A 141,227-nucleotide genomic window follows, 5' to 3' on the forward strand; every position below is an offset into this window, starting at 1 on the left:
GGGAAAGTCATGAGGGAAAAACCACAAGTGCAGAAGGAAAGGTACAGGGTTCTGGAAGATTACATCACCACTCAGTGGAGTGTGGCCCCCCTCACCTCGCAGCCTTACATCGTGTCTGTGACTCAGCACCCTCACTGCGGTGGTTGGCCCATTGATGATTAAAAAGGTAGTTGACAGGGAGTGTCAACAGGCCTTTAGAAAGTCTAAAAGGGAGCAGAAGGGGCAAGGGAACTCCCCATTAGTGAACAAAAGCCCCCAAGAATGGGCAACCCTTATCTTGCCTCCCACTTGATGTCTGTTCCATCTAAGGATGTCCCTTTGGAGACCACCTCCCTCCTTGGTACTGTATCTTTAAAGTGCTCCATATCTCAGCCCTTAGGCTGGTGACACCCTAGGGCCCTTCTCTGTCTCTACATTTTTTACTGCATAGCCTAAGCCATCTTGCACTGAGGGAGCAGTGACAGCAGAAGCAATTAGCACTTTGACTTGAAAGGACAGGGACACTGTTCTTTTTATTTTTTAAAGGTCTCCCCTCCCCAGTCTCAGAAACCTTGTCTACCTTCCACTTCCCAGGCTGACTCAATAGGAATCACCTGCAGTTGTCTCTCTGGGAACCACAGGTTATGGGGATGCAAGCCTCAACCCTAGGAGAGGATAGAGTGGTTAGGTAAGACATAATTAGAAGAGAAGTATGTGGGAACAGGAGGTATGATTTTTGCCTCTCAGTTCTTTATATTACTCCTATTACTACGTAAAGTTTGAAATCTGATATTTTTTATTCTTACTGATAAGCTTGACCAAGAGCCCCTTCAGATACAACCCAGTTTGATATAAAAAAAAAGTCAATACAGGCCCTGGCCGGTTGGTTCAGTGGTAGAGCGTCGGCCTGGCGTGCAGAAGTCCCGGGTTCGATTCCCGGCTAGGGCACACAGGAGAAGCGCCCATTTGCTTCTCCACCCCTCCCCCTCTCCTTCCTCTCTGTCTCTCTCTTCCCCTCCTGCAGCCAAGGCTCCACTGGAGCAAAGATGGCCCGGGCGCTGGGGATGGCTCCTCGGCCTCTGCCCCAGGCGCTGGAGTGGCTCTGGTCACAACAGAGCAACGCCCCAGAGGGGCAGAGCATCGCCCCCTGATAGGCAGAGCGTCGCCCCCTGGTGGGCGTGCCAGGTGGATCCTGGTCGGGCGCATGCGGGAGTCTGTCTGACTGTCTCTCCCCGTTTACGGCTTCAGAAAAATACAGAAAAAAAAAAAAGTCAATACAGCAATACAAGTATTATATTTAAATACTATAATTAAAATTAAGTCATCAGCCTGACCAGGCGGTGGCGCAGTGGATAGAGTGTTGGACTGGGACTCAGAGGACCGAGGTTCGAAACCCTGAGGTCGCTGGCTTGAGTGTGGGGTCGCTGGCTTGAGCCCAAGGTCGCTGGCTTGAGCAAGGGGTCACTCACTCTGCTGTAGCTCCCCGAGTCAAAGCACATTATGAGAAAGCAATCAATGAACAACTAAGGTGCCCCAACAAAGACTTGATGCTTCTCATCTCTCTCCCTTCCTGTCTGTCTGTCCCTAACTGTCCCTCTCTCTGTCTCTGTCACACACACACACACACACACACACACACACACACACACACACGAATTAAATAATCAAAATAGGCCAATTAGAGGAATGGTTATTTTAAATATTCTCCCTTTATCTCACTTATTTTAAATATTGAGTAACTGCAAAGCCAAAATAAACAAGATTCTATTTAGAAAAATTCTATGAACAGGGACACATTTATTTACCCAAATTAAGGTGGTTAACACCCCCCCCCCTACACACACACACACACACACACACACACACACACACACACACAATTTTATATAGATTAAGACCAAATCTTTTTTTTTTTTTTTTTTTTTGTCTTTTTCTGAAGCCGGAAACAGGGAGGCAGTCAGACAGACTCCCGCATGCGCCCGACCGGGATCCATCCGGTACGCCCACCAGGAGGCGATGCTCTGCCCCTCTGGGGCGTCGCTCTGTTGCGACCAGAGCCACTCTAGCGCCTGGGGCAGAGGCCAAGGAGCCATCCCCAGCGCCCAGGCCATCTTTTGCTCCAATGGAGCTTCGGCTGCAGGAGGGGAAGAGAGAGACAGAGAGGAAGGAGAGGGGAAGGGGTAGAGAAGCAGATGGGCGCCTCTGCTGTGTGCCCTGGCCGGGAATCGAACCCGGGACTTCCGCACGCCAGGCCGACGCTCTACCACTGAGCAAACCGGCCAGGGTCGACTAAGACCAAATCTTAGTATGAATTTTCAAATGCCCAATCTTTCTAGTTCAAGACATCCAACACATACCAGAGAAGAGACACCACAGAGTGAATTCATTTCTTTCTTCCCTTTCTGTCAATGTTCTACATAACCTAAAAATGAGATATAGTCATAGCCAGGTGAGCTAAATCTAGGTCATAGAGCAGGGGTCCCCAAACTACGGCCACGGGCCACATCCGGCCCCCTGAGGCCATTTATCCGGCCCCCACTGCACTTCCGGAAGGGGCACCTTTTTCATTCGTGGTCAGTGAGAGGAGCACAGGATGCATCCGCTGCATCCTGTATGTGACGGCGTCGCTCACATACAGTACTACTTCCAGTGACGCTGGACGCACACGTCACAGCTCCGGAAGCGCGTCATACCACTTGTTACGGCTAGCAGTGACAAATATGGAACTGGACATTGACCATCTCATTAGCCAAAAGCAGGCCCATAGTTCCCATTGAAATACTGGTCAGTTTGTTGATTTAAAATTACTTGTTCTTTATTTTAAATATTGTATTTGTTTCCGTTTTGTTTTTTTACTTTAAAATAAGATATATACAGTGTACATAGGGATTTATTTGTTCATAGTTTTTTTTATAGTCCGGCCCTCCCAACAGTCTGAGGGACAGTGAACTGGCCCCCTGTGTAAAAAGTTTAGGGACCCCTATCATAGAGACTCTATCATAGCACACCTTTTGTGGATTAAGTGGAAAAAGAACTAGACTAGAAGTAAAAAAAAAAAAATTCCCAAAAAACCTAGGTTCCACTGCATCCTCACAGTGAGGGGCCTTTGTCTAACTCTTCCAGACCCTCAACTTCCTCACAGGGTCTGTTTCCAAGACCAGTACTTAATACCACTATTGCCTTAAACCTAGGAAAGGGCCCCACTCTGACATCCTCTGGTTGTGTACCTCCCCTTGGCTGAGGAGTCCAAGAGCATCTAGGAAGTACCCACCCGGAACTGGTGCTCAGCCTTTACTCCCCAATTCTAGACCAGGCTCTAGGAACTCAGACGAGATCGGGCGCGTTCAGGGTGGTATGGCCGTAGACTGGCTCTAGGAACTCAGAATCCCGGACCTCCTAGCCCAAATGCCCCACTTCCAGGGCCTACATGGGCCTCAACCCCAGATGTATATTCATTAGAGTGCTCTGTGGGACTGATGAAACCTTAGGCCCTGACTGTGTATGAAGAGCAGGTAGACTAAGCGTGGACATGAAAGCTAGTGTGTGAGATACCTTGAAATATGTGCCAACAGCAGTTGTGGGAAGAAAAAGGGGAATCTCTATTTCTAGCCATGCCTAGGCGCTTACATAAATAACATGGGAGTCTACTTTATTCCAATAGTCCTTAACCTCTTAGGAAGTCACCATGCCTTTGAAAATGTAAGCCATAGAATCAACTCTTTACATCAGAAAATTGTAGACTCGTCTGACTGGGCAGTGTGGCGCAGTGGATAGAGCGTTGAACTGGGATGCGGAGAACCCAGGTTTGAGACCCTGAGATCGCCAGTTTGAGCACGGGCTCATCTGGTTTGAGAAAAGCTCACCAGCTTGGACCCAAGGTCGCTGGCTTGAGCAAGGGGTTACTCGGTCTGCTGTGGCCCCACGGGCAAGGCACATATGAGAAAGCAATCAATGAACAACTAAGGTGTCGCGACAAAAAACTGATGATTGATGCTTCTCATCTCTCTTTGTTCCTGCCTGTCTGTCCCTATCTGTCCCTCTGACTCTGTAAAAAAAATTGTAGACTCATACCATTTTGCACATGAATTATAAGCAATTTTGTGTGTGTGTGTGTGTGTGGGAGAGAGAGACAGAGTCAGAGAGAGGGACAGTCAGGAAGGGAGAGAGATGAGAAACATCAATTCTTTGTTGCGGCTCCTTAGTTGTTCATTGATTGCTTCCTCATATGTGCCTTGACCGTGGGGCTACAGCAAAGTGAGTGACCCCTTGCTCGAGCCAGCGACCTTGTGCTCAAGCTGGTGAGCCTTGCTCAAAGCCAGGGGTAGTCAACCTTTTTATACCTACCGCCCACTTTTGTATCTCTCTGTTAGTAGTAAAAATTTCTAACCGCCCACTGGTTCCACAGTAATGGTGATTTATAAAGTAGGGAAGTAACTTTACTTTATAAACTTTATAAAGCAGAGTTACAGCAAGTTAAAGCATATAATAATAATTACTTACCAAGTACTTTATGTCGGATTTTCGCTAAGTTTGGCAGAATAAATCTTTATAAAACAACTTACTATAGTTAAATCTATCTTTTTATTTATACTTTGGTTGCTCTGCTACCGCCCACCATGAAAGCTGGAACGCCCACTAGTGGGCGGTAGGGACCAAGTTGACTACCACTGCTCAAAGCAGATGAGCCCGCACTGAAGCTGGTGACCTCGGGATCTCAAACCTGGGTCCTCCACATCCCAGTCCGATGCTCTGTCCACTGCGCCACCACCTGGTCAGGCTGAATTATAAGCAATTTGCAGAATTATCTGAAGCCCATTCTTGGACAAGTCAAATACTCCTTGCTTATCCCTGTGACTGCTTTTGTCTCCTCTCCTCCCAAATCCAACAGGCATACAGTTTTTCTTATGATTTCCCAAAATTCACAGACCCTTGAAATCCACTCATAGACCACTACTCCCTTGCATCCCTCACCCTTGGTTTAAGAACTCCAGGTGTACATGAAAGCACTCTGAAAACTTGAAATACCATGTAACACTGGAAAAGCGTAGTGAAATTAGATATCAATAACCTGCCCCTTCAGTATAAAAAATCCTCAGCGAAGACAACCTGGGTAATTTCCTAAAGAGCAGGATATTTTACACACCTCTTCCTGTGCACCAATACAATATCTATCTTTCCCGTGTACCTGCCCCATACTTATAGCCTGATACCTTCTCGAAGTAACCAGAAAAGGTTTGGAGGAGAGGTGGGGACAGGGACTGAAATGCCCCAGACTGAAATGACCCAACCTGGGTTTTGTCTAGAGCCCCCACAAAGCGATGATACTTCATGGAGTGTAGACCACTTGGCTGGGGTTTGGAGACTGCTCCCTCCCCAGAACCTCCAGAAGACCACGGGCCTAACCTCTTACCCACATTGTCCACCTGGACCCAATACTGGAAAATCTGCCAAGAACATCTCAACCCAGAATCCAGAGATCCTCAAAAGCCTGCAGCCACATGTTCCAGCCCAGCCTTGATGCAGTGTCCCTTAACTTCCCATTGGGCTTTGACCTCACCAGTGCTCACACTCAGCCCAGGCTGGATCCAAAGACCCCAGAAACCTCTCAAGCACACACTAGTTTCATCTCTTGGCTAGTGACTCCCAATAACCTATGGAAAGTCACAGGCCTCTCTTTCCAGTCACCAGATCCAGACTCAGTCCAGAGACCCCAAACTCTCACAGTTCAGAGGCCATACCTCATGGTCAGTGATGCCACACAGGGTTCCAGGGACCTCCAACTACTCCACAGCACACCTCCAAATCAGGCGGGCACTGGGAACCAGGGCATGTTGGCCTGGCCTCAGGTACCCAGGAGGCCTCATTTCCAGCCTCTCCAAGGCAGAGGGAGTTCCCAGCGCCTAAAGCCCTCAGCCCTCATTTACTGACCCTCGTGGCGACCACTCAATCCTCCATACCTCAGCTTTGCCTGGGCCAGGCCTAAGCCGGAAGAAAAGTAAGAAAAACCATGGCACTCATCATTTCAGACCTTGTTCTTCTCCCCACTCAGCTTTACGTACACTCAGGACAGCGCAAGCCCGAGTGACCGTTAGGAACTGGGGGTCGTCGCTATTGCCAGGAACCGGAGTCTGGGCGCGTGCTCTCAGCGCCTGGATCCCGAGGCGGATGCTGATTGGCTGCAGCTCTGGCTGCGCCTTCTTTTCAGGCTCCGCCTAGTGAGCATGCTCAGCAGCCCGGGAGGCACCTAGGGCAGCTCTATTATCTCAAGCCTGTCTCTCGCCCTGGAGCAGGCTCTCTCCTGTGGAGCAGTAGGGCCTTAAGTCTGATTGGTCTGCGGACTGAAGTTTGAGGTCTCTAAGGCTGAGATCTCAACTTCCAGCCTGCCCTTAATGCTGATTGGCTGCAGAATTTGTCCAGCCTGGCACCTGAACCTCCGTCACCTGAAAAGCCTTGGAAGCTTCCTTTGCAAGAGTTCAGAGATACCACCGCTTTCTTGCTTCTTCTGTCTTGCCACTCTCTGTAGCTCTCATTGCAAACCTTTTCATCTTTCTCTCAACTCTTGTTTTTGATGTTTATTTATTGGTGAGAGAGAGAGAGAGAGAGAGACACGGGGGTGGGGGGCGGTATGTAAGACCGGGAAGCTTCTCTGTATGCCTTGACCGGGCAAACCCGGGATTTTGAACTGGCACCCTCAGCATTCCAGGTCAACGTTTTACCCACTGCGCCACCCACCACCCAATGCGTCAGGCTCTTTCTCTCAACTCTTTAGTCTGTGGAGAAGTGTGTGATTGGCTGAGAGGCTCTCAAGAACCAGCCATATTTCAGGTGCCTGTGTAGCTCCTCTCTCCAAGCTGCTGCCCTCCTCCACCACTGACTGGTTACAGAACGTATCTGCTTCACCCGGAAGTATACAGGGACAGGGAAGACACAAGATGGGGCAGTGCCTTGACCCGTAAGTGACCCAGGTCTAGATACTCGCATTTCAAATACTCACTGACACCTCGACTGTTGGTTGAGCCAGGATTACCTGTGTACTTCATATCAGTGATGGGATTCAAATAATTTAACAACTGGTTCTCTGCCCTAATGACTGTTTTAAGTATAAAAAAAGATATACTGAAAGGTAGTTTATTATTTCATGCACTTACTACTTAAATAAGAATAACTAAAGAAGTACACAAAACTAGGTTATAGGAGTTTTAAAATATTAATGAAAAAATATTAAATACCTGACAAAAAATAATAATAAAATGTTATTTAAGATATTTCCATGAAGTAAGGAATGTAAATTTGTGATTTCCACATTGCCGAGGGGCCCATCTTAGAGAGAACCCTGATTACAAGTGCCATTTTAACAGCCGATTGGCAGAACTCAACAAAAAAAAATTAGGTGCTAACCGGCTGAATCCCACCATCGCTTTGTATACCAGCCCCACCACCACCACACCTAGAGAAAATGGCCCATTGCGCTGTCCTGCCATTAACTGACCCCGGCATAGAACTCAACCAGTGGGCTTTCATCAGGGCTTTGGTGCCGACAGACTGCAAGCTGCACCACGCGGGTCTGGGAAGGATACTACCTTCCTTCTCCTACCAGCCCCTCTGCTGTTGCACCTCTGATTGGCTGGCCCCACTCTCAGCAACTTAGCCTTGAATTCGCGCTGGGACACATTCAATGAGGTGCAAGGGCGCTTTGGAGGCAGGCATTGCTCAACCGCTTCCGCGTCTGATTGGTCCTGAGACTTACTTCTTGGCTTTTAATTGATTAGCGGGTAGGGAGGCGGGAGCCCCAGCCCAATAGTTTCAGGCAGTTGGGATTCTGTCCCCGGGCTCCGGCTTAGATTCTGATCTCCATGGAATGGTGCCTGGAGCCTCCTTCCCTGCCGCTAGCCGGGAAGCTGAGGCTGGTAGGAGGGGGTGTTGGCGCATGAGAAGCATGGAAGAGCACGAGGAAGCGCCTAGCACAGTAGATCGAGCTGAAACAGGAGGGAGACCGATTAAGTAGAGTGTTCGATCCGCGGGAGCAAACCCCTCAATAAGTAGGGGAAAGACAGCGTTGTAGCAGTCGTAACAGCAGCTTCCTCTTGCTGAACCCTTTCCGTGTACCTGCTTTCTACGTCATCTCTGACTTCTAAAGAACCCTGTGAGGGAGCCGAGTGCTATACCGGGTTAACTTCTGGATCAGAGGCAAAGTGACCTGTCTCACAGCGAGTATGGGCATTGCTGGGACTCTGACCTTGTTCTGGTTGAGAGTCCTGCATTCAAAGTACACTGTGATTAAGTAAAGTTGATCTTGTAGATGTGAGATGGGGACTGATGTGGTCACATTGTCCCGGGTTTACTTCATCTTTATACTTGATCTTAGCCAAAAGACTGAGAAGAAATACTTCATCCATAAATGGGGGGGGGGGGTTGTTTTGTTTTTGTTTTTGATTTTTGTTTGGAATTGAATCTGATCCAGAAGTCTCCAGCACTCAGTGCATATTAGGCAAATGTATTTGTATTCTACAGTTGGGCAAATGTATTTGTATTCTATAAAAAGATATTTTTAAAAATCAGTCTCATAATATCTTTGCCACTTATTCTCCATTTACACCAAACCAGGCCAGTTTTAAATACTTCACATGCTTCGTTTTATTGAATCCTCATAATAAGCTCTATCACATACTTACTGTTATTTTTCTCACTTCACAAATAAGCAAATTGAGTCGGAGAGAAGAAATTGATTTCATCAGAAGTGATTGCCTGATCTGGAATTTGAACTAGGCCCATTGCAGTTGTAATCTGACTTCAGAGCCTAAGCTAACTATTGGTAACACTGCCTTCGATCCTAACAGCTACAGTGTCTACAGTGTGGGCACACATCATCCCGAAGAATCCTCAGCCACCCCAAGAAGAGGAATGATGACAAAACCCATTGGAAAAGACAACCCAGGTACAGGGAGGTGCAGACACTCAGCTCACACAACTGGTCCTTGGCAAAACAAGGAGTAAAATGATAGATACAGAGCTGGAATTCAGATCTAGGTATATCAGACTCAAGAGATCATTTCCTGAACCATACTGTATTCAGGAAGTACTTGTTTGGTAGATCCAGGATTGAATCAGGTGAAAAGTCCTCTCATCCAGCCAGCCTTGTCTGCAAATGATGAGTTCAATTAGTCCCAACTTTGGCCTTAAAGGTGGTTGGGAATGTTATTTTACAGTCTTAGGACCATTGAGAAACCCAACTCATAACTGCTACTATATATTGAACACTTCTTATGGACCAGGCAAGATAGAAAGCATTTACATCATCTATGCAGCATCTCATTGAATCCTATACTCTAGGACACAAGTATCATTATTGTCCCATTTTACAGGTGAGGAAACTGAGACCCAGGGAGGGATGTAACATTTCTTTGTTTGCAGAGCTAATGAATGGTACAAACTGGGTGGGAACCCAAAGAGCCTTACTCTAGAGCCCTGAAATCCGGCTACCCAGTATGTGCATACATGAGAAGATGAAGTGAGGGACCAGGGCTCTGGCAAGGTGGGATAGGAAGGGTTGTTGGCTTAATTCTGGGGGTTGGATTGTGAGATTAGAAGAGTCAAATGTCTGAGGGGGGTAGAGAAATAATTAGCTTATTCAGCAACCAACCCATGCCAGACCCTATGTTAAATAAGTTTTAAAACATCGAAGAGACTTGTGATTAAGAAGCTGGACACTAGATCCAAACTGCCTAGATTCATTTCCTGGCCCTGCTACTTACTAGTTGTGAGACCTTTGGCAAGTTACCTCTTTTGGCATCAATTTTCTCATCTGTAAAGTGGGAATAATGATAGTAAACACCAGTCAGGACTGTTAAGAGGATTAAATAAATTAATAAAATTAAGTTAACTAAATAAATTAATGGAACAGTAGCATCTCTATTCCCCAGAGCCTGAAAACTGAGTTGCTTCCTCACAGTCACCATTACTTGCTTTGACTCTGGTATAGACTGAAAATTAAGGCCAGATACTTGTCATGGGAAAGTTTAGGGGAAGTATGCTCCCAGAAGAGGTAGTAAGTGCAAAGGCCCTGAGATGAGTGAACTTAATAAGTGTGAGGTACAACAAGAAGTCAAACTGGAGCTGGGCAGATGACTAAGGCTCAGGAGTTGAGCTCAACTACACAAGTGTTCATAACAAACACAAAAATAACCCTGTATTTTTTAGAACATAGAGGGCTTTCCCCAAGCTGGGCAAGTCCAGGGTTGATCCAGGGTTGATCTCTGGATAAACCCAAGGCCATAATTATAAAACTTAGACTGCAGGTCTTCTTGCTCCCCATCCAGGACTCATGTGTAAGGGTCAGCAGACTTGCATTCACTCGTATGCCATCTGTATGAGCCCTGAAGACTAGCCTCTTTGAAATCATTAAGTTCAAAGATTTAACCTTTTAGAAATGAATTATACTTCCAGAATGAAATGGAAAATATAGCCTCTGAAACCCAGAAGGGGCACTTAAACCAGGGGAAGAAGAGAGAGAACTGTGAGAGAAGACTTCTCAAAAAAGGTGGTGATACCTGAGTATACATTTTTGGAGTACTTACTATGCGGTAGACATCGTGCTTAGTACAAAGTTTATAATGGCAAGCAAGAAGAGACTACATTTAGTCTACTAAGGCTGCTATAACAAAATATCATGCTGGAACTCCAAGATCTAAGTGCTGGCAGGGTTGGTTTCTCTTGAGGCGTCTCTCTTTAGCGTGCAGATGGCTGCCTTCTCACTGTGTCCTCACATGGTCTTTCCTCTGTGCATGCACACTCCTGGTGTCTCTTCTTTTTCTGGTAAGGTGCCATAGACTGAATGTCTACCCCCCAGCCCCAAATTCATATGTTAAAATCCTAAGGCTCAGTGTGACAGTATTAGGAAGTGGGACATTTAGGAGGTGATTGGGTCACAAGGGTGGAGCCCTCATGAATAAGATTAGTGACCTTATAAAAGAAGTCCCAGCCCTGGCCGGTTGGCTCAGCGGTAGAGCATCGGCCTAGCGTGCGGAGGACCTGGGTTCGATTCCCGGCCAGGGCACACAGGAGAAGTGCCCATTTGCTTCTCCACCCCTCCGCTGCGCCTTCCTCTCTGTCTCTCTCTTCCCCTCCCGCAGCCAAGGCTCCATTGGAGCAAGGATGGCTCGGGCGCTGGGGATGGCTCTGTGGCCTCTGCCTCAGGCACTACAGTGGCTCTGGTCGCAACATGGCGACGCCCAGGATGGGCAGAGCATCGCCCGCTGGTGGGCAGAGCGTCGCCCCATGGTGGGCGTGCCGAGTGGATCCCAGTCGGGCGCATGTGGGAGTCTGTCTGACTGTCTCTCCCTGTTTCCAGCTTCAGAAAAATGAAAAAAAAAAAAAAGTCCCAGAGTCCTGGCTGGGTAGCTCAGTTGGTTGGAGTGTTGTCCTGATGTGCCAAGGTTGCGGGTTTGATCCTTGGTTGGAGCGCATGTGGGAGTCAGCGAGTGAATACATGGATGGATGAGGCAACAAATCAATGTTTCTCACTTTCTAAAAAAATCAATTTTAAAAAGTTAAAAAAGAAAGAAATAAAGGAAGCTCTAAAAAACTCCCTTGCCCCTTATACCATGTGATGTTACAATGAAAAGATAGCCATCTATGAACCAGAAAGTGGGTCCTTACCAGATCCTAAATCTGCTAGAACCTTGATCTTGGACTTCTCAGTCTCCACAACTGTATGCACTAAATTTCTGTTGTTTATAAGCTATGCAGTCTGTGGTCTTCTATTCCAGTACTCCAAATGGACCAAGACATAAGGACAGCAGTCAAATTGGATTAGGGCCCTACCCTTATGATTTCGTTTAACTTTGATTTTCTTCTTAAAGGTCCTATCTCCAGCCTGACCAGGCGGTGGCGCAGTAGATAGAGCGTTGGACTGGGATGCGGAAGGATCCAGGTTCAAGACCCCAAGGTTGGCAGCTTGAGTGCGGGCTCATCTGGTTTGAGCAAAAAGCTCACAGGCTTGGACCCAAGGTCGCTGGCTCTAGCAAGGGGTTACTCGGTCTGCTGAAGGCCCACGGTCAAGGCACATATGAGAAAGCAATCAATGAACAACTAAGAAGTCGCAACACGCAACGAGAAACTAATGATTGATGCTTCTCATCTCTCTCTGTTCCTGTCTGTCTGTCCCTGTCTATCTCTGCCTCTGTAATAAAAAAAAAAGGCCCTATCTCCGAATGCAGTCACCTTGAGGGTTAAATCTCAACATATGAATGGTGGGGGTGTGCCACACAATTCAGTCTATACCAGTGAGTATCTGCCACCGAGGGGCTCACAGTCTGGTAGGGGAAATGCATATTATTACTTCAAAGGGGAGAAGCAGACCAGAATGGTTAAGATGTCAGTTCTGACAGGATTTGGGTCCTACCCTGGACCACTTACCAACTGTGTGACCTTGAGCAACTTTCACTTTTTGTACCTTGAAAGAATTAAATGAACAGATAGATACCAATGAAGTTCTTAGAACAGCCCCAGCATAGAATAAGTGCTCATTAAATATTGGCTGTTGTTATTAATTGAAAGTAAAACTGCACTAAGTGCTATGTAGAAAAAAAAAACACATGATAGATACTTTTTTTTTTTCTCAGAAGTTGGAAACGGGAAGGCAGTCAGACAGACTCCTGCATGCGCCCGACCGGGATCCACCCGGCATGCCCACCAGGGGGCAATGCTCTGCCCATCTGGGGCGTCGCTCTGTTGCGACCAGAGCCATTCTAGCGCGAGGCCATAGAGCCATCCTCAGCGCCCGGGCCAACTTTTGCTCCAGTGGAGCCTCGGCTGCGGGAGGGGAAGAGAGAGACAGAGAGGAAGGAGAGGGGGAGGGGTGGAGAAGCAGATGGGCGCTTCTCCTGTGTGCCCTGGCCGGAAATCGAACCCGGGACTCCTGCACGCCAGGCTGATGCTCTACCACTGAGCCAACCGGCCAGGGCCACATGATAGATACTTTAAGGAAGTAAAATAAGCCCTGGCCGGTTGGCTCAGTGGTAGAGCGTTGGCCCAGCCTGTGGATTTCCCTGGTTCCATTCCCAGTCAGGGCACACAGAGAAGTGCCGATATGCTTCTCCACCCTTCCCCCGCCCCAGCTTCTCTCTCTCTCTCTCTCTCTCTTTCACCTCCCCTCCTACAGTCATGGCTCAATTAGAGCAAGTTGACCCCAGGCACTGAGGACAGCTCCATGGCATCCGCCTCAGGCACTAAAAAATGGCTCTGGTTGCAACCAAGCAAGAGCCTCAAATGGGCAGAGCATCACCCCCTAGTGGGCTTGCCAGGTGGATCCCAGTCGGGGCGCACGCTGGAGTCTGTCTCTGCCTCCCCTCCTTTCACTAAAAAATAAAAAATAATATTAAAAATTTTAAAAAAGAAAGTAAAACAAAACTCTGATCTGGCCAGGGCTTTTAAGGATGGCTGCTGGAGAAAGTAATGCTTACACTGAGATCTGAAGGATGAATACTCACTAATTAGACTGGGATTCCGAGAGTCTTCCAGGCAGTAGAAAAATAGGTTAGAGCCTGACCTGTGGTGGCGCAGTGGCTCAAGCATCGACCTGGAATGCTGAGGTTGCCAGTTCAAAACCCTGGGCTTGCCCAGTCAAGGCACGTGTTAGAGTTGATGCTTCCTGTTCCTTCCCCCTTCTTTTTCTCTCTTTCTCTCTCTCTCTTCTCTAAAATGAATAAATAAATAATTTAAAGAAAAATAGGTTCCAGACCCTAGCCGGTTGGCTCAATGGTGGATCATCGGCCTGGCGTGCAGGGGTCCCGGGTTCGATTCCCGGCCAGGGCACACAGGAGAAGTGCCCATCTGCTTCTCCACCGCTCCCCCTCTCCTTCCTCTCTGTCTCTCTCTTCCCCTCCCACAGCCAAGGCTCCACTGGAGCAAAGATGGCCCGGGCGCTAGGGATGGCTCCTCGGCCTCTGCCCCAGGCGCTGGAGTGGCTCTGGTCACAACAGAGCGATGCCCTGGAGGGGCAGAGCGTCGCCCCCTGGTGGGCGTGCCGGGTGGATCCCCGTGGGGCGCATGCGGGAGTCTGTCTGACTGTCTCTCCCCGTTTCCGGCTTCAGAAAAATACAGGAAAAAAAAATAGGTTCCAGAGCTCTGGGGCAGGAAGAAGCTATGTTGTTGGAGCAGAGAGAGCAAAACAAGGGGAAGCAGGAGAGAGTGAGGCTGTGGGTGGTTGGCAGGATGTGGCCTAGTAGGCGTACTCAGGATTGTTGGCATTCTCCTAAGAGCCAGGCAAAGTCACAGAAGGAAGTGTTTATTTTTTACAGAGATGGTTTAATGAACCCCTATGTACCTATCACCCAGTTGCTACAGTTACCAACATTCTACCCTTCTTATTTCATTAATATTTCCTTAATTTACAGAAATTATTTATCTCCTTGAACATTCTAATAATGAAAGCTATTAGGACAAAAATTTCTTTTCCTTTTTTTAAAGCAAGACAGAGAGACAGAGACAGGAAGGGAGAGAGATGAAAAGCATCAACTCATAGTTGTGTCACTTTAGTTGTTCATTGATTGCTTCTCATACGTGCCTTGACCCAGGGGCTTCAGCCAGTGACCTTGGGTTCAAGCCAGTGATCTTGGGTTTCAAGCCAGCAACCATGGGGTCATGTCAATGATCCCACAGTCAAGCCAGTGGCCCTGCACTCAAGCTGGTGAGCCTACATTCAAGCCTGGTGAGCCCATGCTCAAACCGGCAACCTCGGGTTTCAAAACTGAGTCCTCGGTGTCCCAGGTGATGCTCTATCCACTGCACCACCACTGGTCAGGCAGGACAAAAATTTCTTGAGAAGGGGAAACATAATATATAGACTTGACTTCATTATTTGGCAGTGGTATGATCAATAGATAAAATGCTTGGACTTGCGGCCCTGGCCTGTTGGCTCAGCAGTAGAGCATCAGCCTGGCGTGTAGATGTCATGGGTTCAGTTCCCGGCCAGGGCACACAGGAGAAGCGCCTATCTGCATCTCCACCCTTCCCTCTCTCCTTTCTCTCTGTCTCTCTCTTCCCCTCCTGCAGCCAAGGCTTCATTGGAACAGGGTTGGCCCAGGTACTGAGGATGGCTCCATGGCCTTTGCCTCAGGCGCTAGAATGGCTCCGGCCACAACGGAGCAACACCCCAGATGGGCAGAGAATCACTCCCGGTGGGCATGTTGGGTGGATCCCGGTCAGGTGCATGCGGGAGTCTGTCTCTCTGCCTCCCTGCTTTTAACTTTGGGAAAAAAAAAAAAAAACACAAAACAAAACAAAATAAAACACTTGGACTTACAATTTGAACTTCTATCCAACCTTGCTATAATTGCTTATTAGTTCCAGACTTTTTTTTTCTTTTTATTGATTCTTTTGGATTATTCACATAATCATGTCACCTATGAGCAAAGAGAGTTTTATTTCTTCCTTCTCTATCTGTATATCTCTTACTTCCTTTTTTCCTCTTATTGCATTAGCTAAAACTTCCAATATGGTGTTGAAAAAGAGTGATGAGATGGGACATCCTTGGAAATTTGATCTTAAGTGACTTTTTTGTATAATAAGAAGAACTTGAACACTCATTCATAATTAAAAGGGAACTCTCTTTAATTAGGTGTCCAACAGTATGAAGTAGAACTCCAAAGAGACCATTTTCGTAATCTTTTACTTTTCTATTTTATTTCTTTCCATTCTGGTGCCCTTGGTATCTGAGAAGGCAGCTAAGAGGCATCTAAATGATTCTTCATATCTTTAATGTCTCCCACTTGGGTTTTAATTTTTTTTTAACAAAGAGTCAGAGAGAGGGATCGACAGGGACAGATAGACAGAAACAGAGAGATGAGAAGCATCGGTCATTAGTTTTTCGTTGCGCGTGAGACACCTTAGTTGTTCATTGATTGCTTTCTCATATATGCCTTGACTGCGGGCCTTCAGCAGACCGAGTAACCCCTTGCTTAAGCCAGTGACCTTGGGTCCAAGCTGGTGAGCCTTGCTCAAACCAGATGAGCCCGCGCTCAAGCTGGCGACCTCGGGGTCTCGAACCTGGGTCCTTCCACATCCCAGTCCGATGCTCTATCCACTGCGCCACCACCTGGTCAGGCCCACTTGAGTTTTAAAACATCAATTTAGTTAAAGCATTGTCTCCTTAATCTTATGTAATATATGAAGTTTGGGAAAAGAAACTCATTCACAGGATAGCTTTTTGGTTACTGAAGGAATGGCCAAAGGTCAAGGCTGCTATTAGTATCAAATGTTTCCCATCTGGCTTTGTCCTGATAGCAGAGGCCACTTGAGGCGATCACAACTGTGGGACCTTCTCAAATAGAGGCATTAGACTACTTTGTTGGGGACTGCTGGCATTTTTTTTAATCATCCTGGGTTCCATGGTTTTGGTGGGTTTTTTTTGTATTTTTCTGAAGTGAGAAGCGGGGAGGCAGAGACAGACTCCCGCATGCACCTGACCAAGATCCACCTGGCAAGCCCACTAGGGGGTTGATGCTCTGCCCATCTGGGCATTGCTCCATTGCAACTGGAGCCATTCTAGTGCCTGAGGAGGAGGCCAGAGAGTCATCCTCAGCGCCGGGACCAACTTTGCTCCAATGGAGCCTTGGTTGCAGGAGGGAAAGAGAGAGGTAGAGAGAAAGGAGAGGAGGCCTGACCAGGTGGTGGCGCAGTGGATAGAGTATCAGACTGCAATGTGGAGGACTCAGGTTCGAAACCCCGAGGTCGCCAGCTTGAGCACGGGCTCATCTGATTTGAGCAAGGCTCACCAGCTTGAGCCCAAGGTTGCTGGCTGAGCAAAGGGTCACTCGAACTGCTGTAGTCCCCCCCCACACCCGTTAAGGCACATATGAGAAAGCAGTCAATGAACAACTAAAGTGCCGCAACGAAGAGTTGATGCTTCTCATCTCTCTCCCTTCCTGTCTGTCTGTCTCTATCTATCCCTCTCTCTGTCTCTGTCAAAAAAAAAAAAAAAAAGGAGAGGAGGAAGAATGGAGAAGCAGGTGGGCGCTTCTCCTGTGTGCCCTGACCGGGAATTGAACCGCAATATCTACACGCCGGGCCGACGCTCTATCACTAAGCCAACTGGCCAGGGCCTCAGGGTTCCATGTTTGGTAGATTGCTTGTTAAAATGGCCTCCATAATTCTCACTTTTTCACACCTCACACACTAATCCTGGCCCTAACCATTAACTTGTTTTGACCAATTGGACAATAGCAAATGTGATAAAAGCAGAGACTTAAAAATTGCTTGTACACTTTGGGACTTGTCCTCTCTTGCGGCTGTTGGGAACCAGGTGAATAAGCTTAGGCTGCCTGCTGTAGATATATGGTCCAGTCAGAGCCATCAGCCCAGCCACCTACACCAATTGCCAGCCAGCCATGCATGTGAGGGAGACCACCCTAGACCAACCAGCTCCCAGTCACCTTTCTAGCTGACTGTAGCTACATGAGTGAGCCCAAGTATTGAATAAAACTAACAGAAGACCCCCCTGGCTCAGCTCAGCCCAGATGGTCCCTCAAAATCACTATTTTAAGTCACTGTGTTTGGATAGTGGTTAACAAAAGCAATTAAGATACCCTAGACCAGAATAGTTCCTAGACAACAAATATCACTCTGGGTATTCATCTTGAAAGTTGAAAAATTCTTCCGGTTTCCAGACTTGTTTCCTTAATTTTCTGAATGAATTTTTATGAGATGAACTTTAATACCAGGCATCTTTTTCTTTTTAAATCATTTTCTTAGCAAGACTGGAAATGGCTCTTCGAAAAGAGCATTGTCTTTGTTTTACATCTTTCTATTTCCATTTGCAAAACATCTGAAAAAGGTAGTCTCTAGCTGAACTCAAGAAGGTGCTGAAGGTGGAGGGCTACAATGTGGAGAGAGTAACAGCCACCTACTGGTCACAGCCCAGGAGGAAGAACAAAGCGTGGCATCTGGAGAGAAACCCCTAACTCCCACAACGTCCTAGCGCCCTCTACTGACAAGGCTTAATCTTGGGTCAGCTGAAAAATGTTGGAATTAGAGACAATAAATTGATAACTGGCACAGGTGAGTGATGGGGACCCCTGATGTTAATAAAAATGGCAGTAGTGGCATGACTAACATTAAATTCTCAGTGCTTTCTGTGTCATTTATTGTCAGGGGAAAGGTTGATGAGGAGAGAGGATAGTGGTCCTTTCTGCCCCCAGGGTCTGTTTACCTAAATACTACTATGACTGATTTAATTTGATGTACACAGTAGGGTGTATTCTAAGGTTAAAAATATTTGATGGCAATTGTTGCTGTGTTTTGAATATTTTATTTATGAAACACTCAACCAATTTATGAAGTGCTGAGTGACGGTGATTCAACTTGTTTGCTAAATGAATATTTGTTTAAAGCTGTATAGTTTCAGTGTTTATGTATACAAAGAGTGTAAATACTTTCAAATCATTGATTAAAAATGCTTTATGTTATTTGGCTAGAAATTGCTGTATTTAATAAATGTGAATTTTTAAAAAATAAGGAGTTTTGCTCCCCTCCCCCCAAATAATAAAACCAACCTTCTCTGAGTAACTAATTCCTCCCTGCTTCCAGGTTGGACCATTGGATAAGGTTGACTCCATCCCAAGACAGGCACATGTCCCAGGAGTGTTCAATCAGGGCTCCTTCCAACACACACACACACACACACACACACACACACACACACACACACACACAAACACTCTGTGAGCACCGCATCCAACTAAGACAATGGAAAACAATCCAGAGGGGCTGTACGCCATTGCTAGAAGCTCACATCCAGTCAGGATGAAGGTGTAGAGATGGAAATCCCTGCCTCCCTTCCCCACCAGTTTGTTTTAATTATTTTTTTTTTTTCTTAGCACTTACTATTCTCTAACATATCTATTTCCCTTATTTCTTTATCTCCCTCTCCAGAAAGTTAAGTTTTATGAAGAAAGAGAATGAGATCTTTTTTTTTTTAATATAAGGAAGGCATTTCTTTTTTAATATTTTATTTATTGATTTTATGGGCTTGAGAAGTATCGACTCATAGTTGCTTCACTTTAGTTATTGATTGCTTGTCTTATGTGCCTTGACTGGGCAAGCCCAGGGTTTCAAACCAGTGACCTCAGCTTTCCAGGTCACGATGCTTTGCACAGTGTGCCACCACAGGCCAAGAGAGAGATTCTGATTTGTTCCCTGCTGGATCCGCAGAACCCAGAACAATGCCCAATGCACATGGTAGGCAAGCAATAAATATTAGAATGCACACATGAGTTGATGGTATTCACAATTTTACTGGGAAGATATTTCCAAGTTCACCACCTAGGAGAGGGGCAGAAGCAACCTGTCACAAGAAAGCTTCCTGTGCCCTCTGGAATGTGGTTATCAGTGACGTTGTCAGCATACGATAGGTTCTTATTGGATCTGGAAAGTTGGTTCTTACATTACAGCCCTTTAACCCCTAAGACTTATATCACTATTTTGGAAAAACCTTACATTACAATGTAATCTTTTCCTTATAAGGAAGGCTAACCCACTCTGGACTCCTGGTTCTCACCCATAACTCAGAATCAGCAAGGCTGGTTCCCTGCTGTCTGCTCTGTCTCTGACCCAGGACACTCAGAGTTCAGTGGTTCTGAGGGGACCCGAGTCAAAAAAACCATTTTCCTACAATCTGTTACATCATTTTTTAAACAGTAAAATTCAACTTATTCATTAAAATACATATATACTGTACATAAGCTATCTATCTTCACTTCTGCCACCCAGCTAAAACTTTTCAGGAAAAGCCTCCGTTTCTTCCTTATCCTGTTTTCTACAAGTAATGTAAAATTACTGTCTGTATTTTGTAGGGTTTAAACAAATTATTGATTTAAGAGAGAGAGAGAGAGAGGGCTTTCTGTGACATTTATTGTCAGGGTGAGGTTTTGTCTGCTTCGTTCATTGCTGTGTCTTCCACACTCAGCAGTGCCTCACACAGAGAAAGCTGTTGTGAGTGAGGATCATAGCAGAGTTGTTAAGAGTTAACTCTTTTTTTTTAACTTTGTATTTATTCATTTTAGAGAGGAGAGGGAGAGACAGAGACAGAGAGAGAGAAGGGAGGGAGGAGCTGGAAGCATCAACTCCCATATGTGCCTTGAGCAGGCAAGCCCAGGGTTTCGAACCAGCGACCTCAGCATTTCCAGGTCGACGCTTCATCCACTGCGCCACCACAGGTCAGGCAAGAGTTAACTCTTTAGACCTTAGAGCCAGACTTGATGGGTTTGGACCCCAGCTTTCACAGGCAATCCCTGTGTGATCCTCGGAAAGTTACTCAACCTCTCTGAGCTTCCAGGATCCCCTTCCACTAAGTGAGGATGACAGTTGTGCCTATCTCATGGGAGGTGAGGATTGTAGGAATTAATCATTTCAAAGTACTAAGAACTGGTACAAAGTAAACACCATATACGTGTTATTTGTAATATTATCAAATGAAGGAAAACAGAAGCAACTCAATAGAGAGGCATCAACTCGTTGTTCCACTTAGTTGTACTCATTGATTGAGTCTTGTAAGTGCCTTGACTGGAGATCGAACCATGGCCTCAGTGTGTCTGGACAATGCTTTTTCCACTGAGCCACCACCCCTCTAGGGTTGTGTTTTGTAGTGGTTATAGCTGATAAACACCTGCTTCTGGTCTTCTTGGCTAAGCGCTGTGCAAGGTCTATGCAGATCCTATGGGAAGTGTCTCCAAGGAGGGAGGTGGATATAGGGATAAAGTGGTATTGGCTGCACATGGCCACGTAGAGGTTGTGCAGGTGCGGCGTGGCCGTCCGCCACATTACGTGGAAGTGGACCAGCTAGCTGCTCCCACAGTCTTGCGCTGAAGTTGTGCAGGAAGAAGTCCTAGCCCGCAGTAGCCCGCGGCCCCTCCATGCAGCCCTGACGGTCCCCGGTTCACCTGCACGGTGACCATCCCAGCCGCTGTCACCACACGGGTCCAAGTAGGTGAGCACTGAGTGACCCTAAACCATTTTGGTTAACACTGTTAAAAATACTTTTGATAAAATCAATGAGTGACCATTTGGTGACCTGAACATTCTGTGAGTTGGTTTCTAGTGAATTGCTATTTCCTAACTTTCACTCCATTCCCCAGTCTTATGTAATTTCTAATTGCAATACAAAGTGAAGGCATTTCAATTGGAAATATCATCAGATAAAAAATGTCAAATAATGACATGGGGTACTCTGAAAAAAATTATGATGCAAGTGTGGGTGTAAATTATGTTTAAAATATTTATCAATTGTCAAACTAGATAATCATGCCTGAATTAAAAAGAATTAATCATCATAATAAGACAATTTATAAGAAAGGATGTATCCTGTGCATATACAAACTCTTTTCCTCCTCTTTAGAGATCTACAACTATAGAAACATGCAGTCAGTTTGGTTTTCTTTTCTTCTTTTATTAAGTGAGAGGTGGGGAGGCAGAGAGACAGGCTCCCGCATGCGTCCCTACCAGGTCTACCCGCAAGCCCCTATGGGGGCAGTGCTCTGCCCAGCTGGGGCATTGCTCCACTGCTTGCCACCGAGTTACTTTGGCACCTGAGACAGGCCATCGTGCCTTCCTGAGCTCCCAGGGCCACCTTACTTGAATGAGCCATGGATGTGGGACGAGGAGGGGGAAAGGGAGAAAGAGAAAGAGGGGTGGAGGGGTGGAGAAGCAGATGGTTGTTTCTCCTGTGTGCCCTGACTGGGAATGGAACCCAGGACTTCCGCACACCAGGCTGACGCTCTACCGCTGAGCCAACCGGCCAGGGCCCAGTTTGTTTTCCTTTCTTTCTTTTTTTTTTTAATTTTATTTATTGATTTTACAGAAAGGGGAGGGGAGAGAACAAGAAGTATCAAGTCATAGTTGCTTCACTTTAGTTGTTCATTGATTGCTTGTTGTATGTGCCTTAACCGAGCAAGCCCAGGGTTTCGAACCAGCAACCTCAGCATTCCAAGTCAATGCTCTATCCACTGCATCACTACAGGTCAGGCCCAGTTTGTTTTTCAAATAAACTTTTTATCTTGGAACGATGCAAAGACAGCACAAAATATTCTTGTATACCCTTCTCCCAGTTTTCCTTAATGTTGGCATACTACATAAACCAAGAAACTAACATTGTCACAATACCATTAATTAAATTAAACTCCAGATTTTATTCAGATTGTACTAGTTTGTTACTAAAGTTTTTTTTCTTTTACAGGATCCAATATAAGATTGCATTTAGCATACATTTTGTTTTTTCCTTTGCATTTTTCACAGTGAAAATGGTTTCATATCAGAAAATATAAGTGTGGTACTTTTAAACTTAGCTGCATAGCACTCCATGGTGTGAAAAATGAATTATATAACTAGTTCTTTCTGATGTGGTTTAGGATGTTTCTTAGTTATTGCTTTTTAGTTACTCCTGTACACAGGTCTTTGTACAAACTTGTGTGTATGCGGGATAGATCCTTAGAGGTGAAATCAGTTGAGTCAAAGGGATGTAAATTTCACATTTTAGTGGATAAGTCAATTAGCCCTTATGGAAGGTACAGTGGATGTAGTCAGAGGTATGTTCCTGCTTAATTGCTATAAAACATTGTAGTTTATTCTTTCCATCCTATGATCTCAGATGGAGAAAGAAAGATTGTTTCAGTGAGGCAGGAGAGAGAGATAAGCCTGAGGAGATGGCAAAGAGACGGCCATAAGCACCCTTCAGGACCTGGCTGAGGAGCTGAACTTTGTGGTGAGGAGATTGGGGAGCCATGGACGGTTAGAGGATGGATTGAGCCATTGAATAGATATGGTCAGTAGGAACAGCCATTGAATGCCTTTCTTGGGGATCCTGACCCTCATGTCTTTGTTCCCCTCTCACCCACAAGCGTGAACCTTTGACTGGAGGGACCAGGGCAGACAAACCTGTCCTGCTGGCTGAGGCGTGTCTTGTACAGGTCACACTGCTGCCAGTCTGGCTGAGCCACAGTCTGCAGGTATATGGCCAGGTAGAGCCAGAGAGAGCAGCAGCAGACATGGGACTGATTCCTGAGCTCTTAGAACGCTTGGGCTATATACTATGAGGTAGGGCCTGTTGGAAGCCCCATTTCTCAGAGGGGCACATTGTAGCTCAGAATGTGTGAGGCTGGTGAGAACGCCTCTTTGCTTCTCTCAGAGAATCCTGGTCACAGACAAGGTCATTGTGAACTTGTTCATGAGGACATACCCGAATTTATTTATTTTTTAAAATAAAAGAAATATTTTATTCATTGCAATAATAATACATTATAATATGATAAATGCATAATAAAACATTGTAATATTTTATATTGTAATTATGCTTATATGCCTATTAATTTTTTTAAATTTTAATTTATTGTGTTTACATAGATTCTAGTGTTCCCCCGAATGGATCCCCCCTCCCCCATGTTCCCTACATCATCCCCCTTTCCCCCCTCCCCACAACACCCCCCCCCTTTCCCTCCAGGATTTGCTTTTCTGCTCTCCAAAACGCTGTGTTAGTACACACCTGAATTTAAAACTAAGTAGACTAGGCAGAAATTCTCCCCTTCCTTTGACACATTTACAAGACAGCTTAATATGTGCCCAGGGATAGGGAAGAAGTTTCACTCCAGGGCCTGCTGAATAGCCAGTTAGGCCAGTTAACCTGGAGGGACTCGTGTGTTAAAATATGGTGCCGATCACACCTTAGTGTTGTTTCGTTCAGGCCTCAAAAGTAAAGCTGTATATTGTTTGTTTGTTTGTTTGTTTTGTATTTTTCCGAAGCTAGAAACGGGGAGAGACAATCAGACAGACTCCCGCATGCGCTCGACGGGGATCCACCCGGCACGCCCACCAGGGGGCGACGCTCTGCCCACCAGGGGGCGATGCTCTGCCCCTCCGGGGTGTCGCTCTGCCGCGACCAGAGCCACTCTAGCACCTGGGGCAGAGGCCAAGGAGCCATCCCCAGTGCCCGGGCCATCTTTGCTCCAATGGATCCTGGGCTGCGGGAGGGGAAGAGAGAGACAGAGAGGAAGGAGAGGGGGAGGGTGGAGAAGCAGATGGGCGCCTCTCCTGTGTGCCCTGGCCGGGAATCGAACCCGGGACTTCTGCACGCCAGGCCGACGCTCTACCACTGAGCCAACCGGCCAGGGCCCTATTGTTTGGTATTTTAGAAGCCCCCTTGTCTTTGTTTTAAAAAGTAATAGTTGATTTTTACAAACATATTTTCAACTGTTATAAAGATATATATGATGTGACCCTGGTCGGTTGGCTCAGTGGTAGAGTGTCAGCCTGGCGTGCAGGAGTCCCGGGTTCGATTCCCAGCCAGGGCACACAAGAGAGGCGCCTATCTGCTTCTCCACCCCTCCCCCTCTCCTTCCTCTCTGTCTCTCTCTTCCCCTCCCGCAGCCAGGGCTCCATTGGAGCAAAGTTGGTCCGGGCGCTGGGGATGGCTCCATGGCCTCTGCCTCAGGTGCTAGAATGGCTCTGGTTGCAACAGAGCAACGCCCCAGATGGGCAGAGCATCACCCCCTGGTGGGCATGCTGGGTGGATCCCGGTCGGGCGCATGCGGGAGTCTGTCTTACTGCCTCCCCATTTCCAACTTCAGAAAAATACAAAAAAACAAAAAAGATATATGTAATGTGAAAATTTCTTCTCCTTTAAGCCCTCCATTCTACTTCTTGAAGGAGCCCTGCATGAAAAATATGTATACATAATTTTTATAAAAATGAAAGCATTTATGCATCTTGTTCTGCTACTTGCCTTGTTTACTTATAACAGATCATGATGACTTATGATACATCTGTACTCTGAAATACATTGCAATAGTAAAAAAAAAAAAGAGGTATGGCCTGACCTGTGGTGGCGCAGTGGATAAAGCGTCGACCTGGAAATGCTGAGGTCGCCGGTTCAAAACCCTGGGCTTGCCTGGTCAAGGCACATATGGGAGTTGATGCTTCCAGCTCCTCCCCCCTTCTCTTTCTCTGTTTCTCTCTCTCCCTCTCTCTCTCAAAAAAAAAAAAAAAAAAAAAAAAAGAGGTAAATTCATATACACTGATTAGGAAAGATGCTATAAGTGACAAAAGCAAGTTGCAAAGCAATACTAAAAGCATGATTCTATTAAATGTGTGTGTGTTTCTATCAGTACTTATAGATTTGTCAATATCAAGTCTTGAAAAGTCAAAAAGGAAATGTATTATGTGAATAGAGTTATCTAGGTGGGGGCTGGGTCAGATTTGAAGTGGAGGGAGTTCACTATAGAGCAGCGGTTCTCAACCTGTGGGTCACGACCCCCGCGAGGGTCGAACGACCAAAACGCAGGTCGCCTAAAGCCCCCGCCGGGGTCGCAACCCACAGGTTGAGAACCGCTGCTATAGAGTACAACATGGGATGCTTGCATTTCTAAATTTTTATAAACTTTTAAGTGAAATGGTAACAAGTAATTTTTTGCATTAAAAAAAATATTTTCCCTGTTCTTTGTGTGTGTGTATGTGTGTGTGTGTGTGTGTGTGAGACACAGAGAGAGACAGAGGCAGAGAGAGGGACAGATAGAGACAGACACACAGAAAGGGAGAGAGATGAGAAGCATCAATTCTTTGTTGCGGCTCCTTAACTGTTCATTGACTGCTTTTCATATGTGCCTTGACTGGGGGGCTGCAGCAGTCAAGGTTGCTCAAGTCAGCGACCTTGGGCTCATGCCAGTAACCAGGAGGTCATGTCCATGATCCCACACTCAAGCCAGCGACCCCACACTCAAGCTGGTGAAACTGCACTCAAGCTAGATAAGCCTGTGTTCAAGCTGGTGACCTCAGGGTTTCGAACCTGGGTCCTCTACATCCCAGTCTGATGTTCTATCCACTGCCCCACTGCTTGGTCAAGGTCTCTACTCTTTTAGACATTATTTATACCTTGACTCCAACCCTGCATATGTATCTACAGGAATAAAAGTACTTATGTGATTTACAAGTTTTTCTACTTCGTATTTTTTGGAAACTTTCTGTGTTGAAGCATTATTTTTTGCTACTATGTGGTTTTCTAAAGTAAAGATATAGCATAGCTAATTTAGCCAATCCCCTACTGATGTTCATTTAAGTTACTATAATGAACATCCTTATGTATGCTTTCTGATTATTTATACCATTATGACATCTTTTTATGTCAACTCACATAGACTTATCTTTTTTTAACAATCACAGAGAATTCCGGTCCAAGGATATAATGTGTTCTACAACCCATTCCCTGCTGATGGTTATTAGGTTGTTTCCAGCAGTTTTTCAACCCTAGCAGACTTCTTTGACCATTACAGACTTTTTTTTTAAATTTTTTTATTTTTACAGAGACAGAGAGTCAGAGGGATAGACAGGGACAGACAGACAGGAATGGAGACAGATGAGAAGCATCAATCATTAGTTTTTCGTTGCACGTTGCGACTTCTTAGTTGTTCATTGATTGCTTTCCCATATGCGCCTTGACTGCAGGCCTTCAGCAGACCGAGCAACCCCTTGCTGGAGCCAGCGACCCTGGGTCCAAGCTGGTGAGTTTTTGCTCAAGCCAGATGAGCCCGCGCTCAAGCTGGCGACCTCAGGGTCTCTAACCTGGGTCCTTCCACATCCCAGTCCAATGCTCTATCCACTGCGCCACCGCCTGGTCAGGCCATTACAGATTTTTTTAAAGCTGCTGTCTAAACTTAGCATTTGCAGACCATCAGCAGACCTGAGGAGTAAAGAGGGCCCCGAGAAACTTCATCTGATGGGAAGGAAGCCACGCTCTCCAGGCAGGGCCTAATTGCTGTAAAATGGCTTTGATAGGCTTGCTTCAGAGAGGACAAAAGAGCAATGATAAGTTCTTAAAGTTTTTGTCTGTCTTGCACCCCTTAGAGAACTTGCTGGAAGGTTTAGTCCCTTATAGAAGTATGCCTATCACCTGTACTGGCCTATCAACCCTGTACTCTGGTACTCTTGATAAACAAGCCCCTTCCCACCACCACCTCTGGACGCATCCTTAGTCCAGGTGCCCTCCCTCCCCTAACCGAGTGGGGCCTAAACCCTAAACCAAGACAGATTTAATCCTTGGCCTTGGCTAAGACTGTCGGGACAGAGGCCCTTTCTTGCCACTGTGTTGCTTAGCTTTAAAGATGTATGTCTGGTGTTGCAGAGAAATTCTGCCTTAGAATGCAGCAGGTTTCCTGGAAACCTAGCCTGAACTCCTGGATCCATCTCTATTGATGCAGTTACATGGGCCAATAAGTTCCATTTTATATTTCAGTTGGTGCCTGTTGGATTTCTGCTACTGCCATTGGAAGAGTTCTTGTTCATTCGCATTTGTTCCGGAAGAAAACAAATTAACTCATTCAAACAACATTTATTGAATATCTATGCTCAGCTCAGTGCTGGATGATGCTGGGGACAATAAACGACCATGACAGAAATTGTCTGTCCCCTCATAGCAATCAAACAATCACAAACCACTCAGTAATAATGGCAACATCCACCATGAAGGAGAGGCATCTGTGAATGGGGTGGTGAGATCTAAGGACAGGACTTTAAGTTGACACAGATAGATGAGCCAGGAATCAACGCAATGAAATGAGGTCCATGCATACATGCCCAGGGGTTTCAGGGCATTCCCAATTTCCAGAGGGCTCAAAAGCCTTGGAAAAGATTTTGGGATTAGAAGGAGGGAAGGGTGAAAGAGATGGAAAGGGGAGAGGTGAGGCAGTTGGCCGCGTCAGCTGGAGGAAGCAGGAGCAGGTGCAGGAGGAGGCCAGGGTGTGAATAAGGCCATCCCTCCTTGTTCCTCACAATGTGGTGTAGAAATACATGGCTATGAGCATCACAGGGAGCTGGAGGAGGAGGCAGTTGGGTTAGGGACACTCCCAGCCCCACACCCACATTCCACCCAACTGGTAGGCTCCCCGCCTCTCACCGTCCACATCAGAATGGCAAACCCAAACCACGAGATGCCCCACGTGTAGCTGTCGATGGCATGGCCAATGTGTTCGAAGCAGCCCTGGGCGGGGAGAGAATGATGGGTTGAGAAAATTCCCAGGGAAGCTGGCTGCTGAAAGCAAGAGTCATTGTACTCCCATGGCAAAGTCCCTTCCTTGCGCCATCTGGCCAGGGCTGTGAAGTGGTGATCTTGACCGCACTGCCTTCCGAAAGCAGTTGTGAAGATTCCATGAAGACGCATGTAAGCATTTTGCAGACACAGGGCTGGAGACAGGGCTGGAGACACGGCTGTCCTATTCTGAGGGTGGTGATGGTTTGCACGTGTGATCTAAGACGCCGCTGAATGGTCCCAACAGCCTCAGCAGCCAGAGGTCCACTGGGACACGCTCGTCTAGTCTCACCTCCTTTGATTCTTTCGCTGCCTCTGCACTCCCCTTGCAGTAATTAAAACACCTGGTTGGGCCTGAGTGCCTGAAATCAAACCCCAGCTCCATCCCTCACTAGAGAGTGACCTCTTGGTTTTATCATCTGTGAAATGGGATAATTATCATCTGTACCTCATTAGGCTGTGGTGAGAAATAAAATAAAAACTTAAAGCACTTAGGAGGATGCCTGATACAAAGTAAAAGCTCAATGAATGTGGGTTGTTACTGGTGTTGTGTTATTGCTATTATTGTTGTTGCTCAGCTGCCCAGACAAACGGAGAAAAGTTGCAGGTGTCAGGTCTAAATCAGACCCCGTGTGTATCCGCTGACTTTCAGAAGCAGGGAGAGACAGATGGGGGGAGAGTTGAGAGAAGGGAGAGATAGAGAAAGCCAGAGAGGGGAGAAGGAAATAATCGACAGTGGGAGGGAGGAAGAGATAGAAGAATCAGAGGGCCAGACAGATCACAGACAGGTGCAGAGGGAAAGAGGGGATATACCTTGGTGAACAGGTAGTCCACGTGGCCCAGGCGGCAGCCTTCTTCGTTGAGGGGAATGAAGTTGCCAGTCCGCTGACAGCACAGTGGGGGCCAGGGAAACACCACCTCCGGGGTGGCCGTTCGGAAGGCTGATGTGAAGTTCACCCAGTCCATGGGACCAGATGTGCCACAGCACTCTTGCTGGAGAGAAAGGCAGAGGGAGTTAGGCTCCAGCTCAGAGCAGACAGCCACTTGTCCAAGGTTAGACAGTAAGAAAGGGCAAGGTTGTCTGGTGCCACTGCTGGGCCCAACTCCCTCATGTCCTGGGCCTCAAACAGAAGGGCAATATGTGTGTGTGTGTGAGAAAGGACCAGAAGACACCTGTTCCAGGACCAAGATGTTGATGGGAGTTTGGATCAAAACCCACACTTATGATTTATTTTAAAATTCTTTTGAATTTGGCCTGACCTGTGGTGGCGCAGTGGATAAAGCATCGACCTGGAAATGCTGAGGTCGCCGGTTAGAAACCCTGGGCTTGCCTGGTCAAGGCACATATGGGAGTTGATGCTTCCTGCTCCTCCCCCCTTTCTCTCTCTATGTCTCTCTCTCCTCTCTCTCCCTCTCTGTCTCTCTCTCCTCTCTAAAAATAAATAAATAAATAAAAATAAATTAAAAAAAAAATTCTTTTGAATTTGCTGTCAACAAAACCTGAGCTAAATGACACTAAAAGGCAGATTTCTGGCTTTCCTTAGTCCTTTTGGGTGTTTAAATTGTTGCCCCTGAAAGATGAAAACATAAGCTCTTTCAAACATGGGTTCCCGTCCTGGCTAGCTATATGACTTGAGCCATATTGGGACCCTGATTTCCCTTGAATCCTCACTACTCTCCTCTGCGCTGCCATGTCGTGTGGGGTTTAGATAAACATGTGGTTTCTGGATCCTGGCATCCTGGATTTGAATCCTTCTTGTTCTGTGACCTACCAGTTGTGTGGCTTCATGCAAACCTCTAAATCTCTTGCCTTTGTTTCCTCAGTGCCAAAAAGGTGATCTCCCTTATAGAGCAGTCATGAGGATTAAATAGGCTTTCAAGGTGCTTTGGACAGTGCTAAAAAGAAGCTAGTGCTCATTAATGTTTACCATTGTTGTTAATACAATATATATCATGATTAAGTGTAGGGGTTCTAGATTTAGGCTGCCAGGTTTGGATCTCAGCTCAACCACTCACTCTGGGCAAGTGACTTTCCCTTTTTTGGGTCTGTTTACTCATCTGGAAAATGACAATGACCAGAGCCTCTCTCATAAGAACCACATAAGTGGACATTATATACCAGTGGGCATAGTGGGAGCCCTATCTACCTCTGTGGTCAGAGCCCCAGGTCCTCCAGACCTACCTGCACAAAGATGGACAAGGGTCCATCTTTGCTCACCTCAATCATGATGCGATCCCAGAGGCGAGTCAGTTCTTGGCCCTGGTCTGTGTCCGCACTGTAGAACGTCAGCATCTGCTTGGTGATCAGGGATGGGTTGGACACCATCTGTGGAGGGCCAGGAAAAATAGAGTCCAGTGAGAATGGGTAGGGAGAGAAGTCAACCTCCACCCTCAGCCCAACACCCTCAGCACACTCCCCCCGGAAGTCATGCCCCTCCCCTGGCCTCTGCCTAGCTTACATAGTCTCGGTGGGTGTAGGACGTGATGCAGGAGGCACACTCAAAAATGTAGACGATGAGCATGAGCACCAGGTACTGGGGAGAGACAGAGGGAGAGATGAATGAGCAGTCTAGTCATGGTAAAGCCTGTGAAATCATACCCCCTCAAGGGATGGATTCGTGGATAGAAATGCAATATTTATTTATATTTTTTATTAATTATTATTATTATTATTATTATTATTATTATTTTAAAGAGAGAGCGAGAAAGTCAGAGAGAGGGATAGACAGACAGGAAGGGAGAGAGATGAGAAGCATCAGTTTTTCGTTGTGACACCTTAGTTGTTTATTGATTGCTTTCTCATATGTGCCTTGACCGCGGGCCTTCAGCAGACCAAGTAACCCCTTGCTCAATCAAGCCAGCGACCTTGGGTCCAAGCTGGTGAGCTTTGCTCAAACCAGGTGAACCTGCGCTCAAGCTGGCGACCTTGGGGTCTCGAACTTGGGTCCTCCACATCCCAGTTCGACACTCTATCCACTGCACCACTGCCTGGTCAGGCTACTTTTTATTAATTTTTAGAGAGAGAGAAAAAGAGAGAGAAAGAGAGAGAAGCATCAATTTGTTATTCCACTTATTTATGCATCAATTAGTTGATTCTTTATGTGTCCTGACTTGGGATAGACCCTGCAACCTTGGTGTATGGAGATGATGTTCTAACCAACTGAGTTAACCAGATAGGGTGTTGACAATTTAAAAAAAATGTATAGGCCAATGTAAATGGTACATCTACCGGATTGGTATTTGCTGTTCCAAGTGTTTCACCTTTTCTGTATGTTTGAAATTTTATATAATAAAATGTTAGGAGAAAATGAAATGAAAATATGTGCAAAGTATTTCTTTAAGTTAATGATATGCTTGGATACAGTAAAATAAATACTCTAGAAAGGAAAAAAAAAAGACATGTTTGAGACAACTAGGGACATTGAACACAGACTGAGAAGATAGATATGAAGGAACTTGGGTGAATTTTGCAGGTGTACCAGCAGCATGATTGTGCAAGAAGAGAAAGATCTCTTACTGGTGTTTACTAAAAATTATTTTTCTCTTCTCACCCTTTCCCCTTACCCTTAAAGCACCAGGGTATGGGGTGTGGATTTGCCAGCTCCATAGCTGAGAGATGAGATGATGTGGTATAACATGCCCGACTGCTTTAAAACAATGTCCTTATCACTCAGAGAAACATGCACTCAGCTAGTTATTGGTAAATAACTTGAAAAATGTGGGCAGGCAGAGAACGGAGTAGAGACAAAGTTGGCCAGTCCAGGATTGATCGTGTTGAAACTAGGTGATAGGTACTTGGGGTTCATCAGGCCATTCTCTCTACTCTAGTCTAGGTTTGAAATTTCCCATAAAACTTTTTAAATAAACTTCTATGTCTTAGTTAATGACAAACTAATGGACACAAACTTGTTCTTACTATTTGGGTAAACTTTTACTGCTTTGTTTAAATTGCTATGCCAGAGAATTAAATGCGGGAAAGAGATTTTTAAAAAAGAAGGAGAACAGGAAAGGAAAGAAAAACAGCCCTTCCATGGCTCCATCTATGGTAAAGCCAGGAAGGCACACCTGATAGGCTCACCTTCCCTTCTTCCCCTGTCCTCCATGCTCACCACCACTGTGCTCTACCCCACCCCCATCTGCCCTCACTCCATCTATGGTAAAGCCAGGAAGGCACACCTGATAGGCTCACCTTCCTGTCTTCCCCTGTCCTCCATGCTCGCCACCACTGTGCTCTACCCCACCCCCATCTGCCCTCACCCGGTTCCTCTCTCGCCCTCACCCCCACTGACTCCAGCCACGTGGGCCTCCTCTGGCCTCAGAGCTTTTGCTATTGCTGTTTCCTCCGCCTGGAGTGTTCTTCCTGCAGATACACACACAGGCTCACTCCTCATCTCCCCCAGGCCTTCGCTTTCTCTGCCTGTGAGGCCCCCCTTCCTCCTTCCCCAGTTCCAGCTCACACTTCCCTAGTCACTGTCCTCTCCCTCCGAGCATCCTCCCCTAGGGCAAGGGCTGTATGTTTTGCTCACTAGATAGCCCCAGGCCCTAGTATAATATGGGTTAGCATATAGTTCTTGCTCAATAAGCATTTGTTGATTGACTAAGTAGGTGCTCCTGGAATTTAAAGGGCCCTCCACTGTAGAGGAAGCCCAGTGTTGGCTCTGTGTCATTGGGGCCAGGATTGGAACCCCTGTTTTCCCTATCATCTGGGCTTTGGCCTCTTTGAACCTCAGTTTCTTCATCTAGTAAACGGGTAAAGAAGCAGTAACTTCATAGGGCTTCTGGAAGGATTGAAGGAACTCATTTCCTAAACTTAGCCTAGCATCGGGCACATGAGAGGTAGCCTAGCATCGGGCACATGAGAGGTAGCCTAGCATCAGGCACATGAGAGGTAGCCCAGCATCGGGCACATGAGAGGTCCCTGGGAGGTGTGCATAGAGCAATTGCTGTTACTGGCAGAGAGCGAGAGCACAGGCTCAAGTGCTGAGCTCAGGTTTAAGTCCTGGGCTGTCACTCATTTGCTGGATAACCCTGAATAAGTGACTTCACTTCTCCAAGCCTCAATTTCAACTGTCAAGTGGGCTTAAGATGATGATGATGATGATGATGATGATGGTATCTCATTGTGGGTTGTGAGGAATAAATGAATTAATCCACATAAAGCATTTAAAAAGTAGTAAGTACTCATTAAATGGTAACAACAGTGCTCATGAGCACAGACTTTAGAGACCAGCTAGCTGGGTTCAAATCCCAGTCCTGCTACCCAAGAGCTGTCCTTCTGCACGGAGAGCCTTCTTTTCTCCATCCCCTGTGCCCCAGTTTCCTTCTGAAATGAAGGTGGCAGCCAAGCCCAGGTTATTGGATTAAGGGAAGGTGAAATGAAACAGTTGCCATGAGGCCTGGGTGGCTGTCATGCTGAACACACTAGTGGCTGCAGCGGCGATTGTTATTACGACTGTGTGAGGATGATCTCTGTGCCTGCCTGCCCCCGTGCCCTCCTCCTGGGGCCTCACCGTGAGGATCATGGACCGCCGGTGGCAGAGCGCTGCGCCCACACCAAAGCTGGCCACCACGAAGAAGGAGAAGCCACAGAAGATGGCAATCCAGGCACCGGCGAAGACATCATCCTTGCCCGAGATGCCCATCAGTGGGTATACACGGTACTGGTCAGCTGTCACCCATACCGTCTCAGCAAACAGGGCCAGTCCTGACAGCTAGACAGGGCAGTCGGTTAGAAAGATCTGCTCAGGGGCAGCAGCCCCAGCTGCATGAGTCTCTGTCAGCAAGTTCCTTCCTCATTCTGAGCCTCCACTGCCTACTCAGTAAAGTGCTCATGCAGTAAGTGTGGCAAAGACGTTGACTTGTCATGAGCAGGAATGAGGCTAGATAGGACAGGAGGGAAGGGAGGCCCCAGTTAGAACCCCCTTACCCTTAGCACACACACACTGCTAGTTGCATCAAGAATAAAAGGAGATTCCACATGCAAAGTGTATAGTGCGTGACTGGCACAGAGGAGATAGATGCTCAGTCAACCCGCCCTCCCTTACTGGTGTTATCCCCTGAAGAGGGGAATCTGGCCATCACCGGAACAACTGCAAGTGCATCAATGTTTTGGTCCAGCAATTCCACTGCAGAAAGCAACCCTGCCCATGCAGGAAAATCACAAACCCGCAAGGTGATGCCCTGCGGCACTGTGGGTAGAGGGACCAGGATGCCACACAGTGGAGTGCTATGAAAAAGGACAGAGAGGCTCTCTTGAGGACTCCAGTGGAGTGCCCCACAGGCTATGTGAGCAGGAGGAAACGGGAGGCACAAGAAAGGATACGGAATGAGCCATATTTGGGGCAAGAAAGGGTAGAAAATAGAAATATATGCTATCATTCGCATTTGCTGCATGTTGGAAAAACTAAGCATCTGGTTACCTGTGGGATGAGGAATGGGGAACAAGAGAGAGAAAACTTTTTGGTGAATTCCTTTGGTGAATCAAACAAACACTTCTGGTGTACTTACTGTGTACCAGGCATGGGGCCTCATAACTGGTTTCTGTGTGATAATCATTATCGTTACCAGTTATAGTAGAATTACATTGTCGTTACAGCTAATACAAAGAGACCACGTGTGCCAATCTAAGCACTTTAATCCAATAACTCATTTTATCCTCTTAGTAATATTATTTTATCTCCAGCTTACACATGAGAAAATTGAAGCTAAGAGAGGTGACCCCAGTCCCACAACAGAAAGTTGCAGAGCTTGGACTTGAACCCAGGCTGTCTGCCCCAGAGCCATGGACAGGTATCACTTTTTTTTTTTTAAGTTAAATATTAAGTAAAAGACATTGTTATTATTATCATGGGCCTCCTATGTGCCTAGCAGGCACTTTATGCCCATAATTATGTTAATGTTGATAGCTAGCGTTTGTTAATCACTTTTTCTGAGCTAAGAGTCATACATGGATTCATCCACACAAATATCCTCATAATGAGGACATAACCTATAGATGGAGAAACAGGCACAGAGAAGTCAAGTCACTGGCTCAAGGTCACACAGCTGGGGAGAGGCAGAGCTGAAATTGGAATCCAGGCTGCTCTCACTTGAGAGCTGCAGCACTGGCCCACTGGGGAGTCCTGGGCCACTACACCCCAGGCTCAGGGTCGCCCCCTTCTCCCCATCCGCCCCCTCAGCTCCCAGCCCCGGGGGATGTCTCACCAGAATTATGATGTTGCCCACAACTAGCAGCCCCACCACGATCGGAGACCCCTTCTCTGCCTCTGCTGCTGCAGAAGCCATGGTCCTGCCTGGAACACATTAGCAAGGATGAGGCCAGGCAAAGCCAGGAGGGGAGGGAGAGCCCAGATAGATCCACTGCCTCCACTCCACACCCCAGCTGCCAGGGGCTGCTACTGGCTCTCTGCTGGGCCCAGGCTGGTACTGAATGTGCCCAGCTTCCCACAACCCCAGGGGTGGGCCATTTTCTAGGAGAGGACAGTGACCCAGGCAGGGCAGTCACCGGCCAGAGCCCAGCACTGGCCATCCTCGAGTCACACCACCCCAGTTACCTCTGCCCATTCAGACCCCCGGGACCCTCTCCTTACCTTCTCTGCCTGAAGCTTCTCTGGCCAGCCCCTCCCACAGTGGCTCTCTATATATGCTCAGGCCCCCTCCTTGGGCCAGTCTCCCAGGAAGGGAGGAGGGTGTCTGGAGAAAGGGACAAGAGGTCAAGCAGGAGGACGAGCAGCATGAGAGAACAGCTTGATGTGCCCCACCCCCAAGTGATTTATAGACCTGAAATTCCAGATTGTGCTAGTTTCTGGCCACACAGGCAGGGTGATGTGCCCCTGGGAAGACTGCCCTGGTGGTGGAGAGAGTAAGTATACCACCTGATGTCTCTCCTTCAGACAGGGGCCATCCTGGGAGCAGGAGAGAGCCAAGTCGGACCTGTGTGTGAATCCTGAATCTCAGAACTGCCCCTCTGCTGGTGGTTCCACCTCTCCAAGGATGGAAGCCCAGAGGGAGGCCCAGGTGGGGACCCTGGCAGGTCAGGACAGGGCTAGACCAAGGCAGGGAGGTGGGAAGGAGATGAGGGGGCAGGTGAGTTCAGAAGGCTCATTGTAGATTGATGTGTGAGGGGGGTTCAAATGAGTGAACAAGGCAGAAGAGAAGTGTGCTAGAAAAAGAGAGGGGGCACACTGAATGGGCTTGATGGGACAAAAGTCCCCCTACCACCACCACCACCACCACCACTGTAAAGTAGGTACAAAGCAGGGTAACAGTGAGGAGCCAAAGGGTGGAAATGTCTTCAGGCTGCAGAATCAAAGACATCGAGGTTCAAATCCCAGTTCTGTTTCCTCTGTGCACACCTGGTGTGTGCATTTGCCCATCTGCCAAATGGGTTTCTTTCTTTTCTTTCCAAAATGATTATCAGTCTCACAACTGGAGGGCTTAGATTAGGAGTAAAGTCAAGGTGGGCATTTGAAATATGTATGTTTTATTTTATTTTTTTATTTTTTAAGATTTTATTTATTGATTTTAGAGAGGAGAGAGAGAGACAGCAGGCTGGAGAAGGAGCAGGAAGCATTAACTTGTAGTAATTGCCTCTTGTATGTGCCTTCACCCACAAGTCCAGGTTTCAAACTGTCGACCTCAGCATTCCAGCTAGTTCGACGTTTTATCCACTGCGCCACCACAAACAGGCTGCCAAATGGGTTTTAAGCAACAGACCACTTTCCTGGGTAGAGGTGGGAACTGACTGCAGAAATGTGCTCCAAAGATGACTTTCTGGTGTATACGTGGTTGAGCCTCACCAGCGCTCCTGAGAGGCCCATGTTCTTTCCGATGGTGCTCCCTAGTGTCAGGAGGCTGGTTCTGCAGGTGAAAAGGGTGGCTTGAGGCCCCCAGACCTTGTCTTGAACTTCTCAATTCCGAGGGACAGGACACTTACTGTGTTCTCTCTCTGGTCTGCAGCTCCCGGGGTGTGTGTGCAATGGGCAAACACATAGAACTTAAAATTCTATTTTCAAGCTTGGTAGTAAAACACACGAAATGTTTTCTAATTAAAATGGATAATTAGGTTTTTAGTCAATCCACTTTACATTTAAAATAGGTCTTCTCTGTTGATTTACATTTATATTAAGAACTAATGCCTGACCTGTGGTGGCACAGTGGATAAAGCGTGGACCTGGAACGCTGAGGTAGCCTGTTCAAAACCCTAGGCTTGCCTGGTCGGGGCACATGTGGGAGTTGATGCTTCCTGCTCCTCCCTCCCCCTTCTCTCTCTCTCTCTCTCTCTCTCTCTCTTTCTCTCTCACTCTTTCTCCTCTCTAAAAAATTAATAAAAGAAAAATTAAAAAAAAGAAAAGAACTAATAAGAAGCTTGACCAAGTGGTGGTGCAGTGGATAGAGTGTCAAACTGGGATGCAGAGGACCCAGGTTCGAAACCCCAAGATCACTGGCTTGAGAGTGGGCTCATAGACATGACCCCATGGTCACTGGCTTGAGCAAGGGGTCACTCACTCTGCTGTAGCCCCACCCTCACTCTGGTCAAGGCACATATGTGAAAGCAATCAATGAACAACTAAGGTGCTGCCTGACCTGTGGTGGCGCAGTGGATAAAGCATCGACCTGGAATGCTGAGGTCGCCGGTTCAATACCCTGCACTTGCCTGGTGTAAGGCACATATGGGAGTTGAAGCTTCCTGCTCCTCCCCCCTTTCTCTCTCTCTGTCTCTCTCTCTCTCCTCTCAAAATAAATAAATTAAAATAAATAAAAATTAAAAAAAAACAACTAAGGTGCTGCAATGAAGAATTAACGCTTACTCTCTCCCTTCCTTTCTGTCTTTTCCTATATGTCCCTCTCTCTGTCTCTCTTGCAAAAAAAAAACTAATTAGGTTTATATAATAATGTGCATGACCTATCAAGTATATCTTAAAAAAATAACTTGTCAAATAATAAAGCCAGGATAATAACTGGAATATTTTCAAATAGTTTTTGTTATAGTTAGAAGTTACCTAAAATGGATACTAAAGGCAAAAGATGTCATCAATGGGATATTAATATGTCATCAGTCATAAAACAGATCCATTTTTTCCTGACCTGTGGTGGTGCAGTCGATAAAATGTTGACCTGTAATGCTGAGGTTGCTAGTTTAAAACCCTGGGCTTGCCCGTCCAAGGCACATATGAGAAGTAGACTCCCACTCTCTCTCTCTGTCCTCTCTCTAAAATCAATAAATAAAATCTTTAATAAAAACAGGATTCATTTTGTTCTGAAGCATAAAGCCAATGTAGGGTAGTTTGATGTCAAACTTGAATGTTCACTATTCTTTCTTACTATTATATAAGCCTGTCTTCAAACAATACATTTTAAAAAAAGATTTTATGGAGGGTGGGGATGAGAAGTAGTTGCTTCATTCTAGCTGTGCATTGTTTGTTTGTTGTAGGTGCCTTGACCAGGCAAGCCATAATTTCCAACTGTCGGCCTCAGGTCAGTACTCCATCCACTGCACCACCACAGGCCAGGCTCAAATGCTGCAGTCCAGGGAGACTCTTAATTGTCCAGGTCCTGAGTGAGAACCATGTGGAATGAAGAAATAAGCTTAGAGAAAAGAAGTATGGGATCAGGAAGTCTCTACAACAGGGGTCCCCAAACTATGGCCCACGGGCCACATGCGGTCCCCTGAGGTCATTTATCCGGCCCCCGCCACACTTCTGGAAGGGGCACCTCTTTCATTGGTGGTCAGCATCCATATCCTGTGCTCCTGGAGTACTGTATGTAGCAGCGTCGCTCACGTACAGTACTACTTCCGGTGATGCGGGACGCACGCGTCACGGCTCCGGAAGCGCGTCATATCACTTGTTACGGCTAGCAGTGACAAATATGGAACCGGACATTGACCATCTCATTAGCCAAAAGCAGGCCCATAGTTTCCATTGAAATACTGGTCAGTTTGTTGATTTAAATTTACTTGTTCTTTATTTTAAATATTGTATTTGTCCCCGTTTTGTTTTTTTACTTTAAAATAAGATATATGCAGTGTGCATAGGGATTTGTTCATAGTTTTTTTTTATAGTCTGGCCCTCCAACAATCTTGAGGGACAGTGAACTGGCCCCCTGTGTAAAAAGTTTGGGGACCCCTGCTCTATAAGCTGATGGCATGCAAGAGCAAAGCAAAACCCCTGGTTTGCTTTATTATAGAGTGCAGAGCTGTATGCAAAATAAGGAAGTCTCTGATACAAAGTCACATATCACATATCTGAGGCATAAACAGGAATCCTCCCAAGGTATAAACAGGAATTCTCTTAAGGCATAAACAGGAATCCCCCCACCATGCATAACATTTCAACCAACAGTTTAAAGGGTGAGAGGAAGGGCATGTAAATTGCCTCTAGCACTTAATGGAGCAGGTGAGGTGGGGGGATGGGCAGCAAGGACTTGGTCAGCTTACTGCCAGTCCCCCACACCTCTGTCCCCCACAAATCTAAACTGCAAGGACTTTGTCAGCTTACTGCCAGTCCCCCACACCTCTGTCCCCCACAAATCTAAACTGCAAGGACTTTGTCAGCTTACTGCCAGTCCTCCACACCTCTGTCCCCCACAAATCTAAACTGCAAGGACTTTGTTAGCTTGTAGTCTCCCACACTCAAAGAATACATTTTGAAGTGCTAATTACTTCCTATAAAGCAGTGGTTCTCAAACTTTTTGAAGTTGGGGCGCATTTAAAATCCTACAAATAATTGTAGGCACATTATATACAAATTTCTGAGAAATATGTTATAATAATTAAGTCAAATATTAAAGAAAAAATATATAGAGTCCAAGCATGCTTTTATGGTAACTAAACAAAATAAATATGACAAAATTAAATTTATTCTGACATTTAAAAACTTTTTTTTTTTTTTTTACAGAGACAGAGAGTCAGAGAGAGGGATAGACAGGGACAGAGAGAGATGAAAGGCATCAATCATTAGTTTTTTGTTGTGACACTTTAGTTGTTCATTGATTGCTTTCTTATATGTGCCTTGACCATGGGGCTACAGCAGACCGAGTAACCCCTTGTTCAATCCAGTGACCTTGAGTCCAAGCTGGTGAGCTTTTGCTCAAGCCAGATGAGCCCGCGCTCAAGCTGGTGACCTCGGGGTCTCACACCTGGGTCCTCCGCATCTAAGTCCAATGCTTTATCCACTGCGCAACCGCCTGGTCAGGCTAAAACAGTGATTTTTTTTTTTCGATTTTTTTTTCAGAGACAGAGAGACAGATAGATAGGGACAGACAGGAACGAAGAGAGATGAGAAGGATCAATTATCAGTTTTTCATTGTGACACCTTAGTTGTTCCTTGATTGCTTTCTCATATGTGCCTTGACCGCGGGCCTTCAGTCGAGCCAGCGACCTTGGGTCCAAGGTGGTGAACTTTCTGCTCAAACCAGATGAGCCCATGCTCAAGCTGGCGACCTCGGGGTCTCGAACCTGGGTCCTCCGCTTCCCAGTCCAATGCTCTATCCACTGCACCACCACCTGGTTTAAAAAACATTTTTATGTTACATTTTTTGAATTATGCTTTTTAGAATTCGTAAAAAAGAAGGGTTAAAAAATTAAAAAATGGGCCCTGGCCAGTTGGCTCAGTGGTAGAGCATCAGCCTGGCGTGCAGGAGTCCCGGGTTCGATTCCTGGCCAGAGCACACAGGAGAAGCGCCCATCTGTTTCTCCACCCCTCCCCCTCTCCTTCCTCTCTGTCTCTCTCTTCCCCTCCCGCAGCCAAGGCTCCATTGGAGCAAAGTTGGCCCGGGTGCTGAGGATGGCTTCATGGCCTCTGCCTCAGGTGCTAGAATGGCTCTGGTTGCAACAGATCAACGCCCTAGATGGGCAGAGCATCGCCCCCTGGTAGGCATGCCGGGTGGATCCCGGTTGGGCGCATGCAGGAGTCTATCTGACTGCCTCCCCGTTTCCAACTTCAGAAAAATACAAAAAGGAAAAAAAAATTAAAAAATGAAAGAAAGTTATCTTTTTATATATATAGATATATTCCTAGTAGGATTTAGTAAATTCGGCAGGTTCGTGCATGAATGTGTTATTTTATCATTCCTGTGTTTATGAGAAAATGAGCCTGATGTGTCCTAGTGATTTCTTCAATGTTTGGGCATATATTTGAAAGGCAAACTCTCATTTCCTCGTCAATACATTGAAGAATTCCTCTCTTTTTACTCTTAATTGTGTTGAAGGTAGAAAATCCTAATTCACATAAATAGGATGTTGAAAATTGTAATAAAATGTTCAAAGCTTTTTTAGATATTCCACATATTCTTCTTTTATAGAAATCCAAAAGGCTTCAAGAAACAATTCCTTATGTTTAATCATCAATCCACAATCAGTGGATATAGTTGCCAGTTCTTCTTCCATTAATGTTAAACCAAAATCACTTGAAGCTTCCATGAATAGGTTTCTAATCCAATCATATTGTTCAGTGTTAAGTGATGGAAAATGCTATAAATTAAATTCTGCCTGTCAGCCTTCAAGTCCTATTTTATTTACACTTAACTTTTGCTCACTTCCAGAGTCGGATTCTTCAATATCACGCTTCTTTTTGAGGAATCTATCCATTTTATTTGGGTGTATTTATCTAAAAATAATATAATGATGTGTTAATAATAAATATGATACTGATATGTTAACAAAAATAGCAGTATTTCCATAATTAAATAGTATAATAGAGAACTATATTTATTTTTATATCTGGGCACATGCCACGAACCAGCACAGCTAGTAATTCCAGGTCCTGAGTGGGAATGGTGCGGAATTAAGAAAATACACGGAATTAAGAAAATACGGGCCTGACCAGGCGGTGGCACAGTGGATAGAGCGTCAGACTGGGATGTAGAGAACCCAAGTTTGAGACCCCGAGGTCGCCAGCTTGAACGTTGGCTCATCTGGTTTAAGCAAGAGCCCACCAGCTTGAACCCAAGGTCGCTGGCTCCAGCAAAGGGCTGCTCAGTCTGCTGGAGGCCCACGGTCAAGGCACATATGAGAGAGCAATCAATGAACAACTAGGGTGTTGCAACACGCAATGAAAAACTAATGATTGATGCTTCTCATCTCTCTCCGTTCCTGTCTGTCTGTCCCTGTCTATCCCTCTCTCTGACTCACTCTCTGTCTCTGTAAAAAAAATAAAATAAATAAATAAATAAATAAATAAAAACCTGTCAGTTTACAGCCAATTCCCCACACCTCTGTCCCCCCAAAATCTAAACTATTGGTTTTTTGGTCCCCAACAGGCACATATTTCTCTGGAATACCATACAGTACACTTGGAAATCTTCTAGGGCACACCAGTATGCCCTGGCGCACACTTTGAGAACCACTGCTTTAAGGAATCACAATGCCAAGATGTCTTAAAGATGACATATGCTGGTTGGCTCAGCGGTAGAGTGTCAGCCTGGTGTGTGGAAGTCCTAGGTTTGATTCCCAGTCAGGGCACACAGAAGTGACTATCTGCTTTTCCACCCCTTCTCCCCTCTTTCTTTCCCTCCTGCAGCCATGGCTTGAATGAGCAAGTTGGCCCAGGGCACTGAAGCTGGCTCCATGGCCTTGTCTTAGGCATTAAAATAGCTTGGTTGCCAAGCAATGGAGCAGTGGCCCTAGATGGGCAGAACATCAGCCCAGACGGGTTGCTGGGTGGATCCTGGTCCAGGTGCATGTGGGAGTCTGTCTCTCCATCTCCCTGCCTTTCACTTGATTTAAAAAAAAAAAAAAATGACATATGCCTATGCTATGATCTCGCCATTTGCCCTACCAAATATTGTGAATGTTTTCATAATAGCCACAAACTGGAAACCACTCAAATGCCCCTTAACAGTAGAATGGATAAGTATATTAGCCCTGGCTGGATAGCTTGGTTGGTTGGAGCATCGTCCTGGAGTGTGGAAGTTGCTGGTTCAATTCCCAGGTCAGGGTACATACAGGAGCAGCATGATGTTCTTGTCTCTTTCTCCTTGTCTCTCTCAAACAAACAAACAAACAAACAAGAAAGAAAAATGCAGCTCACTAAGTACATTAGGTACCTGCATAAATGTATACTACTTAGCAATAAAAGGCAACAAACTTGATACGTGCAACTACAGAGATAACTCTCAAAAGGATTATGCTATATATAAAAAAGCCATACTCAAAAGACTACAAGTGTATACTAGATACAAAGTTCTAGAACAGGGAAAACCAATCTAGAGTGATAAAATTTAGGGGAGAGGTTACCCTTGGGGCATTGTGACTGTAAGGGACAGGGAGAGGACTTTCTTGATTTGGACACTTGCTACACGGGAACAGATTATGAAAATTCATCAAGCTGTAGTTACGGTAAGTGCACTTCTCTGTACATGCATACAAATATACAGATTTAATTACAATGCCTTCTAAAGAGGGTAAATCCCTTCAAAGAGATATATTCAAAGTGTTAAAGTGGTATTTGCCAAAGGCGGCACATGAGATGATTTTAGTCTGTCTATGGACATGAAATGAAATAGCATGAAATGACATAAAACTCATCTGATGAGAAGATTAAGATTTAATCCTGATGGTGGCATGGGGGAAAAGGTCAGGACTTTCATGACACTGTGTCTTAAACGCATTTCTAGCCTTGCTTAGAGCAGCTCTCAACAGGCCTCAATGTCTGATGACTTTAAAAACATATTTTTGTTGTATTTATTTATTTATTTTTTTACAGAGACAGAGAGAGAGTCAGAGAGAGGGATAGATAGGGACAGACAGACAGGTATGGAGAGAGATGAGAAGCATCAATCATCAGTTTTTTGTGGCAACACCTTAGTTGTTCATTGATTGCTTTCTTATATGTGCCTTGACCGTGGGGCTACAGCAGACCGAGTAACCCCTTGCTTGAGCCAGCGACCTTGGGTCCAAGCTGGTGAGTTTTGCTCAAACCAAATGAGCCTGCGCTCAAGCTGGCAATCTTGGGGTCTCGAACCTGGGTCTTCTGCATCCCAGTCCGATGCTCTATCCACTGCGCCACCGCCTGGTCAGGCTGTTGTATTTATTTTTAAGACAAGACGTGTTTTCAGATGTCAGTGGTGAAAGGAAAATTTTCTTAAAATATTCAAGTATACAAGGGAAATGTAGCCCCGGCGGGAGAAGATCCGTTGGTTGGAGTGTCGTCCCAGTACACCAAGGTTGTGGGTTTGAACCCTGATCAGGCCACATGCAACAATCAATGAATAAATGCGTAAATAAGTGGAGCAACAAATTAATGTTTCTCTCTGCCCCTTCCTTTCTCTCTCAAATCAACAAATAAAAATTAAAAAGAAAATGTCAGCCTGACCTGTGGTGGCGCAGTGGATAAAGCGTTGACCTGGAATGGTGAGGTCACCAGTTCAAAACCCTGAACTTGCCTGGTCAAGGCACATATGAGAGTTGATGCTTCCTGTTCCACCCCCTTCTCTCTCTCTCTTTCTCTCTCTCTCTCTCTCCACTCTAAAAAATGAATAAATAAAATCTTTAAAAAAAAAAAGAGAAAGAAAATGTCAAATAAAGTAACAAACAACTTATATCCTCACCACCCAGCTTTGTCCTAAGTAATTTTCTCTTTAATTGTTCACTGCTTGCTCATTGCTTCTTGTATGTGCCTTGACCTGGCAAGCCCAGGGTTTCAAACCATTGATCTCAGCATTCCAGGTCAACGCTTTATCCACTACGCCACCACAAATCTGTAAGTAATTTTATATAGTAATTGCTGATTATTTATTCTTATTTATTTTAAATAAAGTGAGAAGTGTGGGGGGGAGGCAGACAGACTCCTGCATGCACCTGACCAGGATCCACTTGGCATGCCTATCTGGGGCATTGCTCCACTGCAACTGGAACCATTCTGGCCCCTGAGGCAGAGGCCCTGCAGCCATCCTCAGTGCTCGGGCCAACTTTGCTCCAATGGAACCTTGGCTGCAGGAGGGGAAGAGTGAAATAGAGAGGAAGTAGAGGGGGCAGGGTGGAGAAGCAGATGGGTGCTTCTCCTGTGTGCCCTGGCCGGGAATCGAACCCAGGACCTCCACACACCGGACCCATGCTCTACCGCCGAGTCAACCGGCCAGGGCTGATTGTTTATTTTTAAGTGGTATACACTGCAGATGGCATTTGAAGCCACCTGCTCTTACCCCAGAGATAACTTTACTACTAAATTTATAACTCACCATCTTCTGCACCCTTTCCCCTGTCTTCTTTTCCAGATTTCAGGTGTCATCGTTTGAGTAAATCCCATACTCTCAGTTTATTGTTCATTATTCCCGACAGAACACATTATTCCCGACAGATAAAAATTTTTTCCTTATATTTCCATATCCCAGTCTTTTTCAGTGCCCCCTGCTGGCAAGCATTCTAATATGTTCATATTTATCTTTTTTGTTGGGTGTGCTCCTATAAAACGGGTACCACTGTTTTCTTTGCATATATTTTCTAACTTACATACCTAATGATTACATTAAATAGTTCATTCTCTTCTTACTTTTCTTGCTCAGCACTTCAATTTTAAGATCCATCCATGTTACTCTGGGCACACTGAGTCTATGCTTCTTGGTTGTTTGGGACACCAATGGTGTGCATCCTCCACAATGAGGATACCCAGGCTGCTTCCAACTTCCCCTCCCTCACCACTATCACTATAAGTAATGCTGCAGAGAGCACCCTCATGAATTGCCCCTTAGAGACCTATATTCTTTTTCTTATTTTTTTTTATAAATTTATTTATTTATTTATTCATTTTTTTTAGAGAGGAGAGGGAGAGACAGAGAGAAGGGGGGGAGGAGCTGGAAGCATCAACTCTCATATGTGCCTTAACCAGGCCAGCCCAGGGTTTCGAACCGGCGACTTCAGCATTTCCAGGTCAACGCTCCATCCACTGCACCACCACAGGTTAGGCAGACCTATATTCTTTTTCTTAGAGAGCAGATATGTATGTGCCAGGTTGCTTTTCACAATGGCTGTCCCCTTCTATTCTGCAACCAAGAATTCAAGAGGGTTCCTGTTTCCTTCCATTACCACCTACACTTGGCATTATCAAGGTTTCTAGTTTTTGCCAGAGTAATTCATTGTAAAGTGATACCTGCCCTTATTTCAATTCTCATTTATTAATAATTTTGAGCATCTTTTCAAATGTTTGTTAACCTTTTGAGTTTTCGCTCTCATGCATGTTTTCATTTTTTTTAAATATTTTTTTTCATTTTATTCATTTTTAGAGAGGAGAGAGAGAGGAGAGAGAGACAGAGAGAGAGAAGGGGGAGGAGCTGGAAGCATCAACTCCCATATGTGCCTTGACCAGGCAAGCCCAAGGTTTCGAACCGGCGACCTCAGCATTTCCAGGTCGATGCTTTATCCACTGCGCCACCACAGGTCAGGCCGTTTTCATTTTTAACATCTATGCATATATTCATCAACAATGTATAGGACAGTTTTATATATTTTGGTAAATTTTAAACTTTATACATATAATTTGTACATATCCTTGTGCAATAAACTTTTTTCACTTCAATGTTATGCTTTTGGGATTTTTTTTTTTTTTTTGTATTTTTCTGAAGCTGGAAACGGGGAGAGACAGTCAGACAGACTCCCGCATGCGCCCGACCAGGATCCACCCGGCACGCCCACCAGGGGGCGACGCTCTGCCCACCAGGGGGCGATGCTCTGCCCCTCCGGGGTGTCGCTCTGCCGTGACCAGAGCCACTGTAGCGCCTGGGACAGAGGCCAAGGAGCCATCCCCAGCGCCCGGGCCATCTTTGCTCCAATGGAGCCTTGGCTGCGGGAGGGGAAGAGAGAGACAGAGAGGAAGGAGGGGGGGAGGTGGAGAAGCAAATGGGCGCTTCTCCTATGTGCCCTGGCCGGGAATCGAACCCGGGTCCCCCACACGCCAGGCCGACGCTCTACCGCTGAACCAACCGGCCAGGGGCTTTTGGGATTTATTCATCATATGTGACTGTAGTTAATTCATATTTTGCATGAATACTCATAGGTTACAATTTCCTTTCCAAATAAATTTGTTTTAGCAAAGAGGTCATCGACGGAAGCACAGAATTATGCAGACTTAGCAACACTGAAACCTCAAGTTTGGGTACGAGGGTAATTTGTAAAGGCTGAAATCTCAGGTGCTCCTTTGGGTCAGCTGAGCAAAGGGGGGCCTGAAATTCATGGGTATGGGGCTAGGTGGGAACAGTGTGAATTGTGAGATGAGACGAGAGTAAAAAAGGGAGGGGAGAAGAGAGATCTGGGGAGATGAGGACTTGGTGTATGGTGGTGAAGCCAAAAGGAAAGCAGTAGTGTGGGGATAGCCAAAAGGTCTTTTTATTCTCTCAAATGTATTAGCACCAAGTATATGATCAAGGCCAACCTAAGCATTAAGGGTGCGGTGCACAAAATGAGCTTTCTCACGTCCAGCTATGTGTGTGGCAATGCTGGGAACACAGCAGGGATTGAGATAGCTCAGTTCCTGCTTTTATAGGAGACAGATATTTACCAGAGCATGACAGCCCAGAGTGGTCATGGGAATGCTGAAGGGATCAAGGCATTGAAAGAGGAAGCACACATCAGAGTGATCAGGGCCACATGGAAAAAATAAAGGTGATTCCATGAGCCTAGGAAGCACCTGACCCAGCTTGGGGCACAGAGGAAGGCTTCCTGAAGAAAGGGACATTGGAGGTAAAAGGCAGGAAAGAACATTTCTGACAGACAGAATGTTCTGATTGAATAAAATGGAATATTTCAGCCTTAGACAAAAATGGAAATACTGCAGCATGCAACAACATAGAAAAACCTGGAGAATATTGTGCTAAGTGAAATAAGCCAGCCTCAGGACAACTAGTATACAATTCCACTTATATGAGGTATCTAAAATAGTCAAACTTATTAAAGCAGAGAGTAGAGTAGCAGTTGCCAGGGGCTTGGGGGTGGAGGAAATGGGGAGTGGCTAATCAATAAGTATAAACATTTCAGTTACACAGATAAATTCGTGAGATCTGATGTAAGCATTGTGCCTATCGTTAACAGTACTGTGTTGTACACTGAAAAATTTATGACAGCGCCTGACCTGTGGTGGTGCAGTAGATAGAGTGTTGACCTGGAATGATGAGGTTCCTGGTTCGAATCCCTAGGCTTGCCTGGTCAAGGCACATGTAAAAACCAACAAGTTGATGCTTTCTGCTCTACCCTCACCCTGCCTTTCTCTCTCTTTCTCCTCTTTCTGAAGTAAAAAATATTTTTTGAGAGTAAATCTCATGTTAAGTGTTCTTACCAAAAAAAAAAAAAAAAAAAAAGACTAGAAAGGAATTCTCTTGGTGTGTCACAGCCTAAAAAGGAGCCTAGTGCCGGGACAACTAATATTTAAAAAGCATTTCCGCCCTGGCCGGTTGGCTCAGCGGTAGAGCGTCGGCCTAGCGTGCGGGGGACCCAGGTTCGATTCCCGGCCAGGGCACACAGGAGAAGCGCCCATTTGCTTCTCCACCCCTCCGCCACGCTTTCCTCTCTGTCTCTCTCTTCCCCTCCCGCAGCCAAGGCTCCATTGGAGCAAACATAGCCCGGGCGCTGGGGATGGCTCCTTGGCCTCTGCCTCAGGCGCTAGAGTGGCTCTGGTCGCAACATGGCGACGCCCAGGATGGGCAGAGCATCGCCCCCTGGTGGGCAGAGCGTCGCCCCATGGTGGGCATGCCGGGTGGATCCCGGTCGGGCGCATGCGGGAGTCTGTCTGACTGTCTCTCCCTGTTTCCAGCTTCAGAAAAATGAAAAAAATAAATAAATAAAAAATAAAAAGCATTTCCCACATACAGGGCACTGCTCTAAGCACTTTATATATAGTATCAGGCAGTGTACTCTAGGCACCTGACATGTAACATCTCATTTAATCTGCAAAACAAACCATAGGGTAGGTGTCATTAATTTCATTTTACAGATGAGGAAACTGAGACAGAGAGGTCAAATAATTTGCCTAAGGTCTCATAGCTAGTAAATAGTAGGACTTGAATTTGAACGCAGGTTGATTCCAGTGCCTACCACATAACCACTACACTGTACTGCCTGTCTGTGTGCATATGGACTCTGTTGGAGTATTTTCCTTTTATTTTATTTTTAGCCAGGAGAATATATTAATGTATTAGTTGTAAAATTTGAAAAACTTTAAGGATATCAGGTAAACAAGGAATTATTATTTTTTAATTATTTTTATTTATTCATTTTAGAGGAGAGAGAGAGAGAGAGAGAGAGAGAGAGAGAGAGAGAAGGGGGAGGAACAGGAAGCTTCAACTCCCATATGTGCCTTGACCAGGCAATCCCAGGGTTTTGAACTGGCGACCTCAGCGTTCCAGGTCAATGCTTTATCCACTGCGCCACCATAGGTCAGGCAAGGAGTTATTATTAATAAATAAAAGCAAGGTCCAGAACACCAGGAATAATAGTAGGCTACTATGGTAAGTAGGCAGGTAGGAGGGAAGGTCTGCTTACAAATGTATAAACTATCTTTGGAAGGACACACAAGAAACAGTAATGGCAGTCACCTCCTTATGGCTAGAAGAGAAGGTGAGAGAGAGACTGATTTTTCCTGAATATTTTTTTGTGGTTTTGAAAGGGTTGAGAGAATGATGTTACCAAAATGGTAAATAGGAGTTTGTTTTTTTTACCATCTTTCCCCTAAAGAACATCAATTTTGAAAATCACCCATGGCTGAGAAGTCCAGAAATCCAGCAGAGAATTTCCAGCACAGCTCTGGAGAAAAAAAAAAAAAATTGAGATCGGATGCATTGAAGAGAAACACTGAAGAGTTCTGTACAGCTGGGGGTGGAGGAAGGAGAAGCTGGGAGAATAGCAGCCAGGGCTCTCAGAAAGCATTACAGAAACCCAGATCCTGCCAAACACATCACGGACATCAGGAAGATTGAGTACGAACCACTAGATGGAATGCCTTGCATCTACAGCACTCTGTACACCTCACCCACACCCACCCCCACCCCATGACTGGCTTCCTGTGCACACTATTGAGGGCTGTTGGAGTGAGTCTTTGCAGATGGCTAGTGGGCATGTGAAGAAAATCAGCCAACTCTGTGGGATTGGGATAAAGTACACAAATCTAAGCATTCAGCAAAGCACTAGGGAAAGCAAAAAAGAAGCTGTCAGCATTTGGTCTGGCTTTTCAAGGCTGAGAGAAGACATACAATCTTAAGAATCCCCCTCCCCAAGAGAGAACAAGAATTGTGGTGCTGGTGTATCCATAGAAGGGTTCTGAGAAAGCCTCAGAATCCCTACCAGGGCTGACTGAGGGTATTTCTTACCTGAAGCCAGTCAGTAAGACTGGAGGAGGTGACTGATTCTACAAATGTGAAGGCAGCAATGCAAGACTTCAAGGAACATGAAAAATCAAGGAAGCATGCCACCACCAAAGGAACACTATACTTTTTCCAGTCTCCAACCCCAAAGAAATAGAAATCTGTAATTTGCCTGATAAGAATTTTAAATAGGTGTTTTAAGGAAGCTCAGTGAGCTACAAGAAAACAATTTAATAAAATCAGAAAAACAATATACAAACAAAATGAGAAGTTTAACAGAGATAGAAATTATTTTTAAAAAGCCAAACAGAAATTCTGGAGCTGAAGAGTAAAGTGAATAAATTGAAAAATGAGATAGAAAGCACCACCAGCAGTTTTGGTCTGAAAAGAATCTGTGAAGTAAAAGAAATGGGCAGGGGCGGGGCAAAAGCCCGAAATCAGGCGGAGACCCACAGCCGAGCAGAGGTGTTCACCCCTGCCCTCAGGGCGAAGCATAACACCACCCGCGGGGGCGGGGCGAAGGCCAAGGCCACCGAGGCTTGTACACCCGAGCTTGTGATCACAGCCACTCCCGTGAAGGAGAAGCAGAAACCACAGCAACAGCCCCAGTGGGCAGGCACCGGCAATGCCCATACCTGAATGCCCTAGGCAGCAACAGCAGAGGGGGTGGCGGGCCTGCAGACAGACCACACCTAGGGAACACAGAGGCCACACTCAGTGGCCAAAACCTTCTTTTACACAGACAAAATGGAAGGCAGAGAAATGCAACACAAATGAATCAAGAGAAATCCCCAGAAAAGGACCTGAATGAGTCAGATATAACCAAACTACCAGATGCAGCCTGACCAGGTGGTGGCGCAGTGCATAGAGTGTCAGACTGGGATGTGGAAGGACCCAAGTTTGAGACCCCGAGGTCGCCAGCTGGAGCGCAGGCTCATCTGGTTTGAGCAAAGCTCACCAGCTTGGACCCAAGGTCGCTGGCTCCAGCAAGGGGTTACTCGGTCTGCTGAAGGCCTGCGGTCAAGGCACATATAAGAAAGCAATCAATGAACAACTAAGGTATCACAATGCGCAATGAGAAACTAATGATTGATGCTTCTCATCTCTCCGTTCCTGTCTGTTCCTGTCTATCCCTCTCTCTGACTCTCTGTCTCTGTAAAAAAATAAAAAAATAAATAAAAATAACCAAATTACCAGATGCAGAGTTTAAAATAACGATTTTTAGGATGCTCAAAGATATTAGAACAATAAATGGTCATTATGAATACCTAAATAAAGAGATAGCAAATATAAAAAAGGACATTGAAATAATAAAAATGAATCAGTCAGAAGTGACAAATATAATACCAGAAATGAAGAACACAATGGAAGGAATTAAAAGCAGGATGGGCCTGACCTGTGGTGGCACAGTGGATAAAGCATCGACCTGGAAATGCTGAGGTCGCCAGTTCGAAACCCTGGGCTTGCCTGGACAAGGCACATATGGAAGTTGATGCTTCCAGCTCCTTCCCCCTTCTCTCTCTCTGTCTCTCTCTCCTCTCTCAAATGAATAAATAAAATAAAAATTAAAAAAAAAAAAGCAGGATGGATGAAGCTGAGAATCGAATCAGCGAGTTAGAGAACAAGATAAATGAAGGCATGGAAGCAGAGCAGAAAAAAGAAAAGAGACTCAAAAAGTCTGAGGAAACTCTAAGAGAGCTCTGTGAAAACATGAAGAGAAATAACATCCGCATCATAGGGGTTACTGAAGAAGAAGAAGAGAAAGAACAAGGGATAGAGACTTTGTTCAAACATATCATAGCTGAAAATTTCCCTCAATTAAGGCAGGAAAATGTCTCACAAGTTCAAGAAGCACAGAGAACTCTATTAAAGAGAAACCCAAAGAAATCAACACCAAGACACATCATAATTAAAATACCAAAGCTAAGTGATAAAGAGAAAATATTAAAAGCTGATAGAGAAAAAAAGACTATCACCTACAAAGGAGCCCCCATAAGGATGACTTCCAACTTCTCAACAGAAACACTTGAGGCCAGAAGGGAATGGCAAGAAATATTCTAAGTAATGCAGAACAAAAGCCTATAACTAAGACTACTTTATCCAGCAAGGCTATTGTTTAAAATTGAAGGAGAAATAGGCCCTGGCTGGTTGGCTCAGTGGTAGAGTGTCGGCCTGGCGTGGAGTCCCAGGTTCAATTCCCGGCGAGGGCACACAGGAGAAGCGCCTATCTAGTTCTCCACCCCTCCCCCTCTCCTTCCTCTCTGTCTCTCTCTTCCCCTCCCGCAGCCAAGGCTCCACTGGAGCAAAGTTTGCCCGGGCGCTGAGGATGGCTCTGTGGCTTCTGCCTCAGGTGCTAGAATGGCTCTGATTGCAGCAGAGCGACGCTCCAAGATGGGCAGAGCATCGCCCCCTGGTGGGCATGCTGGGTGGATCCCAGTCAGGCACATGTGGGAGTCTGTCTGCCTCCCCATTTCCAGGTTCAGAAAAATACAAAAACAAAAACAAAAATAAAAATTGGAGAAATAAAAAGCTTTCCAGACCAAAAAAAACCTCAAGGAATTCACTACAACCAAACCAATGCTGCAAAAAATGCTAAGGGACCTGTTGTAAACAGATCAAAGGAGAAAAAGAATATAGCAAAAGAGGAATACAGTTTTAAAGAATAAAATGGCAATTAACAACTACATATCAATAATAACCTTAAATGTAAATGGATTAAATGATCCAATCAAAAGACACAGGGTAGCTGCGTGGATAAGAAAACAGGACTCATACGTATGCTGTCTACAAGAGACACGCCTTAAAACAAAAGATGCACATAGACTGAAGATAAAAGGATGGAAAAAAAAATATTTCATGCAAATGGAAATGCAAAAAAGCTGCGGTAGCAATACTTATATCAGACAAAATGAACTTTAAAACAAAGGCTATAGTAAGAGATAAAGAAGGTCACTACATAATGATAAAGGGAGCAATCCAACAGGAAGATATAATCATTATAAATATCTATGCACCTAATATGGGAGCACCTAAATATATAAAGCAGACTTTGATGGATTTAAAGGGTGAGATCAACAGCAGTACTGTAATAGTAGGGGATTTCAATACCCCACTAACATCACTAGATAGATCTTCAGAACCTTTCACCCTAAAGCAGCAGAATATACATTCTTTTCAAGTGCTCATGGTACATTCTCTAGGATAGATCACGTTAGGGCACAAAAGCAGTCTCAACAAATTTAAGAAGATTGAAATCATATTGAGCACTTTCTCTAATCACAATGGCATGAAACTAGAAATCAACCACAACAGAAAAACTGAAAAATACTCAAATACTCAAATAAATAGCATGTTATTAAATAACGAATGGGTTAACAATGAGATCAAAGAAGATATAAAAAAATTCCTAGAAACGAACTATAATAAGCATACATCAACTCAAAATTCATGGGACACAGCAAAAGCAATCTTGACAGGGAAGTTCATAGCATTACAGGCATACCTTAAGAAGCTAGAAAAAGCTCAAATAAACAACTTGACCCTGCATCTAAAAGAACCAGAAAAAGAACAGCAAGTAAAGCCCAGAGGTAGTAGAAGGAAGGAAATAATAAAGATCAGAGCAGAAATAAATGACATAGAGGCTAAAGAAACAATACAGAGGATCAATGAAACCAGGAGCTGTTTCTTTGAAAAGGTAAACAAGATTGATGAACCTTTAACCAGACTCACCAAGAGAAAAAGAGAGCTCAAATACATAAAATTAGAAATGAGAGTGGAGAAATAACAACTGACACAGCAGAAATACAAAGGATTGTAAAAAATTTAAAAATACACTGGTAAAGGGCCTGACCTGTGGTGGCGCAGTGGATAAAGCGTCGACCTGGAATGCTGAGGTCGCCATTTTGAAACCCTGGGCTTGCCTGGTCAAGGCACATGGGAGTTGATGCTTCCTGCTCCTCCCCCCTTTCTCTCTCTCTCTCCTCTAAAATGAATAAATAAATAAAAATTTTAAAATACACTGGTAAAGGTAAGTATATAGTTAAATTCAAGTACAATCAATTCTTGAACACAGGTTTGAACTGTGCAGGTCTACTTATATGCAAAATTTCCAACATATGTATAGTTGACTTTCCAAATTCCAGAGTTTCACATCTACAGATTCAACCAACTGTGGTCCAAAACAGTAATTTCAATGTGAAGGGCTGACTTTAGTTATATCAATACATAGATTTTCTACCACACAGAGCGGGGGAGGGCATCAGTGCCCCAATCACTGAATTGTTCAAGGGTCAACTGTACTTTAACTTTTTTTTTTTTTGTATTTTTCTGAAGCTGGAAACGGGGAGAGACAGTCAGACAGACTACTGCATGCGCCCGACTGGGATCCACCCGGCACGCCCAACAGGGGGCAACGCTCTGCCCACCAGGGGGCGATGCTCTGCCCCTCCGGAGCATCGCTCTGCTGTGACCAGAGCCACTCTAGCGCCTGGGGCAGAGGCCAAGGAGCCATCCCCAGCGCCCGGGCCATCTTTGCTCTAATGGAGCCTTGCTGCGGGAGGGGAAGAGAGAGACAGAGAGGAAGGAGGGGGGGGTGGAGAAGCAAATGGGCGCTTCTCCTATGTGCTCTGGCCGGGAATCGAACCCGGGTCCCCTGCACGCCAGGCCGACGCTCTACTGCTGAGCCAACCGGCCAGGGCCTCAACTGTACTCTGTACTTTAATAAGTGTGTGTTAATTACTTAACTCTAGTATAAAGATGAAAAAACAACAGTATTAAAATAACTATAGCTACAATAATTTAATGGATGCACAATATAAAAAGATATAAACTGTGGCCCTGGCCAGTTGGCTCAGTGGTAGAGCGTCGGCCTGGCGTGCGGAAGTCCCGGGTTCGATTCCCGGCCGGGGCACACAGGAGAAGCGCCCATCTGCTTCTCCACCCCTCCCCCTCTCCTTCCTCTCTGTCTCTCTCTTCCCTTTCCGCAGCCGAGGCTCCATTGCAGCAAGGTTGGCCTGGGCGCTGGGGATGGCTCCTCGGCCTCTGCCTCAGGTGCTAGGGTGGCTCTGGTCGTGACAGAGCGATGCCCTGGATGGGCAGAGCATTGCCCCCTGGTGGGCATGCCGGGTGGATACCGGTCGGGCGCATGCGGGAGTCTGTCTGACTGCCTCCCAGTTTCCAGCTTCAGAAAAATACAAAAAGAAAGTAAAAAAAAAAAAAAAAAAGATATAAACTGTGACATCAAAATATAAAGTGGGGGGGAGTATAAGGGTACAGTTTTTGTATGCAGTGGAAGTTATCAGCAACTTTATTGAATTTATTAGTTCTAACACTTTTTTCAAGGAGTCTAGGGTTTTTTATACATAAGATCATCTTCAAATAGAGACAATTTTACCTCTTCCTTTCTGATCTGGATGATTTTGTCCTGCTCTTCCTTTTCCTCTTCTTCCTCCTTTCTCCTTCTTTCTTCTCTTTCCTCTTCTTCTTCCTTCCTCCTCCATCATTTTCCTTCCTCCTCCCCTCCCCTTCTTTTTTTTTTTTTTGCCTAATTGCTTTGGCTAGAACTTCTAATACTACGTTAATGGGAGTGATGGAGCAGGCACCCTTGTCTTGGTCCTGATCTTAGAGGAAAGGCTTTCCACTTTTGATGCTGAGGCTTTGTCATACATGGCCTTTATAATACTGAGGTATGTTCCTACTATACCCAGATATTGAGTTTTTATCATAAAAAGATGTTGAATGTTGTCAAATACTTTTTCTTCATCAATTGAGATAATTTTATTGTTCATCTTTTAATATAGTGTAATGTAGTGGTCCTGGGCCACGGACCGGTTTAATGTCAGAAAATATTTTCACAGACTGGCCTTTAGGGTGAGACGGATAAATGTATCACGTGACCGAGACAAGCATCAAGAGTGAGTCTTAGATGGATATAACAGAGGGAATCTGGTCATTTTTAAAAAATAAAACATCATGCCTGACCTGTGGTGGTGCAGTGGATAAAGCGTCAACCTGGAAACAGAGGTTGCCGGTTCAAAACTCTAGGCTTGCCTGGTCAAGGCACATATGGGAGTTGATGCTTCCTGCTCCTCCCCCCTTCTCTCTCTCTCTCCCCTCTCTATAATGAATAAAAAAATAAATAAAACATCGTTCAGACTTAAATATAAATAAAATGGAAGTAATGTAAGTTATTTATTCTTTCTCTGCGGACCGGTACCAAATGGCCCACGGACCTCTACTGGTCCGTGGCCCGGGGGTTGGAGACCACTGGTGTAATGGGAAGGTGCTAGCTATGGAGAAGTCAACACTCACATTCATAGGTGGGATGAGTTCTTCCATCTGGAGGCACATCATGTTTGGTTGTTGCTCTTTTGGTGATTTTTGCAGCCCTGATATAAGGCTTAAGATTCATTAGGGAGTTGCAAATGCAAGAGGATTATTCTAATCCTCTTTCCTTGTTCAATTATTGTCTGGAATACCAGGTTTCTTTTTTTTCTTTTCTTTCTTTCCTTCCCTCCCTCCCTCTTTCTTTTTTTTTTTTACAAAGTAATAGAAAACTCTACTGTAAAGCTAAATTCAATCCTGTAAAATGTGGGGTCATGTTGAGTTGAAAACAATGATAAGGGTATAATTTTATATCCAAATTCACAGCATCAGTTTTACCAAATTCCTCATGGTGCAGTGGACAGAACGTTGACCTGGAATGTGAGGTTTCCAGTTCGAAAGCCTAGGCTTGCCTGACCAGGCGGTGGCGCAGTGGATAGAGCATCAAACTGGGATGCAGAGGACCCAGGTTCAAGACCCCGAGGTCGCTGGCTTGAGCGCTGGCTCCAGCAAGGGGTTACTCAGTCTGCTGAAGGCCCGCGGTCAAGGCGCATATGAGAAAGCAATCAATGAATTAAGATGTTGCAACGCGCAATAAAAAACAAATGATTGATGCTTCTCGTCTCTCTCCATTCCTGTCTGTCTGACCCTGTCTATCCCTCTCTCTGACTCACTGTCTCTGTAAAAAATAAATAAATTAAGAAAGCCTAGGCTTGCCAGGTCAAGGCACATGAAGCAACTACAAGTTGAATGCTTCCCCTCCCCATCCACCGCCTTTCTCTCCCCCCACCCAATTGATAAATAAAATCTTAAAAAAACCCAAAATCTTCATCAAATCAAATATATACAATAAGTTTTTACCAGATGAGTACCTCGAGTCTGCAGAGACCCCCTAGTTAGAGCAGATGCAGCTGGAGAGTGAGGAGTCTAGGAGCCTTCCCCAAAAAGCCTGAATCAAAATCCCAAGTCGGCCCTGGCCGGTTGGCTCAGCGGTAGAGCGTCGGCCTAGCGTGCGGAGGACCCGGGTTCGATTCCCGGCCAGGGCACACAGGAGAAGCGCCCATTTGCTTCTCCACCCCTCCGCCGCGCTTTCCTCTCTGTCTCTCTCTTCCCCTCCCGCAGCCAAGGCTCCATTGGAGCAAAGATGGCCCGGGCGCTGGGGATGGCTCTGTGGCCTCTGCCTCAGGCGCTACAGTGGCTCTGGTCACAATATGGCGACGCCCAGGATGGGCAGAGCATCGCCCCCTGGTGGGCAGAGCGTCGCCCCTGGTGGGCGTGCCGGGTGGATCCCGGTCAGGCGCATGCGGGAGTCTGTCTGACTGTCTCTCCCTGTTTCCAGCTTCAGAAAAATGGAGAAAAAAAAAAAAAAAAAAAAAAAAAAAAATCCCAAGTCAAAATCCAGACAAAACAGCAGAAAATCTGCCTGATCAGGCAGTGGTGCAGTGGAGAGAGCATTGTTCTGGGACGCAGAGGACCCAGGTTCAAAACCCCCAGGTTGCCAGCTTGAGCGCAGGATTGCTGGCTTGAGCATGGGATCATATACATGACCCCATGGTTGCTGGCTTGAGCTCAAAGGTCGCTGGCTTAAGCAAGAGGTCACTGGCTCCGCTAGAATCCCTTCCCTGCTCCCATGAAGGCACATATGAGAAAGCAATCAATGAACAACTAAGGTGCCACAATGAAGAATTGATGCTTCTCATCTCTCTCCCTTCCTGTCTGTCTGTCCCTATCTCTTTGTCTCTCTGGCTGTCCTGCTGACAGGTTTGATATATATATTTTGGACTGTTTCTGTATGGCAATTCTCCTGGAGCATTGGGAAAGAACATTTTCAAATGACATTCAATCATTACTATGATCAACATAAAAGAGGCTCAGAACACAGAAATTATACAGTGTATAAGACTGCTTATCAGATATTAAATATTGCTAATTTCTCAGGAATACTAATAGTATGATTATGTTTTAAAAAACATGTATCTCTAAGAGATACATATACTTATTTCTAGATAAACTATGATCTCTAAGATTTTCTTTAAAATTATCTAGAGGGAAGAGGCGTCATTTGTTGATAACTTGAAGTTAGGTGAGGTACATTCGTGTTTTTGTTTTATTTAGTGAGAAAGAGAGAGAGAGAGAGAGAGAGAGAGAGAGAGAGAGATATTGAGGGACAAGCAGGCAGGAAGGAAGACACAGAAGCATCAACTCCTAATTGCAGCACCTTAGCTGTTCATTGATTACGTTCTCATGTGCCTTGACTGGGGGGCTTCAGCTGAGCCAGTGACCCCTTGCTCAAGCCAGCGACCTTGGGCTCAAGCCAGAGACCATGGTGTCTATGATCCCACTCAAGCTGGTGATCCCACAGCTCAAGCCGGATGAGTCCATGCTCAAGCTGGCAACCTCAGGGTTTTGAATCTGGGTCCCTAGCATCCCAGGCTGATGCTCTATTCACTGTGCCACTGCCTGGTCAGGCCATATGTGTTTTTATTATATTATTTTCATGTAGCTCAAAAATTGTCTAAAAAAAGTTTTAAAATTATACAGGTAATTAAAGGAACATACAGACTAATTTAGTACATACAGGGGCTTGAGGCTAACTTGTATAATTATTCACTCTATTGTCTGGCACAGAGGAGGTAGTCTAATTTTTTTTTTTTTTTTGTATTTTTCTGAAGTTGGAAATAGGGAGGCAGTCAGACAGATTCCCGCATGCGCCCGACCGGGATCTACCCGGCATGCCCACCAGGGGGCGATGCTCTGCCCATCTGGGGCATCGCTCTGCTGCAACCAGAGCCATTCTAGCGCCTGAGGCAGAGGCCACAGAGCCATCCTCAGCGCCCGGCCAACTTTGCTCCAATGGAGCCTTGGCTGCGGGAGGGGAAGAGAGAGACAGAGAGGAAGGAGAGGGGGAGGGGTGGAGAAGCAGATGGGAGCTTCTCCTGTGTGCTCTGGCCGGGAATCGAACCTGGGACTCCCGCACGCCAGGCCGAGGCTCTACCACTGAGCCAACCCAGGGCTGAGGTGGTCTAATTTTGATAAAACAAAAATTAAAAACAAAACAAAAAAAAAACAAAAATACTCACTTTGAGCCCCTCTTACTGGTCCAGTACTTTTTCCAACCCAGCTTCTTGCCCAATCATCCAGCTCTTTTACATTTACACAGCCTTAAGCTTTTCCAACAAATATTTATTACAGTTAAGCCATGATTCATGATCTTAGGGTGGGGTGTACCCAGGTCCCCCTTCAGCTCCCTGGGAGAAGGATGGAGGACACAGGACGAGTGAGGTGCAGGCAAGTTCAGATCTTCCCAGGAAATGTGCCTTCTGCCCGGCGGTCATCCCAAGCTGACACCTGTGGAAAGACAGCCAGTGTTACTCCCCTCCGCCTTGGGGAAACCAGATGGTAGACTTCTTTCTCTTCCTCACTCTGCCCACCTGTTCATTTCTTCAGTCAGTTAACAACCTGAGTACCTACACTGTTCCAGGAGCTGGGGAACCAGCAAGTGACCCTGAAAGACAAGAATCACTGTCCTGAATGAGCTAATGCAAGCTGAACCATTGAGGGGCTGTGGGGGAGGAGCAGTAATGCACAGAAAAATCCCAGACTCACTGCAGGGCTGTCCATGGGGAGATATGTAAGGTACAGAGCTTCAGGGCTGTCCATGGGGAGATATGTAAGGTACAGAGCTTCAGGAGAGTGGCTGTGCCGTGATTCAGGAACCCCAGTCAACACTCAATGATGTTTGTCAGAATAGAGAAAAGAAGGAATACTAGGCAGCTGTGAAAAAGGTAAGGCTGGCCTGACCAGGCGGTGGTGCAGTGGATAAAGCATCAGACTAGGATGCGGAAGACCCAGATGAGCGTGGGCTCATCTGGTTTGAGGAAAGCTCACCAGCTTGGACCCAAGGTCACTGGCTCCAGCAAGGGGTTACTCGGTCTGCTGAAGGCCTGTGGTCAAGGCACATATGAGAAAGCAATCAATGAATAACTAAGGTGTTGCAATGAAAAACTGATGATTGATGCTTCTCATCTCTCTCCGTTCCTAGTTTCTGTCTGTCTGTCCCTATCTATCCCTCTCTCTGTCCCTGTAAAAAAAAAAAAAGAAAAGAAAAAGGTAAGGTTGATCTATGCTCCAGCATGCATGGATCTCCAAGATACAATTGAGTGCAAAAAGGTGCTAAAAGGAATATAATGGGATGCTAGGGATGATCACAAATGTAGGAATACACATAAAACATGATGAAAAGGCTGATATCATCACACTGTTAACACTCCCCAGAATTAACACCTTGTTCCTTATGGACCCTCCTATAGGCAGTTAGATGCATATTCATTTATAAAAAAAATTTTATTTTATTTATATTTTTAATAGTTTATTTATTCATTTTAGAGAGAAGTGAGAAAGAGAGAAGAGGAAGATCAGGAAGCATCAACTCCCATATATGCCCTGACCAGGCAAGCCCAGGGTTTCGAACCAGCAACCTTAGTGTTCCAGGTCAACACTTTATCCACTGTACCACCATAGGTCAGGTGCATATTCATTTACACACACACACACACACACACACACACACACACACACACACACAAATTTATATGCTATATAGCAGAGGCAATGAATAAAAACATGGATATGGAAGACTAAAGCTTAATATCCACTTCATCACTGCTGTGACCATAGGCCTGTTTCCAATACTATAAAATGAGGATACTAATAATAGTATCTATACCTCATCCCATAAAGTACTTACAATGCAGCTACCCATACAGTAAGTGCCGTGTATGTGCCTATTTTATTTATACACACATATGTATCACAAATACCCTGTACTTTAAAAAATACACACACAAACACACACAAATTGGACCATACTATATATACTGTCCTGCAACTTGCTTTTTTCCACAAGTCTCAAGAGCTCTTTCTGTATTCTGTCCTGTAGATCAAGATAAATGTATCATTTACCTAACTCGGGTTTTTCTCAATGTTCTCCATTACAAAAAACTGCAGTGTACATCTTTGTATACAAACATTTTTGTAGGCATGTAGAGTATGATTTTTTTCTATTTTTGAAAAATATGCCACATCTAGAATATGATTTTTTTCCTTGTGAAATATCTTGCCAAACTGATCTCGAAAGTGACTGGATCATTCTGTAGACCCACTAACACTTAGCACTATCAACCTTTATCATTCTTGACCAGACTGCAAGGTAAAAAACAAGCATGCCTCTGTTGTTTTAAGCAGCATTTTCCTGGGGATAAACAACTTGTCATGTCTGGGATTTATCTGGATTCCCTCATACTGGACTTGTACTGTCTTTAAGTATAAACTTCTTAGTTGCTGGGTTTATATCTTCACCCCCTTTAAAATGAAAAGATCAGGCTGATGTGGTCCTTTGGCAAACCACCTTTTGTCCAATAATCCCTCTTCATGGAAAAGAAATTAAGGAAAATTTTCAACTAGAGGGGAATAATATCTTGCATATCAAGTTATCATTTAAAATAATAAAAAAAGAATGAGTCCAGCCAAAGGGGAAGGGAATATTTTTTAACTATTAAACCTGATTGCTACTCAATAATTGAACATACTGCCCTGAAATGAAAATCGGACTGCCATGCATGTTAAGTAAAAAAAAAAAGCGAAGTTCAGAGCAGTACCTATAGTATGATCCATATCTATGTAATATAAAAGTATATAAAAACACACCTACACACACACATCCATTAGCACACAGAAAAGGAAGTGGAAGATTTATACCAAATTCTAGGAAAGTTAATTTTAGGTCTCAGAAGGGGTGACTTGGGGGCTTTCATTGCCTCCAGTATATACAAATCTCTCATTCTGAAGCCAATGCTATTTTCTATGAAGAAATAAATTTTTTTTAAAAGTTGATGTGAGAGAGGACGGGAGTGAAAACAGAAACGTCAATCTGTTCCTGCATGTGCCCTGACTGGGGATCAAACCTGCAACTTTGCATACTGGGAGGATGCCCTAACCAACTAAACTATCCAGCCAGGGCATAAACTAAAGTTTTTTTTAAAAAAACAAGTTTTATTTTACTTTTTACAGAGACAGAGAGTCAGAGAGAGGGATAGACAGGGACAGATAGATGAGAAGCATCAATCATTAATTTTTCTTTGCGCGTTCCAACACCTTAGTTGTTCATTGATTGCTTTCTCCTATGTGCCTTGACCATGGGCCTTCAGCAGACTGGGTAACCCCTTGCTCGGGCCAGCGACCTTGGGTCCAAGCTGGTGAGCTTTTGTTCAAACCAGGTTCAAGGTCGCTCAAGATGGCGACCTTGGGGTCTCGAACCTGGGTCCTCTGCATCCCAGTCTGATGCTCTATCCACTGTGCCACCGCCTGGTTAGGCAACTAAAGATTTTTTTTTTTTTTTTGCATTTTCTTTTCTGAAGCTGGAAACAGGGAGAGACAGTCAGACAGACTCCCGCATGCGCCCGACCGGGATCCACCCGGCACGCCCACCATGAGGCGACGCTCTGCCCACCAGGGGGCGACGCTCTGCCCATCCTGGGCGTCGCCATATTGCGACCAGAGCCACTCTAGCGCCTGGGGCAGAGGCCACAGAGCCATCCCCAGCGCCCGGGCCATCTTTGCTCCAATGGAGCCTTGGCTGCGGGAGGGGAAGAGAGAGACAGAGAGGAAGGCGCGGCGGAGGGGTGGAGAAGCAAATGGGCACTTCTCCTATGTGCCCTGGCCGGGAATCGAACCCGGGTCCTCCGCACGCTAGGCCGACGCTCTACCGCTGAGCCAACCGGCCAGGGCCCAACTAAAGATTTTTTTAAACTAGAAAGTAAAAAAGAGTTGGGAAAAAAGTCTTAAACGCTCATGTAGAAAAAGTGCTATACTGTGGGAGACAGGCTATAAGCTGACAAAGTCCTTGCAGCCCTTTTTTATATTTTTTGTTTGATTGAGTTGCTAAAGATAATCTATATTCCCTTCCTCTTACCCTTTGTTCGAGGAACTGCTAGTTAAGATGTTATGCATGACTCTGTATCAAAGAATTCCTTGCTAACGTTCCAGGTAATACCGCACACCCCAGTCTCTAGCAAACCGCTTTGTTCTCTGCATTATAAAATAAAGCTGACTGCAAATATTGGAGCTCTTGTAGGTCATCACCTACAGAGACCGCCAGATCCCACTTTGTCTCTGTGTTTATTTCTTCACCCCCCACTGTTCTCACTCAGGACTGGACCTGGTCCCCGACACTCCACTCCTGCCCCCACTCCTCCCAAAATATACAAACTGAGATACGAGACTAAAAATCCACATAGAGTCTGACCAGGCGGAGGTACAGTGGATAGAGTGTCGGACTGGGATGCGTAGGTCCCAGGTTTGAGACCCCGAGGTCTCTAGCTTGAGCACGGGCTCATCTGGTTTGAGCAAAAGCTCACCAGCTTGGACCCAAGGTCACTGGCTTGAGCAAGGGGTTACTGGTCTGCTGTAGCCCCCCTGTCAAGACACATATGAGAAAGCAATCAATGAACAACTAAGGTGTCGCAACGAAAAACTAATGACTGATGCTTCTCATCTCTCTCCATTCCTGTCTGTCTGTCCCTATCTATCCTTCTCTCTGTCTCTGTAAAAAAAAGAAAAAAGAAAAAAAAGAAGAATAAAAATTATTAAAGCTGAAGTTTAAAAAAAATCCACACAGAAAACACTTGGAAGATGTGACAATGTTATTGGAGAAGTGAGGAGGATGAGAAACATTTATCTTTCCCTTCCACTATTTTTTAAGTTTCTGTGAATTGATTATATTGCTTAAAAAAAAAAAAAAAGAACCCAGCAGCAATAACAAAACACTTCTTTTTACTTCATCAAGTGTTTGAAATAAAGAAGCCAGGGCTGTGGGTATAAAGGGACCTGTGCGGAGTACATTTCTATCCACCTAACAGGGCAGACACAGGAAGCACCTGAGCCAGGAACCACACAATCTGATGCTCCCCAGGGAAGGACAGGCCCAGGTCCTAGACACTGGGGTGTGGGGAGCATCTGGGCCAAAAGCATGATCCTAACACCCTGTCCAGCACGCACCCAATGCAGGCCCTGAGGCTTGAGGTGGGATGTTAGACCAATGCATCATGTTAACCATGATCACCCAGGGTTATGACGAAATCCAGGGTACTCAGACACGAGACAGTGTGGTCAAAGAGGTAAGAGGAAAAGCAAGTGCGCTGAGGAAGAGTACCATTAAGGCAATTTGTTCTCCAAAAATAAGCTCCAAAGATGTACATCAAGGATGCTTAAAATACTAGAAAAGTAAAACATAATCTCCATCAAAAAGGGGATCAGTTAAATAAAAGCACCTGTAAGTTATTAAAATGAACAAGGCATTACCATAAACAAAATTCCAAGACAAACTGATAAGCTGAAGCAAGTCACAGACCAGAATATGCAGTATGAACCATTCATACACACAAAGCACCACAGGCTTACGTATAATAAATTTATAGAGAAAAGGGAATCAGTTAATAGTAGTTACCTGGGGGTTGGGGAACACAAGAAGGCTTCTACTTTTTATTTTACTGCTCTGTTCACATTTGTTGTTTTTTATTTTTTTAGATTTTATTTACTGATTTGGGGGGGAGAGAGAGAGAAAGTGGGGGAGAAGCAGGAAGCATCACCTCATAGCAGTTGCTTCTTGTTATGTGCCTGAACTGGACAAGCCCAGGGTTTCGAACTGGCGACCTCAGCGTTCCAGGTTGACACTTTACCAACTGTACAACCACAGGTCAGGCACACTTGTTTTTTTAAATGAGCACTATTACTTTTGCAATAGTAATATTTTGATTCTAAGACAAATGGTATTTTCATTTTAACATCTCTGAAATTATTATGCTTGCTACATTCATATCCGGCATTTAAAAGATCTAAACATCTCTCAAGGTTTCTTGCAGCTGATGGGGTCTTCGATTTGATAAAACAGGGTAATGTATAATAAAAACTCTTTATTGCCCTGGCCATTTGGCTCAGTAGTAGAGCGTCAGCCCGGCGTGTGGATGTCCTGGGTTCGATTCCCAGTCAGGGCACACAGAAGCGCTATCTACTTCTCCACCCTTCCCCCTCTCCTTTCTATCTATCTATCTCTCTCTCTTTCCCTCCTGCAGCCAAGGCTCCATTGGAGCGATGTTGGCCTGGGCTCCATGGCCTCTACCTCAGGTGCTAAAATGGCTCTGGTTGCAAGGGAGCAACACCCCAGATAGAGCATCGCCCCCTACTGGGATTGCCAGGTGGATCCCGGTTGGGCGCATGTGGGAGTCTGTATGTTGCTCTGCTTCCCGCTTCTCACTTCAGAGAAAATAAAAATCTTTACTAAAAAAGAAGCAGAAAATATTAAGTGGTGACAAAAAGTCTGGTTAGATCAGGCTAAAAGGACTTGTGACCATATATTTTAGAGATGTACACAGAAGCAGACGGGTAAAATGACATGTATGGGGGATTGACTTCAAAATACTTCAGCAGCCTGACTGGTGGTGGCGCAGTGGATAGCATCAACCTGGGGCTCTGATGTCCCAGGTTCGGAACCCGAGGTTGCTGGCTTAAGCAAGGCGTCACTGACTGCTGGAGCAGCCCAGTCAAGGCACATTTGAGAGCAATCAAGGAACAACTAAGGTGCCGCAACTATGAGTTGATGCTTCTTATCCCTCTCCCTTCTTGTCTCTCTCTCTCTCTCTTGCTTAAACAAACAAACAAAACCTTCAGCAAAGGAAAGAAGAAAAAGAAAAGGGACAGGATGAAAATTTAGAAAAATCTTGATATTATTCAACTTGGATAATGAGCATAATTATTCTTTTATTTTTATATATTTTTTAAGACTTTCTTTATTCATTTTAGAAAGAAAGAGCAAGAGAAAGAAAGGGGGGAGGAACAGGAAGCATCACTTCCATATGTGCCTTGACCGGGGAAGCCTGGGGCTTTGAACCAGTGATCTCAGCGTTCCAGGTCAACACTATCCACTGCGCCACCACAGGTCAGGCCTACCGTATTTCCCCATGTATAAGACGCACCCCTTTTCAAAAAAAAAATTGGGGTCTAAAAACTGGGTGCGTCTTATATAGTGGTTGTAGATATTTTACTTGCATTTCCTGCTTTTTCATGCAGATGAGAAGATGTATGTATTTTATGATGAATAAAACGAGTTTAATAACTTTATGTAATCCATTTCCCCCCCAAATTTTGGGCCTCAAAATTAAGGCGTGTCTTATACATGGGGAAATATGGTACTTTTATGAATATTTGAAAATGTTCATAATAAAAAAATGAAAGGATTGCACAAGATGGTGAATTCCACAGGTTCAGGGATGCAGCACTGAGTTATAATCTGTAGAGTGCATAAGTGAGACGTATTCAGCAAGAGCGCCGTGGTCACCTTGGCTGTGAGTCCAGAGTTGTTGAGAGTATTGGTGAAAGAAGGAAAGGGGGGCCTGACCAGGCGGTGGCGCAGTAGATAGAGTGTCGGACTGGGATGCGGAAGGATCCAGGTTCGAGACCCCAAGGTCGCCAGCTTGAGCGCGGGCTCATCTGGTTTGAGCAAAAAGCTCACAGGCTTGGACCCAAGGTCGCTGGCTCCAGCAAGGGGTTACTCGGTCTGCTGAAGGCCCATGGTCAAGGCACATATGAGAAAGCAATCAATGAACAACTAAGAAGTCGCAACGTGCAACGAGAAATTAATGATTAATTCTTCTCATCTCTCTCCGTTCCTTTCTGTCTGTCCCTGTCTATCTCTGCCTCTGTAAAAAAACAAAACAAAACAAAACAAAACAAAAAAAACATTAAAAGAAAGAAGGAAAGGGGGCCCTGGCCGGTTGGCTCAGTGGTGGAGTGTCGGCCTGGCGTGCGGAAGTCCTGGGTTCGATTCCTGGCCAGGGCACACAGGAGAGGCGCCCATCTGCTTCTCTACCCCTTCCCCTCTCCTTCCTCTCTGTCTCTCTCTTCCCCTCCCGCAGCCAAGGCTCCATTGGAACAAAGATGGCCCGGGCGCTGGGGATGGCTCCTTGGCCTCTGCCTCAGGCGCTAGAGTGGCTTTAGTCACAACAGAGCATCGCCACCTGGTGGGCGTGCCGGGTGGATCCCGGTCGGGCGCATGCGGGAGTCTGTCTGACTGCCTCCCCGTTTCCAGCTTCAGAAAAATACAAAAAAAAAAAAAAAAAAAAGGAAGGAAAAGGAAACAATTCTAGGAAGAAAAGGTCAAGTCCCATGGAAAGTGTGATGTCATCTTCCCTCTATTTCTCCCAGCTGAGCACCCACCAAGTCACCAAATTCCCCTCTCCTAAGACCCCACCCCAGCACCCCAACGGCCCCAGTAGGAGTCACTTACCCAGGATATGGGGCAAAGGGACTTGTACACACGTCGGTACCATTCGCACACAGAGACATCACCCCTTTTAGCAGTCATTGCCTTCTCACAGCGGTGGAAGTCTGAAAAAAAGGAAGGCAGGCTCAGCCCAGACAAAGGGCTAGAACAGTGGTCCCCAACCTTTTTTGGGCCACAGACCGGTTTAATGTCAGAAAATATTTTCATGGACAGGCCTTTAGGGTGGGACGGATAAATGCACAAAATAAAATTATGCGACCAGCGTAATAACTGTGGTATTTTTAAATATAATTGTCGAACTTACGAGACAAGCGTCAAGAGTGAGTCTTAGACAGATGTAACAGAGGGAATCTGGTCATTTTTTAAAAATAAAACATCATTCAGACTTAAATATAAATAAAACAGAAATAATGTAAGTTGTTTATTCTTTCTCTGCGGACTGGTACTGGTCCGTGGCCCGGGGGCTGGGGACCACTGGGCAGAACACCTTTTTTTTTTTTTGAGAGAAGCAGGAGAGACAGGAACATCAAGCTGTTCCTGTATGTGCCCTGACTGGGGAACTGAACCGGCAACCTCCATGTTCCAGGACAATGCTTCAAGCTACTGAGCTATCAGGCCAGGGCTTAATGTTTTTGGGGTTTTTTTTTATTCATTAATAGAGACAGAGCACGAGAGAGAGAGAGAGAGAGAGAGAGAGAGAGAAGAAAAGCATCCATTTGTTGTTCCACTCAGTCGTGCATTCATTGGTTGCTTCCCATGTGTGCCCTGACCCGGGATTGAACCTGCAACACCTTGCCGTTTCCAAACAATGCTCTTAACCAACTGAGCTAACTGGACAGGGCCTAGGACACATTTTTTTTTGTTGTTGTTGTTAATATTTTTTTTTTTGAAATAAATTTTTATTTTAATGGGGTGACATCAATAAATCAGGGTACATATATTCAAAGAACACATTTCCAGATTATCTTATCATTTAGTTCTGTTGCATACCCATCATCCAAAGAGAGATAGTCCTCCGTCACCCTCTATCCAGTTTTCTTTGTACCCCCACCCCGTAACCACTCCATGCCTGCCTAGGACACATTTTTGAATAAAACTCACAGATAGGCCCTGGCTGCTTGGCTCAGTGGATAGAGGGTCTGCCTGGTGTACAGATGTCCCAGATTCAATTTCTGGTCCGGGCACACAAGAGAAACGACCATGTGCTTCTCTCCCCTTTCTCTCCCCCTTCCCTTCCTCTTCTCCTCCGCATCCATTGGCTCAATTGGGTTGAGCATTGGCCTGGGTGCTGAAAATGGCTCTTTTGGTCCCAGTAATCACCCTTAGCTGCTAAAAATAGCTCGGTTGATTCAAGCACTGGCCCCTGATAGGGGCTGCCCGGTAGATCCTGGTCAGGGCACATGAAGGAGTCTATCTCCCCTCCTCTCTTTAAAAAAAAAAAAAAAGCTAGCTATACCTCACTAAATTGACTTTGCAACCCCTAGAGAACTGCTATACAACCTGAAAACTCTGAGGTGAGGGCTGATAGGGCAACATGAAGGGCACGTGTAGGGATTATGGAAATCCAGAGCCAGGGCAAGGGAAAGAGAAGACAGTCTTTTTTTAAAATAATTTCTTTTTTTTTAATTTATTGATTTTAGCCAGAGAGGAAGGGAGAGTGAGATAGGAACTTTGATCTGTTTCTGTATGTGCCCTGACCCGGGATCGAACCGGCAACCTCTGCACTTTGGGCTGATGCTCCAACCAAGGAGCTATCTGGCCAGGGGCAGGGGGAAGATAATCTTGATGCTAAGATGTTGGAATTCGAGAGTGAAAGGCAGGAGAGGAATAATCGGTTTTACAAATTACTTTTAATTATTAAAAGTAAGCAACTACTTTAAAAAACATTAATCCAGGTATTCCACTTCTGGGCATATTCCTTAGACAGAAAAGCATTTTCATGGACATCAAATTACATATATAAAAATGTATAGAGCAGCATCATTCATTCACAGGAGCCCTTAAGTGGAAACCACAGTGTCCATGAATAAACTGTGGAAACCTTCACAGCAATAAAAATGAGCAAACTGTATGTCACAGTGCAGATAATCTTCAGAACTATTATATTAAAAAATCCAAGCACAAGAAAATATATGCAGTATATAAAGTTCACAAAGAGGCAAACCTAAACATGGTGATAAAACCAAAATGTGACTGCCTTTAAGTCAGTGGGCTTACATCTCCAGAGGAGAGTAGGGCGCTGTGTTCAATACAGGGGGGTGCAGTAGGCAGGGGAGTTCAGAGTTCAAGCAATATCTACTTTTACCCAGGTTATGGTCAGAGTAACACAGGGCTTCACCTTGGAATTATTTACGTAGGCTGTACATTGTTTTCTGTACTTCCTGTATGTATGTTATAGCACACACACACAAGTAAATCTTTAAAAAAAAGAAATCATTGTAGGAACCAAAGTTTGTGACACTGGCCCAGGTCTTGAACACAGTTGGTGATAAGTAACCTAGGCCCTGTGAGGTGGGTTGTCCCAAAATAAAAAAGGCCTGGGATGCATATGGGTCCCCGAGACGGCAAGAGGTGAACAACTTCAGGTGTGGGAACAGGAGAAGCTATGCATTCCCCACCACCACCACGCCCTGCTTACCCAGATAGTTCTGCCAGCAGTTCCTGGTCTGGTTCTGGTTGGGGAAGCGGCTGTCAAAAGGGGCAGTCTGGTAGTTCTTGATTTTGGTCTTGATGTCTTCTGCCATGTTGCTGACTCCTGGAGGCAAAGAGAGGGGGTGTTTGCAGGGGTTCTATGGAGCCTGAACCTTGGCAAGTCAGCCCACCCAGGTCCAACGGGGTTGGGAGGAGCACAGATACAAAGACGGGCTGGGTGTAAATAAGCCACGATCCCTCCCCTCTTAACATACACACAAAGAGGTGAAGGGCAGGGCAAATCTGTACATCTAAATGTAAAAGTCACAGCAAGATCTGGAGGAAGGATCAAGTCCTTGGTAAAATCAGGCCTTATTTGTCGCAAAATAACATTAGCTAACACTTGAGTGCTTACTACACACAGGTGCTTTCCTATACTCCTATAGCTTTACTCCTACATCTGGTCTAATAAAAGGTAAGAACTATTGACATTACTATGACTGTTTCAGAGACAAGAGACAACTGGTGTCTAAATGATTTCTCAAGGTCATACAGCATACAAGTGGCGAAGCTGCACTCAATCATTGATATGACATACAATGCAAGAAATTCTTAATGTCTTTAATGCCATGAACTCTTCAGGGGTCTACAGACTCCTTTCTCAGAAAATGTTTAAATTCATTAAAAATTGCACAGGTTGGCCCTGGCCGGTTGGCTCAGTGGTAGAGTGTCGGCCTGGCGTGCAGAAGTCCCGGGTTCGATTCCCGGCCAGGGCACACAGAAGCGCCCATCTGCTTCTCCACCCCTCCCCCTCTCCTTCCTCTCCCGCAGCAAGGCTCCATTGGAGCAAGGATGGCCCGGGTGCTGGGGATGGCTCCTTGGCCTCTGCCCCAGGCGCTAGAGTGGCTCTGGTCGCGACAGAGCGACGCCCTGGAGGGGCAGAGCATCGCCCCCTGGTGGGCAGAGCATCGCCCCCCTGGTGGGCGTGCCGGGTGGATCCCAGTCGGCGCATGCGGGAGTCTGTCTGACTGTCTATCGTTTCCAGCTTCGGAAAAATACCAAAAACAAAACAAAACAAAAAACACCACCCACTAAAAATTGCACAGGCTCACAAAGAAAACCAGTTATATGTAGTTGAGGATTTATTAACTACCACAATTTTGAAGTAATCATGAGTGAAAACTTTGAGCTCTTTGCAACCACAATGTGATGTAAGATGACCTATGATTTTGATTATTAAAAAAGTCACAGCCTGACCAGGCGGTGGTGCAGTGGATAGAGTGTTGGACTGAAACGCAGAGGACCCAGGTTCGAAACTCTGAGGTCGCCAGCTTGAGCGCCAGCTCATCTGGTTTGAGCAAGGTTCACCAGCTTGAGCCCAAGGTCACTGGCTTGAGCAAGGGGTCACTCGGTCTGCTGTGGCACCCCCCCCCCAAAGCACATATGAGAAAGCAATCAATGAACAACTAAAGTGCCAATGAAGAACTGATGCTTCTCATCTTTCTCCTTCCTGTCTGTCCCTATCTGTCTCTCTCTCTGTCGAAAGAAATAAAGAAAGAAAAAAAAGAAAGAAAAGAAAAAAAAGTTACAGATGTTGGCTCTATCCGGTTGGCTCAGAGGTAGAGCACTGACCTATGTAAAGAAGTCCGGATTCAATTCTCAATCAGGGCACAAAGGAGAAGCGCCCATCTGCTTCTCCACCCCTCCCCCTCTCCTTCCTCTGTCCCTCTCTTCTCCTCGGGCACTGGGGATGGCTCCATGGCCTCTGCCTTAGGCGCTAGAATGGCTCTGGTTGCAACAGAGCAACGCCCCAGATGGGCAGAGCATTGCCCCCTGGTGGGCGTGCCGGGTGGATCCCGGTCGGGTGCATGCGTGAGTCTGTCTGCCTGCCTCCCCGCTTCCAACTTCAGAAAAATACAAAAATAAATAAATAAATAAATAATAATAAAAGAGAGTCACAGATGTTGCTAATACTCCTCAAGTTGTTGTATCCATGCCTAACTGAAGCAAATGCTATATTTCAATTAGAGAGTAGTAAAAATTCAGATGTGATTCCCACTGTTCGAGTACTAAATCCCTATGAATTTTATAGACTATGTGGACCTAGGGTTAAAAACCTCTACTATAATGTCTCTTATGAGGTGACACATCTTTCAACAGGGAATCTGAAAGTGCCTCTATTCTAGAGAATTCGAGGAGTCGTGGGGTTACACAGAGGTGCGCAAGCCGGTGTTAAATCGCAAGGTAGTGGTGGAGACCTGGGACACCAGGGTAGTCGGGGGCGGGTGGGGGAGTGAGTGGAAGGATGGGGGCTGGGGTTACAGAATACCAGCAGCTGGGGCACTGACGCGGTCGGAACAGTGATTTGGGGCGAGATCTTGAACCGCTATCTATGTGTAAAGGTGGATCGGGATGACACTGTGGGTCCTCCGATGTCCAAGGGGGAGCGGAGGGGCCACACACCAGGAAGCTAGGCTGCGGCCCGGGGAAGCTGCGGGGAGCCACGCCTGCGGCCCGATGATTAAGGGCACCGCAGTCCAAACTACTAAGTCCAAATAATGGTCTCTGGCTAATTATCTCTGAGCCTCAGTTGCCGCACTGTCAACAGGAACTGGGGGAGGAATAAATGAATTAATATAAGTCACTTGGAATGTTGCACAGCATTAAAAAATAATAACTGTTCGCTATGACTACTAATACAGCAGGACCCCAGGGCCCAGGGCAGCCGAACGCCGACGGCCGGAAACCTCACCTCGTTCTCAAGGAACCTAGGGTCCGGTTTCTTAGTCCCCCAAGGTGGGATGTCGGGTTCCCGAATCCTCGATACTCACCTCAAGACACCCCTGAAGCGGTTCGCAGCTCAATGTGACCCTCAGCAAAGACGCATCAGTCTGACCGGAAACGGAATTAAGGCGGACAGGAAGCCGGGAGAGGAGTAGGTGAGTTTGCCACCCGGCTAGAGCGCCCTCAGGAAGGCGGTCCCTGAGGCCATTAAAGTTACGCCCATTTATACGAACTCCAATCATCTATTGGGCTAAATAGCTGTTCATCATCATTCCAGGTCCAATCATGAGCATGCTATCACTTGGAAGCACTTCCTGCTGGGGTACGGGACACTGCCTAGGTTCAGGTTCTCATCCCTACTCTGGCTTTACCTAGGAAAGGAATTCTGTCCGGGTCCCTGGTCTGGCTCGAGTGGTGGGCCTGGAGAAGTACCCAAGAGGAAGTACTCTTATTCTTGCAAGTATTATTTATTGAATCAGGTACTTTTGTAAGGGTTGGGATGCATCCTTGAACAGACAACAATCCTGACTTTCATTGTATTTTGGGGTCAATTGTTAGGTTATTGAAAAGGAACAAGTATTTCTCCCAGGGTCATTTGTCATGTTAAGAGGAATGCCCAGCCTGACCAGGCGGTGGCTCAGTGAATAGAGCGTGGGGCTGGGATGCGGAGGACCCAGGTTTGAGACTCCAAGGTCGCCAGCTTGAGCACGGGCTTATCTGGTTTGAGCAAAGCTCACCAGCTTGGACCCAGGGTCGCTGTGTTGAGCAAGGGGTTACTCGGTCTGCTGTAGCCCCCCGGGCAAGGCACATATGAGAAAGCAATCAATGAACAACTAAGGTGTCACAACTAAAAACTGATGATTGATGCTTCTCATCTCTCTCTGTCCCTATCTGTCCCTCTCTCTGACTCTCTCTCTGTCTCTGTAAAAAAATAAAAAAATAAAGGAATGCCCAGACTCCACCTCCAAACCCTTGAAAGATTTGGGTGGCTGAGGACTCAGAAGTCAGTCCTGTGTCACAGAGAAGAGTCACAGAGAAGAGGGGTTAAGAATTAAAACTTAGTTCTGTGAAGGGTCTGGGAGAAATTGGTCCATCTGGGAAAATGTCAACTCTATTCTTCTGGACAGACTTGTCCTTGAGGCCTAGCTTTCTCTCATACCCATAGCTGGTCTATCAAGAAGTCCTGTGGACCTGGCCATTTGGTGGCGCAGTGGATAGAGTGTCGGACTGGGACACAGAGGACCCAGGGTCAAAACCCCAAAGTCACCAGCTTGAGCTTGGGCTCACCAGCTTGAGCATGAGGGTCACTGGCTTGAGCCCAAAGGTTGCTGGCTTGAGCATGAGGGTCACTCACTCTGCTGTAGCCCCCCCCCCCCCAGTCAAGGCACATATGAGAAAGCAGTCAATGAAAAACTAAGGTGCCACAAGGAATAATGGATGATTCTCATCTCTCTCCCTTCCTGTCTGTCTGTCTCTGTCTCTCTTTCTCTGTCACAAAAAAAGAAAGAAAAAAAAAAAAAGAAAAGAAAAGAAATTCTGTTGGCTCTGTCTTTAAAAATATACTCAGAATCTTCTGTCACATCTGGTTCAAGCCACCAGCTCCTCTAGGCTGGACTATTATAATAGCCCACTCCTTGCCTTCTGGCTTTATTTCTGTCCTCCAATCAGTCCACTCAGCCAGAGGGACCCTGTTAATGTTACAAAATGACGAGACCTCAATTCTTGTCTTTTTGAAGGAGAGAAGAGACAAAGTGCAACAAGTAAAGGAATAATTTATTGGGGGTGCAGGAATACACACTCAGAAGAGACTGAGAGTGTAAAGAAAAGGGGCCTTGGAGACAGGTTCAGGGGGTTAGCCCAGGACAAGCTGCTGCTGTCCATTGCTCCCTTGGTTGCAAGTCTCATAGGGTCCTTCAGAGCAGTGTTTTTTCAACCACCAGGGTGCTGGTCTGCTAAAGAGTGAACTACCCTGATGTTGTATGAAGATTATAGATCCAGTGATCTTAATTGAACTTGCTTATGCATAGGGTTATTTCTGCTTTAGTGGTTCCCAAAATAATTCTAATTTCACCTGCCCCCATGTGTAAAAAGACTGAAAACCACTGCCTTAAAGCTTAGGAGAAAGAGAAGCAAGGAAAACGCATCTAGTGGGGGAAGAAGAGCAAGGGGAGGAGACAGGGGAAGGGCAAGGGTACTTAGAAGGGAGAGCAGGCAGGGAAGGGTGGAAATCTTAGGGGAGCTACTAGGGCAAGATCTCAATAGAATATCAATTCTCCAGGTGTGTCCTTTTAGGGTTGTGGTCTTCACCGATTGGTTGGTGCCAGGGCAGGGTGTCATTAGTCAATACAGTTGATCTTGAGGTCAACCTCGGCATCACTTTTCTGGGCATGGATCTGAAACACAATTGTGGCCTAGATGTTATCCCTAGGACTGAGTGCTTAAGGGCTATACTCTGGCCCCCTTGTTCACTCCCCGGCTAAGGTGGTCTAACCGGCATGACTAGCAACATGCCAGGGAAGGAAAGCTTAGGGGAGAGTCTTTTTCTCTTGACCAGCAATATACTAGTGGAGGAAAGTTTACCCTGGAGCTAGATCCCTGTTTTCCTAGTTTTGCCTGCTGCTAGGCGCCTGGGGCTTTCTGCCCTGGTGACCTGTGCCTGGCCTATAGGCTCCTAACTGCCTACCACATTAACACCAGTTAGATAATTTCCCTTCCTTAGCCTAGAACCCCACCTTGGTGTCTGGTTTGAATTTTAGTTTAAAGTGAAGGTCCTTACAAGTGACCTACGCAGTTGGGACCTTTTTATATACCCTTATCTCTGTAAAAACTGATAAAGGAACCTTATTCAAAATGGAGTTGGGAAGCCCCGAAGGGAGAGCTCTCATGCACTGTACCATCCGTTGCAGCCTAATGAAAAAGGAAGAATTAACAAGGTCTGTTTCTCAACTTCTTGTCTGTGATAATAAGAACGGTCCTTTTCATCTGATTCAAAGGAGGACATTTTTCTCATGGGAATTTTGACCTGCTTAAAAAAAAAAAAAGGAAGATCCCTCCCTGTCCCAGCAACAACACAGTAACCACTGTGGCAGCCAATGAGAAAGCACTACAACCTCAAACTCTTGTTCCCCTCCAATGGACTTTTGTTCAAAACAACGCTCTCTAATTTCCTCCTAAAACCTAATAAAAGCTGACCTTCCTTTGTCTCTTTGGGCTTGCTTTGGACTTGCCTGTAGCTTGCTACAGTTTGCCTGTCCCAAATTGCAATTCCTCTGCTATTCCCTGATAAACTCACTTTCTCCCCCTTCTTTTCCACGTGAGAGGAGGGGAGTTAGAGAGACAGACTTCCACATGTGCCTTGACTAGGATTCACCTGGCAGCCCGTCTGGAGCCATGCTTGTAACTGAACTATTTTTAGCACCTGAGATGGAGGGTCCACAGAGCCATCCTCAGTGCCCAGGGCCGATGTGCTCGAAGCAATCAAGCCATGGCTGTGGGAGAAGAAGAGAGAGAGAGAAGGGGAGGAGGAAGGGTGGAGAAGCAGATGGTTGATGCTCCTGTGTGCCCTGACTGGTGATTGAACCTGGGTCATTCACACACTGGGCCAAAGCTCTACTACTGAGCCAACTGGCCAGGAACAAACTCACTTGTTTTTTTAGCTTGCCTCAGTTGCCTCTTTGTATAAGTCAACATATCTTACCAGTCCTTTCACTCCCACTGTTCCAGCCCAGGAGCTGGCCTCCTTAAAGGTCCTTAACCATGTAGGCTGTCTTCCCCTGAAGGGACTTTGCACTTGTCCACTTGGCCTAAAATGCTATTCCCACGGTTTGCTTCCTGCTTCACTTCCTTCAGGTTTTGCTCAAATGTCACGTTCCTGGTGAGCCCTTCTCAGACCAAATATTTGACGTTGCCATCTATTCAGTCTCTATCTCCCTTTCCTACTTTCTCCATAGTACTTATTTTCTCAGATATGATATCCTTTTATCGTGTTGACCTTCTTTTGTCTCCCTCAATATAATAGAAGATTGTAAAGGAGCAATTTTTGTTTTATTCACTATTGTATCTGCAGCATCTGAAATAGCAACTGGCACATAGAATACCCTATATTTGTTGTAGTGAGTTTGTGTAATAAAGAGCCTAGCCTGACCAGGTGGTGGCGCAATGGATAAAGCGTCAGACTGGGATGCGGAGGATCCAGGTTCAAGACCCCAAGGTCGCCAGCTTGAGCGCAGGCTCATCTGGTTTGAGCAAAGCTCACCAGCTTGGACCCAAGGTCTCTGGCTTGAGCAAGGGGTTACTTGGTCTGCTGAAGGCCCACGGTCAAGGCACATATGAAAAAGCAATCAATGAACAACTAAGGTGTCGCAATGAAAAACTGATGATTGATGCTTCTCATCTCTCTCCGTTCCTATCTGTCTGTCCCTATCTATCCCTCTCTCTGTCTCTGTAAAAATAAATAAATAAATAAAAATAGCCTAATGGAGACTGTATCAAAGCTGTGTGAAAGAGAAATGCTTTCATCCTCCTCTATGTCTGGTCTGCAAAGCTTCCCATCAACATTGTAATTATTTGTGGAACTACCTGTTTACATGCCTTCATTTACTTCCTTCAATGAGATCGCTCTAAAGGCCAAATCTTTTCCCTGCTTAACCCCTCCATGGCTCCCATGTGACCGCAGGACAAAGTCCAGGTTCCTTACCATGCCCCACAGATCCTTTGTAAATTGACCCATGGTCCCCTCTCCAACCACACTGTTATTTTAGTTCATTGAACAGTGCCGTGAGATCTACCTCCAGGCCTTTCTTTGCTCATGCAGTTTCTTCTGCCTGGAACATTCTTTGCCCGGCTTCTCAAATCAGCTACTTTTTTCCTCCAAGAAGCCCTTCCTGACCTCCCCTTCCCCAGGCTAGCTCAGGTCCCTCCTTTTGGGTCCCCCAACCCCCTGGAGTGTCCCCATCTCAGCCCTGAACACTCTGGGCCATCCCTGTCTGGTGATGGGTCTGTTTCCCCACTGGACTGTGAGCTCCCTGACGGCTGTCAGTCACTGCTGAATACCCAGCATTGTCCATAGGAGGACCACTCAGCAGGCTCTCTTTAGGCACTCAGTGGTTCCCAGAATGGGGTAGGCTCTCCCTGGAGTCTAGGTCTGTCCTTTGCCCCACAGCTTGAGTGGGGAAACAGACTAGGTGGTTTTTCTTTGGGGGTGGGGGGGATAAGCACCAAGTCTAATTCCTTAATCGTCCCTAGCACTGGGAGGGCATACAGTAAGCCCTTTTTGGAGCATCAGCCCCTCTTTTCAAGGGTGACAGGGTAGGTAAACCCACAAGTTAATGTTTGGGTCCGATTTCTTTACAAGTCCCAGCACAGGTCACGCACACAGTAGATCCTATAGGGGGCCTGGGATTACTTTGCATGTCCCAACACACAATGAGCATACAGTAAGTCCTCTAAGGATCTAGGTCTGTTTTGGTCATGGTTTGTCTTAGGATCACACAGGTGGGGAGGGGGTGAGTGAGTGGGTGGATGGGTGGGGGTACACACAGGCTCCCCAACGGGTCTAGCGGGGTCTAGGCAGTGTCACTGGGAAGGATACAGACAGCACACGGAGGGGGGGTTGACCGGATATTTTTATTGGGTTGCTGCTCCCTGTCCACTCCTGGGGCAGACTGGATAAGCGAGGCCGGGTACGCGACCCCCGAAGCGGTAAGTGTACTTGCGCCCACCGCTCTTACGCACGATATCGCGGCGGTAGTAGTAACGCAGGCCTCGGCTCAGCTTCTCATAATTCATCCCAGGTTTCCTCTTGCGCTCGCCCCACAGCCTCGCCACCTAGGATGAAGGTCCTGCTTAGTCTGAGAAGTTGGGAGGGGGAGGGTTTGGCAATACAAGGGCGGGGGGCGGGGTTCGGTACAGTCGGGATACAGGGTAGGTGGGGCCAAGTGGGATTGAGGTGAGGGCGCAGCCGGAGAGGAGCCAAAGACCAGGCCAAAGGAGTGGCGGGCTTGGGTTGAACAAGAGGAGGCTGGGGCTGCTACCTCTTTGGGGTCGCACAGCTGGAACTCGAGGCTGTTGCCGGTCCAGCGGATGCAGCTGCTACGCGCCCCGTCTTGGAGCAGCTCCAGGAGGAACTGCCATAGTTGAATGGGACCTGCGGGGGGGAGGCAGGTGAACACTTAGGTTTTCTGGGCCCGGTCCATGTCGCTTCGATGACCCAGAAGCCAGGCTCCCTCACCTCGAAGGTTCAAAGGTCCAGGTCTTCCCAAATCGGGACCTAAGAGCCGATCCCCTCCTCCTCGGGCACCAGCGAGTCCGGATCCCTCCATATAACGGACCCACGAGTCGGACTCGGGGACCCAGGCATGGGCCCCCATCTCGGAGATTTAGGAGTTAGGTCCCACCTCAGACACCCAGTCATCCAGACCCTTCTTGTCTTCCCTCTCACCTAACCCAGGAGCCTAGTTCCTCGTCCCTTGCTTCCTAAAAGACTACCCAGTCTTAATCTCTAGCTTTGCTCCCTCCCGACGAAGCCGCGCGGACCTCTCACCTCGATGGTTAGTTTTTGGGTAACGAGCCAAAGTTGCGCGGTCCGACTGCTGGCTCGGTTCGGAGGAAGTGGTGCGATATGAACTCTGATATCTCTTCGAAGAGGTGGTGCAATCCATATGCAGCCCTGAGTCCCAGGAGGTGGGACAGTCGGCACGCTGCTCCCTGCAGAGGCCCTTGTCCCAGTAGGTGGCGCTGTCGGAGCCAGTAGAGCAGTCCCAGCGGGTGGTGCTGGCTGCGGCGGGGGTGTGCGACCACGAGTTGGCCCCTCCCGCGGAGGTGGTGGTATTCTGGCCCGGGACCCCTAAAGACCCAGCGAAGGAGGTGGGGCTCAGGACCGAAGAGGGTGGGCTCCATGCGTCCCAGCCGGGGCACCCCAGTTGTGTACAGTCTCCAGACCACGGAAGAGCCTGAGAGGCGTGTTCTGTGAGGAGAAAAGGACTCGAAGTGAAGGGAACCCAGATGTCCAGCTCTCCGGCCTCCTCGGGAGTTCTAGAAGTCGAAGCTGTCGTTCCTGGCTCCCAGATTTGGACCAGGCCACTTGGAGGACACAGGCGTCCCCAGTTCTTTTTTTTTTTTTTTTTGTATTTTTCTGAAGTTGGAAACGGGGAGGCAGTCAGACTCCCGCATGCGCCCGACCGGGATCCACCTGGCATGCCCACCAGGGGGCGTCGCTCTGCCGCAATCAGAGCCATTCCAGCGCCTGAGGCAGAGGCCATGGAGCCATCCTCAGCGCCCGGGCAAACTTTGCTGCGGGAGGGGAAGAGAGAGCCAGAGAGGAAGGAGGAGGGGAGGGGTGGAGAAGCAGATGGGCGCTTCTCCTGTGTGCCCTGGCCGGGAGTCGAACCCGGGACTCCCGTAGCCAGGCCGACGCTCTACCACTGAGCTAACCGGCCAGGGCCGCTTCCCCAGGTCTATCTCCGTTCTCCCTCAAAGATCAGCGAGGCTAAACTTCAACCACGGTGAAGGACCCCAAATTCCTCCTTCCCTGCCTCTCCGCACACACTCACCCACCGCCCATGGAGTTTCTGGGTGCGGTGACGCGGAGCTCCAGTCCAGCGGTGGGAGTCCTGCGAGAGATAAGGATGTAACTGAGTTTAGGGAAGCAATGACTAGAGATCTCTTTCAACCTCTCACCCAGTAGTCTTTTTCAGGGACTGAGAGTCATTATTACTCCCAGCCCTTACAAACTCGGACCTAGGACTGGCGACCCCAGCCCCAACCTCTTTCAACCTCAGGAGTTCAAGCCCGCAGCCCTCTCCGCATTGAACGCCCAGAGTCTAGGCATGCCCCTTTCCTCCCTCAGACCTAACCTTCCCCAGCACCCTGGGGTCCCAGCTCAAACACCTTTCCAGCCCGTCTCTGTCAGCGTGTCCTCTTGGAGCGCCACTTCAGGGAAATAGAAGCCGAGTTCAGCTCCTTCTGCAGGCAATCAGGAGGTTAGAGTCGGTCAGAGTCAGCGGAGGCCCCCAGCTGGGCACCCTCCCCCACCACACACACACACACACACACACACACACACACACACACACACACACACACACTGTACACCCTCCCCCACCACACACACACACACACACACACACACACACACTGTACACCCTCCCCCACCACACACACACACACACACACACACACACACACACACACACTGTTTCAGCCCCAGCAGCCTACCCAGCCCTGACAGCTTGTTCCCTGGGGGCACTTCCTGTGGTGATACTTCATCCCACTTCCACAAGTCCATGTGTGCTCAAGGAGACTGTTCTGGATAGCGGGGAAAAGATACAGTGTGAGCTGGTGACACTTAGGGACCCTGCAGTCTGGTCCTGAGCCTTTGCTTTCCTTAGACCCAGGAGTCCCAGGCCTTTGCTCCCTTCTTTCCCAGGACCCTGGAATCTTGACCTCCACTCTCCTTTTTTTCGGACTGGGAGTGAGAGACATCAGCCTTCTTTTTCCTCAGACACGAGAGTCCAGGCGCCCCCCTGCCCCCGACCTCCAGGCTCCAGTTCATGGCTTACCTCTGGCGGGTTCCTCTGCCCCCAACTGGGGGTCTCAGCCCCATTTCATACCATGTACCCCCTCCCCTGGGGCCCTGGGCTGGGGGAAATTTTCCAAGACGTCAGAGCTAGGGGTCGAAACTAGGGTCGAGTTGCAGGGGGCTGGGGCTGGGGCGGGGCTGAACTACACTCTGCCCATACCCCAGGGATGGCTGCCTGCATCCTGGTAGCTGGGGCTGTCCTGCACGGGTGGCTTGGGCTTGGACAGGAATTTGGAGAACAGCAGGCTGGACGGTGGGATGCAGAGGTGTTTATGGGGTGATGGAGTGGGGCAGGGGACTTGGTGGACAGGTTCTCTGTTTTGGGGACTTGATCCTGTGACATGGGGTGGGGTGGGGGGAAGGGTCTGGGTACAGTTGGGCTGCGCCAGGCTTATCTGCAACAGGAAGGGGGATTTCCGGCCAGACCCTCTGACCAGTCGTCACAATCCACAGGGGGACTGAAAGAGGTGGAGTTGGGGGAGGATAATCGGGATCCCTGACCAGGGAGTGTTCTCCCCTTACCAGGCTTTGAGGACAGTCTGGGGCTGCTCTCGAGGAGCGTCGATCATGAAACCAATAGCATCAGTAGTAATACAAATAGCTAACACTTATTTAGGGCTCATTGCATGCTACCAACAGTGCCATGGGCCTTCGTTTAATTTTATTATAAGGAAGTGCTTGTCTTATCTCCATTTTATGAAAGCGGAAATTGAAGCAGGCTTCCTCCCACTTTTTTATCTCCCGAATCCGTGCCCTTCCATGTTATAACAGTTTGGGACAAATGGGAAATCTCAGTATAAACTGAAAATGAGGTCTTTCCTAGATGTGATAATGGTATCACGATATAAAAGATGTCTTTATAATGCAAAGAACACTGAGATATTTAGGAGTGAAGTGTTATGATGTCTGTAACTTGCTCCAAATGATTCGGCAACCCTCCCCATATCTGTTTTTGAGTTTTCTTCTCTCTCTCCCTATGTCCTTGTCTCCGTCTCTTTCTTGGTTTTCTGCCCATCTCCAGTCCTATTGCACTGCTTCCCAGTCTCACTTCTCTTCATCTTTCTGCCTCCCTCCCCACCCCTCCATCTCTGTCCATCTGTCTCACAACCCATGATTGATCTTTCTCTCCCTATGCTCAGGACGACTTAAATGCACACATTTAAAACCTTCCTTTCTTGCAGCATTCTCCTGCCCCTATGGTTAGTGAGCAGAAGTGGGGCAGAAGTAGGGAGGGCTAATGATGTGAGGGTGAGGTTTGAGGGTCCCTGCGCTGGGTGGTCCAGCCCAGATGGCAGGACACTTCCTGCTGTGAAGGGAGGCCCTCACCCTCTGACCAGACTGGAAAATGTGACATCACAGAGGGGGCAGTAAAGGCGTAAGACAGGAACAGGAAATTTGACACCTCTCCTGGGTGACTAGCTTCCCTGAGAGGCCTTGGCATTATTCCCCACCTTTTTCCCCTACTGATCCGGGGTCCTGACCACTATGGTCCTGGGAGACCCTCATCCCCGCCTCATGCCTGAACCATGCAATCTCCCTCTGCCTCATCCCTGCCCAGGCCTTTCCAGATCGCCAGCCCACAGTAGTCCCAGGGCTCTTCCTACAGTGATCTGTGATGTGTTTCCTGCTTGAACTGTCTCAGCTTCTTGAGGCAGGCTGCTGCTTTCAGGGTAAAGTCTAAGGCAGGGGTCCCCAAACTTCTTACACAGGGGGCCAGTTCACTGTCCCTCAGACCGTTGGAGGGCCGGACTATAAAAAAAAAAATGAACAAATCCCTATGCACACTGCACATACCTTATTTTAAAGTAAAAAAACAAAACGGGAACAAATACAATATTTAAAATAAAGAACAAGTAAATTTAAATCAACAAACTGACCAGTATTTCAATGAGAACTATGCTCCTCTCACTGACCACCAATGAAAGAGGTGCCCCTTCCAGAAGTGCGGCGGGGGGCCGGATAAATGGCCTCAGGGGGCCGCATACGGCCCGAGGGCCGTAGTTTGGGGACCCCTGGTCTAAGTTCTTAGTCTGGTATTCAAGGTCATGCATGGACCCTTATTCAGACAGGCAGAGACAAGCTTGGAGCTGGGAAAAGAGATGCGGGAGACTCCCACAGAAAAAGAACTGACTCAGAGAGATAGAGATACACAAAGACAGACACAAAAACACTCAAGACCCCACAGAAACATAGAGCAAGAGAGAAGGCTGGGGTTTGGCAGTGAAAAACTGGGAAACGGCGTCAGAGATCCAGAGGCTGAAGACTGCAGACTGGGAGACAAAGAATGCTGGAGAGACAGTCTCAGAAGCGACCAGTTCTGGCCATGGCCCAGCTCAGCTGGAGCACTGCTCTGATAAATCATTTGCAGGTTTTATCCCTGGTCAGGGCACATACAAACACCAACCAATGAATGCATAAACAAGTAGAACAACAAATCAATGTTTCTCTTGTGCGCTTTTTCCTTTCCTCCTCTAAAATTAATTAAAAAAAGGGAGGGCGGTTTTCTCAGGAAGCCCTCCTCGACTCCCCAGTCTCACTGAGCTCTCCTATCCCAACCCTGACCAGTCATCTGGCAACGGGCCTATCTTTTGCCTTCTGGACCAGGAGCTCTAAGGAAAGGGCCTGGCACTGTTTTCATCGTCTTTTTTTTTTTAATTCTTTAATTTTTTTTTTAAAGTTTTCTTTTATTAATTTTTAGAGAGGAGAGAGAATGAGAGAGAGAGAGAAGAGGGAGGGAGGAGCAGGAAGCATCAACTCCCATATGTGCCTTGATCAAGCAAGCCCAGGGTTTTGAACCGGCGACCTCAGCGTTCCAGGTTGACGCTTTATCCACTGCGCCACCACAGGTCAGGCTGTTTCCATCATCTTTGTGTCTCTATCCTAGATGAGTTTGTAGAAAGCCTAAAGGCTGTGAACTCCAGAAAGGCAGGGTCCAGGAGACCCCCCTACTGTAGTGCTGAGAACACAGGCTGGAGTCAGAAGAGCACGGGCGTGAGTCTTGGCTTGGCTTCAGCCCTGCCACAGCCTTAGCTTCCTCTTCTGGGGAATAGGCTGCACTCAGCGTGCACGTAAGAAGTTGCCAGAAGATGTAATGGGCACTCAGTAGGGGCTGAAAAATGCCCATCTACATCGCTGTCTGGGTAAACTTTCAAGGCTCCCCATTTTTCCCCGGTGAGAAGATTCTGGGACTTGTACCCTAAAGAGTGCTCCCAAGTCTAGCCAGGGATGGAAATGAACAAAAATTTATTGAAACTGGTTTTAGAGAGGACGGGTGGGTGGATACTTGGGGTTTTCCAAAGAGAACTGTGTGGAGAAGTCAGCGCCCGGCCAGGTGGGAGCGGGTGCCTGGCCACAGACCCTATCTCAGGCCCAACTTCTTCTTCTCCTTCTGCTTCTTGCGCACCACATCCAGGTTCCGGTCCTTCCACATGCTCTTGCGCAGCTTGATGGGGCGTGAACCCACATACTTCCCTGTGGAAATGGAGAGTGTGGGGTCAGGTTTATCAGATGTCTGTCACACCCATACTAGGGGAAGCCTCACTTACCATTCATCTCACGCATGGCGCGCACATAGTCACTGGGGTCTTTAAAGCTAACGAAGCCATAGCCCTTGGTTTTGCCTGTGCGCTTGTCACGGATCACCTTAGCTTTAAGGAAGGATGGGAAGCGGCTGAAGGCGCGTGCCAAGATGTCATCGTTCACCTCATTGCCCAGATCCCCACAGAAGATCCGGAAGTCATCTGGGGTTGGGAGAGAGGAAGTCAGGGCATGCAGATACCTGGCCCACTGTCTGCCTTATTTAAAGGGCCCTACCTTCTCTGGAGGCACGCCCCCACTGCCCAAGCCACGATCCCTCTGTATCCCCAGCAGTCTCTACCTGTGGCCCCCTCAGTAATAACAGCCAACACCTGTATGGCATTTACACTGTGCTAGGCTCCCTGCTAAGCATTTAAGAGGTTTTTTTTTTAACACATATGGCTCTCTCAAGAACCCTTTTACACCATGGCACAGAGAGGTCAAGTCACTTGCCCAAAGTTACTCAACCAGGAAGTGGTAGAGCTGGGACAAGAACTCAGGCATCTGGGTTCAGAGCTTTTAATTAACTGCACTACCCTTCCCCACCCTAGGGTCATCTCACCCATACCCATAATGAAGCCCCTAATTCTGTCCAAGACCTGGCCTCTCCTCTGAGCCCCTAGCAGCCCTTGGTCTCCTGGACACCTCCCCATGGACATCCCCTGGGTCTGTATCATTGCTTGCTCCCACATGGCAGCACTTCATCTTTCCTCAGCTCTGCTTCCTCTGCAAATCCCTCCCTTCATTTCCACTTGAGTCCCCGACATCTGAACACATTGCCCAACCCTTCTTCAAAGCTGACATCAGTTGCCATTTCTGGGCATATCCCCTGGGCTGGACCTGAGCCTCAACTGAATGTGCGCACACCCAAAAAAGCCCTTCCCCATGAAACACATACTATTGTTATCCCCTTGTTGGAGAGGAGGAAAATGAGACTGGAAAGGCTAAGTTACTTCCCCAGTGTCACAAAACTACGGTCTATAATCTGTACTGGCCACATCTGGGCCCAAGCTGCTATGACCCTGACCTGGGGTAACAGACTATCACAGGAGAAGAGGCAGAAGTGAAGGTCTGAGATGGGAGGTAGGTTTCTTTCCTTGGCTACAAATGGGGTTGTCCCATGGTTTCTGTGGTAATTAAAGACACTCTCTGAGAACAAGTTAGGCCAACCCAAGAGAAAATAATCCGACAAACTCAGGGCTAGACCTTTTACAAGACAACTGGTTTAGATACTTCAAATAACTATTATACCAGGGGTAGTCAACCTTTTTATACCTACCTCCCACTTTTGTATCTCTGTTAGTAGTAAAATTTTCTAATCGCCCACTGGTTCCACAGTAATGGTGATTTATAAAGTAGGGAAGTAACTTTACTTTATAAAATTTATAAAGCAGAGTTACAGCAAGTTAAAGCATATAATAATAATTACCAAGTACTTTATGTAGGATTTCTGCTAAGTTTGGCAAACTAAATCTTTATAAAACAACTTACTATAGTTAAATCTATCTTTTTATTTATACTTTAGTTGCTCTGCTACCACCCACCATGAAAGCTGGAACACCCACTAGTGGGCAGTAGGGACCAGGTTGACTACCACTGTATTATACACAAGACAAAGCAGTGGGAGGGAAAACATTCTCATCGAAAGATAATATAAGCCTTGGGCGGTTGGCTCAGCAGTAGAGCGTCAGCCAGGCCTGCGGAAGTCCCAGGTTTGATTACTGGTCAGGGCACAAAGAAGTGACCATCTGCTCCTACACCCTTCCCCCTTCTTTCTCTCTTTCTCTTCTCCTCCTGTAGCCATGGCTTGAATGGTTCGAGCAAGCTGGCCCCAGGTGCAGAGGATGGCTCCATGACCTCAATTCAGGTGCTAATGTAGCTCAGTTCCCGAGCAATGGAATAGAGCAATGGGCAGAGCATCACCTGATAGGGGGCTTGCTGGGTGGAACCCAGTCGGGGTGCATGCGGAAGTCTGTCTCTCTGCCTTCCCACCTCTCACTTAATAAGAAAAAAAAAAGATAATCTAGAGGCATAAAACTGCATGTATCCTGATTTTGGGAAAAATGGCTGTAACAGATAATTTGGGGAAAACTGAGTGAATTTGAATATAAATGGAATATGAGATACCACAGAATTATTGTTAATTTTCTTAGAGGAAAGAGGGTAGGAGGGGGGCAGATGGGTCCAAAAAACTCCCAACACCAAGTCTTTGCCCCCCTTTCTTCTGTAGGTCCCTTTCTTCTGCCGGGTGAGGACAAGAAGAAAGGAGAACCAGAAGATGGAAACATTAATGGTATTATGACATGAAAGAGAATGTCACTTTTCTTAGGAGATGAATACTGAGGTATTTAGGAGTAAAGTGATAATTTATAACTTACTTCAAGAAAAAAACCCTACAAAACACACATACATACAGAGATATAAAATAAATATAGCAAAATATTAATTGCTGAATCTAGGTGGTGGATATATGGCTAAACTGCATAGTTCAATGTTTAGCATTTTTCATAAGAAGTTGGGAGAAAAAAGAATGCTCTTCTACCTTTAGCAACCAGGCCCTTCATGAATAAAACAGAGGCCAGAAGGTCCTAGGTGCCAATCACCTCCACCAAGTTCTGTTCAGTGGCTGGATGAGGGCCTGCCTCTCAGAGCCACAGCCTAATTCTCCATGAAGTGTGCTAATAACAGTGCTCTCTCTAGAGAGGAGACAGTTGTAGAGCTGACTGGCTCGCCTTTCCTGTCTCTGTTCCAATGAGGAGAGCTTGGCCTGACTTTGGCCGAGTAATGTAAGACCCTGGACTTCGGCCTATTTACCTGCATCCCACTCCAGTAGGCTGGGGTCTTCCCAGCTGCTCCCAGCTGCTGTGCGAATGCAGCGTTTCAATTTCTCTGGCTTTCCCTTCTTCTTGTCCTCACCCAATGGCTCTGGGACCTGCAGAAGAAAGGGGAGCAAAGGCTTGGTGTTAGGAGTCTTTTGGACTCATCTTTCCCCTTTCCACCTTTCTCTGCCCCCTGGCCCTCCTGCCTCCATAGTGAAAGGACTGAATGTGCTCCTGGGTGTGGGGTATGTGTGCCTGTCACCCTCTTTCTCATGTCTTCCCAGCCCCTCCAACTTCCTGGGTCCCTCCTACCTCCATCAGTAGAGGGCTACCTGTGTGTCTGTGTGTGTAACTCATGGGCTGCTGTCTGCCCGCCTAGTCCCTTCCATTCTCTTCCTACCGCGCCATTACTCTGACGTCATCTCCCCTTCCATTCTCCCACTGTGGTGCTCCTTGCTTACCTCCAGAGCCATGAGACCAGGCGGTGGCTCAGGCCGTGGGGGCCGGGGTCGCGGACGCAAGGACAGGAGCTCAGGAATGCGTAGTGGGGGCAGTAGGCCTCGCACCACTTCCAGAGGGAGGGGTAGGGGCTCAGGTTCAGGCAAAGGCATGGCCAGGGCCAGTGGTAGGCTGGGCCCGATCACAGCAGGGCCAGCTGGGGTGCCTCCTGCCCCCACAGCTACTGCTGTGCTAGCATCCTCCAGCCCGGCTGCCGCTGCCACCACTGCCTCCTCCTTCTCTTTCAGGCCCAACCCCAGGCCTAGGCCCAGCTCTCGGGGTGTTGCCGGCTCTTCCTGTGGCCAAAGGGGAGGAATGAGGAGGTCAGCTTAAGGCTCAGACCTTAGCCCACTCCCAACCTCTACAACAAAGCAAGCAGGTAAGAGATATCTAGACAGAGAAAGGAGTCTCTAGTCAGGGACACAGGGACAGAGAAACGCAGAGATATAAGGGCGCGCGCGCACACACACACACACACACACACACACAGACAAGGAAAGTACAATCAATGGGAAAATAAAGATATACAGATAGAACTATATCCACAGCATGTGCTCCTATACTTTTCTCAAAAAAAAAAAAAAAAAGAAAGAAAAACGTGACCTGTGGTGGTGCAGTGGATAGAACGTCAAGTCAATCTGGAACTGAGGTCACCAGTTCAAAACCCCAGGCTTGCCTGGTCAAGGTACATACGAGAAGCAGCTACAAGCTGATGGTTCCGGCTTCTCCCCCCTCCCTTTCTCTCTCTCTAAAATGAATAAACTCTTTAAAAATAAATAAATAAATAAATAAATAAATAAATAAATAAATAAATAAATAAATAGAAAAACAAAGATTCAGTCACAGAAATACAAGGAAAGACAGAGCCAGAGCCAGAGAACGAGAGAGCACAGACACGGAAAGCAGGGAAAAGGCAGACTCAGACACAGCCTGGCAGGCCAGGATCGAGATTGCCCCACCCACTGCTCCTCTGACCACCAACTCCCCGACCACACTTACTAGAGGAGGCCTTAGAGCAGCCATGGAGCCAAGGGGGGGCCCTGGGGCCCGAGCCATAGGTGGTAGCATCATAGGGGGCCCAGGAGGCCCAGGCAGAGGGGGACCTACAAGGGCCTGGTGAGGGGGCCGCAGGGCCATAGGGCGAGGACCACCTGCAGCAGAAGAAAGAGCAGAATCTGTCAGGGTGTTAGTGGGGGAGTTAGAGGGCTTGAAGGGGGGGGGTTATGTGGCAGGGATGATGACCCTGGCCCCTCACCTGCTCTCTGAAGCACATGGGGGACGAAGGCCGGACGCAGGATAGGGGCCCTCTGGGGGGCCACAGCTGTGGGAAAGAGAGATGGGGGTGTGTGTCATGGGGTACCAGGGCACTTGGGGCAAGGTGTGTGTGTGTGTGGGGGGGGGGTACTCTCAGCACCCAAGAAATACTGGAGAAGAGTGTGGAAGCCTTCTGGGAGATGCAGGGGTCTTTTCATTTGTTCATTCAGCAGAAATTTACTATTGAGGATCTCCTCTGTGCCTGTCCCTAACCTGGGGAATACCACAGACACATCAAAAGACTGAGGGCTCTTAGGGAGCCCCTGATCTAGAGTAGGAGACAGCCCAGAAAGTGATAGCAGAGTGATTAGGGTTGGGATGGCGGAAAGTCCAAGGAATAGTGGGAGCCCAGAGGAGCCCTCTGACATCCAGGGAGACAAGAGATGGCTTCCTGAAGAAAGAGACCCGGGAGCCAAAACCCAAAGGATAACGAAGAGTTATCATGCAAAAGATGATTGGAAAAGTACTGGCAAAGGAGAACATTTATAAATAAAATATTTTCCCCTTTTCAATTTAGTGTAATTGTAATAGAGGAAGTAAGAGTTGGAGAACATTATAAGAGAATGGTCAAGTGCTCAGCAGGCATCCAAGCACAGCCTTATTAGCTGAGCCATGAATGTCCTCCTGAGGGTACCAAGGGGTTACAACAGGGTTGGGAGCTGGGCAGGGTGACTAGGTTAGATTTGCATTTTGATCAAAACCATACTAAAGAGTAAGAGATGTTAAAATTTCTCAGATATCAGGTTAAAAAAGTATAACAAGATTTTATAATACATTTAATCTAACAGATTACACCAGAACTTTAGAGAACACATATCCTTTTCATATTCATTAGGAAGTACTACCACAAAAATTGACTACGTATATAAAGTTCATCTCAACAACGAAAAGTAAGAAAGGCCTGTGGAGAGAACAGAATTTGGTTGATTTTGTTTTGATTTTGGTTAGTTGATACAACCTTCTAAAGAAGGTTACAGCTGGGTGACAGTGAGAAGGGGAGAATGTCAACAAGAGCATTGCTGGCACATCCCAGCAATGTTTAAGGCTTTTGGGGAAGATGTGGGGATCCCTCTTTGTAAGGGCACAAGAGATGTAGGGTCCTGACTGCCAGGCAAACAGCTTGGTGCTTGTTTGATAGTTTGTTAATTTCATCAACAGATACCATGTAATGTTTACTATATGACAGATACCAAGAATTCTGCCCCTCCTGGAGCTTATGTTTCAGAGGAAGCAAAAGGTAACAAGTAAATTTATAAGGTGTTAAGTGCTATGAGGAAACACAGCAAAGGGTAGGGATCAGGAGTGACAGGAAGTTGGTTTGCAATGATCAAAGTAAGCCTTATTAAGGCCAATTTTGTACTTTAGGAAGATGACAACATCAGTGTGGGGATGAAATGGACAGGATGAGTTTGAGGAATAAATCAAGCAAGAGGCTGAAGTAGTTGAAATAAGAGTGCTTGGTTAAATGTGGGTTTCCTGGCCCCACACCTACCTGCTCGCCGCAAAAACATGGCTTCTCGAGCCTCTGGACTGTCTAGGTGACTCCGATCACCAGGGCCAAAGCCAACTGTTGGGAGAGGAGAGACAAGGATGGTGGGAAGAGAGTCCTGGGCATCCCTTCTTATCACCCTGCCCAATCCCCTGGCTCCCTCACCCCACCACTCTGTACTTACCTGGGCCAACAAAAGGAGGGCCCACCATGGGAGAAACCACTGTGGCTGCAGCGGCTGCACGGGCCTCCAGAGTCTGTTGGACCTGTTGGGGAGGAGGTTGGGGTAAGGGGCTTGACTCCGTGCTCCCAAACTGCCCTGGCTGGCTCACCCTGGGAGGCCAAGGGTTTCCTTCTTTACATTCTGTGTGGGGCTGGCTACCTGTCAACCTTTAGGTCTTAGTTAAAATGGCATTTTTTTCAGGGAGGCTTTTGGGATCACAATAGCTAAAGCTGTCTTTAGCCCATCTTTAGTAGCAACTTCTCTCACCATCTTGCTGTTTCAACTGCCCCATAGCACTTAGGTCTATCTGAAATTATGTCCAGCCTGTCCTCCTCATCTCCCATGCCACCACCCTGGTCCAAGACAACATTATCTTTTTCCTTGATCATTACAGTAGCCTCTTTGTCTCCTTGATTCTGCCCTTGCCTTCCTACATTCCGTTTTCCAAACACAGCCAGAGCAACCCTCTTAACATGTAAGTTGATCATATCATCCCTCTGATCAAAATCTCTCAGTCGGTTTCCATCTCAGAGGGAAACCAAGGTCCTTATGATGGCCCACAAAACCCTACCAGATGTGTTGTCTATCGCCTTTCTGTCCACATCTCCTCTCACCCTCCCACTTGCTCACTCCACTCCAGCCACACTATTCTCCCTGCTGTTCCTTGAACATGTCAGATATGCACCTGCTTCATGGCCCTTGCACCAGCAGTTCTCTCGACTCGAAATGCTCTTCCTCCAGATAGCTTCATGGTTCCCTCTATCACAGCCTTTTATATCTTTGCTAAAATGTTACCTCCTCAGAAAGGCTTTCCCTGACTACGATGACAAACCTCTGTCCCTCTGACTGCACTTTGACCTGTCTCTCCCAAGTAAAAGGTAAACTCCAAAAGGTAGTGTTTTGTTCTCTGCTACATATGCCTAATTCCTAGAATAGTGCTGGTGAATAGAAGGCACCCAAAGTTATCTGTTGACAGAGTGAACAAGTCTCATCTAATTGTTTTTCTTTTGAGTAGTCTCTCTCTAGTCCTACATAGCTAGCTATTGAGCACTTGAATGTGACTAATGAGACGAGGAACTATTTAACTCAAATACATATTTTAAACAAATACAGACATTTCCATCATTGCATAAAGTTCTACTAAACAACATGCTTGAGAATATAAGCTCTCAAAGGGGGGAAACATTGTTTGTCTTAGCCATTACTGTGTCCTCAATGCCTGGCACATAAAATGTCATGCAAATTAATAAGCCAACATGTCAACAGCTCTGTAGACAAACACTGAATTCCAGGCACTTCGCTTTCTGACTTAGATGCCACAGCTCAGACGTACCTGCTGGTATGTGTTGGTCGCGATAATAGGGCGGATGACAGGAGCTGCTGGGACCTGTATTGCTTCTACCGTGGGGACCGTAGGCATAGCAGTTGGGATCCCCGTTACCGGAGCACCCAGAACTTCCTGCTCAAACCTGGGGGAGCAGGACAGACACCACACACAGCTCAGGGCCTTGCTGCACCAATTCTGGAACGCTGTCTATATCGAGACAGCGCCTTCACCCCTGCCAACCTCTCCTTACTCTCGCTCCCACATTCCCGAAGGTCCCACTTCCCTGTGACTGAGCCATATGTCGGGCCTATCGTGGCCTGGAGGCTCCAGGGCTCGGCGGCTCTCACTCTGGGACTTTTATCCCACCCTGTCGCGGGCCTTACAGGGCCATCTCCGCCTCCATCTCCTTCAGGCGTTCTTCGCCGCTCTTTCCCGGAATGCTGGCGCCGGGGCCCGGGATCATGGGTCCTCCTGCACCCGGGAGTCCCGGGGCCGGCCCCGCCCCAGCCATAGCTTCTGCCTTCGCTGCTGCCGCTACTACCGCCTCGTATTCTCCTGTTTCGCTGTGTACTCTCTGGCTTCGTCGGTGCAGGCGCCCGCCGATGACCTAAAGAAAAAGCGACGGGCGCTGGTGCGTGACATCATACGCAGCGTGAGTCAGTCTTCAGAGCGAGGGCCAGTGAGAGTCTGGCCACTCCCGGAGAACCTGCCCAAGGGAGAAAGTCAGCCAATTAGAGTGCTGGAAAAAACAACCGGTAGAAGAGCCTGGGTCTGTGAGAGTGCCGGGAAGGGGCGGTCGGGCCTTCACCTGGGATCGTAGGCAAGTGGGAGCGCTCAAAAGGCAGTTGGTCATTCTAGCTATTTGTCACTTCATGCCTCATATTTCTTTAAACAGATAAGGTTGGTCCGTCCCTAAAGTGGAAACTGGACCTCTGAAAACTCGGGAAGGTTCGGAGGCCCCTCCAGTGCCACCGCGAGGCCCGTTCTGGAAGTTTTAAAACACTTAAGTCCGCATAAACTCAGGGCTGGGTGAGGCTGGAGACAGCTGGCGACCGTGGGTTGCCAATCTGCGGCAGACAGACACGTACCTACCTGCCAAGGACTCCCAGAAGGGACATCACGTGGGAAGCTCAGAGGAGGCGCGTCCTGGAGGATATGACAGCTGAAGGCTTTTGCTAGATGAAAATGGGATGAGATGTTCTGCGTAGGAGGAATAGTTTGTGTAAAGGCCAAGAGACTGTAGTCAAATGTGTCAATTCAGAAGCTCACGTGTAGGTTTGGTTTGTGCCCTTTCTTGTGTCACAGCTGATCCCTCCTTTTTTGGTAGTTCTCAAAATGTTTTATTATGAATATTATAAACAATATGCAACAGTAGAGAGAATAATAAAACAAACCTCCCCCACCTCTCCACAATTACTAATATTTTACCCTTGTTTCATCTGTATTTCTTATTTTTATTTGCTGAAGTATATTAAATTCTAGCCATTTGTCAATTCATGCCTCGTATTTCTTTAAACAGATAAGGACTATTAAAAACACATTTTAAACATTTTAAAGAATTGACGAGAAGCATCAATTCTTCATTGCGGCACCTTAGTTGTTCACTGATTGCTTTCTAACATGTGCCTTGACCAGGCGCCTACAGCAGAGCAAGTGACCCTTTGCTCAAGCCAGCGACACTGTGCTCAAGCTGGTGAGCCCATGCTCAAGCAGGATGAGCTTGCACTCAAGCCAGTGACCTTGGGGTTTCAAATCTGGGTCCTCAGTGTCCCAGGCCAACTGCCTATCCGCACCACTGCCTGATAAGGCTTTCTTTTCTTCTTCTTTTTTTTTTAAGACCACAGAAGTGCAATTCTAATTTAGGATACACACTATCAACATGACTGACCACTGTTCATGTTAACTTTGATCTTGCTAACATAGCATTTGACAGGTTTCTCCATTCTAAAGTCACTAAAGAAAAGAAAAGAAAAAGAAACCCAACTCTTTTTCCTTGCTCTTTGAAAGGAAGTCATTATTTCCAGCCCACATTCAAGGGATGGGCAGTTAAGCTCTACCTCCTCTAGGGTGGAATATCTACATAAATTATTTGGAATTCTTCTGCACCTGGGATTTGACTATTCTCTGCCCTTTATTTAATTATTAAATTATATCAGTATGAACTCATAGATCTGTTATACTTTGGGTTGTAATTTAATATTACTTTGTTCCTCAAACATTCCAGGTTGTGTATGTGTGTATAGCAAGAGAGACAGAGACAGACAGGAAGAGAGATGAGAAACATCAACTCGTAGTTGCGTCACTTTAGTTGTTCACTGATTGCTTCTCATATGTGCCTTGACCAGGGGGCTCCAGCCGAGCCAGCGACCTTAAGCTCAAGTCACCACCTTGGGGGTTTTGAACTAGGGACCTCAGTGTCCCAGGTCGACTCTATCCACTGTTCCACCACCAGTCAGGCTAACGTCACCTGAATTTCTTATCTGAAACACTTTTGCCATCTTGATACAGAATTAGTATCATTTATTTAGTTTCTTTGAATTTTTAGGGATTTTTTTCCTCCTCATTAAAAAAAAAAAAATCAGGTATTTCCATAGTCAAAAGTCTGAAACGAGGCCCTGGCCGGTTGGCTCAGCGGTAGAGCATTGGCCTGGCGTGCGGGGGACCCGGGTTCGATTCCCGGCCAGGGCATATAGGAGAAGCGCCCATTTGCTTCTCCACCCCCACCCCCTCCTTCCTCTCTGTCTCTCTCTTCCCCTCCCGCAGCCAAGGCTCCATTGGAGCAAAGATGGCCCGGGCGCTGGGGATGGCTCCTTGGCCTCTGCCCCAGGCGCTAGAGTGGCTCTGGTCGCGGCAGAGCGACGCCCCCGGAGGGGCAGAGCATCGCCCCCTGGTGGGCAGAGCATCGCCCCTGGTGGGCGTGCCGGGTGGATCCCGGTCGGGCGCATGCGGGAGTCTGTCTGACTGTCTCTCCCTGTTTCCAGCTTCAGAAAAAATACAAAAAAAAAAAAAAAAAGTCTGAAACGAGAGCATTTGAGAACTTACTTCTAGCAATCATTAGTTTTGGCTCAACTAAACGTATAAAATGTTATTTTTCTTTTTAGACAGTGAAACCAGGAGAGAGATGAAAAACATCAACTCACAGTTGTGGCTCCTTAGTTGTTTCTTGACTGCTTCTCATATGTGCCTTGACCAGGGGTGCGGGAGCTCCAGCTGAGCCAGCAACCTTGGGCTTCAAGCCAGAGACTTTTAGAGTCAAGCCGGTGGCCCTGTGCTCAAGCTGGTGACCTCGGGGTTTCAAACCAGGGTCCTTAGTGTTCCAGGCTGATGCTCTGTCCAATGCACCACTGCCTAGTCAGGCTAAACTTATATAAATTTTTTTTTTAAAGGCAAGAAACAAAAGAGAAAAAGAAAAAGGTAAGAAACAACTGACATTTGAGATGTCTGGCTGCCATCTTTCTCCTTTCTACCTGTTTCCTGGCCTGAATTATTTGAAAATAAGTTGCGGATATCACCCTTAGTATTGATACTTCAACAAATCCTCTAAGAATATTCTCTCATATAACCACAGTACCGTTATCCCACCAAAGAAATTTAACCAAGACACAATATTCTCCAATATACACATTTCCCCAGTTGTCCCAAAAATGTACTTCAAAATAGTTTTTAAAAATCCATGATTCTGCCCTGGCCGGTTGGCTCAGCGGTAGAGTGTTGGCCCCGTGTGTGGAAGTCCAGGGTTCAATTCCCGGTCAGGGCACACAGAACGGCCTACATGCTTCTCCTCCCTTCCCCTTCTTTCTATCTCTCTCTACCCCTCCTGTAGCCAAGGCTCCATTGGAGCAAAGTTGGCCCTGGCACTGAGGATGGTTCCATGGCTTTGGCCTTTAGGTGCTAGAATAGCTCTGGTTGCAAGAGCATCGCCCCCTGGTGGGCATGCCGGGTTGATCCAGGTCAGGCGCATGTGGGAGTCTGTCTGTCTGCCTCCCTGCTTCTCACTTAAAATACAAAAAAAATACAAAAAAAAAAAAAAAATCTGTGATTCGATAAAGACCCCGTATTGCACTTGGCTGTCAATCTGGAACAGTCTCCATCCTACCCCCATTGACCTTCTGAAGAATGCAGTCTAGTTGTTTTGTACAAGGTCCCACAACTTGTATTTCACCCAGGACAGACTCCTAACAATGGGATTGCTTGAGCAAAGAGTAAATGTATATGTAGGTTTGCTGGAGATTTTCTCATATGAGGTTCCATGTTGTATGTCCACTGATGTAGCAGAGTGCTGTTTTCCCATAGTCTTGCCAACAAAGCAAGCTGCCAAATTTTGGGGCTTTCTTTTTCCCAGTCTGATAGATGGGAAATGCATCAAAATGCAGTTTCAGGCCCTGGCCGGTTGGCTCAGTGGTAGAGCATCGGCCTGGCGTGCGGAAGTCCCAGGTTCGTTTCCCGGCCAGAGCACACAGGAGAGGCGCCCATCTGCTTCTCCACCCCTCCCCCTCTCCTTCCTTTCTGACTCTCTTCCCCTCCAGCAGCCGAGGCTCCATTGGAGCAAAGATGGCCCAGGCGCTGGGGATGGCTCCTTGGCCTCTGTCCCAGGTGCTAGAGTGGCTCTGGTCGCAACAGAGTGACGCCCCAGAGGGGCAGAGCATCGCCCCCTGGTGGGCAGAGCATCGCCCCTGGTGGGTGTGCCGGATGGATCCCGGTTGGGCGCATGCAGGAGTCTGTCTGACTGTCTCTCCCCGTTTCCAGCTTCGGAAAAATACAAAAAAAAAAAAAAAAAAAAAAATGCAGTTTCAATTTGCTTTTCTCTAATGATTGAGTTTGAACATATTTTCTGAAAATAGTTCATTTATATATTTTGCCCATTTTTCCAAGGACTTGGCATTTTTCTTTTCAATTTTTAAAATTATTATTTTTTTTACAGAGACAGAGGGATAGATAGGGACAGACAGGCAGGAATGGAGAGAGATGAGAAGCATCAATCATCAGTTTTTCATTGCAACACCTTAGTTGTTCATTGATTGCTTTCTCATCTGTGCCTTGACGGTGGGCCTTTAGCAGACTGAGTAACACCTTGCTTGAGCCAGTGACCTTGGGTCCAAGCTGGTGAGCTTTGCTCAAACCAGATGAGCTCGGCCCTGGCCGGTTGGCTCAGCGGTAGAGCGTCGGCCTGGCATGCGGGGGACCCAGGTTCGATTCCCGGCCAGGGCACACAGGAGAAGCGCCCATTTGCTTCTCCACCCCTCCGCCGTGCTTTCCTCTCTGTCTCTCTCTTCCCCTCCCGCAGCCAAGGCTCCATTGGAGCAAAGATGGCCCGGGCGCTGGGGATGGCTCCTTGGCCTCTGCCCCAGGCGCTGGGGTGGCTCTGGTCGAGGCAGAGCGTCACCCCTGGTGGGCGTGCCGGGTGGATCCCGGTCAGGCGCATGCGGGAGTCTGACTGTCTCTCCCCGTTTCCAGCTTCAGAAAAATACAAGAAAAAAAAAAATTAAAAAAACCCCCCAAAAACCAGATGAGCTCGCGCTCAAGCTAGCGACTTCAGGGTCTCAAACCTGGGTCCTCCACATCCCAGTCTGACGCTCTATTCACTGTGCCACTGCCTGGTCACTTTCTTTTCAATTTTGATATTACACACACACACCCTTTTAGGGCATAAACTGCAAAATTTATTCCTAGTTTGTCATTTCTTTTTACTTTGCTCATTTTTTTTTTTTTGCCATGCTTCAAGTTTTTGCCAATATATCCCTTTATTGCTCCTGGGTTTTGAATCATATTTCAGAAAATTTGCCCAATATGCTAGAACAGTTAAGCGAGGACATGGGAAGAACTACCACATTCAGTGGGGAGATGGGGCTTGGGAGCCAATATAAAGGGAGGGGAGAAAAAAGGACGAGGGGGCACAGGGAAAAAGCATCTTTATAAAGATTAGGGAAGAGTTGCCAGGGGTAGGAGCATTGGGAGAGTGGGGTACTCTGGAGGCTGCAGAGAGGAGGGAGGTGGGAAGCCAGGTGCAAGATCACAAAGATGTCAAACCTGTCTAACATAAACTTACTGTAACCTCAATAAACCTCCCATCCATGTTTGTATTTCTTCTGGAGCCAAGCAAGTTGGACATAAAGTTCATTTCGTTGGGAGAAAATATGAGCAAGAAACAGGAAAACCTGGAAAAATAAGAACAAGATGGCAACCAGCTATTTCAGATACTAGAAGGTACTACAAAGCCTGTATAGCTACAACACCATGGGGATGGCACACTCGTCACACAGTGGTCTTGGAGATGACCTAGACAAGCCCAGTTTACTCATGGAAACTCAGTGTGTGCAAAGGTGGCGTCAAATCACCTGAAGTTTTTATTTTATGAAGTTTAGGTGGGTCAAGTTTGACTTCATAAACTGAATAAATAATTCACATAGTGGAATGTACAGACCTAAAAAGTACAGTACGATGAGTTCTGACAAATCTATACACCTATGTAACTACCACTCTCACCATATACAATTGACCCTTGAACAATACAGGTTTGAACTGTGTGGGTCCACATATATGTGGATTTTTTTTTCAATACAGTACTGTAAATGTATTTTGTGATTTTCTTTTAAACTTGCAAACTTTAGTTTTATTATTTTACATTTTAGAGAGGGGAGGAGGAGCAGGAAGCATCAACTCCCATATATGCCTTGACCAGGGAAGCCCAGGGTTTCCAACTGGCGACCTCAGTGTTCCAGGCTGATGCTTTATCCACTTCGCCACCACAGGTCAGGCCTTTATAATTCTTAGTTAACATTTTCTTTGCCCAGCATATTTGACTATGAGAATATAGTATATAATACATAAAGCATACAAAATATGTATTAATTGATTATGTTATTAGTAAGGCTTCCAGTCAAGAGCAGGCTATTAGTCAAGTTTTTGGGGAGTCAAAAGTAAAATGCAAGATTTTCAATTGCATCAAGGGGCTGGCACCCCTAACCTCAGCATTGTTCAAGGGTCAACTATATATAATACATTACCGGTCCTAGAAAGTATCCTTGTCTCCTTTGTTGATCCGGCCACCTAGACCACTCCTTCAGAGGCAGCCACTGCTCCATTTTAGCAAGTGCTACTGGGGTACAGGTACAGTAAGATAAAAATGGATCCATTTGCATAAATTCTAAATGGCTAAAAGATTTAAATGTAAAAAAAGAAAGAATATAAAACCTAGGAGACAATCTCATCTCTTAACTACGCCCTCCCCTGAAGCCGCACTGCCTTCTGGGCCATCACGCTGGCACATTTCCACTCGGACCCTTTGCGTGCCTCTCACAGGCACCGAGTGTGACCTTTGCTGTGTAACCCTCTATTTAAAACTGCACCTCTTCCAGCCTGCTTTGTTTTCCTCCATGGCAGTTCACTTCCAACATACATCGGAAGTATAGATATTTCACTTATTTATCTTGTCAGTGGTCTGTTCCTCGACCTAGATAGAATGGCAACTCCCCGAAAGCAGGAACCTTTGTCTATTTTGTTTAGGGCTATATTCCCAGTGTTTAGAGCAGGTGCTCAGTTACTTTTTGCTGAGGGTGAAAGTGATGAGGCGAGGTTCAGGAGGACCTGGGGTGGGGGCCAGAGCACCCCATTCTCTTGGCTTTGGTGGGATAAAAGGTAAGGCAGTTGTGAGGAAAATAGCAGAACAGCCTGTGAGGGGGGTGGCAGGTGTAGTTCGAGACACGGGCGATACACTCCGGCAATGCTTTCTTCCATACTGAGGGAGGTAAGGTGTTGGGGTGAACAAATGTGAAGCTTTTGGTTCCTGCTTGAGTCCCCTCTTCACTTGCACAGCTGCTGCAGGGTGCCCTGGGCCTGGGCCCAGCGCAGCCGCCACTGCGACAGGGTCAGGCCTTGGCAGAGCTCCCCCGACAGGGCGACTTGGCCTGGCTGTTCCCACCTGGGGAAGGAGATGGTGTCAAAGGAAAGTCCTGGTTCCCCAGACCCACCCCTCACTGGCTTCCCCACGCCAGGGCCTGCTTGTCACCTCTCCCCTCGCCCCCTCCCAGCTCTGAGGTTGGCACGTTCTACCCAGCTCAGCCCCACTCCCAACACCAGCTCCCCAGTTCCTGCTCACCAGTCCCCTACAAGCCCCTGCAGCTCGGGGACTCGCTCCAGCGCTTGTTTCAGCAGGTTCTCCAGCTGCTTCAGAGCCCGGCCCAGATTCTCTTTCTGCTCCCTCTCCTGAGCCGCATGGATCTGCAGCAACTCTGCAGGTTAGAAGCCCAGGGGGTTGCACTGAGGCCTCTGGTTCCCTGGTGTCTTGTAGCCAGTGGGTCAAGTAAATCTCCAGTCACCTAGTATTGACCTCAGCATCTCTCCAAACCTCTCCCTCCTCCCAGGTCCACATCTCAGGGGCAAGCTCACAGTCTCTCCCCTCCCCCACCTCATCCTGGATGCCGCCCCCGCCACCCCTGCCATCAATCTCTATGGCCTAACTTTCAGTTTCTTCCTCCTTCCCTATTCCCCCTCCCCAGCCTCCTCGTAGGCTCCAGGTCTCAGCCACCCACTCTGCTTCATTCTCTATGTAGCAGCCAAAGTGATCTTCCTGAAGCCTAAACTTAATTCTTTCGCTCTCCTGCTTAGACTCTTCCAAAGCTCCCTAGTGCCCTGAAGACAGAGTCCAAGCTCCTCAGCATAGTACTTGAGGCTCTGCATTATATGGCTGCTGCTCACTATTTCTGAGCAAAACCTCACCTGTCCCCCCAGGATCACTTGAAATAGCACCTTTCCTCGGGGTAACCCTTCCCAGCATTCCTCACCCCAGCGCTGCCTCCCCAGACTGCCGCAGTGTTTTCCCCTGGGGACTGTGACTAGGTCTAGTCCCTCTCCGCAGGCCCCAAACAGTACAGATCTGCAGTGTGATCAGATCCCTTGGGTCTGAAAGGATTGCTCCAACCCATCTTTGCCTTGTGACATTGGGCATAACATTTGCCCTTTGTTCAGCCACTTCTGTGGTCAGGTGTCATTTTCTGAGCCACAGGCTAGTGGGGCAGGGACAGATTGGAGTACTCTGGAGATGGGACCCAGGGCTTGCTGACAGGCTGAAGGTGGGGGGGGGGGGGGCGGGTTAGAGGCCTGGGAGGAATTAAGGATGACTCCTGGGTTTCTGGCTTCCACACCTAGATAAGTAGGGTAGGATCATTTATTGAGGGAAGGAAACTAGACCGAAGAAAAACAAAACTGCTTTTGGAGCAGAGGGAACTAAGACCCGTTTAGATATGTTCAAGTCCACGATGCCTGTTAGGGGGATGCGACTGTGCTGGTTCTTGGGCTGTTCCTGCACACCACTCCCTGCCCAATGGAGGGGGGAAGGCGGAGAGCCTGAAGCTCAAAGGCCTGAAAATGGTCTCTTCCTACTTTGCTGATGGCACCCCGATTCATTTCTCATCAATTCACACCTTCTATTTATTCTGTGATTCTTTGCTCTTTGATTCCACCATGGGAACACTGCCCTGGGGGTGGACTGCTCTCGCCTCTCTCTCCATTGAACTCTGCTTGCTGAGTGAGTCCAGGAATGAATGACTTTTCTGAGTTTCTGTTTTCTCAACTATAAACTGAGTCTTAATAACTCCTTCCTTCCCTCATTGTAAGGACTAGAAGAGACTGTTTGCATGAGCAGATAAAATGATTACAATCTCGGCCCTGGCTGGTGGGCTCAGTGGTAGAGCACTGGCCCAGCGTGTGGATGTCCCAGGTTCAATTCCTGATCAGGGCACACAGGAGAAATGACCATCGGCTTCTCCACTCCTCTCTCTCTCTTCCCATCCTGCAGCCATGGCTCGAGTTGGCCCCAGGCACTGAGGTAGGCTCCATGACCTCTGCCTCAGGCACTAAAGAGCTCAGTTTATCTCAGATGGACCCCCTATTGGGCTTGCTGGATGGATCCTGGTTGAGGTGCATGAGGTAGTCTGTCTCTCTGCCTCCCCTCCTCTCACTGAATAAAAAAAAAAATTATTGCAATCTCACCAGAGACAGACAGTGCTTACTGTATGCCCTGCATTGTTCAGTGCCCTATTGGGGTCACCTGACTGTCTTCTCAGCAACTCTGTGAGGTACTATCCTATGTCTACTCCACTGAGGAGGAAATTGAGGCACAGGGAGCTCACATAGAGGTAGTGCTGAGAGGAGAATCCAGGGACTTGAACTCTACTACCCGGCTTTGAACTACTAAAGTATACTATTGAATGGTGACAAATGAGTACTGGGCAATTAGGTGGGCAGTGTTGCCTAGTGGTTAGGAGCACAGACCCATCAGGAGTTAGAATGCTTGGATTCAAATGCTAGTTCTGCCATCTGGGCATCTACCAGGGCCTCTGTCCAGGTCCCAACTCTGTAAAAGGGAGAATGGGAGCACTAACCCCTGTGGCTGCTGTGCAGATGAGTAAGTGAGTAAACTTAAAGGAAGCTCTGTGTCAGGAATGGGTTGTGATTAGTTCTGGAGGCTGATGGTCCTGGCAATGGGCAGGGATGCTAGATATGGAAGCAGGGCAGGCCTACCCTGGGTGGATGGTCCTGGTGGTAGGCTGGTCTTCATGTGGAGTAGATTCCAGCACCAGAAATTCCACTGGTCCTGCAAGGACAGAAGCTCCAGGCGAAGAGAGGCAGCCTTCGGGAGGAGCAACTCTGGAGCCTGGAGAGAAGGGAAAGGACAGTCACCTTGGGTGGGGGTAGGGATGGGAAGACAAGTCATAGGGTGCAGGCACTCACCTTCCCTGCGGGCAGCCCCAGCATGTGACTAAGCATTATGAGGCTAGAGCCCTTTGAAGATGCAGGATGCAGCTGATGGATAGATGGCAGGACTGTGGGCAGGGGCTGCAATCTGGGGGGAAAATCCAGGCTGGGTGAGACACTGAGCAGGGAAGCTTGGGTTGCAGAGGCTCTGGGGGCTGATGGGTGGACTCGGAAGGTCCAGGAACTTGGTGGTGGGTCTAGGGACTAGGACTCCAGAGGATTCCAGCGTGGGGTTGAAGACTTGAGGGTGAGGTCTGGCAGCCTGGGAACACTGGGGTCTGAGGTTAGTTTTTGGACTAGGACAGTCAACCAAGGGAGGAGTTATAGGGAATGGCCCTAGTCTCACCCTCCAGGGCTGTGTCGCAGCAGGGTACCCAGCAGAAGGTGAGGCAAGTGCAAGGCCTCCTTTTCTAGACAGTGAAGCAGCTCCTGGCTCTGTGGTGCCACCGACTCAGATGTGGGAACCACTTTTCGCTGAATCAGAGCCAGCACCTGTGGGGAAGGAAAGGGATGGGAGGGACGCCTGAGGTCATCCAGCCCCATCCCCAGGAGACCTGACCTCCCTCCAAACCCCAACTCACCTCCCCGGGGCTCTGGCACAGGCGTGTCTTGCTGGCTGAGTTGCCCTTGATGAGCAGGCGGACCTGTTCCTGTGTCTCCCCCTGGACAACCAGGAGGTCACCAAGACAGGCGGTTTTCCCTTCCCAACTCCCAGCCTCTGGCCCTGCCCTTCCCACTGGTCCTGCTTCCTCTTGAAAGACTCAGCCTGGGCCTCGCTCCCAACCAGGAGGTCCAGCTCTGGATCATAAGACTCCCAGCCTCACTCTGACCCTCCATCAGGCCCTACCATTTCTCCCAGAGCCCTGTTTCTCACCACCAGCTGGCGCCAGCGCAGGATTCGCTGCTGTTTGGCCTGTAGCTCCTGCAACAGAAGCTGCCGCTGTCCAGCCATCTCCTCCAGCTCCTTTCTCTGGGCACACAGGGCCTTGAGCTCTGCCCACAGGCCGCAGCCCCGGAGCCCCAGCACCAATGCCTGCCTGGAGGACACGCAGATGAGAGCAGCGGAGAGGAAGGTGACTAAGGCTACAATGCAGCAGGGGAAGTAATATCTGCAAGGATGCACTAGGAGCTACAAATGATGCATGGAGAGTAGGGAGGCAGAGATGAGAGTCACAGGGGCAGAAAAAGTCCAATATTCCAACACTCCAGGGAAAGAGATGTCCTGGAGGCCTCTGCTCAGGGAGCCCCCTCACCTCTCACTGGGTTCCAGGGTACACCTCTCCACCTCTTCCATCAGGCTCTGGAGGCGCTGGGTCAGGATTTGATGCTCCTTCAGGAGGGGGCCCCGCTGGGTGACCAGCACACCCACAGCTTGCCAGCCCTCCTGGGGCAGGGGTACAAAGTCAGGGTGGGCATCTTCCTTGAGGGTGAGGGGAACAAATGGGTCTTGGGATAGGAAAAGCATAGAATCTGGAAAGGGTGTCTGGGGATCACCTGGATGAGATGCACCACAGACGGCAGGGCCTGGCTGGAGTCAGACTGGTCTGGGACCTGAGACCTGGGGATGGGGATGGGGTAAAACCGCTAAGGGAGGAGCCCTGGCACCTTGCTTGGACCCTTGAGGGTAGCCAATGTTAGTCCACCTGGGTTTGGTCCCTGGAGTTCAGTTCTGCCCCTATCAGCAGATTATGGTGCCTGGTCCTGGCCCTGTCCCAGCTCACCCAGCCACTGCCCTGCGTGGCTGTAGAAGCAATCTACTACACACCTGGCTATCTCCGTATCTTGGAGCCTGTCTGGACTGCACAGGGCCCGAATCTCTGCCTCCCGTTCTGCAGCCAGGTGTTCCAAGGCAGCCAAGATATGGCCTGGAGGGTGGTTTGTCAGCAGTGTCTGGTGGGAGGAAGGGGGGCAGTCAGGGCAGGATGGGGCAGGGCTGTGGGACCACATAGGGACGAGGAAGGGATGAAGAATCAGGCCCTGGTATCCAGAAATTCGATCACTGGGTGGTGAGTGTGGCCTTTCCTGAGAGGCCCCCTTACCTCCACTGAGCTAAGCCACTGCTGGTAGGAAGTTCCTAAGTGGTCATCTTGAGGGGTTCTGTAGGGTTGAGAGAGGGGACAGAGAATGTTACAAGACATATCAATTCTTCTAATAATCATCACCAACTTACAAAGTGGGAGCTGTCCCTACCCCCAGTTTATAGATGAGGAAACCAAGTTCACCTGTGAGTGCTAGATTTGACTTCTCTTATACCAACTTGCTGGCCATGGGCTGTCACACGTGCTGCTTGCTTTTATACCGTCTCAACCGTTTACCTTTGCTAAGCCTCCTCACCAGAGAACACACCCTCCCTGCTTCCTTAGCTGGGTAGGGCGTCTCCTCTCCGTCCTCAGAGCCTATCAGGCTTCCCCATGCCCCAACAGCCCTACCTGTCTGGGTTGTCACTGTCTGTGATAGCTTCAGGTCAGGACAAGTAACTCCTCCCAAAGGCCAGGTTCTCTGCGGGGTTTCTGGGGGCTGGTGACACTCACAGGTTGCTGCCTCCTTTGGCCTGAGGAATCAGGAGGTTCCGCAGGAATTGGGTTCGGAGGGTGCAGGCTGTTCGGACAGCACCCTGGGGAAAAAGAGGATGGGACATAAAAGGGACTCAGGTTCATCTGACCCCAGACTCCCCAGCCCTTTCCACACATGGCCCAGGACTCTTACCAGGACCACAGGCTCCAGTCCCACTGCTGCTGATGTCAAAGGTCCAAAGGTTATATCCACCTTAGCCTTCCTGGAGAGAAGAGTGCAGTTGGGGCTAGGGTCCCTGGAAGGAGGGAGCTGGGAGAACGATGTCTGTGTCCCCTCCTGCTGCCAGTAAAGCTAGTCACAGGGATCACTGAGCCTGATCTCAGGGGCCACCTCCAAATTAGGCCACTGTCAACTCCTGGCCGGATAGACTCCATCACCCTCCTCACTGGTCTTACTGCTCTTGCTCTCTGCAGTGTGTTCTCCAACCAGTAGTTAAACGATCCTGTTAAAACCTCAGACAGATCATGTCACTGTTCTGCTAAAAACCCTGTTAACAATGTGATGTGTCATTACCCTCAGAATAACAATGGGTAATAGACTTCTCTAAGCACTTTAAATTATTTAACTCATTTAATTATCATACTGACCATATAAAGTAGGTGGTATTATCCCCATCCTATAGATCTTAGAAACCGAGACACAAACTTTAACAAAGTCATACAGGTATAAGCGGCCAAGCCAGGGCATGAACTCAGCCTCAGAGAATTCCAGTGCCTCCACGATGCTAGGTTCACTTCTCCAACCTCGTCTTCTCATGCTTTCCCTCGTGCCTATGAAATAGGCCGAACTGCCCTCTGGCTGTTTTTCCCATATTCTAAGCACAGGGCCTCTGCTCTTGCTGTCTCTCTTCGTGGAAATTCCTCCCCCAACTCAAATGTTACCTCCTCAGAGAAGCCATCTCTGCCCATTCTACCTAGAGTAGCATCTCCTTTTCCCTTTCTATCCTGTCACTTTTCTTCACAGCACTTATCTCTACCTGCAATTACAGGGTTTGCTTCCTGGTTTACCATCTGTCTCCTCTGCATCAGAGTATAAACTACATGAGGGCAGGGTTGTCCATTATTTACTGTTCTTTCCTAGCAGTGGTATTCTAGATATATAGGTGGCACCATTCTAGGCACAAATACAGGTGGCTGAAATGACAAAACTTCCTGGCCTTATGGACTTTAAATACTAAAGAGTGGAGCTCAGAATTCTGGAACTCAAGAAGGGGTCAGGGCAGAGTACTGGGGTCTCTAAGAAAGATGTCTTTCCACCCAGCCTGGTGAAGGCTAGTCCCTGGGCACTGAGGCCCACCTCTCTATGTCCTGCAGGCGCCTGAGCTGATTCTGTAGCCACTGCATGGGATGTTGGAGTCCATGCTGCTGTCTTCGCATGGCCCCAGCTTGGGCCCGCAGGAGGAGAGCACGCCGCTGGGTGTCTTGCATGTTTTGCAGCGCCTGCTCCATGGCCGTGTCTGTGGGAGAAACAGAGTGGCCATCAGTACCTTCCCAACACCCAGTCTGCTGCCCATCTGTCCAGCCCCCTGAGTCACCCTGAGCTTCGGTCTCTTGATCCATCAGCTTCAAGCTCTGGTCTAACTCCTGGATCTCTGTCTGTAGGCGAGCAATAGCAGCTTCCAGCTCCGATTTCTGACTGGCCTGGTGGGATCGGGTACAGGGTCAGACACATGGCCTGTCAGTGGCTCAGCCTGGCTGACTGTCCTTTGTAGAGCATGTCTCTTCAACTGCCCAGGGGGTTATCAGAAGGTTCTTCCTAGGCAGTTGCTGTGTCTGAACCTCTAGGCCCAGAGGAGCACTAGGGTATTATACTGGCCCCCAATCCTTCCTCCTGGAATCATATCACCCTCCCAACCTGTTTCCTGTCTCTGCATTGATGACACCACATTTCTGTCCCAGTCTTCATCTCCTCAAGAGCCCCTCATCTAGGAGTACCGAGGTTTCCTGGAAGCAACCCCTAGATCACCTGGGCTGCTTATACATACTGAGTCTCAAACTGGCCTCAATATCTTTCCCAAACTAGTCCATTTCCCATCTACCCTCACTAGCTTTGACATCTCATATCTATGTCTTCCCCTTCTCTCCAACTCATGCCTCTCTCCCCTTGGACTGTAAGCCCTATGAGTGCACGGATCAAGGCTGTTTTGTGACCCAGTGTCCCCATTATCATCGAACACAAGGCTGAACCTACAGCAGATCTACAAGTCCTTTTTTGGATGACAGAAAATCTTGTAGCACATTCTACTCACCTCTGGACTGGACTGGTGACCATACCTGAGAAAATGAGGCCAGAGTTAGATGACAGGGGCTTTCTGGAGGTGTGAGACTGTGGGTGGGGACAGGGCTGGATGAGACTGGGGATGATAGTAAGGGATAGCTTTCAGGATCAGTTACCAGAGTAGGTTTCCCCGGATCTTCTTGACATTCCTACAGTGCAGAGTTAGGAGGAAGAGGAGTTACTGTGGGACTTACCTGTGTCCCCTCCCCTGCCACAGCCTCCCTTTTGCAGCTAGGCTCACCTCTGGCTGCGCACATGCCGTAAGACATAGGCCCAGATGTCAGCCCCCTGGCCCAGACACAGCCTGTGAGGACAGTGGATATCACACAGGACAGAGGCTCCTCATTCCCAGGGTAGTGGTGGGGGTGTGTGGGGGTGGGGGCAGATCTTTATAGGGAATTCTCACTTCTGGGGGAGATAGTTTTGGGGCTAAGATATTCCTTCCTGGATAGGTCACTGAGAGGGTGGGCTTCTCACTGGGTGTGGAGGCAGACTTATTCCCTAATGGGGTGCTTCCTTTCTCCTGGGAGAGGGTTACTTCCAGAGGTGGAGGTGGGGTATATACTGGCAGGAAGTGCTGTCATTACTGGATGTGGGCTATCACTCCTACAGATCTAATCTCCAATGGGGTGGTCTCTGCTGTCTCCAGAGTGTCCTCACTGGCTGGGCTGGGTGGTGGGTGGTAAGGTGCAGGGACAGCCTTCCTTACCCACGAGATCATATTTACACAGGGGAAGAGAGCTTCATTAACTCAAGAATGTTCACTGGAGCCAAGGACCTCTGGGCGGCCTCACGGGGTGGGGGAGGAGTATGAGGGTTACCGCCTGTACGTCCTCGCTCAGATCGTGTCCTCTTCCTAGGTCAACTACTCGGGGATGGGGGACGCGCCTTTAGAGGTTATTCTCACTGGCGCGGAGGAGGAGGAAGGCGTGTCTTTAGTAAAGACAGGGTTCTCACTCCCGGAAACACTCTTTCTAGGGTGGGGAGTCCTCACTCTTGGGCGACCCTCACCTGCGCAGTGTCGACTCCGGGGCCCGGACTGCCTCCGGGGCCTCCATCTCTTCGGCCGCCCAGCAAACCAGTTCCCGCGCTTCCTGCACTAACTCCATGACAGTGCCTCCGCCGCCACCTCCCGCCCGCTCTTCAAGAGTGGCGCCCGCCTCTGACGTCACGAGCGCGGCGTCAGTGACTTGTTCGGTTGCCAGGCAGTCGCGGGACTCCCAGCTCTGCAGGGTCCTGGAGATGTTTTGCGTCTCTCACTCCTCCAGCATGGTTCCCACTGAATGAAAATGGAAAAGGCATGGAAAAACGGTGGGGCCCACTTGCGTCCTCCCTCTCACTACCAGCTGTTCCCCAAGAGGCAAAAGGTCCCCAATGCCTCACTTGGTTTTCTTGACAAAATCGGACTTTAATTAGGCAAGGAGATGCCAAACTTACTGCCTCTGATTTCAGAAACAGGGTACCTTAGGTCTGAATGAGAGATGGAGGGCAGATAGCTTGGCCCTAATATGGCCCTGGCGTGCTTTCTTCCAGACTCGCTTTTCCTTACCATTCCATAACATTCATGAGCCTGTGCTGGGGACACAGCAATGGCTGAGGTAGCCCCAGTCTCCATGCTACGGAGCTCACAGTTTAGTGGGGGAATAGTCGTTATCACCAGGTAGGGATGGTAGAAAATAAACAGCAGGGGTGGGCCGCTTTGGGATATAGGGAGTGTGAGAGACCTGTGGGGAGTGCCAGAAGGCATTAGATACTAGAGGTGGAGTTCTGGAGAGCCCTCTTAGCCTCCAGTAGAGCCCTGAAAACTGGCAACATTCAGGGACCTTTCATTCAACATGCTTACCTAGGTGACCACTCTGTACTCAGTGTCCAGTACAGAGCCTGACTCTAAATAGTTGTTGAAGAAACAAATTGGAGATGGAGAAGCAGTGAGGTGACACTAAAGCTGGGCACCCAGGGAGAGGGTGAAGCAGATGAGGAGTAGGGGAGAAGGACATTGCTTGTCCACAGTAGGGCTATGGAGCAGAAAGGAGGAGACTGAGTAGATGGGGTTGATTGGCTGTAGAGCTGGGGAGGCATCCAGCATGAAGTCTAGAGCTCTGGGCTGGGGAATAAGTGGAGCAGAGGCAAAAGAGCAGGAAGTGTTGGGGGAGGTGCTGATAACAATCCGTATGAGGAGCCAAGAAGACATCCAAGGGCAGGCTCAATCTCTGACCCAAGGACAAGGGGACCATAAGAGCACCAGTGAGGTAGCAGATTTGGGGGGAAAGCTGAGTCCAGCTTCAAATGCTTCATAAGGGCTGAAAAGCGGAAAATGGTGCCAGAAGCTGGTGTAATCCAGGTGGACTTCCTAGAAGGAATAGTAGCAGCTGCTACTCTCTCAAGTATTCAAGTATCTCTACTTTTCTGTCCTTTGTGGGATTTTTTTTTTTTTTTACAGGGACAGAGAGAGATTGTCAGAGAGAGGGATAGATAGGGACAGACAGACAGGAAGGGAGAGAGATGAGAAGCATCAATCATCAGTTTTTCATTGCAACACCTTAGTTGTTCATTGATTGCTTTCTCATATGTGCCTTGACCGCAGGCCTTCAGCAGACCGAGCAACCCCTCGCTCAAGCCAGCGACCTTGGGTCCAAGCTGGTGAGCTTTTTGCTCAAGCCAGATGAGCCCATGCTCAAGCTGGCGACCTTGAGGTCTCGAACCCGGGTCATCGGCATCCCAGTCCAACACTCTATCCACTGCGCCACTGCCTGGTCAGGCTGTGGGATGTTCTTTTATTAAAAAAAAAATCAACTAAGAGCATGTCTGCCATAGGTCTATGAGCCTTTCAAGGGGCTTTAAAAAATTATTGGTTGTTAAGAGAATGAAAAGACAAGTCACAGATAAAATATTTGCAAAACACATGTCTGATAATAAACTTGGATCCAAAATATACAAAGAACTCTTCAAACTCAATCATAAGACAATAAAATAATCCAATTAAAAATGGACAAAAGATGTTTCATCAAAGAAAACAAACGGATGGTAAAGAAGCATATGAGTGGAACAAAAAAAATGCTTTCCTTCCCCTTCCCCTTTTGCTCCCTGCCTCTCTCGGACTCTCTAAAAATAATAAATATTAAACCCTGGCCAGATAGCTTGGTTGGTTGGAGCATCGTCTCAGAGTGTGGAGGTTGCTGATTTGATTCCCTGGTCAGGGCATGTACAGGAACAGCCTGTTTTCCTTTCTCTCTCTCTCTCTCTCTCTCTCTCTCTCTCTCTCTCCCTGTCTTTCTCTCAAAAACAAAACAAAAACAATGAGATATGTCAACACATCTATTAGAATATCTAAAATAAAAAACAACAACACCATTAAATGCTGTTGAGAATGTGGAACAACAGAACTCCCTTTAATTGCTCATGGAAATGCAAAATGATACAGTCACTTTGGAAGACAATCTGAATAGATTATATACTATATGATTACAATTATATGGCATTCCAGGAAAGGCAAAACTATAGAGATCAGTAAAAAGATCAGTGATTGCCAGGGGAATCATAGAATGGGTGTTGGGATGAAGAGGTATAGCACAGAGCATTTTAATATGGATAAAACTATTTGTATGATATTGTAATGGTGGAGTCATCACATTATGCATTTGTATAAAGCCATAGAACTGTATAACAGAATGAGTCCTAATGTAAGGTATGGATTTAATGTTTCACTATTGGTCATCAATCACAACAAATGTACTCCTACAAGATAGGGGAAAGTGTGGGTAGAAGGAGAGAAGGTATATGGGAACTTCCTTTTCTTTTTGTGGGATTTTCTGTAAGCATAAAACTGCTCACAAAAAATAGTCTTAAAAAAGGATTGGCCTGAACAGAATAAAAAGACAAACTACACAATGGGAGAATATATTTGACAATACGTCTGATAAGGGGTTAATAACCAAAATTTATAAAGAACTTGTAAAACTCAATACCAGGAAGACAAACAATCCAATTAAAAAATGGGCAAAAGAAATGAATAGACACTTCTCCAAAGAAGACATACAGATGGCCAATAGGCATATGAAAAAATGCTCAACATCACTAATCATTAGAGAAATGCAAATTAAAACCACAATGAGATATCATCTCACACCAGTCAGAATGGCTCTCATCAACAAAACAACACAGAATAAGTGCTGGCGAGGATGTGGAGAAAAGGCAACCCTCCTGCACTGCTGGTGGGAATGCAGACTGGTGCAGCCACTGTGGAAAACAGTATGGAGATTTCTCAAGAAATTAAAAATCGAACTTCCTTTTGACCCAGCTTCCACTTGTAGGAATATACCTCAAGAACACCATAGTACTGTTTCAAAAGGAGAAATGCACCCCCATGTTTATGGCAGCATTGTTCACAATAGCGAAGATCTGGAAACAGCCCAAGTGTCTGTCAGTGGACAAGTGGATTAAAAAGCTTTGGTACCGCCCTGGCCGGTTGGCTCAGTGGTAGAGCGTCGGCCTGGCGTGCAAGGGGTCCCGGGTACGATTCCCGGCCAGGGCACATAGAAGAAGCACCCATCTGCTTATCCACCCCTCCCCCTCTCCTTCCTCTCTGTCTCTCTCTTCCCCTCCCGCAGCGAGGCTCCATTGGAGCAAAGATGGCCTGGGCGCTGGGGATGGCTCCTTGGCCTCTGTCCCAGGCGCTAGAGTGGCTCTGGTCGCAACAGAGCGACGCCCCGGAGGGGCAGAGCATCGCCCCTTGGTGGGCAGAGCGTCGCCCCCTGGTGGGCGTGCTGGGTGGATCCCGGTCGGGCACATGCGGGAGTCTGTCTGACTGTCTCTCCCCGTTTCCAGCTTCGGAAAAATACAAAAAAAAAAAAAAAAAAAAAAAGCTTTGGTACCTATATACTATAGAATAATACACAGCCATAAGAAATGATGACATTGGATCATTTATAACAACATAGATGGACCTTGATAACATTATACTGAGGAAATAAGTAAATCAGAAAAAACTAAGAACTGTATGATTCCATACAGAGGTGGGACATAAAAATGAGACTCAGAGACATGGACAAGAGTTTGGGAGTTATGGGTGGGGGGGAGGAGAGGGAGGGGGTTGGGGAGGGGAGGGGCACAAAGAAAACCAGTTAGAAGGTGACGGAAGACAATTGGACTTTGGGCGATGGGAATGCAGCATAATCAAATGTCAAAATAACGTAGAGATGTTTTCTCTGGAAAAAAGAAAAAAAAGGATTGGCCTGGCCTGACCCGTGGTGGTGCAGTGGATAGAGCAGGGGTTCCTAAACTACGGCCCCCTGAGGCCATTTATCCGGCCCCCACCACACTTCCGGAAGGGGCACCTCTTTCACTGGTGGTCAGTGAGAGGAGCACAGGATGCAGATGCTGTATGTGGATTACTGTATGTGGCCGCGCCCGCAAAGCGCGGCGTTGCTCACTTACTGTAATACTTCCGGTGACACGACGTCATGGCTCCAGAAGCACGTCATATTGTATTTGTTCCCGTTTTGTTTTATTACTTTAAAATAAGATATGTGCAGTGTGCATAGGGATTTGTTCATATTTTTTTTTATAGTCCAGCCCTCCAATGGACTGAGGGACAGTGAACTGGCCCCCTGTGTAAAAATTTTGGGGACCCCTGAAATAGAGCATTAACCTGGAATGCTGAGGTCACTAGTTTGAAACTACAGGCTTGCCTGGACAATGCCCATATGGGAAGCAACTACTACAAATTGATGCTTCCTGCCCCTCCAAATCAATAAATAACATCTTTTTAAAAAATATTTTTGAATTTATTTATTTTTATTATTATTTTCTTTTTACAGGGACAGAGAAAGAGTCAGAGACAGACAGGAAGGGAGAAAGATGAGAAGCATCAATCAGTTTTTTGTTGCGAAACCTTAGTTGTTCATTGATTGTTTTCTCATATGTGCCTTGACCGCGGGCCTTCAGCAGACCGAGCAAACCCTTGCTCGAGCCAGCGACCTTGGGTCCAAGCTGGTGAGCTTTGCTCAAACCAGATGAGCCCGCGCTCAAGCTGGCGACCTCGGGGTCTTGAACCTGGGTCCTCCGCATCCCAGTTCGACGCTCTATCCACTGCACCACCGCCTGGTCAGGCAATAAGTAACATCTTTTTAAAAAAAGGATTGGCTGAAAGATGGATTAGTATTATTTAATGAAATATCTATAACTATAACCTAGTGACAACTAATCAGCTGCACCTTGACTCAAGCTACATAATTGTATATAAATACAGTATAAAAGGATTTTGTATGTTTTTGTAAAAAAGTTAAAGCCAAAAAATATATAACTACTAGTGGTTCCCCCCCCCCCACTACCCTCAGTTCTAAGAAAAGCCACCCAGGGGTTATTAGACACATCCTCTAGGATATCTAAGAGAGAGGGAGAGAGAGAGATTGAGGGAGAGAAAGAGAGAGAGGGAGAGAGAGAGAGAGGGAGAGAGAGAGAGAGAGAGCGCGCGAGAGAGAAGAGCTGGTCATGTGACCACCTCCCCCACAGGCACTCACTGTCTTCTCACTACTTTTCTCCAGTCTCTGTGTGGTGGCTTTGTAATATGTCAGTATGACTAGGCTGAATGAACTATATCCTGGAATTACCTTCTTCGTTTTTTTAAATTTTTTTAATTTTTTTATTTTTTTACAGAGACAGAGAGAGGGATAGATAGGGACAGACAGACAGGAACGAAGAGAGATGAGAAGCATCAATCATCAGTTTTTCGTTATGACATCTTAGTTGTTCATTGATTGCTTTCTCATATGTGCCTTGATCGTGGGCCTTCAGCAGACCGAGTAACCCCTTGTTGGAGCCAGTGACCTTGGGTCCAAGCTGGTAAGCTTTTGCTCAAACCAGATGAGCCCGCGCTCAAGCTGGTGACCTCAGGGTCTCAAACCTGGGTCCTCCGCATCCCAGTCCAACGCTCTATCCACTGCGCCACCACCTGGTCAGACACCTTCTTTGTTTTTTAAAAAATGTTTATTATATTGATTTTTTTTGAGAGAGGAGGGGAGAGAAACAGGAACGTCAATTTGTTCCTGTATGTGCCCTGACCAGAAATTGAACCAGCAACCTCTGAGCTTCAGGATAATGTTCGAACCAACCGAACTATCCAGCCAGGGCTAGAATTACCTTCTCTGTATGTGTCCAGTTAGAATGGGCCAAAAAATTCTTGGACAAAATTTGAAGGTCAGAAGTGAAGCAACTGCCATTTTGTAGATCACACATGTTGCCTCATTGGCTGGCTGCTGACTCATCATTTTTGCATAGAGCAGCAATCAGACCAGCAATTAGTGCACCTTCTTCTGGGCCTTCCTTCAACTTGAACTCCTGGGCCAGGTGTGTGTTTAGCTCCAGCTTCTGTGGATACTCACCAAGGGCAGAGGCAAGTTTGTTCTAGCTTGTCCTAGTGTGAGTATTAGACACTAAGACAATCTTAGGGACAGCTCAACTCCACTAGTTGTGCAAGGTCAAATCCCTGTTATCTTTATCTATCTATATAGAATCTATTTCCCTTAGTGGTTCAGCCTCCCTGTATTTTTTAATTTTAAAATTTTTATTTATTTATTTTAGTGAGAGAGGAAAGGGGGGGAGAGAAAAAAAAAAGAGAAAGAGAGGAACATTGATCTGTTACTGTATTAGCCCTGACTGGGGGTCAAACCAGCAATCTCCGTGCTTTGGTACAATGATCTAACCAACCAAGCTGTCCAGCCAGGCTGTTCAACCTTTCTGATTGAAACCTGGAACGCTCCGTAAGCAAAGATTCTTGATGTCTGAGAAATCACTGTTATATTAAGCTGTTGTTCAGGGAGAAAGTTACAGCAGCTTCTCTTCTCTCCACCCCAAAAAAGTCTGATGCAAAAAGGTGAGATTGACATCTTACTCACAGGAGAAGAAACATAAATCATGTACCTTCACTGTATTTAGTCTGTTTAATATACTTGGGAAAGTGATTTTTGTCCCCAAACTGAGAAGGTGCTCAAGGCCAGCATCCCCAGCATCCCAGAGGGGCTTGTTAGAAATACAGAATCCTTGCCCTTGAACCCCTGGATTTATTGAATCAAAATCTGAATTTTGACAAAATCTATCAGTGATCTGTATGAATATTGAAGTTTAAGAAGTGTAGTCTGGCCTGACCTGTGGTGGTGCAGTGGATAAATCATCGACCTGGAATGCTGAGGTTGCTGTTTCAAAACCCCGGGCTTGCCTCGTCAAGCAAGGCACATATGAGAAATAGCTATTACGAGTTGATGCTTCCCGCTCCTTTTCCCTTTCTCTCTCTCTCTCTCTCTCTCTCCCCTCTCCATAAAATAAAATTAAAAAAAAAAAAAAAAAGGGTAGTGCAGTCTGCTCCTGGCCTGTTGACTCAGTGGATAAGAGCATTGGCCCAGCGTGCAGATGTCCTGAGTTCGGTCCCCAGTCAGGACACACATGAGAAGCGACCATCTGCTTCTCTTTCCCTAACCCTCCCCCTTCTTTTTCTCTCTCTTCCCCTCTTGTAGCCAGTGGCTTGGTTGATCCAAGTGTCAGCTCTGGGTGCTGAGGATAGCTTGATTGGTCCAAGCATTGGCTCCAGACAGGGGTTGCCAAGTGGATCCTGGTTGGGGAGCATGCAGGAGTCTGTCTCTCTATATCCCCTCCTCTCACTTAAAAAAAAAAAAAAAAAAGAAGTGCAGTTTATAGCACACAACTTTTAGGGGATGAAACTTTTTTCTTTTTTTTTAATTACCATTAATTGCTAGAGATGGATTTTTATCATTTGCTTCTTGGATATACAGTTTTAAAATATGTGATCAATATCTGGCACATCTTAGACCATTCTGTCTTTAATTTCCTCATAAAAATTCATATTAAAATTTTTTTTAAATTAATTTATTTATTTTAGTGAGAAGAGAGAGAGAGAGACAGAGAGAGAAGGAAGGGAGGAGCAGGAAGCATCAACTCCCATATGTGCCTTGACCAGGCAACTCTGAGGCCTCAAACCAGGAACCTCAGCATTCCAGGTCAACACTCTATCCACTGCAGCACCACGGGTCAGGCTAAAAACTCATATTTTTGTGACCATGTGAATTGACACTAACTGAGCCAACTAAAAGACCCAGAAGGTGAGAACTGGAAGGTGAAGTTGGGAAGATTTGGCAGAAGTCACTAAGGACTATTACACACTGAAAACAATCAAGTGTATCCATACTCATTGAGTAAAAGTGCCAACTACACATGGGAGTGATTCACAGCCCCCTGAGTTCAGTGTTTTCTCTAGGGATGGAGAGTGGGAAGAACATAACGGAAAAGAGGGGCCAGGGGCTTAATCTGTATCTATAATATTTTATTTCTAAAAAAGAAGAATCTGCCCTGGCCAGTTGGCTCAGCGGTAGAGCGTCGGCCTAGCGTGCGGAGGACCCGGGTTCGATTCCCAGCCAGGGCACACAGGAGAAGAGCCCATTTGCTTCTCCACCCCTCCGCCGCGCCTTCCTCTCTGTCTCTCTCTTCCCCTCTCGCAGCCAAGGCTCCATTGGAGCAAAGATGGCCCGGGCGCTGGGGATGGCTCTGTGGCCTCTGCCCCAGGCGCTAGAGTGGCTCTGGTCGCAACATGGCGACGCCCAGGATGGGCAGAGCATCGCCCCCTGGTGGGCAGAGCGTAGCCCCTGGTGGGTGTGCCGGGTGGATCCCGGTCGGGCGCATGCGGGAGTCTGTCTGACTGTCTCTCCCTGTTTCCAGCTTCAGAAAAATGCAAAAAAAAAAAAAAAAAAAAAAAAAAAAAAAGCAAAAAAAAAAAAAAAAAGAAGAATCTGATGTAAATATAGGAAAATGTTTACCTCTGTTAAATCTGGATATTACCCAGGGGTCTGTTAGACTCTTTTTCTTGTACAGTCTGTGGATTTGAAAGCTTTTTTAAAAACAGGCTCAATTTACTTTATTTTTCTTGTATAAAATTATGTGGTGGCCACAGCTGGAACCTTGGGTCCTCTGCACAGAACTCTGTTGTTGGTCTTTACAAGGTGGTCAGTGAATTCCTGATAGCGAGACTTTGTGAACAGTCTCTTTCCAGAGGTCAGGGGTGAGATAGCGGTAGGTACTGGCGATGGCCTCAAAGGTGGCCTTGGCCAGGTTGGCCAGAGACGCAGTGCAGCCCCTGGCTGAGATAAAGCAGTTGTTGATACTGTACTGGCCATCATTGACAGCTTCTTGGGCACAGGGGCTGAGACAATGCCAGTGCCCCTGGGGGCAAGGATGAGGTACACCAGCACAGAGCCACAGCAGCTGGTCACCTTGCAAGGGGCAGTGTGGAGTTTTCCAGTCTTGTTCCTCCCGTAGCCTCCCTGCACAGGTAAAATAGAGAGCTTGGCCAGGATAATGGATGACAGTGGCTACTTCCTTGGAGCACTTGAACCAGGTCCTCTGGCCAGCGCAGGTCTGCTTTTTTAAGGAGTATAATCTTCAAAACCTCCATCTTGAGAGATGCCTCCAGGAAAAAGTTGGTGATCTCAGATTCTCTGATGGACAGGGAGAAGAGACAGATTTCCTCCAGGGATTTGATTTTCATGACCTTGACCAAGTGGTCCAACTTATTGATGGGGATCCACTCCTTGTCCTTACCTCTGAGAGCTCCATAGCCTCAACCCAGCCTGACCCCAATCATGACCTTGGCCCTGGGTGCTGCTGCCAAATCCTTCCCTGAAGCAGCCACAGCCTCCCATTCCAGGACCCCTGGAACTCTGGGCCTTCCTGTAGTGCCAGTGTCAACTGTCACTTGGTGTTTCATCGGAGAAGAAGCAGATTTGAAACCTTTATCTAAATAAATTAAGAAATTTAAAGTTTTTAAAAAGTAGGAGAGACTATTCTGGTTGGTCTGTGGAGGGTGGAGCTGAGGAGGAAATTGAGGCTGGGGCAGGGGACTGGGGCAGGTGATGACAGGGCTGAAGCAAGGCAGGGAGTAAGTGGGAGAGATGCTGGGCCAACTGGAGGAAACTTATCCACAGGCTAGAACCTTTCCAGAAAGGGAAGTGGTGTTCGCATTGGGACAGTACCTCCCTTCCACTTCTGGGTATTATTCCTGCTGTGCCCCTTACCTCAATTACCCTTAATCCTTATCTTCAATAGCTACCTCCTCCTCAGATGTGCCCTCCCAGGGAAGTCTTCTCTGTCCCCTCCCCACCAATTTGTTGGATTACCTCCTCTGGACTCTCAAAGCTAAAACTCTTTTTGGATTATAAATGTCTGAAAATCCAACTCAAAGTAGTTTTTTTCCCCTTATAAATCAAGAAATATCTTGGCTCACATGGTTTAAAAAAAATGGATTTAGCTTTACCAAGCAGTGGCACAGTGGACAGAGCGAATAGAGTATCACAGAGGACCCAGGTTTGAAAACTCGAGGTCGTTGGCTTGAGCACAAGCTCATCCAGCTTGAATGCGGGGTTGCTGGCTTGAGCATGGGATCATAGTCATGACCCTATGGTCACTGGTTTAAGCCCAAAGGTGACTGGCTTGAGCAAGGGGTCATTGGCTCTGCTGTAGCCCCAGTCAAGCCACATATGAGAAAGCAATCAATGAACAACTAAGGTGTCGCAACGAAGATTTTATGCTTCTCATCTCTTTCCCTTCCTGCCTATCTGTCCCTGTCTATCCCTCTCTTTGTCTCTCTTTCTCACAAAAAAAAAAAAAAAAAAGATTCAGGTGAGGTGTGATCCTGCAACTCGAAGAAGGGAGGTATAACAAGCAACACCTCTTAGGTTTGAATCATGATCCTGGCTCCACCACTCACAGGCTGGATAGCCTTGGGCAAATCTCTCAATTTCTCTGGCTTTAGTTTTCTTATTTATGAATTAGTGACAATAACAATGCCTATTTTTTCAGTCTTGTTGTGGTATTTAAATGAGATAATGCGCATAAGCTCTTTGAACAGTGCTTGAACACAATTGACTGTTCAGAGTCTATCATGATGATGATGATGGTGATGTTGTGAGGACCCAGTTTCCTGTTTCTCTACTTTCTACCTTTTGCTTCCTTGGCTCCTTCATTATCTTGGCAAACCCAGGCTCTTTCTGCAGGATTGCAAACTGGCTTACCCTGCACCTTCTGAGGTGTGGGAAAAAGATGTGGTTTTAGAAGCTACCACCCAAAAGGTAGGCTGCTTCTTTTTACTACAGGGGTCGGGAAACTTTTTGGCTGAGAGAGCCATGAACGCCCATATTTTAAAATGTAATTCTGTGAGAGCCATACAACGACCCGTGTGCATTATGCATTTTCCAATAATAATTTGGTGTTGTCCCGGAGGACAGCTGTGATTGGCTCCAGCCACCTGCAACCATGAACGTGAGCTGTAGGAAATGAATGGATTGTAATACATAAGAATGTTTCATATTTTTAACATTATTATTATTTTTTATTAAAGACTTGTCTGCGAGCCAGATGTGGCTCTTTTGATAGCCATCAAAAGAGCCACATCTGGCTCGCAAGCCATAGGTTCCCAACCCCTGCTTTACTACAAGCTTCCAGAAACCATTTATTTAAGTCTCATTGGCTCAGGAAGTTTCACATGCCCACTGTTAAACCAATCTTTGAGCCAGAATATGGCTCCCAAACCTTATAATGATTGCTATGCTGTACCTTGCCAGTTTATGTCTCATCCCGTTCCCTGGGTCAGACAAGAAAAGGTCTGAACTTTCAGCTTCTGATGTCATGAGACTAATTCTGTCCAATGGACTGAGAGCAAAAGTGTATGGCACTTTAGGGCCAAAGCTCAATTGTTACAATCCTCCCCCTGACCCCCGTCCCATCCCCTCCCCCACCCTTTACTGAGGTATAACTGCCAAATAAAACTTGTATTTAGCCTGACCAGGCGGTGGCGCAGTGGAAAGAGCGTCAGACTGGGATGCAGAGGACCCAGGTTTGAGACCCCGAGGTCATCAGCTTGAGTGCGGGCTCATCTGGTTTGAGTAAAAGCCCACCAGCTTGGACCCAAGGTCGCTGGCTCCACCAAGGGGCTACTTGGTCTGCTGAAGGCCCGCGGTCAAGGCACATATGAGAAAGCAATCAATGAATAACTAAGGTGTTGCAACGCGCAATGAAAAACTAATGATTGATGCTTCTCATCTCTCTCCGTTCCTGTCTGTCTGTCCCTGTCTCACTCTCTGTCTCTGTAAAAAAACCAAAAAAACCCCTGTAATATATTTAAAGTGCACAACATGGTGATTTGACACATGTATACATTGTGAAATTATTCCACAATCTCATTAATTAACACATCCATCTCCTTACATTGTTACTTTTAAAAAAGATTTTGGTGAGAATGCTTAAGATATATTCAGCATATTTTAGTATACAATACAGTATTGTTAATCATATTCACCATGTTTAACATTAGCTCTTCAAACCTTCTTTATAACTGAAAGGTAGTACCTTTTTATCAGCTTGCCCTCATTCTTCCCACCCCCTGCCCCTGGCAACCACCATTCTACATTCTGTTTCTATGACTCCACATATTAGTGATATCGCACAATATTTGTCTTTCTCTGACTTACTTCACTTAGCATAATACCCTTAAGGTCTATCTATGTTGCTAAAATGGCAGGATTTCATTTTTCTCATTGCTGAATAATATCCCTTTATGTATATATTCCACATCTTTTTTATTCATTTGTCTGTTTTCAGACACTTAGATTGTTTTCAGATCTTGGCTAGTGTGAGTAATGCTGCAGTGATCACAGGAGTGCAGATACCTCTTTGAGACAGTGATTTTAATTCCTTTGGCTATATACCCAGAAGTGGGATTGTTAGATCGTAGAATACTTCTATTTTTAATTTTTTGAGGAACTTCCATAGTGTACCAATTTACATCCCACCAACAGTGCACAAGGGTTCACTTTCAGGCCTAGGCTTTTAAGAAGAAAGTATGCTTTCTTTTTTTTTTTTTTTTAATTTTTTTTAAAATTCATTTTAGAGAGGAGAGTGAAAGAGAGAGAGAGAAACAGAGAGAGAAGGTGGGGAGGAGCTGGAAGCATCAACTCCCATATGTGCCTTGACCAGGCAAGCCCAGGGTTTCGAACCGGCGACCTCAGCATTTCCAGGTCGATGCTTTATCCACTGCGCCACCACAGGTCAGGCGAAAGTATGCTTTCTTCACTCTCTTCTGCCTGGACTCTGAGCGCTTAGCAGACGGTGTACTCGCCAAGTGAAAGAAGCCTGGACTCCTGACTTAACATGTGGATCATCAGAAATGCCCACATTGATAGGTTCTGTGAGTGAGAAACTATTTTGTGAGCTCCTGATTTGGTGAAGTTTGTTACAGCTACTAGTAAGACCTTAAACAATATACCTTCTAGATCTCATTGCCCCCTACCAGTGAGTGTATCAAACTATCAGTGGTTGTGGAGTAGGACCTGGGTTTTGGTATCTCCAGTGTTTCATGGACTGATCCTTTGGTCTATACCCTATTTGACAGAACTCTAATAATGATCATTCACTTGGATGTAATGGCAATGACAAATCCCTGTAAGCACTTCTGCCAGCTCCTTCACTAATCTTGTTGCAGACAATGCATTAACAGCGGGGGACCAGTACTGGCACTGTGTTAGTTTATGGCCTTGTCTTTTTTTTTTTTTTTTTCCTCCATAGTATTTTCCATTCTCTATCATTATCTTGCTTATTTAGAGGTCTATTTGTTTATGCTTTTCTTTTTTTAAGGTTTTTTTTTAGATTTTATTAATTTTTATAGAGAAAGAGAGAGAGAGAGAGATAGAGAGAGAGAGAGAGAGAGAGAGAGAGAGAAGGGGAGAGGAGCAGAAAGAATCAACTCCCATATGTACCTTGATCAGGCAAGCCTGGGGTTTCAAATCGGCGACCTCATTGTTCCAGGTGCTTTATCCACTGCACTACCACAGGTGAGACTATTTTTGGTTTTCTTCCCAACTAGAGTGTAGGCTCCATCAGAAAGGGGTCTTATTTATTTTTCTCTGCTTTGTTTCTGGTTCCTAGTGTAGTGCCTGGCACATCGTAGGTGTTCAGAAAGTATACATTTGTTGAATGATAAATAAATCATGAACTTGATGGCTGGGGGGCGGGGTAGAGAGGAGACAATCCATACCTGTTATAGAAGCTCTCTACAATCAGAACATGAACCAGCCTGACCAGGCGGCGACATAGTGGATACAGCATCGACCTGGGACACTGAGGACCCATGTTCGAAACCTTGAGGTCGCCGGCTTGAGTGCAGGATCACCAGCATGAGCGTGGAGTCTCTGGCTTGAGTGTAGGATCAGAGACATGACCCCATGGTTGCTGGATTGAGCCCAAAGGTTGCTGGCTTGAAGCCCCCCAGTCAAGGCACATATGAGAAAGCAATCAATGAACAACTAAGGTGCCACAAGTTGATGCTTCTCATCTCTCTCCCTTCCTGTCTGTCCCTTTCTCTTGCTCACTTAATTAATAAAATAAAAATAATAAAAGAACATGAGCATTCTAACCACATCACTGACAGCTGCTTGACCTCTCAGCTTGCTGGTAGACCCTAAGCACCCAGATTAGGTCTGGCTTTTACAGTGCATCTCTCTTAGTTTCCCCCACTAGGAATTAGACTGCTCTGGACTGTCAGTGTCTGGTGATGTGTTTTTCTTTTCATTCTGGTTTATAAGTTCTGTGGAAATGAGGTTGGGACTTAAGTGCTGACTGCTGTGTCCCCAGAGTCAGGCAGCACAGTCAAGGCCCTTGGTTAATATAAATAGATTTGTGGCATAAATACATAAATATTGGCGAGAGGGGAGGTTGCCCTGGAGAGAAGGTGCCCCACTCTATCTCCCATGGGCACCATCCCTTGGCAGGGTCCCAGGGTTGATCTGGAGCTCTGGTCCAATGGGTGGCCTGAGCTACCACTTCCTTCCCCATCAAACACCTCAAATTGCAGTCTCAGACTGGCAACATTTGACATTCCAGACATGGAAGAGCAGGAGTCCATTTGGCCCAACTAGATGATACTTAGAGCCAAGGTCAGTGACACAGTTGTATGTATTTGTTGGTTTGGTTATGAACTGAAGAGGATATTATCGAGAAAATAAGTCCATTATGTAGAAAATCAAAAGGATGAGCATGATGAGGCTTCCCATAACAATTCCCAAGACTGCAATGTAGAAGACTTGGTGGGAGGTCTCAGCTGCCAAGATTCGTTCATTCCATTTGTTGTTGTGTCTTGTCTGATTTGAAGGGAGAGGTAGAACAGGAATAGATGGGCTTAAAAGGGTTATTGTATAGAGGTAATCCACGGAACTATATAGACATAGGGTGGGGACCTGAACCCACAGGAATGAAACAAGGAAGAATTTGAGTTAAGGTTATGGCCAGGATGAAGAAGGAGGAAAGGGTGAGAATTGGTATGACTTAGATTCCCACCTGGATAGAGAAGATCAAGGCTACAGTGCCTACGGGAAAACACAAGAGGAAGGCCAAAATTGACAGGCACATGTAATCTTTGGGGGGCTTGTCAGGCAAAATTTCAAATGCCTGAGGGCAGAGAGTGAATTATGGCTCAGTATGGTTTCTGGACTCCCCCCTCCCCTCTGATCATATATCTTTTCACACTAACATCTCTCCTTGGCTCCTGTAAATTCTTCATTTCAAACTCTAACTGACTCTATCTAACTCACACCATACCAACTCCAACCTCTCCCTATCCCCTTTAATATCTCCTTGTCTCTTAGAACAACTAGCCCTACCTACTCCATGCTCTAATCCTTCTCTGTTCCTTGTAACCTTTTCTCCTATAACCTCTTCTCTGACTTCTATAACTGCCTGCAGACCCTTAAAGCAGTGGTCCCCAACCTTTTTTGGGCCACGGACCGGTTTAATGTCAGAAAATATTTTCACGGACGGGCCTTTAGAGTGGGACTGATAAATGTATCACGTGAATGAGACAAGCATCAAGAGTGAGTCTTAGACGGATGTAACAGGGAATCTGGTCATTTAAAAAAAAATAAAACATCGTTCAGACTTAAATATAAATAAAATGGAAATAATGTAATTTATGTATGTAATAATGTTATTTATTCTTTCTCTGTGGACTGGTACCAAATGGCCCATGGACCAGTACCGGTCCATGGCCCGGGGGTTGGGGACCACTGCCTTAAAGCATGTCTTTCTTGGCCCCATCTTTCCCCCCAAATCCCCTTCTGACTCTAATGACTCACTTGTCTTCCCTGAAACTTCAACTAATCCACTATTACACTTTGTTCCTATAACTGCCTCATTGTCACCCAAGCAACCATGTCTTTGACCCTATAAAATATTCTACTAAGATGATCCTCACTCAACACGTTCAGTCTCACTTTTCATCATTGTCCCTTATAAAAACTCTCATCCTATAAAAATTCTAATGTCATCAATAGCTCTCTGCTTGTCCCATTTATAATATCCCTCACTTTGTCCCTATGAATCTGTATGGTCTTGCTATGATCCATAAACTGCTCCCTCCCCTCACATAAACTTTCACTAGGCTCCTCTAAGACCTTCTTTGAGCATCTATGAACTCTAAGTCCTTCTCATGTCACTCATAGCCTTTTTTTTGTTTGTTTCTTTCCTCCTCCAAGACCTTCTCTCTACCTCTTCTGACCTTTGAGCTCCTTCTAGGTCCAATTTATTACAGCTTCCTTGTTTTTCTAAAGCTGTGCTCCCTCTAAACAGTTATCTTACAAGTTAACACCCTCTGGGCCCGCTTATGAAGCCCTCCTTGCCCCTTATTCTCCTTCTGACTCCTTCCCACCTGTCCCCCCCACCCCGTAAATTCCCTCCCTGCCCGCCTCAAACACCCCCCATTAGGGTATCTGGCTCTGGCTACATGCAGCCTCTCCCTCACTCCAATCCCGCTGGAGATTGCCATGGAGACCATGCAGGCCCCTCCTCCTATCCTGGCTTTCTAGTTCTATTGGCTGATTGGAGATTGTCTGTGACAGGAGGAAGACAGTAATACTCCTCTGGCTGCTGATTGGTCCTTCCAGCTCTCTTGGGTGATTGATCAATCCTGAGAGTTGTTTCTGTTACAGTTTAGTTTTGAGGGTCATTTATATATTTTGGATATAGTTTTTTTTTTGGGGGGGGGGTCAGATATGTGATTTGTACATATTTTTATTTGTCTGTAGCTTATCTTTTAATTTTCTAACTGTTTGCAGAATAAAAGTTTTAAAATGTTTATGGAATCTACATTATTATTTTTTTCTTTTAAGGATGTGCTTTTGGTGTCATGTCTAAGAACTCTTTGTTTAACCCAGGGTCACTAAATTTTTTTTCCTATGTTTTCTTCCAAATTTTGATTATTTATTTATTTGTGACAGAGAGAAAGAGACAGAGGGACAGATAGGAACAGACAGACAAGAAGGTAGAGAGATGAGAAGCATCAATTCTTCATTGCGGCACCTTAGTCTCCTTAGTTGTTCATTGATTGCTTTCTCATGTATGCCTTGACAGGGGTGGGGGGGTGAGGGGGTGGGGAGTAGGGGTTGGGGGCATGGGGGGAGGCTACAGCAGGGCAAGTGACCCCTTGCTGAAGCCAGCAACCTTGAGCTCAAACCAGCGACCATGGGGTCGTGTCTATGATACCACGCTCAAGCCAGTGACCTGGCACTCAAGCTGGTAAGCCCGTGCTCAAGCTGGGGACCTCAAGGTTTCGAAACTGGGTCCTCTGTGTCCCAGTCTGATACTCTATCCACTGCGCCACCGCCTAGTCAGGCTAGCTTATGTATTTAGATCTGTGATCAGTTTTTTTTCATATGGCTTTCCACTGAATTTAACATCACTACAGAAATAACTATTTTTTCTCCAATAAACTGTCTTTGGACTTTAAAAAAAAATAAATTGGTCATATTTATGTGGTTTCTTTCAGCAGTTCATATTCTTTTGTTCTGTTGGTATACGTGTATATCTGTTTGCTAAAAACACACTGTCTCCTTAATATAGCTTTATGATGATTCTTAAAGTTGGGTAGTGTGAGTACATCATCTTCATTTTTTTCTCAAAATTGTTTTGATTTGCTTATCTAGATCAACAAATTTTGTTGGTATTTTCATAGGAGTTGCATTAGAATTACATATAAATTTGTGAGAGATGTTGAGCCTTCCAATTCATGACGGTTGGATGGTTCTCCATTTTTTTTTAGGTCTTCATTCATTTCTGTCACCCAGCAGCTATAGTTTAAACCAGGGGTCCCAAACTACGGCCTGCGGGCTGCATGCAGCCCCCTGAGGCCATTTATCTGGCCCCCGCCGCACTTCTGGAAGGGGCACCTCTTTCATTGGTGGTCAGTGAGAGAAGCACAGGATGCAGGTGCATCCTGTGCTCCTGGAGTACTGTATGTGGTGGCGCCACAAAGCTCAGCGTTGCTCACGTACAGTACTACTTCTGGTGACGCAAGACTAACGCGTCACGGCTCTGGAAGTGCATCATAACACTTGTTACGGCTAGCAGTGACAAATATGGAACCGGACATTGACCATCTCATTAGCCAAAAGCAGGACCATAGTTCTCATTGAAATACTGGTCAGTTTGTTGATTTAAATTTACTTGTTCTTTATTTTAAATATTGTATTTGTTCCCGTTTTGTTTTTTTACTTTAAAATAAGATATGTGCAGTGTGCATAGGGATTTGTTCATAGTCTTTTTTATAGTCCGGCCCTCCAACAGTCTGAGGGACAGTGAACTGGCCCCCTGTGTAAAAAGTTTGGGGACCCCTGGTTTAAACATAATAGTTCACACACAAAATATTTTAGATTTATACTCACCTACTTGATTTTTGGGGAGCTATTGAAATGCTATTTTAAAAAATTGGCCAAACATATAAAAAATGTTCAATGTCACTAATATCAGAGAAACACATATTAAAACCACAATGAGATACCACCTCACACCTATCAGAATGGCGCTCATTAACAAATCAACACACAATAAGTGCTGGAGAGGGTGTGGAGGAAAGGGAACCCTCCTGCACTGCTGGTGGAAATGCAGACTTGTGTAGCCACTGTGGAGAACAGTATGGAATTTCCTCAAAAAATTAAAAATGAAACTGCCTTTTGACCCAGCTATCCCACTTTTAGGAATATATTTTAAGAATACAAAATCACTGATTCAAAAGAAAATATGCACTCTCATGTTTATTGCAGCATTGTTTACAGTAGCCAGGATTTGGAAACAGCCCAAGTGTCTGTCAGCGGATGAGTGAATTAAAAGCTGTGGTACATATACACAATGGAATACTACACAGCTGTGAAAAAGAAGAAAATCTTACCTTTTGTGATGGCATGGATGGGCCCAGAGATTATAATGCTAAGTAAAATAAGCCAGGCAGAGAAAGACAGCATTATTATTGAAAAGACTTTCTCTATTGTATGTTTTTGGCTTCTTTATTGAAAATTGGTTGCCAATAGATGTGTGGGTTTATTTCTAGGGGTCTTAATTCTGTCCCATTGGTCTGTGTATCTATTTATCTGATACCATTATACTGTTTTGATTATTGTATGCTTGTAGTACAATTGTATAATTTGATGTTGGGAGTGTGATAGCTCCAACTTTGCCCCTTTTTCTCAGGATTGCTTTGACTATTTGGGGTCTTATGTGGTTCTATAAAAATTTGACGATTTTTTGTTCTATTTTTTTAAAGTGTCACTGGGATTTTGATAGAAATTGCATTAAATTTGTATATTACTTTAGGTAATATGGCCCTTTTAACTATACTGATCCTGCCAACCCATGAACATGGAATATCTTTCCATTTCTTTGTGACTACTTCTATTTATTTAAACAATGTCTTATAGTTTTTATTGTATAGGTCCCTCACATCCTTTAAGTTTATACCTAGGTATTTTCTTATCCTTTTTGTTGCAATTGCAAATTGAATTGTTTCTTAATTTCTTTTTCTGATAGTCTATTGTTAGTACATAAGACTGCAACAGGTTTTTGTATGTTGATTTTATAACATGCAACTTTATTGTATTTGTTTATTGTTTCCAGTAGGTTTTTGATGGAGTTTTTAGGGTTTTTTATCTATAGACTCATATCATCTGTAAAAAGTGTTTTACTTCTTCATTCCTTATTTGAATGCCTTTAAAATTTTTAAATTAAATATATTGAGGTGACATTGATTAATAAAATTACATAAGTTTCAAGTGTAAATTTTTATAATACATCACCTGTATACTGCATTGTATGTTCACCACCCAAAGTCAGATCTCCTTCCATCATCATATATTTGACCCCCTTGACTCTTTACTACTTCTTCCTCAGTTCCTTTTCTTTCTAATAACCATCATATTTTTGTGTCTATGAGTTTCTATTTGTCTTATTTGTTCCTCTGTTGCTTTTACTTTTAAATCCCACATATGAGTGAAGTCATATAGTTTTTTATTTTTTCTAACTTATTTCATTTAGCATGATGTTTTAAGATCCATCCATGTTGTCTCAAATGGCAGTATTTAATCTTTCTTATGGCTGAATAGTATTTTATTGTATATATGTACCACATGTTCTTTATTCAATCACCCATTGAAGGATACTTCCATGTCTTGGTCACTGTGAATAATGCTGCAATGAATATAGCAGTACATACATCTTTACAAATAAATGTTTTCAAACCTTGGAGGTAGATACCTAGGGGAAAGATTGATGGTAACTCTCTTCCATTGGGATTTTTTTATTTTTTATTTTTCTGAAGCTGGAAACGGGGAGACAGTCAGACAGACTCCCGCATGCGCCTGACCGGGATCCACCCAGCATGCCCACCAGGAGGCGATGCTCTGCCCATCTGGGCGTTGCTCTGTTGCAATCAGAGTGATTCTAGAGCCTGAGACAGAGGCCATAGAGCTATCCTCAGCCAGCGCCCGGGCCAACTTTGCTCCAATGGAGCCTTGGCTGCAGGAGGGGAAGAGAGAGATAGAGAGGAAGGAGAGGGGGAGGAGTGGAGAAGCAGATGGGCGCTTCTCCTGTGTGCCCTGGCTGGGAATCGAACCTGGGACTTCTGCACGCCAGGCCGACGCTCTACCACTGCCATTGGGATTTTTTCCCCCAGTGTTTAAGCAGAATGAGCAGTTTATTAAGCAAAGCTATGCACTTGGCACAAAGCACTTGTGACAAACTCAGCTAGCCCGAGTGCCGCTATTGGGATTTCGATAGGAATTGCATTAAATCTGTATATTACTTTCAGTAATATGGCCATTTTAACTATATTGATTCTTTAAATCCATGAATATGGAATACCTTTTCTTATCTCTGTGACTTTTTAATTTATTTTAATAGTGTCTTATAGTTTTCAGAATATAGATCCTTCACATTCCTTTTAAGATTTTTTTAGGTGTTCTATTTTTTGTGTTGTAATTGTAAATTTTTTTTCATTTCTTTTTCTGAAATTTCATTGTTAGTATATAGGAATGCAATGATTTTTGTACATTGACTTTGTGTCTTGCAACTTTATTGTATTTATTAATTGTTTTTAACAGTGTTTTGATGGTGTCTTTAGGATGTTCTATATAAAGAATCATGTCATCTTCAAAATGACAATTTTACTTCTTTTTAATTTTTATTTATTTATTGATTTTAGAGAGAAAGGAAAGAGAGAGAGAAACATCGATTTGTTGTTCCACTTATTTATGCATTTATTGGTTGTTTCTTGCATGTGCCCTAACTGGGGATCTAATGTGCAACTGTGGCACATGGGGATGATGCTCTAACCCACAGAACTACCTGGCCAGGGCACAGTTTTACTTCTTCATTCCCAACTTAGATGCCCTTTATTATTATTTTTTTCTTGCCTGGTTGCTCTGGCTAAGATTTCCAGTACTATGTTAAAATATAGTGGTGAGAGTGGGTAATCTTGTCTTTTTTTTTCTTGTCAGGGGAAAGAACTAAGGCAGTCCTCTACTAACACGAATTATGCAGTCAAGTTTCCCACATTTGGGGAACTCGTGGGGGTCAGCACACCTGAAGTTCAGTGGGTCAGCCTTGCTCTGAGAAAACCACTTTCATGATCATGTTCAGGAACCCCTTTCATTCCTGATTTAGAGGAAAAGCTTGCAGTTTTTCACTATTGAGTATGATATATATATTTAAAAAAATTTTTTTTTAAATAAAAAGAAAAAAAAGATAAAAAAGAATAAAAAAAAGAAAGAAAAAAACAAACAAGAAAAACAATTAAAAAAAAGAAAAAAAATTAAAAAAAAATTTTTTTGAGAGAGCGAGAGGGAGGAAGGGAGGGAGAAGAAAGAGAGAGAGACAGAAAGGGATGTGTGCCCAGTAACTAAAAATTTCAGCCATACTTACTGGAATTGCTACCAAGGCAATCATTGCTAAGAACAGATTAGTAGCATTTTGTTCTTTTCCAGTAGCTTGTAGCATCTTTTTACCCTCAAAGGTCAGCTTTTTAAGTTGACCCCAACTTGGTATTTTAGCCTTCTCAGTATGAGACAGCAGTACCTGTAAGGTTCTTCTTCTGAGGTTCTATGCTTCCATCTTGGCAATGAGAGGATATGGAGAGGATCTATTGCTCTTGCTCATGTTGTTAGTTTAATTCAGTGGGCAGGAATCCAAAGGACTTCACCGGATTTTGAAATGATACAAGCAAACCCTCTTCCCCATTGTTGCACTACACCAGGTACCCATTGATCCAATTCATTTTTATAATGCACAGGTTGATTAATCTTAGAACTATTTTTTTTTGTCCAATGTCTGTCTGCAGCAGTCAAATTATCCTCTCCTGTATCAGTATATTTAAGAAATTTAAAGTAAATAAAGCTTTGTGTAATATAATTCTAGGGGATAATTTTCTTCCTTCTCCCTCTTTTTGTTTAAGTAACATAGTTTTCAGAGTGCGATTACTGTGCTCAATAATTGCCTGTCCTTGTGGATTATATGGAATTCCAGTGGTATGTTTAATATTCCAAAATGCTAAGAATTGTTGAAACTTAGCAAATATATAGGCAGGACCATTGTCAGTTTAAATTGCTTTAGGAATGCCCATAATATTAAAAGCTTCTTATATCGATATGTTCATTCAACATTTTATAAGATGTTGAATGACACAGTCAGACTTTTCTCCAGGCAAAGGTGTGGCCCATTGAAAGGAAGAATAGGTATTAATAGAACAATGTACATAAGATAGTTTTCCAAAGGAAGAAATATGAGTTACATCTATTTGCCACAGTTCATTACTGTGCTATCCTTTAGGATTTATTCCTCCTGGTAATGGAGGAGTATTTATAATACTGCACTGAGGATATTTTCTAACAATATTTTGAGCCTCTTGCATGGTTATCTTAAATTTTTGCTTTAAACCTTTTCAATTTGTATGAGTCTCTGCATGAAATTTAGCAGCTATTTTTACAGATCCAATAAGTAATTGATCAATTTTAGTATTTGCATTAGACATAGGGCCTGGTCAAGCTGTATGAAAATGAATGTGAGTTATATAGATAGGCGAATAAAAGTTGTAACTCTTGAAACAATTTGTGTAATTTGGAACCATAATTTGAAATGTAAACAGTTTTTATAAGTTTAACTGTATGTTCTACATATTGTGAATCAGTAACAATGTTAGTAGGGCAAGGAAAATCATTAAGAAGTAATAATACAGCAGATAACTCTGCTTTTTGAACTGATGTATATGGAGTTTTCATAACTTTTGTCACCAATCCAGTATACCCAGCTATACCTAATTTATCTGCATCAGTATAAAAAGTAGACACCTTTTGAATTGGCTGAGCCAATACTTTAGTCAGTAAAATCCATTGTGTTCTTTTTAAACATTGAATTCTTTTATCTGTAGGATACCGATTGTTCATGGTACCAAAAGATTAGCTAACACAATTTGCCAATCAATATTTAATTTACAGTTGTCTGAAATATGATTACTTGTTAAGGGTACAATGATTTTATTGGGATAATTTCCAGTCAGTTGTCTTATATTGTCTACTTTTAGTAATTAAAGTACACATTTTCTATAAGTAGGTACATGATTTCTTAGTCTTATGTGGAAGAAATTGCCATTCTAATATCTTGTTTTTAGCCATATCATGCCAGAAGAAGAATATTCTGAGGGAAAAATAATTAATTGGATAGGTTGGTGTGTATTATTAATTCGATCTAAATTAGCAGTATGCGTAATTTTTTTGATAAGTGATAGCTCTTGTTTTGCCATTTCTGTTAACTCTCTAGGACTGTTTAAATCAGAATCTCCTTAAAATATTAAATAAATTCATTAGTGCATAAGTAGAAATTCCTAGGGAGGGTCTCAACCAATTAATATCACCCAATAATTTTAGAAAGTCATTTCAGGTTTTTAAGAAGTCAGTTCATAAATTGACTTTTTGAGGAATAATTATTTGATTTTCAATTATATGCCCTAAATACTTAAAGGACAAGATGTTTAAATTTTGTCTTCAGCTATGATTAAACTGTATTGATTCAAGGTTTCAGAAGCATCTTTAAGGATGACTGAAAGTTCAGCATTATTCCCACAAGCTGTCAATATGTCATCCATATAATGGATTAGCAAAGATTAAGGATATTTTTGATAGATTTTTTTCTAAAGGTTTATTTACATAATTTTGACCCAATGTCAGGCTGTTCAACATTCCTTGTGGAAGCACTTTCCATTGATATCTTTTGGTAGGAGATACATTATTTAATGATGAAATAGTAAAAGTAAATTTTTCTCTATTTTCTGATTGTAAAGAAATAGTAAAAAAACAGTCTTTTCAATCTATAATAATTATTGACCATTTTTCTGGAATCATGCTTGGTTGAGGAAGATCTGGTTGTAAGGGCCTCATGAGTTGAATTACTGAATTAACTTGATGAAGATCAGTAAATATTCTTCATTTTCCATAGTTTTTCTTTGTTGGAGGAAAGCCAAAGCACCCAGTGACTTTCTGTTCCTATCCTGAGAAAGTGAAGGTCAAGACCAAGCATACATGACTGAAGGCAGTCGCATCCAGGGAAGGCCTCAAGGATGTGGTGCTTGGCCCTGCTGGAGCTTTCTGCTGGTCAGGAATTAGACAGCAGATGGTGTGGTGTTATGTCTCAGAAAGGGCAAGAGCAATCTAATCAGTTTTGCAAAACTAAATGATAAAATTGTACACTGTATTCTGCTTGTTAGTTTCTCATGCATGATGTCATGTTTCTGCTTAATAAATTGGATAACTGATCTCTCTAAGGTAGCTCAATCCAGGAGAGATTGGGGTCCTCCACTTGCAGTATTGTTGCTGCCTCATTTCTTTGTGGCTCGTCTTCATGAAACCCTGAATACAACAACAAATGGTGCCTGAACAGGGGACATGAGGAGGAAATAAGTCTTTGAGACTGCTTTTGGTTTTCAGCCCAAAGGAACCAGAGGGATTCGTGCGGACAGGTAAGTCCCTACTCTGGGATAGTGGAGCAATGGGGAATTCCCCATCAAGTGACTACCAAGCCTATGACTATTCGCAGTTGCTTAAGAGGTTGTTACATAGTTCCAAAGTCAAAGCTAAGAGAGAAACTTTAGAGGAACTATGGTATCTAGTTAGAAGGCATTGTTATTGGTTTACCCCCACAGGAAAAAATTTACTTAATTTGAGACAGTAGAGATTAGTAATGAAGTCTCTCTGGAGAGCTCATCAGAGTGGAGAAATCATTCCTTTAAAAGGCTGGTCCGATGGTAGTGGGTTATCAGAACTTATTAACTTAGTTTGCCACTCAGCTGAAATTGGGGTGGAGGAGAGGTCTCAGCATGGTCAACCTGAACTGCCAGTTGCAGCAGCTATAGAATTTGAGAATGGATAGGAGACTCAGGTATTAGGAAAGTTACAGCTTTTCTTGTTATGGTCTGATTTTCTTTAATGTTTTAGATACAATCCTTTGAACTATCATTTTGTTTCTTTCTTATTCTTTGCCTGAAAATTTAGACAGGGGACTCCTGATGGATCCAATTACAAAATCTCTCAGCTGCTGGGAGGTTTTTTCTTGGGGAGATCTTGATTAGGCCCATCCATCCTTAGTCTCTGTCAAAAAATGCCCTGACTAAAATCAGGCAGGCATCTTTCTAATCTGGTTGTGCTCTGAAATCCTGGGTTTCTCTCGGGTTTGTCTGGTTCATCTGAGTCTTGTTTCTGTTTAGTCTTTGTTTAATGTTGTCTAAAATGTAATTTTTTTAGTCCTGAATTAAGTTCTTGCATGCAAAAATTGGAAATGCCAGCTCTTATATTGGAAAAATAGTTTCTTGTAAGGAGCACTCATTTATTTTTATTTTATTTTTTTTTAAAGATTTTATTTAGCCTGACCAGGTGGTGGCGCAGTGGATAGAGCGTTGGACTGGGATGCGGAAGGACCCAGGTTCGAGATCCTGAGGTCGCCAGCTTGAGCGCGGGCTCATCTGGCTTGAGCAAAGAGCTCACCAGTTTGGACCTAAGGTCGCTGGCTCCAGCAAGGGGTTACTCGATCTGCTGAAGGCCTGCGGTCAAGGCACATGTGAGAAAGCAATCAATGAACAACTAAGAAGTCGCAACGTGCAACGAGAAACTGATGATTGATGCTTCTCATCTCTCTTCGTTCCTGTCTGTCTGTCCCTGTCTATCCTGCCTCTGTTAAAAAAAAAAAATAAAGATTTTATTTATTCATTTTAGAGAAGGGAGAGAGAGAGAGAGAAAGAGAAAGAGAAAAAGAGAGAGAGAGAAGATCAGGGGGAGGATCAGAAAGCATCAACTCCCATATGTGCCTTGACCAGGCAAGCCCAGGGTTTCGAACAGGCAACCTCAGGGATCCAGGTTAGGATCGCTCATTTAAATTTAAATTGAATAGAATATGGATCCTTAAGACTTGCTAATTTGATCAATGCATTGTAAGGTGTATTCAAAGTTAGAAGTCAAATAGTAATTCAAGTATTAGGATTAATCAAAATTATATGTTATACTTGTGTTTCTATGCTGAAAATTTTCTTGTTTGGGTGTCAAGATGTGCTCAGATGTGTGAAACAAAGGAATTAAGCAAAATTAAGCAGGGCCCTAATAAGTCATTTCAAGAATTTGTCTCAAGCTGCTTCAGGCAGTTGGCTGCTTGTCAGGCCACATCCTGCAAAAGGAGCAACTTTTTGAATTACAGTCTAAACTTTCTGACACGGAGGTTCAGCATAGTACTAACCCTTTCAAAATGGACCTAGATAGGCCCTGGCCGGTTGGCTCAGCAGTAGAGCGTGGGCCTGGCGTGCGGGGGACCCGGGTTCGATTCCCGGCCAGGGCACATAGGAGAAGCGCCCATTTGCTTCCCCCCCCCCTTCCTCTCTGTCTCTCTCTTCCCCTCCTGCAGCCAAGGCTCCATTGGAGAAAAGATGGCCCAGGCGCTGGGGATGGCTCCTTGGCCTCTGCCCCAGGGGCTGGAGTGGCTCTGGTCGAGGCAGAGCGACGCCCCCTGGTGCGCAGAGCGTCGCCCCTGGTGGGCGTGCCGGGTGGATCCTGGTCGGGCGCATGCGGGAGTCTGTCTGACTGTCTCTCCCCGTTTCCAGCTTCAGAAAAATACAAAAAAAAAAAAAAAAAAAAAAGGACCCAGATAATTGGCCACCACCTCATCTTTCTGTTGTTGGGAGATGTTAGCTCAGACTATTCTTTCAAAAGTGGAATATTTACAATTTATGATTTGGTGGGAGGATCAGGCTCATTTTCAAGCTAATCAGAATGCTACCATTAACCCTCCTGTTAATATTACACAAGATGAGCTTTTTGGACAGGGACAGTTGCTGATTTACAACAGCAATATAGGCAAAATAGGGGGTCAAGGATTTGCTCTTATCTCCACAGATGCGGGAGACCAGTGAAGTGAAGATGAAGAAAACCGCAACACAAAAAGCTGAACTGCCTACTTGGGGGCAATGAAGAAACTTACCCAGGAGGCAGAAAATGTTTTAATTGGGACTAAGACTCCAAAAACATCCTGGATTCTGTTTCTGGCAATGTTGGTTGTTGTGTCTATAACAGTAAGTGGAACTAATTATTCTTACTGGACTTATATTTCTAATCCTCCTTTAAATAGATCTGTTCATTGGAAAGACACTCCCTTTTTCTGTTTATGTTAATAATTCTGTTTGGCTTCCAGGACCATTTGACAGCTGTGAACCCTTAAGGCCTGAAGAAGAAAGATAGGATATATCAAATTATACTGTGAGATCAGATGGATTACTCATTTGTATAGGTGCAGGAGATCATTGCTTAAAGATAAAATCACAGGGTTAGTTATCTACTATACAAAATGGGTCAAATCACCTTATTCTATATATTGATATATTACAAGGGTGGGCCTTTCAGACTTATGTACATCTAGTCTACCTTATATGTTCATGATTGGTCCTGTGTTCTGAAATGAATAAATTAACCTCATTACCTGTGTGAATTGTTCTTTTTATACATGTCTCAATTCCTCTATTAATTATAATCAATCTGTTGATTCTGTGTATATACTTAAAGCCAGAACAGGAGTTTGGATCCCTATTCAGATGCATAGACAATGGCAAAACTCGCTTGAAGTGTACTTAATAGATGAGGTTCTAAAAAAGATATATATGACACTTTCAGAGAAAAACTGAAATTGCTTTCTAGTACACCTTTATTAAGTAGTATTGCTGATGTATTATCTGGACTAAACCCTGTTAAACATTTGCAATTATTAGGAACTTCTACAGTAAGTGCATTAATTGTCATTGCTGTTTTATGTTTTTGTATTTGCTTAGTCTGGAGAAAAAGCAGAAGCGACTTGTGTCATTCCGGAGGATGAGCCTCCTTGTACACCATAATGTTGCAGAATGAGTTAAAGAAAAAGGGAGGAGATGTTGGAGGAAAGCCAAAGCACCAAGTGACTTTCTGTTCCCATCCTGAGAAAGTGAAGGTTGAGACCAAGCATACATGGCTGAAGGCAGTTTTGTCCAGGGAAGGCCCAAGGATGTGGATGCTTGGCCCTGCTGGAGCTTTCTGCAGGTCAGGAATCAGACAGCAGATGGTGTGGTGTTATGTCTCAGAAAGGGCAAGAGCAATCTAATCAGTTTTGCAAAACTAAATGATAAAATTGTACACTGTATTCTGCTTGTTAGTTTCTCATGCATGATGTCATGTTTCTGCCTAATAAATTGGATAATTGATCTCTCGAAGGCACCTCAATCCAGTAGAGATTGAGGTCCTCCACTTGCAGTATTGTTGCTGCCTCATTCCTTTGTGTTTTTTCTTCATGAAACCCTGAATACTAACAACATTTCTTTATTACAAAGACTGGAGAATTCCAAGGACTTTGTGATTCCTCTATATGTCCTAATTCTAATTGAGTCTGTAACAGTTGATGAAAAGCTTCAAGCTTATCTCCTTTTAGTGGCCAATGCTCAACCCATATTGGTTTTTTTTTTTTTAATTCATTTTAGAGAGGAGAGGGAGAGACAGAGAGAAAGAAGTGGGGGAGGAGCTGGAAGCATCAACTCCCATATATGCCTTGACCAGGCAAGCCCAGGGTTTTGAACTGGTGACCTCAGCATTTCCAGGTCAACGCTTTATCTACTGCACCATCACAGGTCAGGCCCATATTGGTTTTTTTACTTAACCATCTCAATGGAAGGGTCTGAGTGGCCGCTATTCAAAAATTGAAAATCCTAATCTTTTTCAGTCTGATTGTCCTGTAGGAAGAACATTGATATGTACCCCTTGTTCTTTCTTTCCTATTCCATGTTGACCATTATATTTTTAGCTTGAGGTGAAATAGTAGGAATGTTCAAGGTAGCTTCCTATTGTGTCAACAAGTCATGTCCCCATAATACAATATTAATGTCAGCTATGTATGGTTGAATAATTCCTTGTTGACCTTCAGGTCTTATGCCTTCAAGAGGCAAGCCACTTTGCCAAACTTCAGTCAAAGAATCTATTCCAGTAAAAGTAACCAGAACTTCAATCATCTCCCATCTTGATAGCCATTTAGATTTTGGTATAATAGAAACTTCTACTCCAGTATGTACTAAACCTTAAAATTCCACATTCTGAATTTTTTTTTTTTTTAATCTTTCTGAAGCTGGAAACGGGGAGAGACAGTCAGACAGACTCCCGCATGCGCCCGACCGGGATCCACCCGGCACGCCCACCAGGGGGCGACGCTCTGCCCACCAGGGGGCGATGCTCTGCCGCGACCAGAGCCACTCTAGCGCCTGGGGCAGAGGCCAAGGAGCCATCCCCAGCGCCCGGGCCATCCTTGCTCCAATGGAGCCTCGCTGCGGAGGGGAAGAGAGAGACAGAGAGGAAGGAGAGGGGGAGGGGTGGAGAAGCAGATGGGCGCTTCTCCTGTGTGCCCTGGCCAGGAATCGAACCCGGGACTTCTGCACGCCAGGCTGACGCTCTACCACTGAGCCAACCGGCCAGGGCCACATTCTGAATTTTTAATATCAACTGAGGTCTATTTTTTTCCAAAATATTTGGCAGCTTGCCAAAATATAGATTTATCTGTGCTCCCCAATCCTCCCATTCTCCGAACTGGAGCACTGTTTCTTTTAACATAAGATAAAAGTGAGTTGTGCAATACTCTGTTCAGCTTCAAGCTGAACAGGTGTTTTAGCACTCATCATTACCAATATCTCTCCAGTATAATCACAATCAATCACCCCTAAATGGACAAAAATTCCTTTAGATGTTAAACTACTTCTACCGATTATTAGTCCTACTGTTCCAAAAGGAATGGGACTATAAATTCCAGTGGGTACTTTGATAACAGCTCCATGGGATAAAAGTTTAATGTTATCTAATAAGGTTATGTTTAAGGCTGCACTACCTAAAGTGGCATGAAGGAAGTTGCTGACATAGCGGCGTGTTCCTGCCCATCACTCACCGGATATTGTTGGTAACTCGAATTGTTTGTCATAAGGCCCCGAGTTACTGGGCCCGACCTCCCGTTTCCCGACCTATTAATAGGTTGGCCTTCTTTTGTCCATTTAGAATGGCATTTATTAGACCAGTGTTTTTCTTTTTTACAGATAGGGCATAGCCTGGGAGGAGTTGGTTTATTTTTAGAAGTTATATTCTGGTTATAACCTTTTGCCCCTTTTTACAATCTTTCCTCACATGGTCTAATTTGCCACAATTAAAACATTTAGTTATGTTTCGATTAAAAGTTCCTTTTAATGCCGCAGCTAATAAATTAGCCTTATATGATTCTGAGCCTATATCCATACAAGCTTTAATATACTCACCAATGGGAGCTCCCTGTGCTTTTAAAGGTCTTATTGCTCTCTGGCACTCTGGATTAGCATTTTCAAAAGAGTCTGCATTAACATGTCCCTTAATTCTGGTTGAGCCACAGTCTTGCTAATAGTATCAGTCAATCGAGCAATAAAATCCACATATGAGGTTCATTTGGAGATTGAAGAATCTTAATAAAGGAAGCCACTTTACCTGGTGG

At 46.0% G+C, this 141,227-nt stretch overlaps 5 protein-coding genes and 2 pseudogenes across 8 annotated transcripts; all 7 read right to left on the reverse strand.

Annotated features, from left to right (window-relative positions):
• Positions 1 to 19,743: 19,743 nt before the first annotated feature.
• On the reverse strand, positions 19,744 to 20,887 carry LOC136381308 (proteasome assembly chaperone 4-like; annotated as a pseudogene).
• A 6,470-nt stretch (positions 20,888 to 27,357) lies between these two features.
• On the reverse strand, positions 27,358 to 35,763 carry UPK1A (uroplakin 1A). Its single transcript, XM_066348869.1, has 8 exons — positions 35,626 to 35,763; positions 35,240 to 35,328; positions 33,547 to 33,747; positions 30,496 to 30,570; positions 30,255 to 30,362; positions 28,850 to 29,029; positions 27,905 to 27,988; positions 27,358 to 27,821 (listed from the first exon to the last, which is right to left on the reverse strand). Exons 2-8 carry the CDS (start codon positions 35,318 to 35,320, stop codon positions 27,777 to 27,779), a joined length of 774 nt encoding a protein of 257 aa, XP_066204966.1. The 5' UTR covers positions 35,321 to 35,328; positions 35,626 to 35,763; the 3' UTR covers positions 27,358 to 27,776.
• A 24,040-nt stretch (positions 35,764 to 59,803) lies between these two features.
• COX6B1 (cytochrome c oxidase subunit 6B1) lies at positions 59,804 to 73,574 on the reverse strand. The gene is made up of 4 exons (XM_066348700.1): positions 73,439 to 73,574; positions 70,615 to 70,731; positions 67,980 to 68,080; positions 59,804 to 59,989 (listed from the first exon to the last, which is right to left on the reverse strand). The coding sequence occupies exons 2-4, from the start codon at positions 70,718 to 70,720 to the stop codon at positions 59,936 to 59,938; spliced, it is 261 nt and encodes an 86-aa protein (XP_066204797.1). The 5' UTR covers positions 70,721 to 70,731; positions 73,439 to 73,574; the 3' UTR covers positions 59,804 to 59,935.
• A 5,429-nt stretch (positions 73,575 to 79,003) lies between these two features.
• Positions 79,004 to 81,681, reverse strand: ETV2 (ETS variant transcription factor 2). Of its 2 annotated transcripts, XM_066349033.1 has the most exons (4): positions 81,606 to 81,681; positions 81,279 to 81,353; positions 79,424 to 79,536; positions 79,004 to 79,217 (listed from the first exon to the last, which is right to left on the reverse strand). In XM_066349033.1, the coding sequence occupies exons 1-4, from the start codon at positions 81,673 to 81,675 to the stop codon at positions 79,017 to 79,019; spliced, it is 459 nt and encodes a 152-aa protein (XP_066205130.1). In that variant the 5' UTR covers positions 81,676 to 81,681; the 3' UTR covers positions 79,004 to 79,016. The 2 variants fall into 2 exon arrangements, with proteins under 2 accessions (XP_066205130.1, XP_066205129.1); XM_066349032.1 differs by lacking the exons at positions 81,279 to 81,353; positions 81,606 to 81,681 and adding an exon at positions 79,621 to 79,919.
• A 3,514-nt stretch (positions 81,682 to 85,195) lies between these two features.
• RBM42 (RNA binding motif protein 42) lies at positions 85,196 to 93,912 on the reverse strand. Of its 3 annotated transcripts, none has more exons than XM_066348253.1 (10): positions 93,599 to 93,912; positions 93,222 to 93,357; positions 91,850 to 91,931; positions 91,669 to 91,743; positions 90,118 to 90,183; positions 89,862 to 90,037; positions 88,826 to 89,158; positions 88,360 to 88,477; positions 85,515 to 85,709; positions 85,196 to 85,440 (listed from the first exon to the last, which is right to left on the reverse strand). In XM_066348253.1, the coding sequence occupies exons 1-10, from the start codon at positions 93,724 to 93,726 to the stop codon at positions 85,328 to 85,330; spliced, it is 1,422 nt and encodes a 473-aa protein (XP_066204350.1). In that variant the 5' UTR covers positions 93,727 to 93,912; the 3' UTR covers positions 85,196 to 85,327. The 3 variants fall into 3 exon arrangements, with proteins under 3 accessions (XP_066204350.1, XP_066204348.1, XP_066204349.1); XM_066348251.1 differs by having other exon boundaries at positions 89,862 to 90,013; positions 93,599 to 93,822; XM_066348252.1 differs by lacking the exon at positions 90,118 to 90,183 and having other exon boundaries at positions 89,862 to 90,013; positions 93,599 to 93,822.
• Positions 93,913 to 99,108: 5,196 nt separating this feature from the next.
• Positions 99,109 to 109,957, reverse strand: HAUS5 (HAUS augmin like complex subunit 5). The gene is made up of 19 exons (XM_066348250.1): positions 109,830 to 109,957; positions 109,060 to 109,122; positions 108,935 to 108,967; positions 108,790 to 108,814; positions 108,076 to 108,181; positions 107,838 to 107,997; positions 106,674 to 106,743; positions 106,499 to 106,581; positions 106,007 to 106,064; positions 105,733 to 105,857; positions 105,462 to 105,525; positions 105,221 to 105,351; positions 104,842 to 105,004; positions 104,549 to 104,629; positions 104,314 to 104,459; positions 103,944 to 104,055; positions 103,734 to 103,866; positions 101,311 to 101,443; positions 99,109 to 101,133 (listed from the first exon to the last, which is right to left on the reverse strand). The coding sequence occupies exons 1-19, from the start codon at positions 109,925 to 109,927 to the stop codon at positions 101,016 to 101,018; spliced, it is 1,902 nt and encodes a 633-aa protein (XP_066204347.1). The 5' UTR covers positions 109,928 to 109,957; the 3' UTR covers positions 99,109 to 101,015.
• An 8,799-nt stretch (positions 109,958 to 118,756) lies between these two features.
• Positions 118,757 to 125,909, reverse strand: LOC136381478 (small ribosomal subunit protein uS5 pseudogene; annotated as a pseudogene).
• Positions 125,910 to 141,227: the final 15,318 nt, after the last annotated feature.

The sequence above is a fragment of the Saccopteryx leptura genome, chromosome 9, assembly GCF_036850995.1.
Source record: "Saccopteryx leptura isolate mSacLep1 chromosome 9, mSacLep1_pri_phased_curated, whole genome shotgun sequence".
NCBI lineage: Eukaryota > Metazoa > Chordata > Mammalia > Chiroptera > Emballonuridae > Saccopteryx > Saccopteryx leptura.

Coding starts and splice junctions, on each gene's coding strand:
- UPK1A (XM_066348869.1), bottom strand. CDS start 35,320: ATGGCTTCTGCAGCAGCAGAGGCAGAGAAGGGGTCTCCGATCGTGGTG. Junction 30,363..30,495: donor CCTACACCCACCGAGACTAT/GTAAGCTAGGCA, acceptor GGCCCTCCACAG/ATGGTGTCCAACCCATCCCT. Junction 29,030..30,254: donor GGGATCGCATCATGATTGAG/GTGAGCAAAGAT, acceptor CTTTCTCTCCAG/CAAGAGTGCTGTGGCACATC.
- COX6B1 (XM_066348700.1), bottom strand. CDS start 70,720: ATGGCAGAAGACATCAAGACCAAAATCAAGAACTACCAGACTGCCCCT. Junction 68,081..70,614: donor CTGCTGGCAGAACTATCTGG/GTAAGCAGGGCG, acceptor CCTTTTTTTCAG/ACTTCCACCGCTGTGAGAAG. Junction 59,990..67,979: donor CCCTTTGCCCCATATCCTGG/GTAAGTGACTCC, acceptor GTCTTTCCACAG/GTGTCAGCTTGGGATGACCG.
- ETV2 (XM_066349033.1), bottom strand. CDS start 81,675: ATGGACTTGTGGAAGTGGGATGAAGTATCACCACAGGAAGTGCCCCCA. Junction 81,354..81,605: donor GAACAAGCTGTCAGGGCTGG/GTAGGCTGCTGG, acceptor GATTGCCTGCAG/AAGGAGCTGAACTCGGCTTC. Junction 79,218..79,423: donor AGCTGTGCGACCCCAAAGAG/GTAGCAGCCCCA, acceptor CCTTCATCCTAG/GTGGCGAGGCTGTGGGGCGA.
- RBM42 (XM_066348253.1), bottom strand. CDS start 93,726: ATGGCTGGGGCGGGGCCGGCCCCGGGACTCCCGGGTGCAGGAGGACCC. Junction 90,184..91,668: donor CATGTTTTTGCGGCGAGCAG/GTAGGTGTGGGG, acceptor TCTTTCCCACAG/CTGTGGCCCCCCAGAGGGCC. Junction 90,038..90,117: donor CCATGTGCTTCAGAGAGCAG/GTGAGGGGCCAG, acceptor ACACCCTGACAG/ATTCTGCTCTTTCTTCTGCT.
- HAUS5 (XM_066348250.1), bottom strand. CDS start 109,927: ATGGAGTTAGTGCAGGAAGCGCGGGAACTGGTTTGCTGGGCGGCCGAA. Junction 103,867..103,943: donor TGGGGCTGCCCGCAGGGAAG/GTGAGTGCCTGC, acceptor CCTTCTCTCCAG/GCTCCAGAGTTGCTCCTCCC. Junction 101,134..101,310: donor CAGGGGCTTGTAGGGGACTG/GTGAGCAGGAAC, acceptor CTCCTTCCCCAG/GTGGGAACAGCCAGGCCAAG.